At 37.6% G+C, this 142,619-nt stretch overlaps 12 protein-coding genes, 1 long non-coding RNA gene and 1 pseudogene across 17 annotated transcripts; 5 read left to right on the top strand and 9 right to left on the bottom strand.

Annotated features, from left to right (window-relative positions):
• The first annotated feature begins 29,790 nt into the window (after positions 1–29,790).
• LOC116200680 (uncharacterized protein YKR070W) lies at positions 29,791–34,658 on the top strand. The gene is made up of 12 exons (XM_031531529.1): positions 29,791–30,037; positions 30,118–30,221; positions 30,636–30,671; positions 31,222–31,295; positions 31,430–31,470; positions 31,705–31,776; positions 31,882–32,068; positions 32,514–32,609; positions 32,890–32,957; positions 33,220–33,406; positions 33,592–33,675; positions 34,324–34,658. Exons 1-12 carry the CDS (start codon positions 29,919–29,921, stop codon positions 34,381–34,383), a joined length of 1,128 nt encoding a protein of 375 aa, XP_031387389.1. The 5' UTR covers positions 29,791–29,918; the 3' UTR covers positions 34,384–34,658.
• Positions 34,659–35,825: 1,167 nt separating this feature from the next.
• On the bottom strand, positions 35,826–38,052 carry LOC116200681. Its single transcript, XR_004155718.1, has 2 exons — positions 36,737–38,052; positions 35,826–36,650 (listed from the first exon to the last, which is right to left on the bottom strand). It is a non-coding gene; the product is annotated as an uncharacterized LOC116200681 (long non-coding RNA).
• Positions 38,053–39,065: 1,013 nt separating this feature from the next.
• Positions 39,066–43,868, bottom strand: LOC116200679 (enoyl-[acyl-carrier-protein] reductase, mitochondrial). 2 transcript variants are annotated; one of them, XM_031531526.1, is made up of 10 exons: positions 43,637–43,867; positions 43,450–43,547; positions 42,533–42,664; positions 41,983–42,126; positions 41,789–41,891; positions 41,238–41,337; positions 41,052–41,128; positions 40,894–40,972; positions 39,836–39,954; positions 39,066–39,382 (listed from the first exon to the last, which is right to left on the bottom strand). In XM_031531526.1, the coding sequence occupies exons 1-10, from the start codon at positions 43,819–43,821 to the stop codon at positions 39,289–39,291; spliced, it is 1,131 nt and encodes a 376-aa protein (XP_031387386.1). In that variant the 5' UTR covers positions 43,822–43,867; the 3' UTR covers positions 39,066–39,288. The 2 variants fall into 2 exon arrangements, with proteins under 2 accessions (XP_031387386.1, XP_031387387.1); XM_031531527.1 differs by having other exon boundaries at positions 39,379–39,507; positions 43,637–43,868.
• A 6,646-nt stretch (positions 43,869–50,514) lies between these two features.
• Positions 50,515–53,737, top strand: LOC116201837 (probable serine/threonine-protein kinase PBL5). The gene is made up of 5 exons (XM_031533262.1): positions 50,515–50,891; positions 51,154–51,416; positions 51,510–51,699; positions 51,823–52,214; positions 53,109–53,737. Exons 1-5 carry the CDS (start codon positions 50,780–50,782, stop codon positions 53,394–53,396), a joined length of 1,245 nt encoding a protein of 414 aa, XP_031389122.1. The 5' UTR covers positions 50,515–50,779; the 3' UTR covers positions 53,397–53,737.
• A 1,886-nt stretch (positions 53,738–55,623) lies between these two features.
• LOC116199214 lies at positions 55,624–58,359 on the bottom strand. Its single transcript, XM_031529498.1, has 4 exons — positions 57,570–58,359; positions 56,977–57,444; positions 56,246–56,791; positions 55,624–56,060 (listed from the first exon to the last, which is right to left on the bottom strand). Exons 1-4 carry the CDS (start codon positions 58,026–58,028, stop codon positions 55,959–55,961), a joined length of 1,575 nt encoding a protein of 524 aa, XP_031385358.1. The 5' UTR covers positions 58,029–58,359; the 3' UTR covers positions 55,624–55,958.
• A 6,845-nt stretch (positions 58,360–65,204) lies between these two features.
• On the top strand, positions 65,205–68,112 carry LOC116199773 (BTB/POZ domain-containing protein At5g60050). The gene is made up of 2 exons (XM_031530259.1): positions 65,205–65,983; positions 66,759–68,112. Exons 1-2 carry the CDS (start codon positions 65,387–65,389, stop codon positions 67,722–67,724), a joined length of 1,563 nt encoding a protein of 520 aa, XP_031386119.1. The 5' UTR covers positions 65,205–65,386; the 3' UTR covers positions 67,725–68,112.
• A 318-nt stretch (positions 68,113–68,430) lies between these two features.
• LOC116199775 (eukaryotic translation initiation factor 5B) lies at positions 68,431–70,120 on the top strand. Of its 2 annotated transcripts, none has more exons than XM_031530262.1 (2): positions 68,431–69,590; positions 69,979–70,120. In XM_031530262.1, the coding sequence occupies exon 1, from the start codon at positions 68,683–68,685 to the stop codon at positions 69,517–69,519; it is 837 nt and encodes a 278-aa protein (XP_031386122.1). In that variant the 5' UTR covers positions 68,431–68,682; the 3' UTR covers positions 69,520–69,590; positions 69,979–70,120. The 2 variants fall into 2 exon arrangements, with proteins under 2 accessions (XP_031386122.1, XP_031386121.1); XM_031530261.1 differs by having other exon boundaries at positions 68,431–69,595; positions 69,979–69,997.
• Positions 69,944–71,002, bottom strand: LOC116199774 (chitinase 2-like). The gene has a single exon (XM_031530260.1). The coding sequence runs from the start codon at positions 70,958–70,960 to the stop codon at positions 70,052–70,054; it is 909 nt and encodes a 302-aa protein (XP_031386120.1). The 5' UTR covers positions 70,961–71,002; the 3' UTR covers positions 69,944–70,051.
• Positions 71,003–79,469: 8,467 nt separating this feature from the next.
• Positions 79,470–81,546, bottom strand: LOC116200515 (annotated as a pseudogene).
• Positions 81,547–84,794: 3,248 nt separating this feature from the next.
• Positions 84,795–87,728, bottom strand: LOC116198765 (laccase-17-like). The gene is made up of 6 exons (XM_031528997.1): positions 87,485–87,728; positions 87,183–87,334; positions 86,830–87,074; positions 86,606–86,734; positions 85,402–86,376; positions 84,795–85,205 (listed from the first exon to the last, which is right to left on the bottom strand). Exons 1-6 carry the CDS (start codon positions 87,626–87,628, stop codon positions 85,075–85,077), a joined length of 1,776 nt encoding a protein of 591 aa, XP_031384857.1. The 5' UTR covers positions 87,629–87,728; the 3' UTR covers positions 84,795–85,074.
• A 10,119-nt stretch (positions 87,729–97,847) lies between these two features.
• On the bottom strand, positions 97,848–100,779 carry LOC116198560 (laccase-17-like). The gene is made up of 6 exons (XM_031528729.1): positions 100,542–100,779; positions 100,237–100,388; positions 99,884–100,128; positions 99,660–99,788; positions 98,455–99,429; positions 97,848–98,258 (listed from the first exon to the last, which is right to left on the bottom strand). Exons 1-6 carry the CDS (start codon positions 100,683–100,685, stop codon positions 98,128–98,130), a joined length of 1,776 nt encoding a protein of 591 aa, XP_031384589.1. The 5' UTR covers positions 100,686–100,779; the 3' UTR covers positions 97,848–98,127.
• Positions 100,780–109,060: 8,281 nt separating this feature from the next.
• On the top strand, positions 109,061–110,458 carry LOC116198561 (embryo-specific protein ATS3A-like). Of its 2 annotated transcripts, none has more exons than XM_031528730.1 (2): positions 109,061–109,232; positions 109,860–110,458. In XM_031528730.1, the coding sequence occupies exons 1-2, from the start codon at positions 109,131–109,133 to the stop codon at positions 110,355–110,357; spliced, it is 600 nt and encodes a 199-aa protein (XP_031384590.1). In that variant the 5' UTR covers positions 109,061–109,130; the 3' UTR covers positions 110,358–110,458. The 2 variants fall into 2 exon arrangements, with proteins under 2 accessions (XP_031384590.1, XP_031384591.1); XM_031528731.1 differs by having other exon boundaries at positions 109,067–109,232; positions 109,869–110,458.
• Positions 110,459–112,104: 1,646 nt separating this feature from the next.
• LOC116200286 (ubiquitin receptor RAD23d-like) lies at positions 112,105–117,733 on the bottom strand. 2 transcript variants are annotated; one of them, XM_031531125.1, is made up of 13 exons: positions 117,522–117,727; positions 117,221–117,433; positions 116,656–116,817; positions 115,182–115,235; positions 114,884–114,960; positions 114,712–114,783; positions 114,370–114,547; positions 113,645–113,797; positions 113,433–113,510; positions 113,293–113,340; positions 113,103–113,212; positions 112,937–113,015; positions 112,105–112,552 (listed from the first exon to the last, which is right to left on the bottom strand). In XM_031531125.1, the coding sequence occupies exons 2-13, from the start codon at positions 117,263–117,265 to the stop codon at positions 112,436–112,438; spliced, it is 1,173 nt and encodes a 390-aa protein (XP_031386985.1). In that variant the 5' UTR covers positions 117,266–117,433; positions 117,522–117,727; the 3' UTR covers positions 112,105–112,435. The 2 variants fall into 2 exon arrangements, with proteins under 2 accessions (XP_031386985.1, XP_031386983.1); XM_031531123.1 differs by lacking the exon at positions 117,221–117,433 and having other exon boundaries at positions 117,522–117,733.
• Positions 117,734–121,499: 3,766 nt separating this feature from the next.
• Positions 121,500–122,640, bottom strand: LOC116201959. Its single transcript, XM_031533447.1, has one exon. It carries the CDS (start codon positions 122,470–122,472, stop codon positions 121,876–121,878), a length of 597 nt encoding a protein of 198 aa, XP_031389307.1. The 5' UTR covers positions 122,473–122,640; the 3' UTR covers positions 121,500–121,875.
• Positions 122,641–142,619: the final 19,979 nt, after the last annotated feature.

Below are 142,619 nucleotides of genomic sequence, written 5' to 3'. Positions count from 1 at the left end.
GCCAGATTGGCTCTAGTGCAAGTGGGAGATTGTTGGGAATTGGTGTATGCCCTAGAGGCAATCTATAATCAGTTCTGTAATATGATATCTATTTCATTATATTACGAGGCATATCTGTTATTGTGTAGATTGCGCTAAATATGATTTTACACAATAATGTCCTTGGAATAGTAGGTTCAATAGGCATCAAGTGTGACTTGATTGTGAGATCCTATAATTAATGAACATTATTCCTAAATGTCCATAGTCAAAGTATTATCGTTAATTAGGACAACGATAATACGGTTAGACTAGTGTGAGTGTTGATTGATGACCAAGTCTCATAGGTCATGGATATGGAGATATCAAATCACACCACATGTATACATTAAGAGTAATGTGTATTGGACTGACCCACCATGAGATTGCTACATGGTTTGTTACGTGATTGTCATTAGCATATCTCAAAGTGACTATAGTGTAATGGTCCTTTGACTTGAGGTCACCATAGATTCCTACATGTAATGTCATATACTTTGATACTGTCAAACGCCACTGTAACAGGATGGTTATAAAGACAGTTATTGGGTATACCACAGAGCATGGAGAGGAATGTGAGTGATCAAAATAGAATTTGTCCCTCCTACGAAACGGGAGCGATATCTCACGGCCACTTGGTGGTTAAGTCTAAAAGTGTATGCATACCCAAATGAGTCGATATAGCGATATCGAGCTCATTTGTTCTGATAGACTTACCCAGTAAACCAAGAAAGAGAGATATTGAGCCATACAAGGATGTCATCGACCATGCCTTGGGCTCAATAGAGATATAGAGGACAATGGATTATATTACACGGTAATATAGGTCACAAGGTTCGTCGAGAAATTGACTTTTCGATTACTTGAGTAACAGTGATGCATTGCTAGATGCCGCTCACTGTTTGTAATATTAAAATAGAGATTTCGATATTACTATCAACGTAATTGGGAACCTACAGGGTCACACACTACGACTAAATTGACGAGATATTTTGAAACAATAAAATCGTCTAATAGAGATTAGATGATTTATGGTGCGACTAATTAATCGGATATTTAATGAGATTAAATTTGTCGATTAATTAGACTCGATTTATTAGATTAAATGGACCAAATTGATGCACGATTAATACGGTGACACATGGGCCATACATATGTCTACATTTATACATACACATGGGCTAATTAAATGATGCCATTTACCTAGACACATGTCATGTAGGGAGCCCATGTAATTCTAATCCCACATCGGTGGGATTTGAATTTTCTTCCCTTCCTGTTTGTTATATAAAGGGTACAGAGCATACAAATATTATATAGATGAGATATATATGTATGCATGTGTTTGTGTACGTTTACATACACAAATATATAAGATATACATGTATGTATATAAATGGGCATAATTGAGTTGAATTGTTCAACTCATTAGGTCCAATTAAGTCTAATAAATTTCGAGAGTCGCACCAGTGTTTCTTTCGAGTGTTGGTCACTAGCACCGCCGATCTCGAAGACTAGTCGACAAAATCGGTGTGGACACCGGTAGAGGCGTCACGCGTGGGATGCTCGGTCGACAACTTTAAATATTCCAGGTACGCTTTTATTTACTCTTATTCTTCTAGTAGGTCTTGGAATTAGTTTCACGGGTATGAAATTTTGAATTTCTGTTCCTTTTTCGTTTCCGTTGCGCCCCGTGAAACTAGCAACTTGAGCATAAATAACGACAGGGCCTAGAATCTGAAGCTGAGGCATCGAAGATTTTGAGTAGCTGTTCCCTTGCACTGGATCGAATTGCTTGATGCTTGCTTTCTTCTTCACTCTGTCAAGTTAGATCTCCCTGTCCAGTCGAGAGCCATATGTCAAGGAATCATTTCTGCTTCAAGGTCTGTGAGTAAGAATTCGAGGGAACTCGTGTAAGAGCATGCCATTAAGTAGTTGCGCCTACGGAGTCAGCTTCTCGGGCAATATTTGTCTGGCGAGCCATTCATTTCAAGGGGGACGGAATCTTGTAACACTAATGTTTCAATTTGGTTATGTTATCAATTTTACCCTTATATTCATCGAATTCTGAACTATATTTACTGCCAAAATAATCGGATAATAATTGTATTCGTCCATTCCTTAGACTGTCAACCACAATGTTCTGAACGCAAACGGTGATATATGAGACAAATGAACAAATCTAGTTTTCTCATGAAGGCTTTAAAGAATCATCACTTGATAAAAGTATTACAATTTTGAGGCTGAGGAAGCTGAAGTTGGCAATGGAACAGAGACTTGTTTAGTCTGCCTTCAGGCCGTTGCTCTATTTTTCTTGATTCGGTCGGGGAAGGCTATCAACGGGGAAAGCTTTTAGGTGATTCGAAATATCTTTCGGCTTCTCCACGGTAAGTGCGTGCCCTGCATCCTTTATGATCATCACCTCTACTTGTTCATTCCCTTCCAAGTGCCTGCAAATTAACATATACCAACTTGATATCTTTCATGGTTTACTCAGTTAAAAACCGGTCTCGAGTAAGTAACGTGAATAGTACTTCAAAAGAGCCTAGTTGATGGTACCTCTTTAGCCTGTGAGCCAGTTCAATTGGGAAGATTTGGTCATACTCTCCCCATATTATCAGTGTCGGCTGTACCAAGCAACAAACGACGAACAACCTAATGACGAACTCCTCACACTAGTGATCGTTAAGCGTAAGATCGTCTTTCGTCTTCGTTTCAGTTTTTCACAGTAGAATTCTGAAGTTTCATAAGGAAGAAAGCCTAACCTGGGTGATCTTAGGGAGATTGGACATAGTTCGGTTCTTTTTGTAAGCACGGACAAGCTCTGTTCTTTCCTTAATGTTCTCGGAGGATGTTTTGCGTGTTGTTTGGTTGAATCGTTAAATCAACAGCACGACACCCATCTCTTCCTTGGATCAGGTGAGTATACGCCTGAAGTGATCGAGGAAATACGCCTCACCTCCAGATTTTCCTGCTACTGTTCCAGCTCCTCAATCAATTGCCTAAGAAATTCACTCACAATCTCCGCATAATGCTAATACAACCAAATTCGTCCGAATTGCAAAGCTTTCGTGAGAATCTCATTACACGGGTAAGGACATTTCTACAGCAAAATACGGGGTTAGAAGCTTACGACGCTGAGGAGGCGCCGCTGGAACACGAATTAGGAGCTCGGTACGAAGAAGATGAGATCGAAATTCAGACACAGCTGAAGCAGACAATCAATCCGAGCGGGCGGAAGTACCGCCGAGGTTTAATAGTAGGAAAGGAAGCAGGAGGAGAGCATGAAACTGAAGACGGCCAAAAATCTTCCAGGAAGAAAGTTTTTTTTTTTTTTTTTTTTTCTGTTTTGCGTTCTTGTCGGGTTTTAGAGTTGTGTGTAACAGTGAAAGGGAAAGGGATGAAGGCTGCACAGATCAGGGACGACCTCACTGTGCCAGTTAACGGCCGTGAGAGTCAAACTCCGTCAGGGACCAGCATTTATTCGAATGGAAGGACCAATTGGTTCAAACGTTTGAAACGGTCGGACTAATTAGTACACATAATATATTTCAGGGATCAATTTGCCTTGCAGTGTACATTTCAGGGACGAAATTGTAAATTTTATCCAAAATGTATCACAAATTGTTTTGTAATGTAAACGTAAAAATATGAAATTTGAATTATGCGTCAGCTTTATCGTAACATGAAATTTATCTGAAATTTAGCTGAAATGCCTTTTGTATTTTCTGTCTTTTAGTTGATATGGCATCAAATGAAAATATTAAAAATTAAAAAAAGTAAGTTAAACAATTGAACAAAAGGACTAAAAAAACAAAAGAAAAGGAGAGAGAGAGAGAGAAAAGGTCGTGGGGGCCTCGCCAAGGGCTTCCACCCAATGGGATGAGGCCAATGGCACCTTCTAAGGTGGCCGGCGACCTTATCTCGGGAAGTGAGATCCCGGGGCGAGCGGGTCACTTTTGGCTATTTTGCCCGACACTTTTATCAGTGCATGCCAGCCGATGGCAATATATCTAATCTAATTAGATAGTCTGAAAACGGAAGAATTTAAGAATAGCAAAACCAAATCTTTATTGGAATTGGGATTTTAAAGTATGTCGAAACCAACTATTGAGAATCAGTCCATACTGCTTTATTTTATTGGTAGCCCGTTTATATACTATATATATATATATAATTTATTAAGGCCCATATATGTAAACAAAAATTCTTCATATTACTTGACATTTTGACTCTTTTGAGGCTAATTGCTTCTCTCGACCCGACTTCATCTCCTCGACAAAGATGATACACTCCCGACTGGTCGGTGCTCTGCTAATAAATTTCAACAGTCCGTCCTTGACCGACCAATTCCCTCAGTTCTCTTTTTGTGAGATTAGATTTCACATCTTCATTAGAAAGAGAGAGAGAGAGAGTCGGAACCATTTGAAGGGTCCTGCAGATGACTATGAAGCCAAAGCAAGGTCTACGACTTTAGAGAATTAGATATAGTCCTACTCTACGTTGCATCCCGTTCGTTGTTCATATAGGACTCGACGTATGTAATCCGTAATATAATAGCTAAAGACCGATAGCTGCTCAAGAACTTGTTGGAAAAATTGGGTAAATTGTAGCTCTTAAGAGAATAAATGTAGCGTCCAAGCTGGAGAGGATTTTTTTTTTAATAGTTTGTAGCAGCTCTCAAATAATTTAAATGTTAAATTTGATTTGAAAAGTTGTGCCTGAAAGGATATGCCCGTCGTAATTATATATATATATTTGTATTCTATATGCCATATTTTAACTAAATGTATGGTCGAATTTTCAGTCAGTTTGAAGAGTTATATCTCTTCGTATTTAAATGCCTTGGCCGAGATATTCTTGGGGGATTTGAGAATGAGTGGATTGTCCATCCTTTGAGTTTGGTTCCTTCAATACCTTTGTTTTCTTATGTGGATCAATGAAATACAGAAATATATTATTAGAATATATTTCGGTATCTTGAAAATATTTTTACTTTGTATAGCACATTATGTATCGAGACACCGTTATTGTATCTTTCTTAACTATATATATGAGATATACCGACCCTAATTGGGTCACGGCCAATATTATTCACATGATATCAGACCCCTAGGTTTTCTTTTCTTCTCCTGGCCGCCGCACCGAACTTACCTTGTCTTCTTCTTTTCCTTCTTCTTTTCGTCTGAAACCTCTGTCATCCCCTTTAATATTTTTTTTTCTTTCCAGTGTTCATCATGTCCAATGACACTGACACATCAAGTCAAACCATTGACCCACCAGCCCTAGTTACTGTTCATCTTCCCCAAATTACCTCCCATGTTCTTCCGTCCTCTTCTAACCTATTTTCTACCTCCATTACAGCGCCAAACATCACCAATCTTGTTCACATCCAACTCAACAATTCAAATTACCTTGTCTGGAAAACACTCTTCTCTACTTTCCTGAAATCCCACGATCTATTCGGCCTCGTTGACGGAAGCCAACTATGTCCCGACCCGACATACCTGACATATTCAGCTTGGTGTCGGCTGAATCATAATGTTCGATCATGGCTATTCTCCACACTCTCTGAATCGCTGCTGGAGGAGGTCTACGACCTGGGCACAGCAAAGCAAGTTTGGGATGGCCTTCATAACCGCTTTGTTGAACGATCCCGGGTCATGTATCGGGATATCAAGGTCGAACTGACTCGCATGAAACTGGAGGACCAAGGGGTTGAGAAGTACCTCCACAACTGCAAGCTCCTTGCTGATCAACTAAAGGAGATCGGCAAACCCATCGACGATGTGCGCACCCGAATTTCGTCTTGTTGGGGCACGCGTGCGCGCGCCTATGCAACGCGGCTTGGGAGTGTCCACCTTCAAGGGGACGCGCGACGGACACACGTGAGAAAGAGTCGCCACTTGCCATTTTACGACCCGAAGGTCGAGGGCCGGCAAGTTACCTGGGTCTAGGGGTACGGGGTACACCTAATTGTTAAGGCATATGGTCTGCGAAACCTGAGGTTCCGAATTCGGGGGTTCTGTTACATGCGAGCCTATATCTCGCACGCCCTATCGGTACTCTAGCTTGTCTAGGCTTGCCATTTTAATTTAATTACCGCTTAATTAAGTTACGCTTATCTTACGCGTTTTAACACCGTAAATTCGAAAGAACACTCCGACCGTCTACTCTCCGACCGGGATTCTTACATGAATAAATGTACAACATAAATCCTTACTTTGTTCTCTCAAATAAATAGAATACAAGTTACAACAATTGAATCCCGGTCGGTTCGTGTTCGGTTATTATTCCACTCGTGGCTCACCGTGTGGTTTTAGTAACCGAAACCGAAATTAAAGCAACGCGAGCTCAGTGAGCCGGGGGTCGGGTCCAACCGAGCCAACGGATGGCGAAAGAATCATGTGACTCTCTTGATAGCCGTAGGATCGGTCGAGCTCCCGGGTCATGTCCGGCCGCGACTTACTTGCTCGATCCGAGTCGTCTTCCACATAGACACTACTAGGAACGCAGCAGTAAGTCGAAACAGGACCCGATTCCGCACTCGGGTTGCGTGCGCTAGGTGTGTGGGGGCGTTGGACCCCGTGATTGACAAAAGAGGGTGTTGGACCCTGTGTATATCGTATTCCTAGGGATTCGGGCTCGACTTGCAATAAATAAAAAGAAAAAAAGAGAGTTGTGTCTTTTAATGTCGTGTTTACGTGATTAGCCAATTCGTGCGGGATTTCGATCAAAAGCGTATCTAATTAGTAACATGTACATATGAACAAGCAAAATCAGTCGCGACGGAATTTAGTTTTGTCAATTTTAAGTCCGAATAATTAATTAAACCAATTTTGATGTATTTAATCGATTTAATTCTCTTAAAGCCGAGTGAACATGAGATTGATTCGTGTGAATTCGTTCTCGCTTCAAACAACCGGTTTTAGTGTCGAGTAATTAAAATATTCCAATTCGTGCGTTCGTCGGTTTAATTAAAACACAATCATTTGTTTATTTATTGTTCCATTTTTCCTATTTCTCAATTTTTATATTTTTTTTTAAACACGACAATCACAAATTATCACCGCAATTATCGAATTTATTCGTAAATTGAGTCCTACGCATGCCACTAAGTCGGAATAATATACCTAGTCTCGGTTTAAGTCGGAAAACAGTGCGGTTGGACCGGATTGGAAGCGGTCTGAACAGTGCAGACCGGCTGGACAGGAGCTGGGCCGGCGAGCTAGGCCGAGCGGACGGGTGCTGGGCCGAGAGCGGCGAACTGGGCCGGACGCGCGGGCTCTGGGCCGTGAAGGGAGTTGGGCCGTAGGAGGGAGTTGGGCCGCAGGGGGGTGGCAGCTGGGCCACGCGTTCCGGACCGAATCCCGGGTGAGACGAAACGGGTCGCGTGTCTGGACTGAGTCGGGTCGTCTCGGCTGGACTGGACTGGGCCGAATCGACTGGGTTGGACCTGCGAAAATAGAAAGAAGATGGGCCGAGCCCGTGAGAGAGAGGGCGATCGGAGAAGAAGAAGTTGGGCGGAGGAGAGGAGTCCGGCGACCGCGGGCAGTGGTTCCCGCCTCTGAGCGGCGCGGGAAGGAGCGGGAGACGGCGGCGAGCACCGCCTGGGCTACGCCATGCTTGGGAGGGGCGTTACGAGGCTCGGGTCGGTCGGGATCGAAGGGGATTTCGGTTTTTTTGACGAGATTTCGAGTTTTTCCGGCAAGGGGTTTCCGAGTTCGATCGCCCGAAATCCCGGGGAACTGAGGGGAAGAACTATAGGGGTTTTGTTCGGGGTGAGGTCACGAGTTTGTTTCCGGGAGGAATCCGACGGAACCGATAGATTTTTCGAGCGTTTTTTTTTTCGGGAGATCCGAGAGTCCGGCCGGTTGAGTGAGAGAGAGTCGAGAGTTTTTTTTTGGGGGGGGGGGCCGTGAGGGCGTAGATATCGGTCGAGGGAGCGTGTCGGGGAAGCGAGCGGTGGCGTGTCGGGCGAGCGTGTCAGCCGTGGCAGGCGGTCGCGGTGGTTGGGCAACCGCGGCGTGTCGGAGGTGGCAGAGGGACGTCAGTGAAAGAAGAGGAGAAGAAGAGGGGGAGAAGAGAAGAGAAGGAAAGAAATGCGGGGGAGGAAGGGAAGAGGAAGAAAAGAAGAGGGGGCGGAGTGGAAAGAAAAAAAGAACAGGGGCAAAAATGGGAGGGTCAGAAAGTTCTGACCCGCGTCAGAAATTCTGATGCCGATCTGACCGGTCTGACGCGATCTGACCGGTTTGACCGTTTGAAAGATTTTTTTTTTTCGATAGTGACAAATGACGATTTTGCCCTCCTTTTGCTCGGGTAGACCAAAATGGGGTGCTGACAGACGATGAGGATCTCATTACTTTTGCTATAGCTGGCCTTCCTCGTAAATACGAGTCTTTTATCACTGCTAATGCCAATGATCCTAGCCCCATCTCATTCGATGTTTTTCGCAACAAACTGTTATTTCATGAAAGCAGAGTCTAGAAATTCTTTCCTGCTCCCTCTCCAATGGCCACCATAGTTTTGCATGTCTCCATGCAGTTTGAAAGACAGGGTGGAGGTCGTGGCCAGCACCAAAATAATAACCGAGGCGGAAAATCGAACCGAGGGGGTGGCAGAGGCAGTAGTCGATTCAATGGCAGTGGGTCTTGGGGTAAACAATTCTATGGCCGAGGCAATGCTGGTCGTGGATTTAATTCTGGTGCACGTGGGGGCCCTGCTGCAATTACTTATGGCCGTGGACAACCGAGCCAACTCCCACACTCAGTAAGGTCCTCAGGTAATTCTCCTTCAGTTAGTGATGAGATACTAGGACATGCTCCTGCTGTCGTGGTCTGTCAACTATGCAATATTGCTGGGCATACTGCCATCCAATGCCTTGATTACTACAACTAATATCAATCTCATACTTTTCCTAAGTCTCTTGCTGCCATGAGCTTAAATGATGCACCTTCATCAGATGCTTACTTGGACTCCGATGCTTCCTCTCACATGGTCTATAGTGAAGGTATACTTGACAATCTCACTCCATACTCTGGTTCCTCATCAATTGTTACTGCAAATGGATCTATTTTGCCTATACATAATGTGAGGTCCGTGACAATTCCAACAAATTCTAGACCCCTACATTTACGAAATGTGCTTCATGTTCCTAATCTTGATTTCTCTTCATCGATTATGTCAAGATAACGATTGTCATGTGATACTCACTAATTCTGGTTTTTCATTAAAGGACAATCTTTCGGGGGTGATCCTCCTCAGCTGCCCCTCTAAAGAGTCTCTCTATCCCGTCCCACTATCACGGCCACGGGCTTTTCATGTTACCACACAACCTTTGGTGATCTGACATCAGCGTCTTGGGCATGCAAATAAGTCGGTTTTGGAAGTTCTCAAGTTTAGAAAATTGATTCCCATGTTTTCCATGAATAAAGATTATTGTGACCCCTGTAATTTGGAAAAATCTTCTCGATTACCTTTTTCTCTTGTGGACCATGTTGCAACTTTTCCTTTGGAAATAATTTATGCAGATGTTTGGCACTCTCCAATTCCGTCTCATTTAGGATTCAAATATTACGTTATCTATATTGATGATTTCTCTAGATTTACTTGGTTATTTCCATTGAAGTTTAAATCGGAAGTTTTCGATAATTTCCAAATTTTTAAAATACAAATGGAAAATTTACTTAATAGGAAAATCAAAATTTTTCAATGTGATGGTGGCTTGGAATTTAACAACTCCAAATTTCGAGAATTATTTAATAAGTCGAGAATTACTTTTCGTATGTCATGTCCACACACTCCGCAACAAAATGGTGTAGCGGAAAGGAAATATCGTCATATTCTTGATATGGTCCGAATATTTCTAATTCAAAGTCATCTTCCACATCAATTTTGGGTTGATGCCTCACTTACAGCGGTTTTTACAATAAATAGACTCCCTTCCCCGGTTTTACGAAATTTTTCTCCCCTTGAAAAATTGTTTGGTAAAATCCCGGATTATGGATTTTTACGAACATTTGGATGTGCTTGCTATCCTAATCTCACACCTTATGCTTCACACAAGCTTGAGGCTCGTTCTAAACTTTGTGTATTCATATGTTATGCAAGTGAAAATAAGGGGTATCGATGTCTTGATATTCATAAAAATCGTGTTTATGTTTCTCGACATGTTCGATTTAATGAGTCCTATTTTCCATTTGCAAAATCTACAGTTATTGGGGCTCAGGACAAAACCATTAGTCGCCCGATTTTCTTTCTGATATCCATTCCAAGTACATCAATTCTGCCCACTGTTACTGGATCAACCCAAGGCCGGCACCCTTGTCCTCAGCCCACTGTCAACACATGCCCATCTTCAGAAATTCCAAGCTCGTCCTCACAACCAATTGGTCCTGGACAGTCTGGCCCACTCAGTCCTACTGAAAGCCCGCCTTGTTCCACAGAAGTCCTGCCCAGCCCATCACCCGGCCCAAGCCCAGTTAGCACCTCACCCAACCCTCAGCCCACTCCTTTGCCCTGTTCCACCGATAGCCCACATTGCTTAATAAGCGGACTGTCCAGCCCGACATCAACCCCAAGCCTAGTCCATCGTCTCTCATGTCCTCAGCGAGACTTCTTGCCCAACCCAGCAATCTCCCCACAACCCATTTCCAGACAGCTGTCCAGCTCCATTATTAACAAGCCTAGCTAACCAAACCTCAAAAATCAACATCCAATGGTCACACGTGGGAAATCGGGAATAGTCAAATCAAATCCCAAATTTTCTCTTCTTGCCACATCACCCACTATGGTCGCGGAATCTACATGTTACTCGCAGGCTATTAAAGATCCAAAGTGGTGTAATGCAATGACAGAAGAGTTCAATGCTCTTCTCCAAAATGGAATATGGAGTCTGGTACCGCCGCCTCCTCAGGCCAATGTGGTGGGAAGCACCTGGAAGTTTCAAATCAAGTATCGGGCTGATGGAAGTATCGATAGATACAAAGCTCGTCTAGTTGCCCAAGGATTCCGTCAACAACCAGGTATTGATTACCATGAGACCTTCAGTCCTGTGGTTAAACCATCTACCATTCGCTTAGTCCTTTCTCTTGCTCATTCCTCCTCTTGGGATATTCATCAATTAGATGTCAAAAATGCATTCCTACATGGTCACTTGCAGGAGGAAGTTTATATGCGTTAGCCTCCTGGCTTTATTCATCCTCTATTCCCTAATCATATTTGTTGACTTCATAAATCTTTGTATGGTCTGAAACAGGCTCCCAGAGCGTGGTTCACTCGATTCAGTTCTTTCCTTCACTCCCTTAGGTTTGCCTCTAATCCAGTTGACTCCTCACTCTTTATCTATTGTAATGCTCATCATACCATCTTGTTATTGCTCTATGTTGATGATATTATCCTTACTGGTAGCTCCCCTTCACTTCTTAATCAATTCATCAAAATTCTCTCTGATGAATTTGCAATGAAAGATCTAGGACCCTTACTTTTCTTTCTTGGCATACAAGTCCAACATTCATCTAATACCCTCTTTCTTTCCCAGCAAAAATACATCTCAGATGTTCTCACTAGGTTTGGACTTGCACACTCAGCTACAGTTAAGACGCCATTACCATCTCATAGTAACTTATCATTGACTGACAGCGAGTTATTGGGTGATCCTACTGAATATAGGAGTATGGTTGGTGCTCTACAGTACATAACAATTACTAGACCTGACATTTGTTTTGCTGTCAATTTGGTTAGTCAGTTTATGCATGCCTCACGAACGATCCACTTGCAGGCTGCAAAGAGAATTCTACTTATATTCGGGGATCAATCTCCCATGGGCTTACTCTACGCAGGTCCTCTGACCTACAGATCACAGCCTACACGGATGCCGATTGGGCTGGCTGCCCGGACACCAGATGATCGACAACAGGCTATGCAGTATTTATTGGACCAAGTCTCATCTCTTGGCGCTCCAAGAAACAACCTACAGTGTCTAAAAGCTCGACATAGGCTGAATATCGAGCCCTAGCTTATGCTGTAGCAGAAACGTTCTGGCTTCGTCAACTTATTCAGGACATTGGCTGTTACTCTCCGAGCCCTATCATTGCATGTTGTGATAATATAAGTGCTACTTACCTTGCAGCAAATCCAATTCAACATCAACGCTCTAAGGACATAGCAGTGGACTATCATTTTGTGCGTGAGCGGCTTCAACGTGGGGATCTCCTTGTACGCTACATTCCGACATCCAGTCAGTTGGCTGACATTCTCACTAAAAATTTTTCGGTGTCCCTATTTGTCAGCACCCCGTTTTGGCCCACCGGCTTCCTACACGAGAATCCCCGATCGAAGCCCGGGTTACTATTCATCACCCGGCAACCGGAGGCGAACGTGCGATCTTAGAGTCATGAACGACAGGAAAAGAGCTGGGTCCACCAGAAAAGCAGAAGAGAGTAGTCAGGAGAACGGACGAGACAAGGAACCCCGAAAACAGCGGAGCCGGCACTGTGGCACTATTCATCACTGAGTCACCGGAGCACCGAAAGGTGCCCAATATGGGACTCTAAAAATCCCTCTCAGTGCCAAAGCAACCAACTACACGTCCGGGTGCATTTCCGGGGCATACCACATAAGCCGGGACATCCCGATCTCTCACGGACGCCTTTTCTTACAGGGCTCGCGGGGCCCGCTCCACTGACAAGCAAACAGCCCCCTGAAACGGGCCTACAAGCACCCAGGGACCAACGAGACCATGGGACAAGCTTCAGACGACCATTCGGAACTCTACAAGGCTCCCCGATGACCGTTTCGGAAGTAGCGAACGCCTCCCGATAAATCTTCGGGGCACATGCACGGAAGACAGAGATCACAGCGATTCCCGAACACCCCAGGGCATGTTGGGAATTGGTGTATGCCCTAGAGGCAATCTATAATCAGTTTTGTAATATGATATCTATTTCATTATAAAACGAGGCATATCTGTTATTGTGTAGATTGCGCTAAATATGATTTTACACAATAATGTCCTTGGAATAGTAGGTTCAATAGGCATCAAGTGTGACTTGATTGTGAGATCCTATAATTACTGAACATTATTCCTAAATGTCCATAGTCAAAGTATTATCGTTAATTAGGACAACGATAATACGGTTAGACTAGTGTGAGTGTTGATTGATGACCAAGTCTCATAGGTCATGGATATGGAGATATCAAATCACACCACATGTATACATTAAGAGTAATGTGTATTGGACTGACCCACCATGAGATTGCTACATGGGTTGTTACGTGACTGTCATTAGCATATCTCAAAGTGACTATAGTGTAATGGTCCTTTGACTTGAGGTCACCATAGATTCCTACATGTAATGTCATATACTTTGATACTGTCAAACGCCACTGTAACAGGATGGTTATAAAGACAGTTATTGGGTATATCACAGAGCATGGAGAGGAATGTGAGTAACCAAGATAGGATTTGTCCCTCCTACGAAACGGGAGCGATATCTCACGGCCACTTGGTGGTTAAGTCTAAAAGTGTATGCATACCCAAATGAGTCGATATAGCGATATCGAGCTCATTTGTTCTGATAGACTTACCCAGTAAACCAAGAAAGAGAGATATTGAGCCATACAAGGATGTCATCGACCATGCCTTGGGCTCAATAGAGATATAGAGGACAATGGATTATATTACACGGTAATATAGGTCACAAGGTTCGTCGAGAAATTGACTTTTCGATTACTTGAGTAACAGTGATGCATTGCTAGATGCCGCTCACTGTTTGTAATATTAAAATAGAGATTTCGATATTACTATCAACGTAATTGGGAACCTACAGGGTCACACACTACGACTAAATTGACGAGATATTTTGAAACAATAAAATCGTCTAATAGAGATTAGATGATTTATGGTGCGACTAATTAATCGGATATTTAATGAGATTAAATTTGTCGATTAATTAGACTCGATTTATTAGATTAAATGGACCAAATTGATGCACGATTAATACGGTGACACATGGGCCATACATATGTCTACATTTATACATACACATGGGCTAATTAAATGATGCCATTTACCTAGACACATGTCATGTAGGGAGCCCATGTAATTCTAATCCCACATCGGTGGGATTTGAATTTTCTTCCCTTCCTGTTTGTTATATAAAGGGTACAGAGCATACAAATATTAAATAGATGAGATATATATGTATGCATGTGTTTGTGTATGTTTACATACACAAATATATATAAGATATACATGTATGTATATAAATGGGCATAATTGAGTTGAATTGTTCAACTCATTAGGTCCAATTAAGTCTAATAAATTTCGAGAGTCGCACCAGTGTTTCTTTCGAGTGTTGGTCACTAGCACCGCCGATCTCGAAGACTCGTCGACAAAATCGGTGTGGACACCGGTAGAGGCGTCACGCGTGGGACGCTCGGTCGACAACTTTAAATATTCCAGGTACGCTTTTATTTACTCTTATTCTTCTAGTAGGTCTTGGAATTAGTTTCACGGGTATGAAATTTTGAATTTCTGTTCCTTTTCGCTTCCGTTGCGCCCCGTGGAACTAGCAGGGCATTCGGAGAACACTGAGAAAACCTCGGCCGCAAGTTCCTAGGCCTTCCCGGGCCAACGGTCTTCGGTCGGGGACAACGAGCTGACGATCTCCCACGAGGCGGGAGGGTCACCGAAACGAATGTCAAGATGCACGAAGAGCAATCGGAGACCGGGGGCACTAAACCCCACTCCGAACGTCCAAACGGGGCAAAACCGACTCTCGAGGCGCCGAGTCGCCCGAACGTTCGTTCACATGACGCATGGCGATATTAGGCTCATTCAAATCCTCGTCGTTCAAGCTTTCCAAATCCACAAATTAATTGGACATCGGAGATCGGATGCGAGCTCAATCAAGTTTCAAGCGTTTTCCGGCTTTTCTCTTAGTCGAATGGGACCCACAGCTCAGCCAAGCCAAGCCACCAAGCCGCGGCTCAAACCCAAGATCTAGGCTCAACCCCAAGCCACGGCTTGGCCGCCCAAGCTCGGCTAGATCCCTCCATAGCCGTCGGCTCCAAGCCCCAAGAAGCCCCCTCCACCACAAATTTCAAATTGCTCTTACACCCATCATCTCCTATCACCTCTCCATCACTTCCCATCAACTTTCTTTTGCTTTCCCCTCACTCAACATGACCATTTCCCCTCCTTAATCCCCTTAGGAATTTCGGCAGCCCCCCTAAGCCAATTCGGCAGCCTCCATTAGCCTCAAAACCGCAATTAACCTCCCTTAATCGAACTGTTAGAGCTCCCTATAAGTTCTCATTTCTCATTAACCTTAATCACTTCTTCATTCTCACTCTCTCTCAAGTCAACTTCTCTCTAGAATCCTCTCAACCGCCAGCCCACACCCAAGTTCCGTCCAGCCCCTTGCCAAGGCCCAAACCGGCCAAAATCGCCGGAAAACCACCCGGTATTCCAGTGACCACCCGACCCGACTTAAGCCAAAAATCACCAAACTCCCTAGCCTACATATTTTCCACCCCCTAAGTCCATTTCCTGGCTTATATTTTCGATTTGAGGTCCCCAACACCCCGTTCCAGCCGTAAGAACATTCGGGTCCCGAGACCCTAGCCGCGCGCACCAGACCTCATCCACGTGCCATTTTTTTTCACGACCTTGGCGAGTCGTGCCATCACATTCAAAGGATTCCTCACCACCCTCACCCTCCCCCGTGAAGAGGTGGTCACGGTCCGAGGACCGATCAACCGTGCACAAACACCGTCTCACTATTTCTTCTCTTACCGGGTTCTTTGTGTCCATACCGAACTTTTTCTCACTGTTTCGGGTTCATCTAGGGCTTGGCACGTTCGGGTCAGTCCACGGACGTCTAGATCTGCCCCTTAGGAGTCCAATGGGCCTAACCTCGCACCGTGCCGTGGCCGAAGCAAGCGTGCCGACCCTGTTTTCCCCGACCTGCCGCGGTAGCCTTCTCTCGGGTCCCTCAACTCGTAACGCCCAAGCCGAGTCTTGCGACTCTCAAGGCCGCTTCCCCGACTCTTTTCCTCGTGCATCGAGGCTAGGTAACATCCCTCTACAACTTAGAAGGGCTAGGATCTTCAATCTTTACGTATATGAAATGTTTATGCGCTTTAGAGGTCCGGAAGGCATGAAAGGTTGTATTTTTTTTTCGGATCCGAACTCCCCATGCACGCCATGCATCGTCGCACGTCTACTTTCCTTCGTTATCACGTCCGAACGTCGTATGAATGTGCATGCCCTAGTGGGAACGACCCGTTTCGAGGTTAGAGAGCCCCTCGTGGTCCGTAAGGGTCACGAAACTCACGGCCATGCCTCCTGAAGGGATGGCCGAGAGTCCTATTGCCCCTCACGGACGCACGGGGAGCTCTTCCGCCCCGAAACATGTTGCTCCCTACATCTTATTGTCGTTTACCGTGTTTATAATATGTATACATGATGGAAAGGTTCGGGATCTTGACGCGAGAGACCCAAAGGGGTCGGATGCATCAAGGGAGACCCACGGCCATCCTCCTTGCAAGGGGGCCGAGGGGTCCCTTGGTTCACCCGAAACTTTGGAGCTCTTTGCTTCGTGATGCCGCGCGATTCCCGTACATTATCTCTAAGATTATCATGAAATAAGTTAAACTTGTTCGTTAATCTCGTGAATATGATGTTTTGCATGTCTCGCGTGCTTATTCGTGTAAACCGTGATCGTGCCGATCCCGATTTAGGGAAATATGTGTTGTTTTCATATACACGTCGTTTGATGCATGCAATGATCGGTTAGGAACGACGTGAAAGACCCACCGAGACTCGAACCGGGTCAAGGAATGTTCGGCCGATCACCTTTGAGAGATGGCCGAACCCTCCGTGACCTCTTTGAAGTCTCGGTTGGCCTTTCCGTCCTTCCGAAGACAACCCTTGAAATTGTTCGTAATTATATCCCTTTTTAATCGTTATCTACGCGATTGTTATTCATTAGATTTGTTAGATCCGGAAGTCGCTCGTTAAAACCATAACCGCAATGTGAATCAATAACCACCGCAGAATTTCACAAATTGAGAAACGGAGCGTATCATTCGATTAACTAAATAACTTGGACTAAGTAATTGGGTTAATCAATCCTCAATTTGTAAACGCGTCGATGACTTACGGAACGGCGAGAACGCCCTTTTCCATTAAAAATTCACAATTTCAAAATAACGAGTCGTGTAACACGAATAGAATTGATGTATAGGGAATACTCCCGTGCCGTGACTCGAGTTCGGGCCCAATTTGAGGCGGCCCGAGTCGGGGCACGAGAGTACTTCTTAGACTCCTTCGTGTGACGCGATCCCCAATTTGCATACAAACATCACAATTTTATCCCAAGGGCATAATCGTTATTCCGTGACTCATCGATACCTTAGGCGTTAGGGGGTTAGAAACACCTAGAGCTATGAATGAAAAAGGGTAACCCGTTCGGGTGCGAGTTTCATTCGCCTAACCCATTTCGTTCATTTTCGGTGTTTCTATCTTCCTATCGTAGATTCGGTGGGGAGCATTTTTATTTCAGTTATAAAAACGCAAACAACCGGATTAATCATACATTCGGCCTAATCAAACGCTAGATAACGGATATGCGGAATGATAGATTCCATTCTAGAGTCAAAACACGAGTTTGGGTAATTCAGTGAAACCGCAGTGTCACCTAACTGAATGAGAGTCTTAAAACAAATACACACATGTAATCGGCTTAGAACCACATCCTAGCCCGCCCTCTATGTTTGCCTAGGTTAGATGCATTGTTTGCTAATTAACCCCTGTTAATAACGGATTAAATCACGTACATTCGACTTAACACACCACTTGTCTGTATTCATCAACAATTGTCAGTTATTGTCTGTATTATGTTAGTTTTATCAGTTTTCTTCTGTTTTGTTTTTGCCTATGATAATTTATTGCGGTTCGGGCCCAAGCCCGAGCCCATAGGTTACGTGTTGCACGGGGTCCAACGCCCCCAAACCACCGAACACGAGGTCTAACGCCTCTTAACTCACCGAGCGCGTGCAACCAGAGTGCGGAATGGGATCTAGCCTCGGTTCACCGTCGCACTCCGAATGCGGCCTATGCGGAAGGCGGATTTGGATTGAGCGCGTGAAACGGGTTTAAATATCACCCGGGAACTCGATCGGCCCATCGGATACAATGAGAACCGACCGGTTCTCCCGTAAACCGTTGGACCGATCGGACCCGACCCCCGACTCCTTGAGCCCGCGTTGCCTTAATTTATTTATCGGTTGTTCAAAATACACGGTGAGCCGAAGCGGAATATTGGCCCAATGCAAACCGATCGGGATCCATTTACTTATTCAGTTATACCTTGTAATTAGTCGAGAGAACATTGTGAGGATTCTATTTGTATATTCACTCAGTCACTTGTAAGGATCCCCGATCGGCGAGCGAGAGGTCCGAATAACGAACCGGTCAAGTCGGTCTATTATCACCGAGAGATGAGTAAGCTCGAATACTCGCGGTTTCGATTCACGCAGGGAATCGACCATCACGGTCCGAGGAACTGTAACGCTAAGATAGTGAACCGACTCCTCGATGCACAAGCCTACTCGCCTTTCTGACTCTTGGCCTAACTTGATCAATTCATCGAATTTACGGTGTCAAAACGGGCGAGTCGAACGCAACTCTAAATCATGCGGTAAATAAACAAAATGGCAAGCCTAGCAAGTTAGAGTACCGAAAGGGCGTGCGGGATATAGGCCCGCACGTAATAGAACCCCCGAATTCGGAATTTTCGGTTCCGCACGACCATTGCCTTAGCATTTAGGTGTATCCCGTACCCCTAGACCCGGGTAACTTGCCGGCCCTCGACCTTCGGGTCGTAAAATGACAAGTGGCGACTCTTTCTCACGTACGTCCGTCGCGCGTCCCCGAGAAGGTGGACACTCCCAAAGCCGCGTTTGCTTAGGCGCGCGCATGCGTGCCCCGACGAGATTAAATTCGGGTGCGCACACTATTTCAATCTCATTGTCGCAATCTGTCTGTGTCTACGCTCCCAACAGATTGATGGAGTGTATTAGAATCTATTTCGGTATCTTGAAAATATTCTTACTTTGTATAGCACATTATGTATCGGGACACCGTTATTGTATCTTTCTTAACTATATATATGAGATATACCGACCCTAATTGGGTCACGGCCAATATTATTCACATATATATATATATATATAATTTACAAGATTGATAACATTAAATATATTATTTATTAATTCTTGTTAGAACAAAACTAAATATAATGTTATGTAATTGATACTAACAGTAGGTAAACTGGAGTTTGTTTTACATACACAAAACCTATATCATTTCTTATAATTGACCAGGGAGCATGAACATTTTTACTACTTGAAACAATAAGGTGATGAAGTTGTAATTCAATCTCTAAGAAATGTATAGTAATATTATAATAATAATAATAATATTAACAGTTAGTCCAGCCGAGAGCTATATGTCCAGCAGAGAAAAAAAAAACAGTTAAGGAAAGATTTTGTGACTAGTGTACATTGAAATGGATAATTTCAAAATTAGTTCAAACTATATCAAGAAATGAATGTCATATTTCTAGTAATTTTTAAAACTTTTTAATTACAAAAATATGATTTAAAATAAAAGGTGACGGTGTTGGAGTTAGAGTTAAACGACGACACTTGTCATAATTCCAGAAACCTCTTGTGAAAAAATAGTTTGCACAAATAGTGAAAGGTATAAAAATCCTAATAAAAAAGTAAATAAAATATTAAGTTCGTGAATCTCTTTTGTTAACCATGAAAAATGCCAAAACAAAGAAAGAAAAGAAAAGCACATTTTAGAGATAGAAGGTGCACTCTAGCTTTATTCGTTATTGACTTCAAATTTAAAAATTTAAGTTTAAGTTTTGTTAGTATTTTATATTCCTTTATTTTCTGTTCCATAGCTCCTTACGGCAGGAGCATGAATTTTTAACCGGAAATATTTTTTTGTCCTTGCGAATTATATCAAGGTTAAAATGCCATAGATACAAGGAAATAAATTTGGTGCTGTGACACAAGTTACCGTTAATGGGACTTTCATGCTCCTTTATTTAACTTTTTCATTTTTATTCTTGTACTAGGCTAAATACGTCCTTGATAACAGAAAAAAAAATGCCTAAAATAAGTAAGATTTTCATTCTTAATTTTTGGTAGAGTAAAAGTGTCTAAACTTGAGAAATGAGTACAGTGCAATAGCATGTGTCCTTGTATAATAAATAATTTTCGAATGGATTCTTCCTAATAAGATATTCATGTTCTTTCATCTATTTTTATTATTTCTTATAAAGGCTCTTGACCTCTCTCGTAAATTAGAAAATGTAACCCTAAGAACATATAGAAAACAAAAATAAATGGAGAATTAGATAAAATCAAATAGGATAAATTATACCTGATAACATGGTTTTTTTTAAAAACTTTTTCTTTCACGAGACATCATAGTTTGTTTAAATTTCACCAAATAACATAAAATTTTAAAATTTTCCTTATATAACACAATATCCATTTATGATAAAAATGTAACAGAACACTAACACGACAATCAGTCACCGCATGTGTGCAAAAGGCATAGGCAACTGTGGATGCCATGTCTATTTATTAAATCACATATGATAACAAGTCATTTACCCTTTTTGCATGTTCTAATACAATTTTTGAAAATTTGGCATCTCCTAGCACGACTTTATCTTCCATGCTTGCGAGGGTGTTAGAAGAAAAATGTCGTCACGTCCGCTTTCGTCATCTATTATTACTATACTGGACAAACATTAGTGGTGTAACTTTTAGTCACTTAAAATACCCTTATTTCATATTTTTTTAATTAATGATTACTATTCAATTAAAGCTAAAATTGTAAATATACATTGATAGGTGGCATTTGATTTTGAAGTAAAAATCCTACTCCACTTCACTCGATTCTTCTTTCAATTCAATGACATAATAATAATTATTATTTTTTCTTTCATTTAATAATGAATTCGCACAAATACTTTTTCATAATTAATATTAAAATTATTTTTTTAATAATAAATTTCCTAATTAACTTTTACATCCATATATATATATACATATAATTTTTTGTATCTTTTTCTTCCATTTAATAATAAATTTCACACTTATTTTTTCATAACTATTATTACAATTAATTTTTAGTAATAAATTTTCTATATACTATTACATATTTCGTCCGAATATGTGTGAAATGGAATCTAATTGAAATCCTAATCCAAAATTAAACCAGCCCTAACTACTTTAATTTTACTCCACAACTTCCAACTCTCTTCCCTCTTCCATTATTGTTATTCCCTCTCTCCCCTTCTCTCTCCTCCCCCCGGTCTCCCGGCCGAATATGTTACCCTTCTCTCTTTCTCCCATATGATAATTTCCCTTTTTAATTAATTTCATTAATTAGTATTTTAACTAATAAAAACCCTTTTAATTGATACTAAAATATATTGACATATGAAGAAATTATGAAAAATAATTATACATTTTAGAGATTATAAAGGACGAGAATAAAAAACGAAACGCCGTGTGTGATACGTGATACGAATAATACACATTTTTTAATGAAAAATTAACATTTATTGCATGATGAAAATATTCAAATTGGAGCAAATTGTTTGTGTGAAATCAAAAATCGTAAGATGTAGTCAGTACACGCGTATTGGTACGGTCACGATCGTCCCCACGCGGTGTGTCAACGTGTCAAAGCCTTTCAAACCGAGAGGATTCAGTTTTCATCTGAGAAACGACAGAAGGAGAGTCGCGGGGAAGTCGTTCCACCACAGTACCATCAATTATGGGGATCGATCACGTGGGTGGAAAATTTTCCTCCTCTTTTCTCCTAGGTTCACACGCGAATCTTTTTTATTAAAATTATTTTCTGAGCTAAAATTAAATTAAACAGTTAAACAAAAAATTCCTGACTTAACATTCTCAATCACAATAATAAGTTCTTCGTAACCGAATTGCCTCTTGCCTGTGATTTTTCACGCTCGTATTTTCAAAGCGTGGTCAGGAATGGATCGAGGAAGGCTGTGTGTGGTAGTCGCCTCCCTAAAATTTTCACGCTTTAAAGAAATTTACGTATAATTCTTGAAATTTTAATGAATTTTCTTATATCCGTCTACCCTAACTCCGAAAAACTATTATATAGTTCGCTTCCTCAAGAATTTAGCTCCCAAAGTGCAAACTCTGGACCTGTATATATATATATATATTTGTTATTACGTTATTTCAGTTAAGTGTAAGTCTATTATGCCGGGATGAGGAATAACTTGTAGTAACATATCTTGTCGTTCCGCAACGGATTGAACGGAATCGTCGTGTGTGAGATGAACAAGAAAGAGGCTCATCGGTCAAGTTTTAATTTCTTGAAGAAGCGGTTTTTTTGCTAAACCGGGGGGCTAGGCTTTATATTCACTTGAAAATTGAAACCACTGAAAAACTCTACTCGAGTGTAGGTGGGTGTGTGTGTGTATATATATATATATATATATATATATATAAATCATTGTTATATGTTTAATTATTCTACAAACAAATTAATGGGAGATTTTTATATAATTTATTTATGTTGAAGATCAATGAGAAGGAAGTTAAAAGAAAATAAAGAGTACAAATATCTCCTGGATGAAATTCGATGATTGACGTATATAATTATATCAATAGCGATCGTTGAATATTAGACATTTTTTCTTAATTAATCTGTTGCCTCACATATTATATATTCAACATATCTATCTATACATATAGTAAAATTATCTTGCAAGCAATAAATGCACTTCAATTAATGTAAGTGAAAATTATTTAAAAAGTAAATAATATTTTCAAAATTATGAACATAATATAATTTGTAAATAATAAAATACTAATAAGAGAATACACAATCTTTTTTTTTCCGGTAAGAAGAATACACAAAACACAATCTTTTTAATCAAAATTTATTCATATAATAAAATTGACTAGCAAGCAATAAATGCACTTCAATTAATGCAAACTTATAAAAAAAAGTAAATAACATTTTCAAAATTATAAACAAAATATAATTTGAAAATAATAAAATACTAATAAGAGAATAGACAATCTTTTTAATCAAAGTAAGCAATAATAAACAATTAGAATTATAAAAATTTTAAAATATACCAAGAAAGCATATAATATTAAAAAATGAAATCTATGAAAAAATGTAATGGACACTTTTATTGTTATTAGAATGATACCTTTTGTTTTATATACAAGTTTGTTAATCATGTTAGACGGAGTGAATTAATAATGTATATATTGATATTATAATTTTAAAATTATAAATGGTCATATATAGTACTAGATATATAGATAAAACAAGCCCGTCGAATGGACCAACGATTAGTAGTAAAATTATTATTGGATCGCTAAACTTACTCTAATTTTAACTGGAAGCTACTTTAATCTTTCCACAAAAATTACTCTAACTTTATTGAATTTTATTATTTAATTAATTTCAATTAATAATTGAAAAATATTATTATTCTTAATAAATATATTGATTTTTTAAAATTTGAATATATAACAACCAATATATGAAAATGAACTCATGCAAAGGACGAGATAGACCACTAGTATAATGTACTTTCTCATGTTAGATACGTGATATATATTTATTAGAATATATCTAGGGATACTATTTCCTTAGTATAGATTATTCTGTATCAAGACACCTCAATGTACCAAATTATATATATATAGATAAATTACTATGATCCTATTGGGTCACGGCCTCAATTATTCACAATATTATTACACTTTGATTTACATAACGAGAAATATCACATGGCTCTTAAAAATTAGTAGTGGTCCTCACGGGGACGGAAAGAGAACATCTTTGTTTGGGCTATATTAAGGCAATTGGTCAGATTATAATGAATATTGAGAGATTAAGTAGTTTTTAAGATAATAAAGGAATGGGTATTCTTTTTATTTTACTTTTTTATTAAGAAAAAAATTACATCTAAAATCTCTTAATCCTAAACCGAAAACGAGTGGCACTGAATTCATTTTCTCCGGTTGCATCTTTTACTCATCTCACTGTTTCTTTTCTCGGTAAAGCAAAACTTTTCTAACAGAGAAGTAAAAGCATTCCATCACATTAGAAAAGGATAAATATATGACTGCTTGTATTTGTACACGAAATTCCTAATTCAAATTGAAATGTACCCCGATTCGGTAGATAAGATTTTCTTTTTTAAAAAATTGAAAAAAATACATCCCTTACTACCTAAGCATTCCAAAAAAATATTCATTTTTTAGTTTTTTTTTTACGATGGGTTTCATATATTTCATAATATATATCTAATAATATAGATTAGATAATATCTAAAGGTATCACCGGATCGGATCAATTACGAAAGTCAAATCTTTATTTTCGTCCAACTATATTCTAAGACTAGTAATTACTGTAATTTATATATCTATACACATATGAAAGCCGTGTGATGTCTCTCTCGGTTTTATCTGGAACGATTTTTGTCAATGACACGTCCTCACTTGCCTGGAGGAATAAATTTAATCGAAATTTAAATTTAAATTCCTGCCACAGTGACTGCAAACTTGATCCCCAAGGAAGTACTTCGTCGTGTCCCCATAAAGCAAGCTAAGATCACACTGGACAACTCTTTTCTTCTCCACATATATAGGACAAGTATATAAAATTTTCAGTGGCCTACAAACAATTAAACCCATTTTCAAGTTCGAATTGATAGGCCGTAAATGAAGTGAGTTATACAGGTACTAAATTTTTTTTTTTTATGTAAATTTTAGGAAGTTAAGCCGCTTTTGAAGTATTTCACTCAAATCTTAACAAAATTATGTAATCATATTCACCATATCATGACTACTACTGATTGAACCATAGAGGTATCAGATATCATATGTAAGAAAGAAAAAGTTCATGAATGATACTCACGGACGCGTATGATGGGACGATTAAGAATATTCCGCAATTTGCTTGACGTGTCCTTAGTCTCACTCTGGTCCCATAGGTCAATTAGATCGCACCCTCTTAATCCATATTTCGTTTTCTAATCCGATACTTTCTAATAATTTGCCTACTATAATAATAATAATAATAATAATAATAATAATAATAATATTTGTAGGTACAAAACATTAAAACCTATGAGCAAAAATAATTTCATGAAATTGAAACAAAATCATTTTTTGTTGAGAATTAACAATTAAAGAGATCACACATCGGAAAATTAACAAAAAAAAATCATGAATTTTGTAAGAGAAATAAATATTACAATTAGTGACATTGAGTGAATGGTTGGAGGGGGATCGGTCCAACTGCTGAGGCGTCTTATCATATGCTTTTGGACTTTGTCTCATCTTCTCTGTACATCTGACCGACAAAAGAACACCATCTCCATCGTCTTGCTTGGACCATTTAGTTTACACGAAGGTGAAGTCATGGCGATCCACTTTAACCCAAAAAGGGGGAGGGAAGAAAAAGAAAGAAATTGAAGCAGGCTAATATAAACATGGAAGCACATACGCTGTTATTGGATTTGGACCCTAAAATTTATAAATAAAATGTTCCCTCTTTTTCACCTTCTCTTGCCGTTATTTAATGAGTCTATTAGTGATATATTTTTACTTTACTGATTGAGACTAACTTTTACCCGATATAGACTTGTCTTGAATGCGAATATCTGCAATACGCCATGAATCATCTCGCATTAGCTATGGATACGGATTATTTATCAGCTAGCAAGTCAAGTTTATCTAACTCGTCATATCCTCACTTGTCATCATCATTTGACTGTTTTCAGTTAGTTGGCGTTTGCCTGTCTAAACCGAAGGGGAAAAAAAATCCTGTTGCTTTTCATTCTTTTCACGGGAAAGTTACAATACTTAATGGCTTATTTGGTTTCACAATAAGATTTTAAAATCTTACTTTTACTTAATTATACCCATAATAAAACAAAATAACTCATACAAAGTCAAATGGTGGATTCCATTTATACAATTTTTTTTTTAAATCAAAATTTAATTTTAAAATTCTACTTTGAAACCAAACGCAGTATAAAAATCTAATGGACATGGGCTGATTCAATTCGAGACGGTCTATCCCATAAAAGAACAAAACTCTTTCAATCATAAATTTCATTCATTTGCGATACTTAAATGCGAAACATTAATTAATTAAGATTAAATCGATTCACATTGGTCGCCACCTCCCATTTCCTCTTTTTCATTTTAATGTATATCGCTTTGGCGGGGGAGAAGTGAATATTCCATGGAAGGCAAGAAGGATCTATAAAAACGACGTACACGTGGGAACATGTAACGCCTCTTGCACTGACTCCGTTAGGGAGCAAGGGAGTTCAATGTTCACTCCACCAGTGAACGCCACTGCAGTGACTCCGTTAGGTAGCCGTCAGGTTATTCTCGTTAATTTGCTCTCACTAAAATTGGGAATCGTAACCTCCAAGTTTCTCTCTCGCTCCACTCCGCCCGCTGCATAAAAAGCCCACCTCCCACTCTGTTTCGAGCAAACTAAGTTCACTCTCTCTCTCTCTCTCTCTCTCTCTCTCTGGGTACTCAGCTCCGATCAGCAGTTCGCCGGAAATGGACACGCCAGCCTCCAGTACCCCGAACAAGTCGCCGAAGCAACAGCGGCTCCCTCCGAGACGGGGCCAGATCAAGATCAGGATACTGAAGGCCGTGCTCCAGTTCACGAAGGCGCTGAACCCGACCGCCGGAGGACGGCGGGAAGGTGGTGGTGGTGGTGGCGGCTTCGTGAGCTCGAACTCGGCAACCCCGAAAGGGACCCCAAGCGGGTACAACTCCGACTCGTGACTCGGGGGTCGCTCGACTCGGTCGGGGCCCCGAGCGGCAATTTTTGTACAGTAGAGTATTGTTTGGCGGGGGAAGGAGAGGGCAGAGGCGACGGACGGCTTGGCGCTGTCGATCCGTCCGCTGAATCATCTTGAGCTTGAGAGTTCGAGTTTCAGTGACACGGGAGAAAATCGGCTTGAGCTCCATTTTCTTGAAGGGCTCAGTTGACGGGTGTGGGCGTTGGGTGCGGAAGAAGGGGGGGTTCCTTCCCTCGAATAATTTGTTCGGTTCGGTTCGGTTCGATTCGATATGGGCTGATCGATTGGAGATGGTTTGATAGGTTCTGATGATGGTTTGATTGGTTCTGATGAGTTTTTTTTATATCGTTTCAAGTTGCGGGGCTTCTCTGTTTTGACCCTGCACGTATGTACATAGTATACTGCTAATTGAATATCATGATTACAGAGTATTTGTATGTATCTGATTCGGTTGTGGCCGTGCTGTGAAATTCTAATTTTGAATCTTTGGTCGATCTTCGTGTTGCATTTCTCGCCGGAATCCCAGTTCTATTAGGCTGGTCAGTTTTGAGATTTTCACCATCTATCGTTTCTTACCCAATAATACAGTACTTCTGAATGTTCTCAACCGGCAACGGAGCTCTCGAATTTTGCCTCAATCGCATCGATGACTTGATTTGGCCCTGTTTTGGGGTTACGTTGAGTCATGATTTGTTAAAGAAAGAAATGAACTCAACCCAAACCAAAAGAGTTTTATTTCCACGAAAATGGGTGGTGTCTTGGTCGGACCTGACAATTGCTGACGGCTGTAAGAACCGGATCTGGTGATGAATTGGAGAACGTTTATGGGCAATCCTAACCTGTGGCGTGAACAGAGAAATTAATATTAATCACTTAAATAATTGTCATAATGATTTTTTATTAAAGAATTTTTATTATTTGTTGCGATTTGCTTTCTCGGTCTTCTTTCTTCTCTGCGGCTTGACCTTCGTCTTCCTGCTGCTGCTGCTGCTGCTGCTGCTTCTTCTTCTTCTTCTTCTTCTTCTCTTCTTTATATGGATAGAAACTAGAAAGAGAAAGCAGTTGTTAAAGTATTTTTTATTAATTTACCTACCAAACAAATTTCAAATTAATTTTTTTTTACCCCGCGAGGTAATTTATCTACTGTACATACTTCAATAGAACATTAAATGGAGAGATTGGTGGGCCGACTCCAGGCAAACTGAATTCATCGGAGTTTCATTAGACTTTGATATATTAAAGTGCACCCCCGAAAAGGGCAAAAAGAAAGAAAGAAAGAAAGAAGGCAATGGTATTGAGTTTCTAGGTTCGTTTCTGCTTTTGTCGCCATGCCCTCGTGATCTTTACATATATCGGTTATAAATAAAGGTGAAAAATGGATCACACGGCTTCTTGGCAGGACCAGGATGAACCTATAAGGATGTTAGCGACAGATATAAATTGGATATGGACCTTTTGGGATAAAATAGAGTAAGGCGGATTCGCTTGATGTTGGACCACATAGAGGGAAAAAAAAAATGGTGGTGAGCTTATCAAGCTGACTACTTATGTGGTGTGGCGTGTCTCAATACTTCAAAGAAGTTTCTCACGAGAAAAATGAACATCAAAGCCGTAACTTTAATGAGTTCTAATGAGAACCGAACGATTGGATGCATAATCAAATCCGAAACAGAAATAAAGGTCGGGATTACGGGAAAGGGGGGAAGAAAAGACAGATTGATTCAACTGATCTGAAAGGCGAGTCCCCTTTACAATATTTGTGTGTGCTGGTATGGCCGATTTAGACTAAACCAAACCGGGAAAGTTCAGGAACATTTGTACTCGTAGCCAATTAATTGCAAGAAGAATAATCCTTTTGTTAATTTTCGTCATTGATTAAGAAGAAGTGCTTAATTTTATTTAGCTTCATTGTTAAGCAAATAGGATATTACTTAGTTTAAGCACATGGCCATTTTCGTGGCCCCACATTCATTCGTAGAAGAAGAAAAAAAAATCCTTCTAGACACCGACGACTTATAGTTTAAGCACATGCGGATTTTTAATTGTCAGCCAACATATTATAACTCGTGCACGGTATAAAGTTTACCTGTTATTGTATAATCGGGGCAATTTTTTACTCAAACACTAGGTACAAACTATGTAAAATTTACCGATATATATGTGTTATTTAATTAGTAAAAAAAAATTAAGTAAAGCTCTTTAAAATAATGTAATTTTCTTTATTAACGGGTAATTTGACTAAAAAAATCAAGTAATTTATTTCCAAATGACTCGCTTAAAATATGTATAATTGACTTGAATCATGTCTAATTTAATTGACACTGAATACGTATAATTCACTCGGATAATGCGTAATTTACTTGATATTGAGACATTTTACTACAAATTAAAATAACTTGCTGTGCATGTACAATATTTTTGAGGTGTATCCTACATTTTTTTAAAATTGACCCTAGACGAGTTCATTCTGTTTTAGTGAATTGCGATCACTCTTTTCCTATGCTCTTATCCGAGCCTTTCTTTTGAAAACCCCTCCTCGATGACATTTTGTTTCTCTTGCTTGCAGTCGCTCTATAGTCCGGCATGAATAAACCGATCGAGCAGATAGAAAATCGTATCCTTCATTTGAAATGCCAGCGAGAAAACATATATCCCAACAAATATTTTGGAAAAGAAAAATGAATTTCGGATAAATAAATTGTTTAAATAGCAGGCATTTTCCATCGGTACTTGGGCCTTCGTCCCTGGGCCTAAAGCCCAATATCTTTAATGGGCCCATTTCAAGCCCCATTTGAAGCGGAGCTGCTTCTGTCCATCTGATTCTTCACTGCAGTCGCAGCTGCTCATTGCTGCTTCTTCCTCTTCGTCCTACTCCTAGCAAACAAAGCCTCCCCAGTCCCAACTTCTCGGGGCTCTCGTCACTCTCCGATCAGTGAGGCGGCTGTCCTCCGATATCCATAGAAGATGCGGCACCAGATCTTCAGAATCGCCGCCTCGCAGAAACGCAGCAGAGACTACGTCCTGCGGCCGTTCTTCGCCAATGTCTCGCGATCATTCTCGCAAGGCAGCTCGCAACCTGAACGGTGAGCTTTGAGGAGGTACCTTTGGCATTCTTTCGGTTTTAGTTGCCATGAGCTGATTTTGCAGCCCGTTTGATCCGCAGGCCTTCGTTTGGAGTCGCATTCGATATCGACGGCGTGATCCTTCTCGGCCACACTCCCGTTGGTGGCTCTCCACAAGCGCTCAGGCGACTGTACGATGATTTAGGTATGTAACCGTTGATTTATTTGCTGTGTAGATTCGTAACTGAGCTGTGTGCAGTAGCTCGTTTGAGATTTTCGGAGGTTCTCTTGTTTCTTGGTTTGTCGGAAAGAATTCCTCGACAGGAACATCTCAGCAGATAGTCGAAGTCATTTTCCTGGCAGAATTCTTATTCCTTAGTCTGTGGAATTGGAACTAAATGTAAATAATCTTCATATTATGTTGCCTTCCGGCTCTTACATCGTCTGGCTCTAATTAGTGAGCGGTTCGATAGATTCGCCTTCAGATATCATAAGCAGCGGCCTCAGAATATTCTGCACATGCTACATTATTCATCTGTGACCAAATTAATCAACATTCAACTGTCTACAGGTTAGATTAGATGTGTTTGTTTCTTATTGTTTCTCTTTTCGTTTACAGGAACTTTGAAGATTCCGTATGTGTTCCTGACAAATGGTGAGTGTCTTTCACAGCAATGGACACATGATCTCACAAGAAGACTGTTTAGACCATAAATTGTAAACGAAGATGTATCTACATACATACTGTTGTATGAGAAGTAAACATGATGACATAATTTATGTGGCATTTTGTTTTTGCTGAATCAACTCGTTAGAGTTGATAATAAGACGCAACATGTTATTCCACAGTTTGTATGGTATGAGTGGATTCGGTAAAGATTCAACTATTACTGTAAATTTTTCCTTGATGAATAGAGAGTGTGTTCATTAGCACATTCTTCGGAGGAGAATACTTTTAGTTGTTAGAAAGAAGAAATTATGGCCGTGTTGCATGTTAATATTTCCGTTCAGTGTGATTTTTCTGTCATTGATGTTGCAACTCCCTTCTCATTTAGTTCCACAGGCTCTCATTTTCAAAACCATTAAAAATTTCTTCCAAATTATAGATACTCACATTGTACATCTGAGATGTCACTCCTGGTCATTTAAGATCCACTGCAGATCTTGCTCAAAGTCCATTGACGGTTTGCGTCCTTTCTCAACAGGAGGTGGATTTCGTGAATCCAAGAGAGCCCTCGAATTAAGTGAACTGTTGGGCATTGACATTTTACCATCACAGGTACACCATTGTTTCTCATGCAATTTTTTGCACAGTTTGTGCCAATCTAGGGCTAATATAGTTTTGCCATGGACCTTCTCATTACATTCCCTTGCCAAATCTGAGGCTTTCTTAGGAAAGAATTTCTTGTGCAGGTTATACAGGGTCACTCGCCTTTTAAACAGCTGGTAAACAGGTATAAATGTATTTGGGCATGAGTTTATTTTTGGAATTTATCGGTGGGCAGCTATATTTCTTGTAGATTTGAAACATGCCTATTTGTTATCTTAACAGTGATTAGAATACTGCAGAAAGATTTAAAAAAAAAAATTCCTACCAAAAAAAATTAATCCTACCAAAATAATAATAATAATAATAATAATGACAACAAAATTCTAATATTTGTTTTGATGAACTGCAAAATTTTCAGATTTGAGAATGAACTGATAATTGCTGTGGGTAAAGGAGAGCCTGCAGCTGTAATGTCTGAATATGGGTTCAGGTAAGTATTCAACTACTTCTTGTGATGCTGGAAAACAATATCTTACCTAAGTGGTCCTTCTCTTTTTTCAAGTATTGTTCCTTGAACTCATAACAATGTTTACAGGAATGTACTTTCTATTGAAGAGTACACGTCCTACTTCGATGGCATTGATCCATTGGCACCTTATAAAAAATGGACAGCCAGGGAAACTCACGATCACAGCAAGTTCAAGAGAGGTGACATAGTATCGAAGAGAGTGCAGGCAGCATTTGTTGTTAGCGACTCAGTTGACTGGAGTAGAGACATCCAGGTCTAAGAAAGCTCCTTTATTTTTCTACTTCTATTTGTTGCTATTCTACCGATATCTGTTTCTCTGTGATGGTTTTTTCCTACAGTAGAAATGAATTCCTACTTGACTCGGACTTAGGTTTATGAAGACGTTACCAAAGATTTGATTTATTCCTTTTATATGCAATTTATCATCCTAATGCCACAAGAAAATCACCTTAAAAGAATTTCTGAAGGTATGTTCAATAAATTGTTAATGTAAGATGATAATCTAACAAGGAACCTCTGCTCTCAATTCCTTAGCATGTAGAGTTTTATTGGTGCATTGGTTTACATCTATCTCTATTATTTAATTGTTGATCCAACTCTCATAAGTTCATCTTGTCTTTTCAATCATTCTAGTAGGGAAGGGCCTTCGAGCTTTAACCCTGAATTTGCTAAGCATTGCCTCGGATATATGAATGCAGGTTCTCTGTGACATACTGAGGACGGGTGGTCTTCCCGGAAGGGAGATTGGAAAGCAGCCTTATCTTTATTTTGCAAATGATGACCTTGAATATCAGGTATCCTACCTTAGCGCTTTCAACTATTGATATTCGAGCTGTCTGTCCATGATCAGTAATGAAAAGCAATTAGAATTTTCAGGAAAGGCAGTACTGATAAGTTTTCCATCATGTAATGTAACATTGGAACTACTTATGTCTTTCAGTGATGATATGTTAACAAATCAGTAGCTTTAGGTCTCTCGGATGTTTAATATATCTAGTTCCCCCAAGAAAACTTCCAATTCCCTGACATGGTATATAGTTTGATTATGTACTGACTGACTGCCAATAAAGGTAGGCAAACTTTCCTTCTGAACGTCTTGGCATGGGCGCTTTCAGAATTGCACTGGAAGCCATCTACAACAGGTAAGGCCACTCTTACTCAACAATTTTGTACTGTAATCTTGTGCAATAGTTGATGAGATACATATTGCTCAAGTTCGTACTCCATAGTCACACAGGAAAGAGATAGAAAAAGAAAAATCACGAGGCAAATATGAGCTTATATAATGTAATCAAAATTTCGCTGTGTTATTGTCATAATCAAAACTAAGAGCTCGACTTCCAATCTCTTTTCACCAATATTATTGTCTTATTCTACAAACCAGTGGTTCATTTCTTTACACAGGGTTCATCCTGAGCCGTTGATGTACACGTCATATGGGAAACCAAACCCATCTGTGTTCAGGAATGCCGAGAACATATTGGGAAGTCTAGTGATTCCTGATAAAAGCAGCTCTCACATTCAGCCTCGCTTTAGAATGCTCTATATGGTTGGGGACAACCCCAAAGTGGACATCAGAGGTGCCCGACAGGTGCATCCTTTTATGGTCAAAATGTTTTTCAATCTGATATTAGCAAAATTGAAATATATACACGTATACATATATACATTGATCGACCATCCAGTTCTATTCTCTTTTATAAGCAGTTAGTTTTAATCGACTGGTACTGATGCTAAGATGTCACGATGCAAATGTGTTGGTTTATATACAAACAGGCAGGAGTACCCTGGTTTTCCATTTTAACAAGGACTGGGGTCTTTAAGGGGAAAGAAAATCATGAAGAGTTCCCGGCTGATCTGGTAAAGTTTCTATGTCATTTTATTGGCTGCTTCCTGTTTCTGAATGGTGCAGAGTTGTAATTTGAAAAGAATACTAGATTTTCATAAAGAAATGTTCTTAAACTTCCTCATAACTTTGGAGGATGTAGCGTAACTCCAACCCACAACTTGGAGGCAACGCCCCCCAGAATGTTTGCTTACAGAAAATGATCCTAGTTTTGTGGTTTGTGATGATAAATATTAATTCAAATTTATTATTCCACAAATTTGTTATAGTTTTACCCACAAGAAGAAAGTTTGACAAGCATCTCGATCATATTTTACCCCATTCTGTTTCGAATACAATGTTTAACTATACTTTTGTTTTCAGTTTTCTAAAAGAAAGAGGATGCCGAGCAATTTTTTCCCTGTAGCCGAGCAAATACTCATCATTCTCCCCTTCCACAGAAATTGAATATGGAAAAGATCGAATCTTTATGGTTTTAGTCTATTGTAATACTTTTTGATTTAGTATATATATATATATATATATTCTTTTTTCTCTTTTCTATCCTCTTCAAGGCCATAAGCTTCGTTTGTAACCTTAAAAATATCCTTTCTTCCAATCGTTACTTAAATCTGTCTATTCGCGAGTGACCTTAGATTGTTATTTCAAATTTGCTTTTGCAGGTTGTGGATACCGTAGAGGAGGCCGTGGATTACATCCTCAGAAGAGAGTGCACGTCTTGAACTCCTCCAGGAAGTTTGCCCAAACAGCTTGCAAAGCTTATTGTTTGTTCTTTCTAAATTCGCTCTCAGAGATATCGACGGCGAAAAACATAACTATTATTAGGCCTATTTCTTAGGCAGGGGAGAAATTCAACAAAAGATCAAATGAGATCAATTCTTGGCATACCACTCTAAGGGTATGTTTGGATCGATGTAATGGAATTGATATAGAATAAAATATACATGAATTAGAATAAACAGGGAATATAATAGAAATTTTGATGAACTTTTATTTATTTAGTTGGAGGGAATAATAAAACTGAAAATTATAATTCTGAAGTTTGGTTGGCTTAAATAAGGAATGGAAGAACAGAAATTGGATGAAAAGACAGAGATGCTCTTCATGCCAAATCTAATAGAGTTTAATAGGATAAATAGATATTTTAATGATAATTTTTATAATTAATAAAAAATAAACATCTTAAATAATTTAAAAAGTAAATATTTTTTAAAAATTAATTATTTTAATTAAAGTTAATGAAAATTGTGATTATTAATAAAAGTAATTATTTTAATAAATAATAATAAAATTATTAATATTTAAATTTTTATTAATAATGAATTAAAAAATATTATTTTTATTAATTGTGATTATTAGAAATTACTATTTTAATAAATTAATAAGTGTAATTATTTAAATAATTAATAAAAAAATTTCTTAATAAAAATATATTCTCTTATAAAAAAAATTACTGTACATTATAATTTAATTATTAATTAAATAATTAACAAAGAATAGCCATTTTTTCTCAAAATAATTATTTTACTTTGTAATATAAACTATTATTACAATACAAATTTAATAAAAAAATATTTCAATTATTAAATAAAATTATGAAAATTATTATTTTAAATATTATGAAAAAATATGCGACGAAAATAAAATTAACCTTGCTTAAAATAACCTTACATAAAACATATTTTATGCCATAATGATAAATAACCCTGCTTAAAAAACCTCAACATAAAACATATCTTACACTATAATGAAAAATAACCATCTTATCCACAACCTCCACAAAAAATATATGTTAAACCAAAATGAAAATTAACCCTACTTAGAACAACTTTCACAAAAATATGTGTTACACCAAAATGATAAATACCCTACTTAAAACATATTTTCAAAAATGCAACGACACTAAAATTAACTATAAAATATTATATACAAACTTGTAATCATGTTTACACCATAACTAATGATTTACATAATAATAACAACTAATGGTCATGGGCTATAATTGTACAGAACAATTTAGTCATTTATGCATATTTGTATACATTTTAAAAGGTATAAAAGCTATATTAATCATATTTTCGACAACACTACCAGCCTGGTATATTGCAATGCTCCATACTTTGAACAAATTGTACTTCAATTTTCCATCAACAAAAAGGAACAGTGACACCAAACAAACTTCATGGCTTATTCCATTGCACCATTATAACATCACTCAAAAGATAACTACCAAAATATAAATACCAAAACAACACTCAACAGATAGTTGCCAAAATATAAATGCTAAATCACCTTCACATCTATTATTATTGCACAAAAGAATCAAACTACTATTTCAGCATCAGAACAATTTCATTTTTACCTTATGAGCAAGAGCCTAAAAAAACTCCACGAAGAAGTTTAACTTGTGGTCCTCCTTTATTGATTTGCAAAGAAATCCTAAACCATTTCCAAGTAGTCTTCAAGATCGGTACCAAAATATAGCAGGATTTCATTCGGATGGTTTCCGAACTTTCGAATAGCCATGCGCAGTTCTGCTGAAGTAAGGCCATCAACACTACGAAGAGCTCTCGGAAGTTTAAGGAACTTCTCTTGAACGATGTCAGAGTGAACACTCTTTGAGAGTATCGGGCAATCATCTTTCATGTCGGCTGCCATAGTATTCACGGACTCAGAAATCGTTGAGAAGTCACCTTCATTCTTTTTCCTTTTTCTTCTTGAAGAAGCACTTCCCGGTTCCTCTCTAGGTGGCAGATGAGCACGAGAAACGTCTCCTGATGTAAGGGTATTTGCATTGGCAGATTCATTTTGATTTGAATGATTCACATAAGCTTCTTCGACTGCTCCAATCAAATCTTCAATCTCCACTTCTTTGAGAATATCTTCAACAGCTTGAGCATTCTTTTTAGTAGCTCGATCCTTCACATTATATCAAAGATAATTCTCCGAAATGGGAAAAACTTTTTAGTCTAAATGGAGCGGTTTCACTCTGAAAACAGAAATAATCGAGTGTTAGTAACATCATAAATCTACATGACGATAAATATAACAATAAGAAGATAAAGTATTTATTACCGCGACATAAAATGCTAGGATGCTAAAGCTGTTGAAGATATTCTCAAAGAGCTGGAGATTGAAGATTTCACTAAAACAGTCGAAGAAGCTGATATGAATCCTTCAAATCAAAATGAATATGCTAATGCGAATACCCTCACATCTGGAAACGTTTCTCTTGCTCATCTGCCACGTAGAGAGGAACCGCGAAATGCTTCTTCGGGAAGAAAGTGGAAAAAAAAATGAAGGTGACTTCTCAACAATTTCTGAGGCTGTGAATACTATGGCAGCCGACATGAAAGAAGCTTGCCTGATACTCTCAAAGAGTGTTCGCTCTGACATCGTTCAAGAGAAGTTCCTTGAACTTCCGGAACTCTTCGTAGTGTTGATGGCCTTACTTCAGCAGAAGTGCGCATGGCTATTCGAAAGTTCGGAAACCCTTCGAATGAAATCTTGCTATTTTTTTGTACCGATTCTGAAGACCACTTGGAAATGGTTCAGGATTTCCTTGTAAATCAGTAAAGAATGACTACAAGTTAAACTTCATCGTGGAGTTTTCTTGGGCTCTTGCTCTTAAGGTAAAAATGAAATTGCTCTAATGCTGAAATAGTAGTTTGGTTCTTTTGTGCAATAATAATAGCTGTGAAGGTGATTTGATATTTATATTTTGACAGCTATCTATTACGTGTTGTTTTGGTATTTATATTTTGACAGCTATCTTTTAAGTGGTGTTATAATGGTGCAATGGAAGAAGTCATGGAATTTGTTTGGTGTCATTGCTCTTTTTTATTGGTGGAAGAATAAAGTACAATTTGCAGGGGATGTTTTGCTCAAAGTATGGAGCATTGCGATGTACCAAGCTGGTGGTGTTGTCGGAAGTATGATTAGTATAGCTATTATACCTTTTGAAATGTATACAAATATGTAGAAATGACTAAATTGTTATGTACACTTATAGCCCATGACCATTAATTGTTATTATTATGTAGAACATTGGTTATGGTATAAACATGGTTATAAGTTTGTATAAAAAATTCTATGGTTAATTTTAGTGCCGTTGCGTTATTGAATATATGTTTTAAGTGGGGTATTTATCATTTTGGTGTAACATATGTTTTTGTGGTGGTTGTTCTAAGCAGTGTTAATTTTCATTTTGGTGAAACATATGTTTTTTGTGGAGGAGGTGGATAAGATGGTTATTATTCATTATGGTATAAAGTATGTTTATATGGAGGTTTTTTATGCAGATTTATTTATCATTATGGCATCGAAGATATTTTAAGTAGGGTTAATTTTAGTTTCGTTACAGGTTTTTTAATAATATTTAAAATAATAATTTTCGTAATTTTATTTAATAATTGAAATATTTTTTATCAAATTTTTATTGTAATAGTAGTTTATATTACAAAGTAAAATGATTATTTTAAGTAAAAATGACTATTCTTTGTTAATTATTTAATTAATAATTAAATTATCATGTACGGTAATTTTTTATTATAAGAAAATATATTTTTATTAAGAAATTTTTTTATTAATTATATTTTTATTAAGAAATTTTTATTAATTATTTAAATAATTATGCTTATTAATTTATTAAAATAGTAATTTCTAATAATTAAAATTAATAAAAATAATATTTTTAATTCATTATTAATAAAAATTTAAAAATTAATATTTTTTAAATTTTTTTAAAAATTAAAAATTGTCATTAAGGTTATCTATTTATCCTATTAAATCCTATTAGATTTGGCATGAATGACATCTTTGTCTTTTCGTTCTATTTCTGTTCTTCCATTTCTTATTCAAGCTAACCAAATTTCAAAATTATAATTCTTAGTTTTGTTATTTTTTCCAACCAAACAAATAAAAGTTCATCAAACTCCGTTTGGTTTTGCAATCATGTTTTGCTCCGTTTGATTTCGCAGTTAAAATAACAAAAATTTTAACTTTAACTTTAACTCAAAACACTAGACAACAAAAATACACATTTCCCAAGTCAAAAATTTTAACTTTTAACTTTAACTCGATACACTACACAATCATTTGTCATTTTCCACAATCAAAATTAAATTTACTTTAACTCTGAAACCAAATGCACCATAAAATTTTAATTCTAACTTTTAACTCTACTCACTACACAATAAAAATCAATAACACAGTTATTACCTTTTCCCTTTTCTTCAATTTTTTTAACTATTCAATTCAATTTTTAATACTAAATTTTTTCAACTATCCATTACTATTTCGACAATTCAACAATATAATCATTACTTTTTATCACTTTTTTTCATAATTCAACAACACAATCATTACAACCCAATTAAAATCAAAACTTAACTCTACTTAACTCTAAAACCAAACACACTTTCAGAATTTTTATTATATTCCCTGTTTATTCTAATTCATATCTATTCCATTATGTATCAATTCTATTTCAGCGAACCAAACGTACCCAATTTCCCATAATCACTGCAAGAAAGAATCTCAAGTATTTCATCTCATCTACATAAAAACAGCCTTTTAGACTAACAAGTGACGATTTGCAGTCCTTACGTCCTTGCATAGCGCAAGAGTTAAAACTTTAGGACTTGCTTGGGGTGGCTTCCCAATTTTCCCATTGCCTTATCCAGTGCGAGCTTGAAATTGCTGAAAGGAACAAGCTCCATCCTGCATAGTGCCAAAGCCTCGAAATATAAGAAACAATACAGAAACTTTCAGGTATTGCTCCCTGCATCTACTTCATCCTTAGTGCACTTCCACTGCCGCTTAGCTTCTAGCTTCAGTTTGCAAAGCTGGCGAAACCAAACTAAAAAGTTCAACTACGAAGTTCCAACAGATTGAAGCTTTGGAAAACACAACTAACAGACTCTGTTCAATAGTAGATAACCTGTTTGGAAAACACTCAAAAGGAGGGTGAATGAGGAGTCAAAAACACGTCTGGGGGAAGGAAGAGTTTGGGTCGAGATTTTGTTGAAAGAATTGGAAAAGGGAGCATAAGAGGAATTTTTACCATGCAAAGAGGAGAAAGCAGAAAATGAAATTATGGCATCTTAGGGCCCACTGTTGTGCTTCATCAGCAGAGGACCTAGATCCAGCTAAGAAGTTAGTTAGAAGACATACTCGTATTTTAACTTCCCTTCTTGGGCTAAGTCTAGCAGGTAATCTATCATTTGCCTGCACTCTATTGCTTTATCTGAGACCATCCATTTCTGCAGCCAAAATCCCCTAAGCGAAAGGTCCTGCAACCGTGATTGCCAATAAAAATCGAAACAAGATAGCCACGATCAAATGAGCAACATGGAAGTATATTCACATGACATTCATCAATGTGAAAACAAAAAGATAGCTATGAAGCTCTCTCTTTTTTTCTTCAGTATCAAATAAGCGTTACATGCATCTCCCAAGCACTTAGCTTCTAGGAAGTTTGGCCCCTCAAATTTGAAATTTGTCTCTCACAATCACCTTTCTCAAACTCTCTCTTCCTTTTCCTTCCTTTTTAATTCCTTTGTATGGTTTTACTTCATTTTACCAGTTTTTTTTTTAAATCCTTTATATGGTTTTATTTCATTTTACCAGTTTTTTTGCACCTAGTTCATATTTAAAGTGATGGTCATCCTTTATAAAGCCCTTTGCTTCTTTGTATCAAATGCAATTCATAGGAATAGGCCTGTCTTGCATATTGGATTGATATCTAACTACTAATTTATGACCTCCTATAAAAGAAAATTGCAGAAAGGTCCTGCAAGCATGAGTGCCACTGAGCATCAAAACAAGATAGTGACAATCGAAAAAGCAACACGTAAATGCATTCACGTGATAGTAATAAATGCATTAAACTTAATTAATTTTACCTTCTAGAAAGTTTGGCCTTCTAAATTTGGTGTAAGGCACACATCTAAGACTAACTGATCTGTGAATTTGGAAGTTGTTTTCTCACAGTTACATTTTTTAACCTCTTACTTTTCCTTTTTTCCTTTCCTTGGTTTTATTGCATTTTACCAGTTTTACACCTACATCATGCTCAAAGTGGTGGTCATGCTTTATAAAGCTCTTGCATCAAATGCAATTCATGATAGCAGACCTGTCCTGCATATTGGATTGATATCTAGCTACTAATCTATGGCTTCCTAAAAGTAATTGCAGGAGGTAGGATTGAAGGAGTATCGCTATCTGGTTACCTTGAAGATGAAGGATGAAGTTGATACAGTGATAGGTTTTTTGGACATTCCCCCATATGTTACCATGGCTCCTCCTTGCCTGGAATCAAAAGAAAATAAGCTCTTCTCATTTACCTGCGAGGGAAGCTTGGCACAAACCGAGGGATCGCATAGTATACCTCAAAAACTTCATAACCAATGAAGCAGCATTGCCACCGACACAGTTAAATCCTAGAGCAGGTTCTGAGACATTTCCCTAGAAACAGAGAGAGAATTAGGTGCATGGATGTGCAACAATTTAAAATAAATTCTACTTCATAGTACAAGCCATGAAGTAAATAGATGAGAAAGTTAACAGATGATACCAGTAAACTCTTGACATTCTTCACTTCTAGTTGACTCTCTGTAAACACTTCATCAGCACCGAGTTTCTTCAACATTTCACTAGCTTCATCGGAACCAGCTCTGCGATGAGAGAGAGACATTCTTCAAGGTATAGGAAAACCAGACTGGCTGAAAGAATCACATCAATTTCATTACACAACTCTTTTGTTCTTTAAATATGCGCTAGTGAAACAACTTAACGATCCTTTCCTATATCTGGATTTGAAGAAGTCTTATTTATGTTAGGAAGAGTGCCTAGTTCTCAAAAAGATAACAACTTTAGCAGGAGAAGGGAAGATTACAATTCAAATACTTTCACCTGATTAAAATTTTATCAGAGAATCAAGAAGAAATAAATATTTCTCATGTATTCTAGTTAGCAAAAGCATGATAACAAGATATAATTTAAATTATTTAATGTCTCTTCAATAAACTGCAAAGAAAAGTCATTATCACGATGCTCATTTCAAAGAGTTACATATAACCAACAACAATTTGACAAACTTACACACAGAAGGTTTTAACAGATCACCTGTCCCTAATGATATTAACACTACGGATGTCACGGGACTTAGCAATTTGGATGATGCATTGGCCCACAATGCTAGTAGCCCCATTTTGGACAACAGAATCACCTATTCATCAAAGCTAATGAGGAAAATTAGTAGGAACGATTCATCAGTGTATACAATATATATGTAACTATAGCCTGCAAGAGCAGAGTACCTGCTTTCATAGATACGAAGTCTTCGAGCATTCTTAAAGCAGTCAAAGGATTGACTGTAATTGTGGCTGCATATTCTATCGGCGAATCCTTATCAATTTTATGCCACATGCTCTGGTCTTTAACTACATACGTCTGCCACATCCCTAAACATAAGGAATCATGTAAGACTTTTTATTTAGAATATAACATAAGCGTTAATGTCACACATGAAATTACCCAGAATTCACAACTAAAGAGTTAATGTCGCAATGATGAACAATGTATGTTTTAATCTAGTGTTTTTGGAGACCAGGAACCTTTTCAAAATAATTTTAGCCGCTGATGGTGGGAAATAGGAAGCCTGTATTTCACGATCTTAAACTTTATGCACACAGGCTATAAATTAATGTATAATAGACAGCAGCTCCAGGGAAACATTATTCTCTCGTAGTGGTGGCAAAAGGATTAGCTCAGAGATGAAAATAGGTTTTAAATTTCTTTGAAGAATTAGAAACCAAAGAAAATCAGTGAAAACTTGAGAACAAAATTCTGCAGGAAAAGAAAATGCACCAGAGGAAGGCGGAGATGGAATGACCAAATCACCAGGCGAAAGATCCTTAACAGCAGCACCCGTCGAGTAGACTTCCCCAACCCCTTCATATCCTCCCACAGCTGGCACTTCTGGCCTCACAGGATAGACGCCTAGCACAAAAGTAGTAGTTTCACCATTCACCATGAGTATTAATTTATAAGTGCAGGAGTTACTATTTGATATTGGGACGTGTTATGTAATCATGTACCTAACACATTAACACTGCAACAGGCAATATCTGTCAAACGGACAAAGTACTCTACAACTGGTGTTCTAACTCATTAATTTACTTCATGCACTTTGAAAATTAAAGTAGAAGTAACTGACAAGGAAAATGCATGAGGTTTTTCTGCCAAAAACACCTACCAATTTCCCATCGCTGCTATTTTATGCATGAACTTTGTCCCGAACAAAGGCATACTCAAAGCTCTCACGTATGATCATACTAGCAAACATAATATATTAGAGCTGAATCTGAGTTATAGTACTCCGACAGCAGAAGACATGATAATTTCACAAACCTTGGACTAAATCCAGCCGAGGAGGAAACTAAGAATGACAAACGCAAAGAAATTCTGCAATGATCTTGACAACTGATGAAAGCTCATTTTTGAAGAGAAATGCCTTTACTACATAATCTGATGAAAACCGGAACGAAAAATGTAATTACGACAAATTCATGATCCCTCTATAAACTCAGTGCAGCAGATTTAATGCAAAGTCACTTCTACGCTATAATCAGAAGACTAAGCACGAGCTGTTTCGGCTGAGAAAAGCCGATGCTACAAAATCTAAAAGTCTGAGCCACAAATTCATAATCAACCTCGAAGCTATGCAAAGTTTTTTAAGTAGTTAACTATCAGCTAAAATAATCATAAGCGCATAGAAATCGAACCTTCAATTCGGTTGACATCAGAGGGATTGATCGGAGAAGCAAGCATTTTAACGCAGACGTCGCTCTCCTTCACCGGAACCGGCGGCATCTCCATCACTCTGCCACAGAATGTCAAATGTCAGAACGACGATTACTCAGCCTACGAGCACAGAGATAGTGCACGGAGCCGGTGGCTGAGGATGGGAACCTCGTGACAGCGTCGGGAGCACCGTGCTGGTCGTACACCACCGCCGTGGACGGCGGTGACATGAGGGAGGAGAAGCATCTGATTCGCAAGGCATTGGAGCTCCGAGGCAGCCCACCAATGAGAGAGCATGATCCGTTCAGTGCTCTCAGAGCAGCTGCTGCTGCTGAGCTTCTCACTAGCGCCATCGCATCGCGCACCCTTGAAGTTTCTTCATAGCTCTCAGCTTTTATAGCATCATCTCCGAAGAAATAACGTTTGATTATTTTTTTGGGGAGAAGAATTTTTACCATTTTTGTCCTGAATATCTTTTTTTGTTATTATTATTGTCCTCAATCTTCCACATTTTTACTACCCTGGTCCTCCTGTTACCTTTTCTTTTAAAGGATGCTGAAATGAATTTTGAAGTCAATAAGAAAAGGCCACTTGTCACGGAATATTGATTTGATGTTTTTCAAAATAAAAGTTCAATTTTTGAAAATAAAAAAAAAAATGGAAAAATGGAAAAATGGAGGCAGGGGCCAGGAGAGTCGATTAGGGGGTTGGGGGTGTCGGATGACCCACTTCGACCCCACCTCTGAGGTAGCCAATGCCACCAGCTCCCCCTCCCTCTTCGATTGTTCCCTTCAGCCGAACACTTTTCTTTAAAAAAAAAAAAATCTTTTCAATTAAGAAAAATATTAAAATTAAAAATTAAAACCTCGTCAGGGGTAATGATAGAACTAAAGTGACAAAAAAGTCAGAGGTGGTTCGAGATTTTATCAATCAACTTTTTCTCTTATTCAAAATCGTATAGAAGAATGAAAAATCAATGTTATTTTTGTGGGTTGTGCATTTCCTAGTAAGTACTAATTGCTTTAGGAAATCAATATTATATCTAAGGCAACTTTAAAAATTCCTTTTAGCAAAGTTACCATTTAAATTAAGGATTGATGGTGTTAGTATTTGGAGTTAAAAGGGACACTTGTCATCATCATAGGAGCCGCTTGTGAAAAATCTATTTTCACCGGTGACGTATGGTATAAAAATCCAAAAGAAAATTATTACTCAATAATTTATCATTACTGAATAGGTTCACATTCTCTGAATCAAAATCGTTAGGTATGACAAAGTGTTCATTTTATCAGTAGACTTTTTCGCCTATTCTAAATTCAAGGAAAACATGAACTTTCAAAGATTTACCTGCAAGGATATAAATAGAAGATAAAAATCTTCAATATTACCAACGGTGATTGGTTCAAGTGGTTCGACATTTGTTCTCCTTAAGTATGGTCTCGAATTCGAGTATTGTGAATGGAGAAAATTCTTAAATGTGAGAGCTCCAATTGCCTTCGAACTAGATTAGTTAAGACTTTTTGGGCATCTGAATATTTCATGGTACACATCGAAAAAAAACTGCAACATTAGAAGGTTATTTTGGACATTGTGCACATATTGGGATACACAATTTCCTAATAAGTGCTAATTGTTTCATGAAATCGGCATTATATTTAAGTTTCATGAAATTGGTATTATATATAAGGCAACTTTTAAATTTTTAATTACAAAGCTACCGTATGAAATAAAAATAGATGGTGTTAGCATTTAGAATTAAGAGTGCGTTTGATAGTTCACCTGTAAACTAATTATTGGTAATGTATATTCCCACCAAAGTGGGAATCCACTAAGCCACCTCTTTAGTGGGAATCTACATTGCCACTCCTATGAGAATATGAAGTTGAGAATTTGGATTATCACGACCTAACCAAACATGGAAATATGGTAAGTACCATGAAAAATAATTCACATTTATAAGAGCGTGGATAGATTCTCATTTACCAAATGCACTTTAAATGGACACTTGTCATTTTATAGAAGTCAACTGTGGAAAATCAAATTGCACGGGCTTAAGAAATTTGGGAAGATATACAAATGTGGTGTTTTTCTAGTCAATTAACCTTTTCTTTTAAGAATAGTTTTTTTTTGGGTAAATTTTCAAACGTTTGGTTTTATTTGAGGAAAACTGCAAATGTGGTAATTCTCTGGGAAAAATTAACCCAAAAAGAAATTGCACGGAGGCATATATAAGCCCGCAACATAGAATTTGGGCAGTAAATTGCACAAGAAAAATTGAAAAAAAAGTGTCATCGAGCCACTCATTATCTCATGGTGAGTTAGACTGTCTCCAATGGGAGAGACTCCATGAGTCTTTGAAGAGAGCATTATTTTGTTACATAGATGACATACACTCTTAAGAAAAATGGAGATTCAAAACTCTAATAGTCGATCTCTGATCGGGTCTCTAGTGTGATTTTCGATAGTTTTAAAAGTCCCAAACTTTTTTTTTAAAAAAAAAAAGAAAAGTAATTGCGTGCCCACAACATGCTACGTCGCCGGAGCAGGGGGCCCCACAAAGTTGGCTCTTTTGCCAATCTCTTTAAAAGAAAAAAGGTAAAAGTTGCTGCATGCAACAGCTTTTGACATGAGTCGTCAGCTCATGATTGGCCCTCTTGGGACTCTCTGTAGCGAGACGGGCGCGGCGACGAGGGAGGGCATCGTTCCATTCCAGCAAAGAGAGACATGCGCCGGCCACATAGCCAAGAGAGACGAGTTAAAACCCCCACTGCGGATAGTCTTAGCATATTCATACAACTGTATAAGTCTATAAACCTGCATACATACATACATATATATATATATGTATGTATATGAATTACGCTATATAATACAAAACTTTTTTTTTTAAATCTAATCCATGCTTTAAAAAATTACCAGAGAAACCTCATATTTTGTTTCCGTTTCAATTTTAGTCAACCGTCAATTTTCCATGCAAAATTGATGAAAAATCTGATGACATGTTTCTAGGATCCAAATTAATATATATATATATATATATTGTAATACATTATATAAATAGTAGATATAATATATTTAATTCAAAAAAGAACTAATTTCGAAAATAATAAAAGTCTATATTGTACCTTCTTTCCTAAATACAGCAAAAAACTGTTAGAAATTAAAGCATTTATTTCAAAATTATTTTATTTATAACCAATTTATGTTTTGTGTTAAATCTTCTATATTCCATCCGTTTTTCAATTAATTCCCATTATTTTTTAAAAATAAAAATTAAATAATATAGATAATGGAGGGAGCAAGCAGTGGCCAGTAGAGGCATGAATATGATGCTGAGGCCCGGTGGTGGTTTGGTTCAAGCCCGACATTTCAAGATTATATCCTCTTATTTCTCTTACAACAAATTACTAGGTCACCTTGAATCGAACGGCCTTGCAAACGGGCAATCAGATTTGTGAATGCTTGGTGCAAGATGGGCTGTGGGAGATGTATCGAAAATAAAACTTTTAAATGGACCGTTGGGCTACTGACAAACTTAACCCTCAGATCTTATGTTGAAGGCCCTCTCTCTAGGGCCGACTCCTAACTCATGGTTAAGGACATCCTTAATCCTAATGGAACTTGGAACTTTGACAGAATATATCAATTCCTCTACCGGCCAGTATCAAAGAAATCCTTGTGAGCACTCCCAAGGAGTTGCTTGGGACTTCATGGCTGGTGCTGGTGGTGTACTTCGCAACAGTCAAGGAGGTTGCGTTGGTGGTTTTCGTCGATTCCTTGGCATTACTAACAGCTTATTGGCCGACTGCTGGACACTAAGGAATGGGTTGATTCTTGCACGTGATAAAAGGCATCCAAGCTCTTGAAGTAGAGTTGGATGCCGAGGGGGTTTGTGATCTAACCCTAGGACTTACAAATGATAATCTCATACTAATGCCAATTATCTCTGATTGTAGGACTCTGATGCAACACTTTGCGAGGATCCGAACGAAGCATAGCTACCGTGAAAGCGAACTCCGTTGCGGACTTCATGGCTCTCATGTCTAGTTGCATACTTCTCTAGACTTACTTTATTTTGACCACCCTCCTGATGGACTGCTTGATCTTATGTATGCTGATCTAATTGGTGTTGTGGACACTCGCAACAGCCACCATCATGTGGCAGACATGATTTAAGTTCTTAATGCATTTTTTTTATAAAAATATATATATATATTTACTAGATCACCATGTAATGGTGGGTGAGGGCCCTCCAACGCCTCCACTAGGTCGTTTATGAGTATCTTCATTATTTTTATTATCTAATTTTCTCAAGTTTGTGTTTTTAAATTATGTTTTATTTTTTCTAAAATTGAAAAATTATTTTCCTAATCGAAAAGTTAATTGAAATTAAAAGTGGTCATAAGCAAAACAATTTTAAACTTACGTGCTTAATTTCCTGATAACTTTTATTTTTTTACTATATCTTAAAAAAAGAAAAGGTAAAGCATAGCATTTTTTTAAAATACCAACATTTCAAAAATGTAAATCAAAACTTCAAGAAAAATTCAAAAAATAAAAATAGCCCACCACCCCAACCTTAGTGGGGGTGGGTGCTTGCTGGAGTGGCAGCCACCGTCGGAGTCATCACTGTCGATATTTTATTAAAGATTGATATCCCAATCGTCGGGTAACTTAGAAGTTGCCTACCCTCCAAAATCGAACGGAGATTGAATTTCTAGATATGAAATGACATTTAATTCCGATCATAATGTGATCGCATTCTTTTTGTTTTTTTTTGTTTTTGGGTAGAGTAATGGGATCGCATTCTTCAAATTCTTGTAGTACATATATAAGAAAATGATAGTAAATTTTCAAAGCTCCATTCCTCGGAGAAGGAAAAGACAAAAGGAAGGAGGTGAAAAAGGCAGAGCTCGCCAAAGATTTTTGACCACCAGAGGCGAAAACGAAGTTCGGTCGAAATGAAGCACCGAACCACAGGCGCGTCATCGAATGGGTGACAGTTGGGTGGGGATAGTGAGAAGAAGAAGTGGCGGAACGGGGGAACGGCGTCGGTGGTGGCTCCCACGTCACGTACTTTTTGGGGAAAAATTTGACCTCCCGACGCGACAGCTTTTCTTCCCATTTTTAAAAATATAATTCTTTCATGATCTGACGGCTGATGATTGGTCTCCAGATCGTTCGTCACGGGTGGGTGATACAGGACAAAACCCCCTTCCTGGGGACGGGACAAAGATATGCTGCGTACGGGTCCTCTGGCGGCGATGCTGCTAGCCAACCACCGCTTGCCACGTCACGAGGGATGTCCCGTTACTGTACTAGACAATGTTGCCAAGAGAAAAGCAATGTGGCTCTTTGATTTGCCAGTTGTGTGAGGAAGCTTCGTTGCCGTTGACAAGACACAGTGAATCCTTGGGAAAGTTTTAGATATAAACCCAATATGGCGAATTTAAATTCGATTGTGACCGCTTCCATTGTCATAAAAAACAAAAGAGAGAGAAAATGATTGATTTTATTTTATTTTAATTTCACTTTTAATTTTTGTGTCCGTAAAAATCTTCATATAACTTGCATATTATAAATAGTTTTGAATTTTGATTTTGATAAGATTACAAATTGACATCTTTGTAATTGGTGAGGAGCTCTTTTATAAATATAAGAATTTATAATTTAAAATAATACTTATTTTTAGATCATAAGCCGTTTCTATCTTGTAAGTTTATATTATCTTATACAAGTTGAAATTAATTTTGATACATGATATCGACTTGTCTTGAGTTATGAGGTGTTTTTGAGTGAAATTCGAATCTACGTTGCACGTAAAGTTTGCTCATTGAGAACTTAGTTTGCGTTGACTCATATCTTTGCAATTTGATCACTTTTTATTGCATCAGTTTAGCTTTCATTAATGGAGGTGATTGGCATAAGAAAGAAATAAATAGGTAATGCTTTTTTTTTTTCTTGGCAGTGTAAGAGAGTGACTCGGATGTGAGTTCAAGCACAACAATTGAGTACTCAACTTGGCCAGAAGTATAGAAGCAAATAAAGAAGAAATTGTTTTGTGCGCTTTCTATGCAATCTCGTTGAGATACAATATAATAGTGCCAATATCCATATCTTCATATCAATATTTCCCTAACAATGATGTTTAGGTTATATAAGTATTGAATATATTGTAAGAATATTCAACTGGCAATTCATATAATTCACGCTTAAAAAAAGTTAAAATAATTTTTACCTATTACATAAGAGGGTTATGAATCTAGTACATGAAATAAATCATTTAAACATAAGATAAGATAAGGAGAAGAGAGTAGAGATATCGAGAATATACGTGGTGGTCACCAAAATCAAGGCAACCGTTTATTATTCTGTTTGCCTCATTAAATACATAGAATAATTTGTCTCAACGACCCAAGTAGGAGAAATAAATTATCTTAAAATATCAATATAAAATTTAAATCAAATATTGAAAAATCATAAGATAGCAAGTAACTTAATCAATCGATCCTATTTTATATCTGAAAATATTATACTTCCTGAATAGATAAATTAATGCTTGTTTGGTTTCAAAGTAGAATTTTAAAATTTCACATTAACTTAATTCTACTAACAACAAAATAAAATAACTTATACAAAGTCAAAGGGTGGACCCATTTATATCACTCTTTTTCAAAATCAAAATCTGATTTTAAAATTCTACTTTGAAACCAAACGCAGCATTAATATTTTTAATAGTTAAAACTATTAGTTCGGATATCTGGATAAATATTACCCAACTCATTAGCTATTCCTGTTTGGATGAAGGAAAAATAACGTATTGGTTGGACGGTAAGAGAATAATAATGATGAACTATACTAATTAATAACTAATCGCGTGGTCTAATCAACTCGTTAGAGGGGGACGCTTGGTGGTGACCAAACCTCGGAAGATACAGCGCGATACTCGGTTCCACGTGGCATCTCTCTATTGGGGGAAGATCACCCAACTCTCTTCCCAAGAAACACTGAAAACAAGCCCCCCCCGGAAATACAAAAGCAAACCACAGAGGGAAGACAAGGCTAGCCAGCCAGCCCCCCCTCCTAATAGCTCGAAAACCAAACATAAACAAAAGTTGGACACTCTCTGTCTCCCTCGCGCTTCGTTTTCGTAATCCTCTCTTCCCCATATCTCTCTCTAAATTCTCTGCATTTTCTCCTTTGCGGTCGGTCAAGCTCGGCAACTCTCTTCCCTCCCTGTGTACAGAGACTGAGGGAGTAGGTGGGTGGGGCGAGAAGGGGTGAGAGGGAGAGGGAGGATCCGCCATTGTTATGGGTTGTTTCACCTGCACTGGGGCATCTGGCACGGAACCCACCGACAAGAACACGAGAAATAAGCCCAACAAGGAGAAGCCAACCGCGGCGGAGAGTCGACCTGATTCAGGTAGATTTTGCCTTAACAACCCCATTCGCGTTTCCGCCCGCATTGGGGAATTCTCAGCATTTTGGTCTGCAAGCACGAATTTTTCAGATCAATTCTAAGGCTTTGGCGTAACCCCAGATGGCATTGTTCAGCTGGGCCGACGATCCCCTGTTTTTCTTGTTTGAGCGCCGCCCTGGGCTGCGTTTTTCTACTTGTCTAGGTCACTCTGTCGATTAATTGAGATTCTTGATTTTTATGTGATGCCTGTGCTTGTTATTGATAGAGAAAGAGAAGTCCGACCCTTCTGGTAAGGTGAAGCAGCCGGAGTTGAAGGAAGAGGTCCCTAAGGACAAGCAGGTTTATTTGGATACCAATGAATTGGAATTGAAGGATATCTATAAGGATGGGAAGCCTGTTGGGAAGCAGGCGCAGACGTTCACTTTCGATGAGCTCACGGCTGCGACTGGGAATTTCAGGTCCGATTGCTTTTTGGGTGAGGGCGGTTTTGGGAAAGTGTACAAGGGGCATTTGGAAAAAATGAATCAGGTATTGTATTGCGTGGAGTTGTCTCCTAAATTTCGACCCGAATTGAGAGGAATGCATCTAGGATATGACATATTTGGCTCGGATTTGTTGCAGGTTGTAGCTATCAAGCAGCTCGATCGTAATGGCCTTCAGGGCACAAAGGAGTTTGTCGTCGAAGTGGCGATGCTTAGTCTCGTAGATCATCCAAACCTTGTTAAACTGATTGGCTTCTGTGCTGAGAGAGATCAGAGGCTATTAGTTTATGAATACATGCCGTTGGGATCTCTAGAAACCCATTTACATGGTGAAGAATCTCGTTATCACAGTGTATTTGCTTCTGTCTTTATTAGCAGATCATTTTACGGGTTTCGTTTGTTCTTGTCAACTAATAAATGAAATGAACTGTTTCCGTGTCTCTTTCTGACAGACCTTCCGCGTAACAGGAAAGCACTTGACTGGAATTCAAGGATGAAAATAGCAGCTGGTGCAGCTAGAGGCCTGGAGTATCTACACAACAAAATGAAGCCACCTATTATATATCGTGACCTAAAATGCTCAAACATTCTATTGGGCGAAGGGTATCATCCCAAGCTGTCTGATTTTGGCTTGGCGAAGGTGGGCCCAAGTGGAGACCAGACACATGTTTCTACTAGAGTTATGGGGACTTATGGGTACTGTGCGCCCGACTACGCCATGACTGGACAGTTGACTTTCAAGTCAGACATATACAGCTTCGGTGTTGTTCTTCTGGAGCTCATTTCAGGAAGAAAAGCATATGATCCTCTTAAAGAACGGAAGGAGCAATACTTAGTTGCTTGGGTGAGCATATCAACATAACCCTGTTAATTTAGTTTTGTTTTGTTCCGGTATAGTCAGCATAATTTAGCTCGAATTGCATTCTATGGCATTTTGGTCTTCTTATGGTTGGAAACTAATTAGCAAATCTGGATCCTTACAAAAGGTTTGGCTTGGCTTGTTTGGTTTCATTTTAACTTAATTCTATCAACAACAAAACAAAATAACTTATAGAAAGTCAAATGGTGGGTCCCATACAAAACAAAATAACTCATACAAAGTCAAAGGGTGAGCTCCATTTATACCACTCTTTTTCAAAATCAAAATCTGATTTTAAAATCCTATTTTGAAACTAAACGCAGCATTAATTCTTCATTTTGATCCCAACTCTTGGGATGACTTTCCCCTGCAAAACGCTTGAAATAGGTCAGAGAACTTCCTGGAGGTGCCATTCCCTTTGAGGTGACGTGTTGGTGCTTCTGACATACTCAGACTCATTCTGGATTCATAAACTACTCTCTGCCTTGTCGCAGTTATGATTATTTCATTTTGCTATTTTGCCTGAGTTGTTATATGGAACTTGAACACTAATAGGGTAGGTAAGAACATTATGATGAGTGATTTCATATCTTCCTCTTTCTTTTGACTCCATGATGTTTCCTACAAGCTGTATCGTGCAGTTAAAGAAAAACCGAAACTTCTTGATTGGGCCAAGTTTGCATGGGGCATTTCCCTAAACTGTGTCTCAGCGCATTAATGTTTGAGGGCCTTGAACATAATCAAGGCGCGTGAACTTCATGACGACTGGAACTGATTTTCCATATAAAACTTCTAAATCTTTTGCAATCTTTCATTAATTTTAATGGTTAAATGTTCTATGCCTAGTTGCTGAACTTCTCCTATATGCATATCTTGCAGGCGCGGCCTCTGTTTAGAGATAGAAAGAAATTCTCGCTTATGGTGGACCCAATGCTTCAAGGGCAGTACCCCGTCAGGGGCCTCTACCAAGCTCTCGCAATAGCTGCAATGTGCGTTCAGGAGCAGCCCAATATGAGGCCTGCTATATCTGATGTAGTCACGGCACTAAACTACCTCTCTTCACAGAATTACGAACCTAGTGTCCATTCCTCCGGGAGTTCTCGAATAAGTTCTCCTAGAGCTACAACAAAGGAAACAGGGGGCAGAGTAAGCACGAGCAGCGAATAGGTGCAGAAGATTAAGCTGAAAATAAGGAGATTAGAGTGAATGCAAATTCGTCCGTTTCTTATACGGGAAATGCCTGCATATCGGTTTTCCAGTTTCTGAGGTAACAGGCAGTGCTCCCTCCTCTGCCGTTCCATGTACAGGAATTCTTCCCTTTATCCTCTCACCCTTCTGCACACATTAAGCCGAGTTTTGGTTCGGATGCCTTTGTAGGAAACGGACTCCTATATTAGTAGATCCATATTCTTTTGCACCATTGGTGTTACTTTTTTGTGCCTCTCTTGAGCTCTACAAACTCTCTTATTTCGGAAAAATTCTCGAGTCTACTCGGCTCTTCACTGGAATGCCGCGAGTATCGCTTCCACTGCCTTATGACTTGATATAATTTGTTAGCAATGTTATCGTGATTGTTGGATATCATGGTTTCCGTAAACTAATCCCTTCTCCTTATCATTACATTTGCATCGATCTGTGACATTATTAACAATATTCTTCAAGAAAAGAAAAAACGACAAAAAAGGGGTTAATAACAAAAAAAATACTAACTTTTCACATTTTAATAATTCTAGTATTGAATTTTTTTTCTTACTTAAAATGTATAAACTTTTGATTTAATAACAATTTTAACACAACGATAAATTTTCTCTTAATTTGGATGGAATAAAGGCCACATAGAATGCTGACAGACCTAATCGAGGGATGGCGCTGGCGACCCAAATCGGGGGTGGTGGTCGGAATCTAAGCCTCCACCCCCGGAATCGGGAGAACCCTCGCATTGGGGATTCTCCTCGTTCCGGCGGGGTGTAGCCACGATTCCGACCATCACCCCCCGATTGAAGTCCCCGACGCCCTTTGTGACCTCGATTCCGTTCAAATAAATGAAAAATTTGACGTCGTATTACAACTGTCATCAAATCGAAAGTTTATGAATTTTTAGGGTAATGAAAAAAGGTTCGTACTAAAATTGCTAAAATGTGAAAAATTTATATTTTTTTATTAATAAAAAAAGAAAGTGATTATTGGTCACGTGCTCGGCATGCATATGAATTTTCCCGCCAAAATCAATCCCTCCAACTATCTATGAAGCCTAAACCAGACTGACCATGAAAGCAAACTTAACCACCTGACCAGAAGATAGACTTGACGGATCAAATCCAATTCTTTTCGTAATCTTCACCAAATTCCTTCTCTTCTTCTCCCTTTCTAAAAAATGCAACGGTGGCCCGGGAGTTCTTCATCTTGGGATATCGAAGAAGGCTATGCCATCGATACAGCACGACTGCCTTGGTCTCGAGCGATCGCCCATCCTACCCCAAGAAGAAGAATAGACGGTGAAGATGACGGCCATATTCTACCAGTCTACCAGCAGCGCCTCAATCCTGACAAGAAAGAGACTGGGATGTCTCGATTGCACAAGAAATGGGTCCATGCGATTCCTGTAATCGTGATCCTCTGTTTCCTCATTCTCTGGTGGTTCTCTTACCCAGGTGATTCTCCAGTTCTTGGTTCAGTAGAATCGGGTTCTGTAACGTCCAGTTGCATGAGGAATCTTATCTTCTTACCTTCACGAATCATTTCTTTCGGGACTTTTTTGTTGCTCCTATGAATTTTTCGGAAAAGAAGGATTTTGATTCACCATACCTACTGGAAATAATTATCCGTTAACCGTTGTTTTGCTTCTCTCATCGACAGTGACATTGGTGAGGAAAGACGGGAGGATTGTATCAATAGAACATATCATGATCCCAGGTGAATTCAAGAATAATGATCGAGGTGATCACATTGTAATGGAGTGGGCAAATTCTCCCACAGCTTCGAAGTCTTGGAATTTCTCGAGCAACAATGAAAAGGAAGCATCTATTGGTAACAAGAAAAGATCTTGAAGGATCTACAAATGATTCATACAATGTCGATTCCTTTTTTTTACTGCTGACTTCTTTTTCCTTTCAAATGACAGCTAATGTGGCAATGAAGGACGACAAGATCGTTTCAGGAGATCGCGTTGAGATTCTACATGGGCTAGATGAAAGCCGGATCAATCTCACTATACTGGCTCTGGCAGCACCTCTTCCCTGACATCGAATTCTTGGAACGTCGAGAGAAGCAGTGTAACAGAAGTGCTCAGTGCGTAACATTTCTTAAAAAAATCAGCTCTTCTTTCACTAAGAAAGGCATCCGAGGAATCGATTTTAACTCTTTGTATTTACTCGGTTTCTAATTGAGCAGAAAAGAAAAGAAAAACAAGAATCGATGATTGATCTGCAGATTATAGCGACTACAATTCTCCTATCTCACATATAGAAAAGAATGTTTTCTCTGTCAGACTGTCAGTTCAGTGACAGAAATATACGGAACGAACTTGCCGAGTAATACAGGGAAGAAAGCAGGGATTGATATCTTGTATTGGGTTTCTGCAGCATACTAGACCAAAAACCAGAAGGGTTCTATTCATCCCGGGTTCATTGCTCCAAATTGCTTCCACAATCTTGTCGTGAGATCTTCGTTGAGGACTGGAGCAAAGAAGAATGAAAGAATAGATCTAACACTTCTGCGATGCTGCTTTGCCTACAACTCGGCGACTTCACCTGCTCGGCAGTTTCCAAGCGATATGTACATGACTGAGTTCTTACGAGACGGGAGAACTCTGCAGCAATCCCTCCTCGGCGACTGCATCAGGAAGTTTGTAATAGGTTTTCAGTCATCGTTCGAAGAAGTCTATTGCATGTAAAAACAGTTATTTCTGATGATTGATGAATAGACGATGATTTTTTGTTCCACAGTGACCTTTCAACAAATTCAATAATAGTAAGAGTAGAGACCGAAATTACAGTTATTAGGCAACTCCAAATTACCTTTTGCCAGCGGAGAGGATCGGGTCTCTTGAGGACCACAATGGTTTCGATATTACTGGGAGAGGCCATCCTCCATCGGCAGTAGGGGTGGGCCACCCCCTTCCTCCGGCTGTAGATCCCGACAGTCTGCTTCTTTGCACGGTCGTACCTCGATGCGCTCATGTAGAACACAAAGGGCTTTTGGCATGGGTGCTTCATCACAGGCCTCGTGTTGAATGCGTATGCTGTGTAATCAGCCCGCCGGTACCAGTTGAGGAACGTCCTTGTGGGCATCTCGAGCTCGCGGGGCGAGATCACCCCCCTTATGATCTGAACCACATAGCCCCACGAGACAGAGATGGACCAGTAGCGCTTGGCGTGGTAGCAGATGGACTGCTGCATGATGCTGGCGGAGTCGAGGTTGACGGAGTCAAAGAGGTGGCTGATGGCCTTGACACGGGTCATGGTAGGGAAGATGGGTTCCACCACATCGAGGTGGTGGATCGACACGAGAGGCGTCACAGGATGGGCCGCCAGCAGGCCTAGGAGATCTCCATACACATCATACTGCAAAACACGAACATATTGAGTTCTTGTTGATCAGAATTGTTTCCACTTAAGCTGTCAATGTTGAATAATAGCCTTCTCTTATGTGACGGACTAGCAATTTAAACTGATCCTCGATAAATAATTTCTTTGGCAATGACTTCTCAGTACACGTTTTGTTTCCCGATTTTCACCTACTTAGTTACCTGGTGAAACCCAAGTTCACGAGTGAGTGGGACTCCGAGCTCGGCCATACAAGCCTGCATCCTATCATCGCTGCCATACAGCCCGGGATACCGCTGAATGCACCTGTCCTGCATCTTGGCCAGTTCCACCGCCAGTGGGTAGCTGATCGCAAAACCTCCTCCCCCATATGCCATTGCGTACGAGAAGTATATGTTCTGGACATGGCTCTCCGAGGAGCTCCCGATGTAGTAGAATTGGCGGTGGTCGTACTTTTGTAGAACCCGCACCACATTCTCGACCATGAAGACTGTGTCATCGTCCCCCATCACGAACCACCTCACGTCTTTGTGCCCCATGCTCAGGGTCTCTGACACGACCCTTGAGATCCTCAGCGCCGATCGGTGGCCCTGCCTGTTTGAGTACTTGAACTTCGATGTGGAACCGGAGATCCGGATCTCCGGCAGCTGTTCGTGTCTGTATGTCCTCACCTGCATGAGTCAATTCGAACATGATCTCAATTCCAAATGAACGCTTTCTGGCTAGTTCATTAACCTACAGCTGATTTTCACCCGACATATTACGCGGAATGGAAATCGAAAGCCGAAAGGCTCACCTTTCTATCTAGCCACACGACTCCGCGTGTCTCCTTAGGTCGCCACCACAGCTTTATATACTCCTTCCTCTTCTGCCAAAGGTTCCCAGACGCCGCGATCCCGAACACAATATGCTTCAGCTCTGTGTTGGAGTCCTGGGGCCGAACACAGGCGACGGAGCTGCTCATACCCTGCTGGTCCTCAGCAACTGCGCGCTCATCCTCCTCCTCATCTTCCTTGAGCACCTTCTGGGCGGAGGATATGTTGCAGGCAGCCGATGTCGTCATCCCGAGGTTCTCTTCCATGGAGATGTTCTCGGAAGACTTCAGGGAGGAAGAGGAGGAAGACAAGGACGACGAGAGGTCGGGGTTCGGGTTGTGTCGGAGGAGAAGGTTGGAGGAGTAGAGGATGTAGAGCACGGTGATGGTGAGGAAAGTCCAGGGGAGGATGGTGTTGGTTCTGAAATTCACAAGTCGCATGTTGTCGGGGGGACAATAAGGTGGTTTTGCCGATGATTGTGTTCATTATAATTTGTTCATAACTTTTTAGGGGCCAAAAGATTTGTCAAGTCCCTCTCTGGACGAAGAAGCTTTGTCTGTCATCAATGGCGGGTTTGGGCTTGCTTAGTATTTGGACAAGTTGTGGTGTTGAGAAGGGGAAGGGTGAAGAGAATGGAGCATAGACTGAGAATTCTTCGGATCACAGAGAGGCATTTTCTCTTTTTGTGAAGCTTTTATTTTTTATTTTTTTGGTTTTTCTTTCCCTTCTATTCTTTGACCTTGTGAATTTTTAACGGGGATGCTCCGTCGTACATTTCCATAATTTTCATGTGAAAAAGATGGTAATTGGCAAATTGCATTAACTTACTGCCTTTTCTTCTCTTTTTTTTTTTTTTTTTTTTTTTTTTGGTGAAGCAGGAAAATATATTAATAATTATCTAGAGTTTGCTGAAACATCTCGATCAATACATATCGTACAGGTACTGATTGCACCCATTTGATCTAACAAAATAAAATCTAGAGCCCCAGCAGGCGGGATATCAAAATAGACGACATCCATGATACGACTCCTCCCGAACAATCCGAGCTAGGAAGTCAGCAACAGTGTTGGCTTCTCTGTATGCATGATAGATCCTGAAGTTCACAAAGTGCTGTGCTAGGATCCTACAATCCGAAATAATTGCCATAAGTAAGGGATTAACGAAAGAGTTTTCTAGGAAGAGATTGACCACAACCTCGGCATCCAACTCCACGACTAGAGAGCGGATGCCCAATGCCAAAGCCATTTGTAGACCATTTCGTAGTGCCCCCAACATTCAACTGTAAGGCTATCTGTGGTTCCCAGATAGTGAAACAAAACCCTAAAGCCAACCTCCCAAATGGCTCCGAAGAACACTACCAGCCCCGCAGCTTTACCAGAGGAGTTGTCAGCAGACCCATCAGAGTTCAACTTAGCCCACCCATTTGGGGGAGGGATCCACTGCACTCGTATGGCTAGTTCCTGCAGAGAGTTCTTCATGTAAATGGATGCATAACATTTAGCCGCAAGTTCCAAGTATACTCTATGGGGCTGGTTGCATAGTGACCTCTTGTCGAAAACAAATTTATTTCGTTGTTTCCATAGCGTCCTGACCGCAAAAGGAAAAATAGGACCTAGGAAGTCAAATTGTACTTGACGAGGAAAATGTTACAAGGAAAGTTTAAGGGCCAGTAGGAGATAGAGGATGGGAAAGTGAAGGGCGCGGAAGTTTTGCGAATGATAATCAAATGTAGGACTCTCCTTTATTCATGCATGCTAGGCCACCATTTCCCAAGGGACAAAAGTTTAATGGCCAAAAGTACCAGAAAAAGCCGGTTGCACTTTTCATTTCCCAAGTTGAACATCAATATTTAGGTGTAACTCCGTAGTTAGAAAATTTACCGAAAGAAAGTATCAAATACAACATTGAGTTTAAACCACTTTTTTGAGATAGATAAACTGAAATTAACGTACGTTGAAGTCCCAATAAATTTCAGACCATTATTAACGAGAAACTCTTTATAATCATATAATGATACCTTCCCCTATTCAACAAAAAATGATCTACCTTCCCCAAGTGGACAGAGGAAGTATCGGTTACATATCAACAAAAAGATAAATGGGTATTAATGATGCTAATTGAGTCTCGAACGTGTTGGTGGTAGTCGCTTATTGTATCCTTCTAGAGCAAGTTTTATTAAGGTAAATTCCAAGGATACTCTTATGCTTTTGAAGATGGACAGCAACACTCTTCTTTTTTTTTTTTTTATAAATAAAATAGGACACATTACCTCCAATTTTTATTGATATGATCGCTGACTGGGCACCGCGTGTAAATTTAATATTTTTTCTTTGAAAATTTAAAAGAATATGAAATTAAAGAAAGAGTTTGAAAAAAAGAAATTCATAACAAGATTGGGGGAAGGGTAGTCGACGGGTCGGTGGGGGCTCCCGTCCAGCCACCACCCCTCGAATGGAGGTTGCCAAAGGTGCGGGAGGTCTCCGATGACCTCCACTAGGGGGCGATGGTAGGAGGGGGAGCCCCAATCTTCTACTGCGCCCTCTGCTAAAAACCTTTATGCTGCTTTTTTCGCAGATTTTTTTAATATTCAAAATTTTTGCCATTATTTATTTATTTTTTTTACCGTCAATTGCACCCTCACACACCATAGAATCGAATGGAAGAGAGCAGGGGAGACTTGGCAGTGGGGACAATGATTTGAAATCAAATGACAAGAAACACCATAGAGCCACACGAAGTGCTTGCCCGAATACCACTCGCTACCAAGCTTCGTAACTATATATATAGACATCGAACTTTCTTATTATTCCAAGTGAAGAACTTTCCTATTCAGGGACGATCTTGCAGCTCAACATCTTTAAGCATTCCCTGAAATATGATATTCCCAACAAATTTACAAGACTTTCAATTGCTAGCCTTCCTTTTATCTCTCACCATATTAAACTTTCCAGTATTGGACCAATTAAGGTCCATTACTAGCAAGATTTTGAATCATAGAAAAAAGTAGAAACTAATATTACAGAATCATTGTATGTCTTATTTCATGATGACTACATTGACCATGTCTTTCCAATACAAAAATGGCCACGCCACTGTCATGCATGAGCGATAATATTATGCTCAAGCCAAAGTGTTGCGAAAAAAAAAATCGATTTTGAAAACATCCTATTTACAACCTCTTATAACATCCCTTCCTGAACTCTCGACTCTAGTACACTACACATGCACACAACTTGACGTTGCGGGTAGAGACACTAGTTCTTTTTTTAAGAAGCCAACTAAAGCCTCTCTCATATTCTAAATCAGCTATGAAGATAGGGGTGGATCAGCTCCCTTAGCAGTCTATGCCACCTCCACCATCTACTTTGTTGCCCCCTTTTCCTTCCTATTCCGTTGCTTTATATTCTGAAGAAGCACTATTACTTCTTGAATTGTGACCTTGTTCTTTTATGTTGTAGCAATAAAAAGCGGATGAGATACAAGTAGATGATTCAAAGGATTCATCTAGAAGTGAGAACAAATAAGTCGTCTCGATCAAGCATTGGAATTGCAGCTGCAGGTTGCATAACAGTCACGTCGCAGTTACAACAATTTCGGTCAATCTCGGCATTACGTAACAGCGTCGAGGGTTTAGCGACTAGAAACTTTATTTTGCTTCTTTACCGTCCTCTCTTCTCCATAAATTTAGTTAATTGATTCATCTCGCTTTCTCATTCCACAATTGACTGCAAATGCAAAATCCACCCTCCATGAACTTTATTTCGTCACTTTCTTACTTATATAATAGCCAAGAAACGTAGATAACGGTCATTACGGCCATGAGGCACAAGAATTTTCTTTCCGACTGATATATCGGCCCATAAAGGTCACAAACACCATCGATATCATGTAAAGGACGTTATGGCCGATACGCACCAAGATTTAATTCCTTGGTCTTGATTCCCAATTTATCCATATATAGTATAATCTTTTCTAGTAGATGAATGTGTTCTATTTGCCTAGAATACTTCATTTGCATGCTATAACTATTTTCCTTCCTACTTTAGAGTATATCTCTAATAAGGAAAACTTAATATAGCTGTCAAGCCAATTTTGATGTCAAGAGTCTCAACACACTTCACAGACTCCTTTAAATTAGGAGAGTTAGGGAGGGAGTTAGATCAAGCACAAACATCAATTAATTTCATAGGCTCTACTGCAATATTTGACAGATATTGACGGAAATTAGCCTCCAATTCAGCTGGTTAGAGTTCTATAGAACCTCTGAACTAGCTTGCACTTTCTTCACAACTCAGTTCAATTTAATATCATTCTTACACATTCTATGACAAAGTTTTCCATCGGGATACTCCTATCTCTAGAGTTCAACCATCCTGTGGCATCATTGGAGTTACTTTTGGCGGACCTTCCATCAACAATTCAACATATATCTTAGTAGATATAATCTTCTTTATATTCTTAGTCGACTTGTTTACACAATTTAGAACTCCCCAACCATCTAGATGTATAGTTGAGCCCCTTATGGTACCCCTGTCAATGTGATCCAAATAAGCTAATGTTTCGTGTCAAGCTCGAGAACTTGTGATCCTATTTCTATGGCATCAATAATTACATATGATGATGAATTTGGCATACTTCATTTTTGAAAACCATTCCTAACATAGATTTTTTTTTCAGTGTGCACTATAGTATCCAGAAGTTCAATGGGTTTCGACCCATTTTCTTCCCACATATAATCAATATAAGTGGAATAGAATTTGCTAAGATTATGAATCTTATCATTATTGACTACCTTTCATCTCAAAACTCCTTCAAAGTACTTTTGAGCTTCAACGTGCTTCTTTATCCTTCTATCATCAATTATTTCATGATCATAAGACTTTAAAGCATTACTAGTCATTTCAACCACGTGTTGTGCTCAATTACTTATCATATTAGAAATTTGTATATTTTTATCATAAAGTGTCTTTAAAAATATTAATTAGCTTATAGTTATAGAATTAACTCTTAGATAATTGTCAAAATAACAATAAATAAAATTATTAAAAGTTTATCATATATACATAAGAAACTATATCATTTATTTAAAAAGTATTAATTTATATATTTTATAGATAAGTTTAGTAAAAGCATGAACAACATTAGTTTGATTAAAATTAAGGTAATAATTAAATCTTTTAGTTACTAAAAAGAATCTCAATTTTCAATATCGATATCGTAGAAGATATTTGGATATATATCTTTTGTATAAAAATAAATTACTTGTTGCTCATTGAAAAGTAAATCACTCATGGAATTTAAATGTTTCAATTTTAAGTAAATTTAATAAAAATGGAAACTAAATTTATTCCATTCATTTTATGAACTTCTAAAGAAATCATTTCTCTTAATCAACGTGGGCTAGTTCAAGCGGTTTGACACTTGTTCCGTTTAAATAAGATCTTGGATTCGAGTCCTTGTGGATGTAGAAAATTTACGCTGGGAGAACTTTACCCTGTAGTGGGTCGATCCGCCTTGACTGGATGGGTTGGTGCCTAATCGAGTTTTCAAATACTAGGCGGTATGCAAAATATTGTTTCACATGAGAAAGCGTGATTTATTTTCTTCAAAATCTTTTGGGTATAGGTCGTAGAGCTCTTACTGCAACAAAATAAATAAAGTAATTTACTTGTATGATTTTTTTTCTAAGGTCCTTGTGATTTCAATAATGTAAGTAAAATTACTTGCATGAAAATTTTTGAAAAATATTTCAATATCCTTTTTAAACTAAAAAATTGAATTTGATTTTAAGAATATTTCAATATCCTTTTTGAAAAATATTTTCGATATCCTTTATTAATAAATAAATTCATAAGCATCACTTTTAATTTGTAAGTGGATTTAATATTAACATAAAACTTGTAATAGCCTTTAAATATTCCAATTGCGGTTTCAAGAATTTAATCAAGCATTTGTAACATTGGAAATTGGAAAAATAAAATAATTTAATTAATTGAATTTGAAGTATTATATTTATTCCTAAATTATACGAATTCTTCAATCAATTTATTTGCATTATATTTTTATTATTCTTTGAGTTTATTTGATGTTGGAGAATTTTTTTGGATATTCTAGTCCATATTGATTTACTTGTTAACCGGAATATTGAAAAATGAAAATAATTAATAAATTGAATTTGCAAAATTATACTTATTCCTGTATTGCACTAATTTTGAAATCAATCAATTCTTGTATTATTAAAGAGGGTATAGAAGATGGCACATGGAGATCAATTTGTTTGCATTAATAATGTTGAGAAAATGTCACGTGGCAAGATTTAAAGAAGTCAAAAAGTGACACTTGGCTGATTTTGATGAAGCCAAAAGTAACACTTGGTAAAACCACATTCATTCTCTTCCTTCGTATTGGCATATGCGGAGGATGCGAAGGGACTGCGGGATGATTTGGAAGGACGATTTTCTCAAGATAATGCAATCCGGATTTATCAAATAAAGTCTTGAGATTATTTATCTATTGAAAACAGGGAGGTTGCTTCATCCTAGAAATATATTACTCTGAACTCTAAGGGACTTTTGGATGAGTTGGAAAATTTTCTCGACATCCAATTGCACTTGCGAGGCGGTATGTAAAATGCGCAGCATAAAGAGAGAGTTTTTCACTAACAATGATCTAAATCTGGAAACTTTTCTTGACCATTCGTTGGAATATTCTCAGCATGGAGCTGGCATCTATAGTTAGCAAGATTTATCCCATGGTCGGTCATGAGAAATTGCAAAATATTGTTTCACATGAGAAAGCGTGATTTATTTTCTTCAAAATCTTTTGGGTATAGGTCGTAGAGCTCTTACTGCAACAAAATAAATAAATAAATAAATATATATATATATATATATATGTATTGAGTGATACATCGAGTCCGAATCACATTTTGAGACAGACCTTTTCTAACTAATACATGCTAAAGTCTCCAGAATTAGGACCATTGTTAATGAAAAACTCTTTGATGATCCTCACTCGCAATACGGAGCGCGGAAACGACGATTAGATTTCAACAAAAGAATAATTACATGTTGATTATACGAATTATATGTCTTAAATTTTTTGCTAATTAAACATAACAACTTCTGTCACACTGAATCACAATGAATTATGCTGCGTTTGGTTTCAAAATAGGATTTTAAAATTAGATTTTGATTTTGAAAAAGAGTGGTATAAATGGGCTCACCATTTAACTTTATATGAGTTATTTTATTTTGTTATAGGTAAAATTACGTTAAAATTGTGATTTTAAAATCATATTTACAAACAAAACAATTTATAGTATCGCCTAAAATTTTCTCCCCATTAATGAGTATGTGTTGACGTAATAAGTAGTCAATTTTATTAATAGGATAATGATACAACATTTTTATTATGAGGTATAAGTGTGGGAAAGGAAGCTCGACTTTCACGTGCACTTTCATGTTCCAGCAATTATCCCAACAAAATAAAGACAAGGAAGCCGTTCTTTTAGGTGACAAATTTCATAATAATACACTCAATTGATTGTCATTTTCTTTTAATTAACAAAAATTCATCCACTGCATAATTTTTGTATTTGCTAACATTACATCCACATCTCCATCACCCATTCCCACTGCAGATCCAAAAAGCTCCCCTCTCTTTCTTCCCCTCTCTTGGATTTCTTGGATCCTTTCTTCTCTTTTTCTCTCACTCTCAAACGGTGAACTGAAACCCCAAGAAAACCCACTTGAAAATTCAGCAGAAAGGTCCCAGCTTTCTTGTTGTTTCCCTTCTATGGCGGCAGAGAACAACCTCAGCACCCTGAGATCAAGAGAGGTCTCGACCATGATAAAGCAGGGCTTCATCCCCGACCAGGCTCTCTGCTACTCCCCCTCCAGGTCCTCCCCAGCCCGGCCCCACCACTTCTCCCCCTCCTCCTCCCCGCCCAATTCCTCCCCCGGGTCGGCCTACCGGTCCCTCACCCGCCCGACCCTCTTCGAGATGATGTCCCAGGAGCAGCACCGCCAGGACTCCTCCGCTCAATTGAGGTCCAAAGTCTCGAGGATCCTGTCGAACGCCCCATTCAGCAACAGCATTGCCAACGGGGGTTGTTGGGGGCCTAATAATCGGTCGGGGGAGGTGCGGCTCACGGTGGTGGCGAGGGACGGGTTCCGGGTATCGATGGACGTCCACCGGAGGGTCCTCTCGGAGAAGAGCCGGTACTTCGCCGAGAGGCTGAGGTTCGAGAAGGGGTCGCATTTGGTGGAGGTGGAGATCAGTGAGTGTGACGATGTGGAGGTCTATGTGGAGACTGTGGTCTTGATGTACGGCGAGGACTTGAGGAGGAAATTGACTGGGGAAGATGTGAGCAAGGTCTTGGGTCTGCTCAAGGTGAACTTCTGAATTTTTCTCATTCTCATTGGCCGAATCGAGGCCACTTGATTAGCTTTCAGTTCATTCACTATCAAATTCGGGTCGATTACAGTTGCGGCTAAATTGATTAGAAGAGGAACTAGCAATTCAGCAGATTCTTGTTAGCTTTGATTTGGTTAGATGTGATTAAGGTTGAGAACATATCATGCTATTCTTGCGTCCATTAGTCACTATCTGATGATGTGAACCAGTTAGTTCAGGTAGGTTTGTAATATTTGTTTTTCTCGTTTGATACTTATTGTTTTGTCAAATATTTCGGTTGTGCTTATGCATAAAGGAATAGCCGCTTTGACAGATTTTGTTTCTTTGGAAATCACGAATATGACCACCATTCAGAATGCTCTCTATGTAATATGTTGACATGGTTCGAAGATAACAAGATTCTTGAAGATTTGTTTGGCTCATTCGTGTTCTACATTATCACAAGAAAATGTGATATTGCTTTGTAGGGTTAGCTCCAAGGTCCAATTATGTTGCTGCATTTGCTAAGATTTGTCCTTGAAGTCTATAGAACTTTTCTTACATCTCTTTTCACCCATTTGGTTGGAGTAGGAGAGCTGCTTTTAAAAAGAAATGGATTAGATAATCATTTGATCTATTATAATGTTTTTTTTCTTTCCAATGTAGAAATCGTAGAATCTTCTTAATGGATTTTCATTTCTGTTTTGCCATATGATATGTGGTTTATCATGTTTCTTGGTTAAAGTAGAATCCAATTTTTCCCAATTCATAGGTTTCTTCCGCTCTCATGTTCGATGAAGGAATCTCTGCATGCTTAGAATATTTGGAAGCAGTTCCATGGTCGAATGAGGAGGAGGAGAAGGTCATATCTCATCTCCATCAACTTCACCTCCTTGACTCGGCAACAGAACTCCTCCAGAGAGTCTCAGCCAAACCCTCCACATCGGCGAGATCTGATGATATCTTCATGAGACTGCTGACTGGCGTCCTACAGGCAAAGGATGAAAAAGCCCGCCGAGAAATGAAGACTATAATCTCGCGGTTACTCAGAGAAGATTCTTCCTCTCAACACAGTGATAATGGATGTGTTGATGTATCACGAGACACCCTTTACCATATATGCCACCAGTGTCTCAGTTCTCTCATTCTGTGCCTATCAGAAGCTACGGGAGTGGATGAGAAAAGCGGGCGGGACCGAGGAGTGCTGATGGGCGAGATTGCCCGGGAGGCAGATAATCTAAACTGGGTCATCGATATCCTAATTGATCGGAAGGTAGGGGATGAGTTTGTGAAGTTGTGGGCTGATCAGAAGGAGCTTGCTATCCTCCACTCGAAGATCCCCACGATGTATAGGCATGGGATTAGTCAAATCACCGCTCAGCTATGCATCGCAATTGGGAGGGGGAGCATCCTCGTTCCTCGAGAAATTAGACTCGCTTTGCTGCTGACATGGCTTGAGGGTCTGTACGAGGACTTTGGTTGGATGAGGAGGGCTTCAAGATCGATGGACCGGAAGCTCGTTGAAGAAGGCCTGGGGCAGACGATCCTGACCCTTCCTATGTCCAATCAGCAGGCGATTATGCTGAGCTGGTTCGACCGATACCTTAATAAGGGAGACGATTGTCCCAACATCCAGAGGGCATTTGAGATTTGGTGGAGGAGGGCTTTTGTGAAGCAGAATGCCAGTGAGATTAGTGATCCACACTTGCAAATAACCGTGTGCGAGTACCCGAACTGAGATGCTTGGCATGGAGAAAATTCGGTGGAAGAAGGATAGCATAAACATTGAGGTGGAGAAAGTATAAATTTGTCAGTCCACATAGTTGTGCTATGCAACCATTACCTTTGCTTGACATCTGATTGGAAGTCGTTCTCTCGTGGTGAAGGGGCTGTGTTGGAATTTCGGGTAAAATGTGTACATTCTTCGGTTGGATTTGAAGACAAATCCATATTGATCCAGTCATCTGGTCCTTGTGAGGAGGCAGCAGTTCAACCTTTTGCTCGCAGCGGAATAAGCTGCTGTCAATAAATTGTGAGGAATTGTATAGTTCTTTCCTTCGCTTGCACATCTGAAGCCTTCTAAAGGCACAGAAGTATCATCTAGAAAAACTTACTTAGGGGCAAAATAACCCGACTTTCGTATCCCCGTAACTTGGGCAGTCGTAATACACGTCTGTTTGAGCTGCTTTGGTTGAACCGATCACCTTCTTGTGGAGGAGAGTCCTACTTGTCTTCGGTAGACGACCCACCTCCTCCTCTCTTCCTCTTCTTCACTTCATAGTGACGACTCCTTTATCTTCCTTACCCAGCGGCCATTTCCTCTAAAACCGGCATATTCCGGTTCAGCTGAAACAAACCGAACTGGTTTTAAAATCCCCCGTGCTCTTTTCCCTGGGCCTCCGCGCTTTCATCTCATATTTTCAAGGCCCAGACCATTAAGCAGAATGGCCCAGCCCATTCTTTGGCCTGACAAATTACGAAAAATATAAAATAATAATAATAAACGAATTAAATTTGAAACCCTAATTGCTGTTCGTTCTTCTTCGTCTTCTCCCGTCTCCGTTGGTCAGCTGCTGACTCCGAGCTTTAAATGCTTCGCGTCTCGCCTCTCGTTCGCTCCCGGCGTTCTCCTCACGGCGGCGGAGCTTCTTCCGCCTTCTGATTTTCTTCTATTCATTTGGGCGCAGCTGCCCCCAATGGAGCCTATTTGGCGCGCCCACGACCGATCGATAAAGATGAAGACTGTTTCTGGTAAAATCATATCGACGAGGTCGGTCTCCCTCGCCAAAGCATCGAAGATCCTCTCGAAGATGGTCACGGTCGATAACGGGGCTTCCTCTTCCATTAGCATCTATCTTCGAAAAGCCTCGGATGCCTTCGACGAGTTGGCGCAGTTTCACAAGGGCATCAAGACCCCCAAGTCTGACCGGAAGAGCAGAAAAACTTCAGCTTTAACAGAGTCGGAAAACGGCCCGCCTCAAGAAGTCGAGCCCGAGGATGCGGAGAGCAATCGGAGGAAGCGTAGGAAGAAGAAGGTCGGAGATAGGGATGACGAGGATAATGGGCTAGTTACGGATTTGAGGGGGACCGATGAGCAGGTACTGGTTAATGGAGATGGAGAGTTTGTGGGATCGGAGGGCCAGAAGAGGAAGCATAAAAGTAAGGAGAAGAAAGCAAAGGATGAAGTTAAGGAGAAGAAAGTAAAGGATGAATCTGGTGATATCGTTGAGAATACTATTGAAAACGGTGGGGAGGTGAAGGGCGAAGATGGCAACAGCGGTGAAGCAGAAGACAAGGATCGGAGGAAGAAGAAGAAGAAGGAGGAGGATAAGAAGAAGAAAGGAGGAGATGTTAGTATCAGTCTGGGAGATAATGGTTTTGCAGTCGAGGAAAGAGAGGATTCTAAGAGCGAATTCAGGACTGTGGAGGAAAACAGGGACCGAGGGAAGAAGAGGAAGAACGAGGGGTCCGGAGAGGGCAGGGAAGAAGATGGTTTGGTGGAGCACCGGAGCAAGAAGAAGAAGAGGAGGTGATCATAGGAAGATAGTGAAACCTTTACAATTGTTGGGATTGGGCAGCTTTCTCGACTTTTATCGAGAATCTGGTGAGGTCCGTTTTGGGCTGTTCTGTGGCTTCTGAGCTTCTTGAATTTTTGTAGGATTGGTTTTTGGATGTAACATGGAAAATTTTGAATGCGATGGTTTATCTATTTCTGCGATGTAGCTAATGTTTATAATCTTAGAAGTTCTGATAAATGCTGCCTATTTACATGAAAGAACAACAAAACGTTTGGGCTATGGCTTTGATGTGTTTGAACACAAAACTAGGGGGAAATGCCAATTGTTGCAAATTTTCGGTCTTCATGATTGTATTTGCAGTTTTTATGAACATTCCGAGAACGGTTTGATAGTTTATCTGTTTTCCATTTTTGAAAGTTCCATTTTCACCATGTTTGCATAGCATCAACATCATCATCATCATGTACTTTGCAGTCCAAGAACACAGAAGGAACAACAAAGGCAATGAAGAAAAGGAAACTACAGCATCAAAGTTACATTTCAACTGTCACTTTCCGCTTGCCAGGATGTTCTGTGATTGCTTTTCGTAGGGAAAACCCTTCTTCTTTGAGTCATCTGCAGACCATATGAAAATTCCGTGAAGCTTCCCAAGACCTTTGAGCTTTTTACAAGCCTCGAAGAACCCGGCTTGAGGAGACAAACCTCCACTTCCATCGGTGCCAAGGCTTACCAACACCTTCCCTCCCCGGTAATTAGAGATCTGTGTTTCAAAGAATTTCATAAACTGGGGGACAGTTATGCCCTTGCCATAGGCGTAGAACTGGAAGTTCACGTAGTCGATAAGATGGCTGTATTTCTTCCACAGAGCTAAATAATAGGGTTGAACAGAGTCATGTTCGTAAGGAGCTATGGATGCAAAAGAAATTATCTTGTTCTGCTTTAGATGGAGAAGGAGGCGACCAATGCACTCGGCAAATGTGTTGGGATCTGTGCTGAAGTGTTCATAGTCGATGTCAATACCATCTAGATAGTACTCCTTGGCTATTCTAGTGATTGAGTTGATGGCATTTCCGACCCAAGAATTGATCGTTTTAATGGTGAATTTGACGTGCTTGCTTCCAGTTGTGTCCCCGCCAAGGCTCATTGCCACCTTCACGTTTGCGTGTCGGGCCTTGATGGAGGACACGGTGGAAGCGTTGAGATTCTTTGTGTCCCAGTAAACACGGAAATCACCATTTGTAGGGGAGGCAGAGGTGTCGTAGTCTATTGCGAAGGAGAGGATGAAGTGAAAATTGACACCGGGATGAATCGGCACGTTGGAGAAGGTGACCCCTCTCTCCTCCGCTCCGATGTACTCTCTGAAGAGCTTTGAGTTTCCGGTGAGCGGAAGTGTGAAGAAGAGAAACTGGAGGAGGACAAGAGGCAACAGGAAGCGGTGAGCATCCATTGTTATCATTGGTGTGTTTGATTCTGCTTTCCGGTAAACTATTTATACAGTTGATCGATAGATCTAGAAAGGAATTTTGTCCATTGACAAAGCGTTTCTCTTGTCCGCATAGGCATCGTCTTAGACGAGCTGACCGCGACTAATTTGTGACCGGCCTTGTCTTGGTGCGAGTATCTTAGCGTCGATAATCGAGGATTACTAATTGGATCTTTATGGTCTAACCTATACGGATTTTTCGATTCGGGCTCTTGCTGAATTCAATATAAAATACCGTATCAAGTCAATGCAGCTTTGTTGGATTCTTGTACTTAATTTAAATTCGTCTCATTCATTGTAAAACAATTTATCATTTACTTCCACCAATTTTCGCGTTGCACCCCGAACTCCAGGGCAAAACAGCCTAAAATGATCCTAAAGTTTCGATTTATGCTCATACATCTTATGGCTTTTCGGCTAGAGAGTTATCGACCCAGTGAACTGTACTCGTACGGGATCTACTTGGTTGTCTTCATAAGATTTTGGGGGATATTGTCTTGTTTATGCTGAATATTGAGCCTTTGCCTTTCTTCTTTTTTAAAATTTTAAATTACTTGTAAAGCGTCGTCAAGTTGAACAATGAAACCTGGGCTGTGGACGGCAAGGAAGCTTTTCAAGTCGGAAGGATTTCTCCTCTCCTAAGCATAAGCAATGCTGAACTTAGTCGGCTTGGATTCTCTAAGGCGGAGGGAGAGAGATGGCATAATTCTTTATTGGCAATTGCCGGTCCTGCTGAAATTTATTCTTCGGTCGTGTCGAAATTAATTAGAGTATCGAAATTAATTAGAGTAAGACACGTTGTATACTTCGGCTTAAAATTCTCGCCCGACCGTCAGACGATATAGCGCACGTCTTCTTCATAGTTCATTTAGCCTTTCGTTCCTAGTGTGGACAGCTCTTAATGAGTTTTGTGTAAAACATCTTAATTGTTGACATATTTTTCATGGGGTATTCTCCTTGCTGAAGTTCTCATTTCTGATAGAAAATAATGGGAATATGATACACGTGCCATAGATTTTACGGTCCGGCATTATTAATTAAACTCATGAAACAAAATTTCCATGCGTTAGATATGAAAACAAAAGAGAATGATACAGCAAAAGAATCAAAGTTAGGAGGGAGCCTAGTCACAGATGCAGGGGATGGATCGAAGGGGATCAGGGTGACAGTCGCTTTCTCTAAATTTTGATATTACATTAGAAAATTATAAGTTTTTCTATAATTTTTAGTGAAATTACCTATACTCGCCTCCTTAACTCGACAAAGTTACGTTTTGTTTTGCCGCTAGGACTCGCCCCCATTGACCAAAATCCTGGGTCCGTTGCTGCTCAGATGGCTTCAGAGGAGGAGAAGAGATGCGAAAGTCAACAGGAGGAGAGAGCCAGCTTGGGTGAACCTTCCGGTGGCAATGCATGAACCATGCACCTGTATAATCGTCATCAATCATCATCGTCAATTAGCGTGTAAAAATTCTTTGCCAGAACCCAGTCTGCTAGATCAATGCGATATATTACAAATTATAATACAAGTTGACCTCGTATTAATTTCTATATAGTAACTTTTTGTCTCACCGAGATTATCTGCCAGGAATTGAATCGCAACCCAACCACCAGAAGACACACCCATGGTGTTTCTATCAATGGGGTCAACTAGATTGAAGTTTTTTGTGGTCCTTGTTTGGGTCAAAGTTCTTGAAGCCCTGTCCAACCCCGAAGAAGTAGAATCCGTACAAGTAAAGTTGGTTGGGTCTCGCCGCCGAGTTTGCTCGTGTGTCCCTGCACTATGTGCTCCGTGCTTCTGTTGAAAGGCAAGACCACTAGCTTAGTCCCATTGCTCACCATAGTATTGGTTCGGTCAGTTCACCAGCAAAACCATAGTATTGTTTAGTCGGTTCCTGAGGAAGGGGCCTATGCAGTAAAAGAAGTTATCGACACGAAAGCAAAGAGGTTCGAAGTTTGATTCTCTTCGGTCAAAATTATGCACCCTTTATTTTAATTTTCCTGTTTTTTTACTAAATTCACATGCATCTCTCATAAAAACATATCGGAAGAATTGGGACTCAAAGTCTTGAACGTTCATTCATATGCGCCCTTTACTTGAATTGGGACTCAAAGTTATGCACCCTTTATTTTTGAGGGGATACATGTATGGAGACCATATGCGTCTATGACTTAAGGGAAGAATCCCATAAAATATGCAACCTCCTAGCTAATATGAAACTACTTAGTATACAAGATTATGCTACCTAATATATACAACCAACCAATAATATACAAAATCTTCAAGACCTGTAGGCCACATTTGGTCGCTGGAATAAAGAGCGGCATAGGATTTCTGTAATAAATCCATGTTTGGTGATGACAGGATAGGGTTTGGGTTAGGGATTCATTGAGATATTACTAATAATGATCTTATCCCAATTAGGGGAAGGTTAAGGGTGGGTAAGGATATTATTTTGTACAAAAAGGCGTAATGCCCTTACTTTAATTTTAAATTTATGAAATTTTGCCATAAATTTTTCTTTTCTATGGATTCGTTGTGCTCGATGAAGAAGGAATAGGGGGGCAAGGGCTCGATGCCAACAACCATTGCCCCATGATCGTCTCTTTCTTCGAGTGAAGAGAGAGAGAGAGAGAGAGAAAGAGGAAGGAGAGGGCTCTGGTGGCTCAACTCCGGCTGCCATAGCCCCAAGCAAAGTCACAAAGATCTTTGTGAACATTGGCGATATTGATTGGGGTTGTGGTGGCTAGAATTGGGCCACCAAAGCCCCTATCCTCTTTCTCTCTCTTCGCTGAGCAAAGAGAGAGATGATTGTAGGGCAATGGGGGCCCAATGCCAGCCACCACCGCCCCAAGCAAGGTCGTTGGCGAGTGCTTAGTCTGCTGGCGAACTTGCTTGGGTTGGGGGAGGGGTGGCAGGCGTTGGGCCCCAATCGCCTCTCTCTATGAACAATTGCAAGAGGAAGGTCTCCTTCCTATGCGATGTTTTGTTTCTTTGTTTTTTTCAATTTTAGATTTTTTTAATTTTAAGAAATTTTGAAATAACTAGTTATGGGTAGATAAGTCATTTCCTTTTTATTGATACCAAGTGAAGGTGACACCTAATCAACCTATAAGTCATCCATATTGACTCAGATCAGATAGTGGAGAGCCTAACTCTAAGGAGAGACGGTGCTGCTGCTCTATGGGAAGGGGGACGAATGTGAATCCAGCATACTGCCCTCAATCAAGATATCAATAAGGAATTCTTGCGTTAATTAAGAAATAACGCAGAGCGCAAACGAGATACCTCAATGCCAAGGAAATATCGAAGAGTTCCCAGATCCTTAACGTGGAAGCATCGCCGAAGGTAAGAGTTAAAAGAAGCATAATGACTAAAGTTATTCCCAACAATAAGCAGATCATCATCATATATGAGAACAGTGAGAAATATATGGCAGAAGGTGAAAGGAGAATAATCAGCTCCAAACCGAGTAAATCCATATTAGTGAAAAGAATCAGCTAGCTTAGAAAACCAGTTTATTGAAAACCATAAAGAGATTTACGAAATCAGCATACTCGAGCGATCAGAATAACCTGGAGGCAAGCTCCTGTAGACTTCCTCGTGTAAATCACCGTGTAAGAACACCTTGTTGACGTCCACTTGATGAATTTGCCAGTTCTTTGCCACGACGACCGCCAATAGACATTGAACAATGACGAGATTGGCCATAGGTACAAATATCTCGTGGAAGTCTACGCCCTCAATCTTTGGCAACTAGACGCACCTTGAAGCACTCAATACTACCATTAGCTTGTCCCTTCTTGTTGAAAAACCACCTGCAACCTGTCTAAACCTTTGGCAACTAGACGCACCATGTAGCACTCAATACTACTATTAGCTCGTCCCTTGATGTTGAAAACCCACTTGCATCCTATAGGGATCTTGCCTGGGGGATAATGACTCAAGTGACCATGTCTTATTCAACTCGAGGGCTCAAATTTCCTTAGTCATAGCTTCATGCCAACGTGGATTTTACATTACTTGTTTGAAATCACGAGGTTCCACATCCGAGTCTATAGCAGCTAGATAAGTGGCGATTAGTAGCACCTGAACATGAGAGGAAATTCTTAATGGAATGAGCTGCACCTTAGGAATTGGATGGAGCGAGGATAATACGAATTGTGTGGCATACAAAGTTTGTAAGATGGTCAGGTGGACCACGAAACCAATCAGTTCATTGAGGGATGAACTCAAGTGAAGAGCCATCTGAAGTTTGGTTTGTATTAGACGTGCCATTTGATGAAGCGGATTGGGCTGGAAGATGAAGGCCCAGTGAAGTGGACTAAGGTGGGAGGCAGATGCCCAGTAGAGCGAACGGGGCTGAGAGGCTGATGCCCATTAGAGAGTATCGGGCTTGTGGGAATTTGGGCTGGGCTCCACTGAGAAGAAGACCTACAATGCGCTTCCTCATTCTGTGATATAGAACCCAAACTCCCCTCTCCAGGGGCCTGGTGTTTTGGGCTGTCATGTGATCTGCGTGGCCCATTTTGCCCTTGTCTCTGGTTTGAAAGTGCATCAAATGGAAGCCTACCTACGTCAGTATATAGTGGTGAGTCTCCACTGTGAGATATAATATCTTGTTCCCCTGATTCGAATTCTCTACAGGAAAAATATCTTCGTAAATTTGGATGCCCTAAGATACGAAGATCTTAAAGAATCAATATCATATAGGCTCCACGCTTTCTTTCCATAATGATAGCCGATGAACACACACTTTTGAGCTCTCTCTCTTTAAATTTATCGATACTTATAAGCCGAATATGGGCGTAGCTTTACGACCCGAAAAACCCTTAGGTGAGAATAAACTGGAGGCATGTTAAATATGACTTCATGTGGACTTTTACCAGAAAGTAGTGGTGACAACATGATGTTGATTAAATACGTCCTTGTTAACACACACTCTCCCTAAAAGCGCATCGGTAGAGATTCTAAAAAGAGAAGGGCTCTTACGACATTCAACAAGTATCGGTGTTTTCTTTCCACTTAACCGTTTTACTGCAGTGTATCAACACGTGATGTTTAATGTATTATTCCTTTCTGCGAAAAAAATCCTGTAACTCTTCTAATAAGAATTCCAACCTATTATCAAATTGGTTATGGACTAGATTGCAAAATTCATGAGATATCTGTTCATAGCAAATAAAGCCAAACACTACCACTAAAATCATCCACGATAGTAAAAAAATCATGTGCCTCCAAATAGTGATTTCGTTTTATATGGTCCTTATAAGTCACAATGAACAATTGGAACAACAAATATGCTTTATTCAAATTGATAAGAAATTAAGAAAAAGTCTATTTAGTTTTATGATAGACCTCACAATTATAATTGGAATCCCCACTAACATTGATGCCATGAAACTTGACATGGCGTAATGGATGCTCGAGTCTTTTGTGCCATATACCACTTATGGCAAGCGCAGCTCGATCTGAATTCAAATGAGAAGCTATTGTTTTGGCTAGTTTCTCACGATCAGTTCTCTAGGTGGCGCGTGGCAGTTTCAATTGCCAGACATGCCAAAGCGCAGTCCTAAGGATTGTAGCGGGAAACACTAGTCGGCCTCACCAAGTCTAACGCGTAGCTACTCAATCCCAGAGGTCCGAAGGGTTAGTTGGCGACTGAGTTTAAGGAGGATGGATGTGGTTAGCTAAAAACGCATTAAGATGATGTCGTTGCTCGAGGATGTAGCCACTAATCCTCCCAAAATGTCCGCGTAATCCATATGCCAAACCCGCAATATTGGATGGCCCATAAGCCAATGTAAACAAGAATGCGATCACGCTTCCCAGAAAGCCCGTGATGAGTGAACCTTGGCCTCCAAAAGCCAAGAGAAATCGAACCAAAGACTGGAAAGTCAAGGGTTGTCTCGGCCTAGAAGCTTTGGCGAGGTTACGGATATGCAATTTTGCAATAGGATTGGCTAGTTTGCGGGCAATTGAAATGTAAGAGGAATTGAAAGTGCAATGAAATGTAAAAGGCTTAAAGATAAATGTAAAGTAAGGTAAATGTGCAAGGAATTTAAAGGACGTGAAGATAAATGGCGAGGAATAAAAATATACGGAAAATGTAAAGGTTTGATAAAGATAACGGGTGTTGTGTTGTGTTCTTGAAAGGTCTTTTCAATGTAAAGGAATTTAAAGGACGGGAAGATAAATGACGAGGAATAAAAAGGTACGGAAAATGTGAAGGATTGATAAAGATAACGCCTGTTGTGTTGCATTGTCGAAAGGTCTTTATAATGTCTTCATTTCAGGTATTTATAGGCCCTAATATATCCTCAATACCAAGAAATGGAAGATAAAGAGAATGTCCTATCTAAGGAATAATTACTAGCGTGATAAGGAATAATTTAATACCTTAGCGGCATCCTTTGTACGAGGAGGGTTTGGATCCGAATAAAACTATAAGATTTGAGTTAATATAGTTACATACCCATCAGCAACATTTTTCAAGTCCCAGCCTAACAAACTTGCTGCCTGTGTTAGAGCTTCTCTCTACCTGGCAAGAGCAACCGCTTTCTCCTCTGACATGAACCGCTTTTCATGTTGAACAAATGCCTTTGCGTAACTGCCCCTCTTGCTCCTGACGTCTGAGGGTTCAACTCCGTAAAATATTGGAAGAATCATATGTCTCGAGTTTTTCCAGCATTCCATGATCTCAGCAAGTTCCTCGAGTCGAATTTTTGTAGTTCTTTGAGAACACAATCACTGAGATCCTAGAGCTTTGGATTGCTTGAATCAGTGCTGATGAGATGTTTTTCCCTTTGGGGAGCTCATTGTCATCTCTGAAAGCATTAACCCCCGTTTTTCTTAGGCCATGGTAGAATTGGTTGGTGAACTTCTTGCGAGTGTCCACTCCTCGGAAACTCAAGAAGACACCGTATCTCCACTTGTTAGCCATGGAAATCAAAGACTACGACACTCAATTTGTGCTCAAGGAATCAGAGAAAGGAATGATAATCATCGGATCAGAATACAAGTTAAGAGAGAACGTTGATGGAAACAAAAAATCAACTCAAGGAAAAATCAGTGCGAATAACAGACAATTCAAAGCTAAGGCTAGTCCCGCTTGCACATGCTCTCAACAGGCTCCTGCCCTATCGAGACATTGACGCACATTAAAAGACTACTTTTTCTACAACGTACAAAGATTCTCTGGAAATTATATGAATCGTCCATGACCCCTCTCGTCATCGTCGCCTCAATATGGACTCATTTGATCCAACATCTATAACAGGTCATGGAGGGTTTAATTATGGAACCGTAGATTTTTTCCAAGATTCTCATGTAGCTGTTTATCTCCATATATTTCAATTATTGATCGTTTATTAGCCATTTATCGACATCTAGTCACGCGGTTGCATACCTTTGACGAAAGTTGCCAACATAAGAGAGAGACCCTCTTGCCTCCATTTTTGGGCAAACATCTTTTCCAGTCTCAACCGTTGTTCAGACAGAGTACTCAAATCTATGAGTAAACTATCAAAGTTGTCCTCAAAATTTGGACCATTTCTACTCCCTGAGCCTCCGCCATAGCTGTGGATGTGTTTATGATTTTGGTTTTCCCTTCTATCTAAATAAGATAATTTACTAAAGCAAAGTTGTTATGTGTTGAGTGTTAAGAATGAGTCAAGTTTCACATCGAAAATTTAAGAGGAATTTCACAAGTTAATAAGAGATTGGGTATCATAACCTATGAACTCGAGATTTTGGATTGGAGATAAGCCCAGTCACCTATAGGCCCAATGGATATTTGACATGGTATCAGAGTGGGTTATACTTCCATGCGCATGTATTTTACAAGTTTATAAGAAATTAGGTACCACAACCTATCAGCTCACTCTTTTAGGTCCAGTGGATATTTTACATTACGTCTTTATCACTCAATATAGAAAGATGACAGTGAAGTGCTACTAGAAAGGTTTGGATCATTCATATTAACCATTACAGATGTTGGAAGTGCTGCTCCTGCAAAGCCCGACACTATCTACCGAAACCACTCATTCGCGTTTTTGCTTTTCCCATCTTTATTGATTTCTAATGGACGGCTTTTCGTGGGTGCTATGTAAAATATCTTCGACAAAGTTTTCATGGTATATACTCCTTGCTGAAGTTCCATTTGCTTCTGAAGGTTTCGTTGATGATAGAAAGTAATCGGAAAATAATAATGTACATAGATATCATGGTCATGGTCTGACATTGTTATTAAAACTCATGAAGCAAATTCTTCATGTGTCAAATATGATTTACAAAATAGATATTCACTTTCCTCGAGCATTCTCAATTCACTCTGCAAAACCCAAAATTCCTAGAGAATCGGCTGTGCCTTATTGGGATGAGCCAAACAAATCAAACTCAGCAAAGCTTGAAAACGATACAAAAAAAGAATCAAGCTAAGAGGGAGTCAAATCTCAAATGGCTTGAGAGGAAGACATCAAAGTCAACACTTGGGAAGGTCAGCGGGTGGAGGAAGTAACTTTTGGTTAGGGAGCTTTCCATCTAAGACAAGCCATGCCATCTTCAGACCCCAGCTTGCGTGGACCTCCAGGTGGCAGTGCATGAACAATACACCTGTACATTCATCATCGTCGTCATGAGTTAGTACGTAAAAATTCTTTGTTGTAATTTAATCTGACAGGTGGATCATATGCTATTAGAAATTACGTACTATATATGTTAATTTTAGGTAATAGCATATATTGATTTCACTGATTTCTACGTGGTAAATTTTTCAATCAGCAGGATTGTCCGCTAGGAACCGAATTGCAACCCAACCAGCGGAGGGCACACCCACGGTGTTTCTCTCAATGGGGTCAACTAGGTTGAAATTTTTCGGGTCCTTGCTAGGATCAAAGTTCCCGAAACCCCGCCCAACCACGAAGAAGTTGAATCCCTGCAAGTGGAGTGGGTGACTCTCAGCACCGAGAATTCTCGTGTCCTGCATTATGAGCTCGATGCTCGTGTTGAAAGGCAAGACCACTAGCTTAGTCCCATTGCTCACCATAGCATTGTTTGGTGGGTCCCTGTGTAATTAAATGGGAATAGAGGGCTCGTAGGGAAATTTGGGCTGTAGATCCCATTGGATTGCCCGAAGAAATGGGCTTGGAGGAGAGCTATCGTGGGCATTGTGAAAGAGACATTGTTAATTGAAGCTGCAAACATGGTCCCATTGGGCCCCTGACATGTTCGGTTTGTCTTGTCACAAGGGCTTGTTCCTAGTCCAACGGTAAGGAAAAATTGCTTGTCAACTTTCTTGGGCACATTGGCATGAAATCGGGCACTTGCTAGGCTCCTGAGCTTATTGTTGAAATTCGTAGCGAAAGAAGTGTCATTAAGAGGTGGAAGATTCGGTTTGTACAAGGGAGTTGCTTGATAGAACCGGCTGAATGATGGAAACTTTCTGGTTTTTCATATTCGAGAATACCGGCGACTGTAGAATTGTCAAAGGTTCCTAGGCCGGTCACGTGGGGCCTAGCAGTCATTAGAAAGGTGGCTTTCGGGTAGCTAAGCTTTGTCTTGAGAAGCATGTTGGTGGTTGTCCTGGAGCTATCAGGATCGTGTTAGTATTGAATGGTTTCACATACACTGCGTCCTCCTCAACAACTGTGAGGGTCTGGTTCGTGATGCTAAAGAAGAGCTCTTCATTCAGTGCTGCATTGATCAGGCGGAGGAGATAAGTCTTCCCAGGCTTCACCTTCAGCTTGAATGTATCTGCGCATAATTAATTTGTTTTGATATAGACATGTTTGAATTTATGATTTGGTTGTCTTGTGTTCCAAGAAATGTGTAACAACTTTAGTACTCAAGGAACTAGAAATTCAAATTCAAAGGATGAAAACTATCATATTAACTTTAATTAATATAGTTTGGCCTGTTTGAACAGCGCAATACACCTTTAGCAGAGCAGTTGTAGAGAGGGCCAGGAAGTCCGTTAATAGTATAGGCATCAGAAGCGTTCGGGCCTCCTCCAGTTTGCAAGGCTTGGGCAATGATGGCCTCAGGGTCGGCATTAAACCACTCGCCTGTACATTTTTTCCCAAGTTGGTAAATCGTATATAATCCATAAAAAGTTATAGGCTTATTTGGTCAAAATGCCAGGTGATCTCGACATTAATAAAGAACCAAAATAGTTTAAGGTTAAATTATTAGTTTAGTTTACTATTGTAGAGTCTCACACTAATGAGAATCAAATTTAGAATTTCTTAGTCTCACGTCATTAGGATATTAATGCCCCTACATTCACCGAATCCATTTCTTGAAACATGCATCATTAATCCATTAACCATAGTAAATTGCCAATTCACAGTCAAGCATCTTATATGTCTTGCATGTTAAAGGTTTTTGTCTATTTCATTTTACGACAAGTAAGGTATTTTAAGATGTTCGCATGAAGCAATATTAATAAAAAAAAATTTCTATATTCGAGGTGTAAAATGTAGTTTGTTACAGTACTTAAATCCCACGTAGAAATGTTCTTGGCAGTGATTCAAGTGCTTCAATCTAAAAACACGGTCCATTGATCCCAAGATTTACCCAACCAGGAATAAAATTAATTTTCAACCTTGTAACTTCTTCTACAAAAGAAAAGTTAAGTCAAGACAAGTTTCGTACGTAGTGAACGTCCCAACAAATTCGAGCAAATTAATGTACATAGTTATTTCTTGAAAACAGAGCGACTGGAAATTACCCCTTTGGCAGGTAATTAATGGCCATGTTCAAGGTCATTTTGTTGGATGGAATATCTATTTTGTGTATAAAGATTGACTAAGATTGAAGCAGCGTGCATGGAAATTAAAATATAATGGAAATGTAAGATCGATTCCAAGTTTGGTGGGCAAAGTATACGACTTGCGTCAACTTGGCGCCTAGCAGCAAAAACGTTCCCATCGAGCTGTCGTTTTAAAAGTTAGATGACGGAATTCTCCAGCTAGCTTTTTAGGATTGTTCACTGGATAGGATCATAAGATAACTAAATTAAAAGACAGAACATATTAAGTTTGAATCGTTAATAAATACATAGCAGGGAAACTTAAAAATCTATTATATTTCCTCTCAAACAAACCTGCTCTCCTATCCCTGTAGCTTATAACAGAAGATTATATATACATATATATATTGCCTATATATTATATACGTGTATATAATTTATCATAAAGCTAAAGCGAAAAGTATAAGTTGGACTTTCTGGATGTAGAAGAAACTAGAAATTTGACCCGTGAGTCTCTATTGTATATAACATTTTTTACTGGTGGGAAGGTCAGATGCATTGCCCGTTGAGCATGTTTCATTTTTTGATGTTTAATTGTAATGATGCAAGTTGGCCATAAATCTTATGAAAATAATTGTATTCATTTTTTTTTTTTTTACAAAAAAGAGATCCATGGGTCTAATACAGTAAAATAAAAATCATAATAATAAATCAGCATGGACAGTCTCATTAGATATCAAACTTAAAACCTCTTTGTTACTAGGTAAAAGCATGTGTCACTGCGCTACATTTTCTTTTGATAATTGTATCCAACTTAAATTCTACAAATTATTGAATCCATTATATTGCCAACACAAATCCTTCTGAAAAGTTGAGCAAATGGAAGGTTTAATAGGAACATACTGTTGCTAGCTCACAATGATTAAATAGTAAGTGAAAGGGTCATAAGCTCAAGAGATAATATCCATTTAATAAGGAAATTAAGCAAATACTTCGTCTTTTAGCCTAAATTTGCATTCCAAAATATACGACTGTATTGAGTAAGATATAGAATAGATGTGGAAGTAAGGAAGATGGATATAATGCAAGCAAAACTGCGTTATAATTCTATTTCTAAAATTCTTGGAGGAAAGATTATATTATTATTTCTTTCAATCTAAGCATAAATTTCCTCTTTGACTAACATGAGCGAGCACTATCAAAAAGATATAACACCTAAATAGATGTGGTTTAAGATGAAAATGATTAGACAATATTTCTATCCGAAGAAGACGTTTGGATAGAAAAATTTTATGATAAAAGGGAAAAAAGAAGCAGTAAATTTTATTTTATTTTTTTATTTTTTTGCTTGTAAGTAATTCGCACTGATGATGCGTTAAACAACATATATGTGAGGAATATTATAATCAATCTGAGTGCAAAGAAAAAATTCGCCTTGTCATCAGTTATCCTCCTTCCTCCTCTCACTCGATTGTGGTAGAAAAAAAGGCCACATTGTGGTTATTTAAATTGTTCCGAGCATGGAACGGGCCGGCTTGTAGTCAATTCTTAAGAATGAGTATTCAAGTCCATGTAACACGTGTGAGTGAAGCGTCAAATCTACACGTTACTACGTGAGATCAAATATTGAGAATTAATGATAAGAGTAAATTCTGCATTAAAAAAGAATGCATGTATTTTGACCAATTGGGCGTTTTAGCAAATAGTTTTAATTTTTTACAACAAACTCATATGGTTGTTTCCTGTAGAATATTCCATTGGAAGCAACTGAAATTCCATTAGAAAATGTGTTTTTGGACGAAATTTCAATGCACTAATGTCTTTTAGAGATATGCTTGCAGCGAATAGTTCATATGAAGTTACCAATGGAATCTCGACCAATTTCAGACAATTTTTCGTCGTAAATCAGCCCCTATTTTCAATTATAAAAATTAAAGTTAAATAATAGTATTAGCAGTAATAAAAGAATTAGTAAAAAAATTAACAATATTTATAAATAATATTTTTTTTAACTTTATTTTATTGAAAATCACATGAATATTTTAAGGGAAATCTAGTTATTCATAGTATAATTTTAGGTATACCAAGTAAAAGTAAAATTATTAGTATATACAAAATTAATACTGATCATATATGGATGAATGATAAGAAGTTAATAATAGATAACTAAAATAGTTAATGCACATAATTTTTCGGAAAGTCAGTTGATTAATATACTAAAATATCACATAAATAATATATATATATACATATATATAATGACTTAAAACAAATAGCTTGTTTTAAGAACTATTTTTTAATTGATTAAATATTTTTTAAAAATTGATAAATTAACCTAAAATAAAATTAGAAAACAACACTTAAAGTCATTTTTCACATTTCCGGAAAATTAAAAAAATCAAATTATTAACAAAAGTTAAGAAAATAGTTACCGTGATCTTCTTCTTTTTTTAACTAATATTTTTGGGAATATCACCATGGTTGAGAGATCCTCGACCAGCCCTAAGGTCCAAGAACAATTTTTTTTTCCTCAAAAAGAAAAAAGAGGAAGCAATTATATCTGTTTTTCTTGCTTGCCGATATTGTTTAGAATGTTGGCATATCTTATCCCACTGAGGAAAAATAAATTACACGGAACTGAAAGTGTAACTACAAGCTGGTATATCTGGAGGCTCACCTTTTCTCCCCTTCTCTTTTCCTTCAGTGCACAAACTCGGAGCTTGAGTTTATGGCACCACTCACTTTCTAGCTTTGGTCTTTCTTAGTTATTCCTAGTTTTATCTTGCATGTATCATGCCCGATCGATACTTACATGCATGATAGAGGAATATAAGGCTGAAATATATAGAAATATGGTTGGTGAAGGCATTCTTATTACAATAATTTCTCGACGATACGTAGAAGGTGAGGGAGCTCAAGATTATTCAAATTGATTTCAATTTATTTTCGCTACAGAGTTTGAATAGTTGAGGAGATTGATTTCTTGCTGTCTGTGCGTAGCTCAAAATTTTTGTTTAGGGAAGAATAATATAATAGCACGTGAAGTATAACAGAGAATTTGTGATCCGATATTGATAATTTTATTTAAACTCATGGAATAAATTCTTGTGATGATGTTATCGAGTACAAAAAACGACACAACACTCCCATTCTCTTCCTCATTTTCACTCACAAAACACCAACAGCGGTATCCGCGAGATTGGCCCTATATCGCAAATTATGCCTAACTGAGATGAGCCAAACTACAGAAATGAAACACACAGAAGCTTGACAACACAGCAAAAGAATTAAGTTAAGAGGAAGTCAAATGGCTTCAGAGAATAAAGAGACGTCAAAGTCAACACTTGGGAAGGTCAGTGGGAGGAGGGAGCAACTTTTGGTTGGGGAGCTTTCCATCTAGGACGAGCCATGCCATCTTTAGACCCCAGCTCGTGTGGACCTCTAGGTGGCAATGCATGAACCATACACCTGTACATTCGCCATCATCATCGTCAGTTAGCGCTTGATATATATTCTCCATCGACATCTAGAGTCTGACAGTCTGATTCGATATTACAAGTTGTTTTACGCGTTGATTTCAGAGATTTAGTAATGGTCATTGGATGAAATGTTTCGTCTTATGATAGCAGCAAGTTGATTTTATATGGTAATAATTTTTACTAACCTGGATTGTCTGCCAAGAAACGGATGGCGAGCCACCCGCCGGAGGGCACGCCCGCAGTGTTCCTCTCGACAGGGTCAATGAGATTGAATTTCTTTGGGTCCTTGTTGGGGTCAAAGTTCCCGAAACCCTGTCCGACCACGAAGAAGTTGAATCCATGCAAGTGGAGCGGGTGGCTCTCGGCGCCAAGAATGCTTGTGTCCTGCATTATGAGCTCCACGCTCGTGTTGAATGGCAAGACAACCAACTTAGTCCCGTTGCTCACCATGGTATTATTCGGTGGGTTCCCAGTGTAATTAAAAGGAATTAAAGGGCTGCTAGGGAAATACGGGCTGTAAACCCCATTGGATTGCCCGAAGAAGTGGGATTGGAGGAGAGCTGTCGTGGGCATTGTGAAAGAGACGTTGTTAATGGAAGCGGCAAACATGGTTCCATTGGGCCCCTGACATGTTTTGTTCTTCCTGTCACAAGGATTTGTTCCTAACCCAACAGTGAAGAAGAACTGCCTGTCAACTTTCTTGGGCACATTGGCAGGGAATCGGGCACTTGCTAGGCTCCTGAGTTTATTGCTGAACTTCATAGCGAAAGAAGTGTCGTTAAGAGCTGGTAAGGTCGGCTTAAACAGAGGAAGTTGCTTGACTGAGCCAGCCGAATGATGGAAACTTCCTGGTCTTTCGTATTCGAGAATTCCGGCAACCGTGGAGTTGTCGAAGGTTCCTAGACCTGTCGCATAGGGCCTTGCGGTCATTAAAAAGGTGGCTTTTGGGTAGCTAGGCTTTGTCTTGAGAAGCAAGTTTGTGGTCTGCCCCGGGGTTATCAGGATCGTGTCCATGTCAAATGGTTTCACGTAGATCGCATCCACATCGACAACTGTGAGGGTGTGATTTGCGATGCTAAAGAAGAGATCATCATTCAGTGCAGCATTGATAACACGGAGGAGATATGTCTTCCCAGGCTTTACCTTGAGCTTGAATGTATCTGTCACAACGTATCAATTGACTTTATAAATTAGGACATGCCTTTAGTTCTAAGAAATTGCAAAACATTTTCATATTCCCACAATGGATAAGCTTGTCACTGGTAAGATAATTGTTCTCGCCATAGGAAAGTTCAAAATATTAAGTTCATTGTTGGTATATAGTGATTAATTTTTGGTGTCAGCTATATTGAATAGAGTTCAGTCCAATCAAAGGATATAATGATAGACCTTTGGCGGAGCAGTTGTAGAGTGGGCCAGGTAGACCGTTAATGGTATAGGCATCGGAAACGTTGGGGCCTCCGCCAGTTTGCAAGGCTTGGGCAATAATCGCCTCAGGATCTGTGTTAAACCACTCCCCTGGACATTGGTTTATTGTTTTTATCAGCTAATTATGATCCAAGAAAATTATAATTGGATTCGAATTTAATGGTGAAAAAAGAGTTCTTAGTTACCAAAGACAATGGGAACTTCCTTGTAAGGTTTTGTAAATGGGTAGGAAGCATTTCTCTTGGGGAGTATAATGATAGGGCCATAGAGAGTTGCCCTAAGCCATGAAATGTGAGCATGCCAGAAAAGAGTGCCTCTTTGGCCTGTGATTGTGAAGTTGTACACGTAACTTTGGCCCGTCTGTATCGGGCATTGGGTCACATAGGCTGGCCCATCAGCCCAACCCGATCGGAGCTGTCTGATCCCGTGCCTGTGTGGTATGAATATTAAGATTAATGTTCTTGAAGTTTATTAGATTGAACACTGGTCGAGTTTAACGAAAGAGATACATCATATATGTAAAAATTTAATGGATTACCAGTGAATGGAGACATTGTGAGGGACATGGTTGATGACTTTGATCAAGAGGCGATCGCCCTCTCTGGCTACAATGCGAGGACCAGGAAATTTTCCATTCACTGTGACAATGCTTCTCGTGTGGCACAATCTGGTCACGTTTTGCATCTTGATCTGCATAATGGAAAATTGGAAAGAAAGGATAATTGAAGGAAAAATATGCATGTATATATCCTGCAAGCAACTACGTCCATAAAGTAACCTACTGTCTATATATTGGGAAGTGGCTCTTAACATATATATTAGGAAACTGGTGATACATACATCGAACGTGTAATGTCGGGTAATGCCTTCATCCCCGGCGAGTGCAGGTTGAGGAAAGAGGCCTAGGCACAATGCAATGAGAGATGCAAAGAGGAACCAGGCTCCAATTAATGCATGTGATGGAACTAAGGAAGAAGCACCCATTTTAGAAATTTCTCTTCTCTTTCTCTGTTTCTTCCTCAAAGCACTAGAGAAGAGAATGATTATTTATGTTGTACGAGGAAGAGATGGACGGAAACTTCTGTTTTGGTATATGGTTTTTTCATAGAAGTTCGACTATATATAGGGGATGGTCTCAAGCTAGAAAATGAATGGTTTATGCAATACGATTGTTGGCTGGCTAGGTCAATTAATATTCTTATCCAAAAAAAAAAAAGGATTGCCAATTCATATCATATATATATATATATTATTGACAGATATATATATATTGGTTGTTAGAACAACTTTAGAGTGATGTCAAAGACAATCAAATATTTTGACCTCCTTTCATTTCAAGACCATTAGTTAGATGTCTCGTTTGGGTTTGTTCTGTATAACTGCGGATGGTTTTGGCATTAAGAACCCAACGGGCTCGAAGTTAATTAGTCCGTTAATTTTAGCTAAGTTACTTGTGTTTGTTTAGAGACTAAGTAAATGTGGTTTCTTTAGCGTTGGTTGCACTTCTAAGGTTTTTACTGGTTAAACTAACTTGCATTTTGACCCATGAGGTTACTTTTGTAACCACAAAATTAATTTGCATTTTGCAAAGTCTTGGATTCAATTTTAATAAATGAAGAAAATCCACAATTGGAAGAGCTGCTTCATTCTTTAGTGGACTCACCCGATTTGAACTTAGGTTAGTTGGGATCTGTTAGACTTCCGGGAATTAGGTGATACGCACGCCGAAAAAAATAAAATAACGTGCATGCTCTTGCAATTGGGAAGCCATTTTGATTACACCGCATGCACAAGTGGCGTGGGACGAAAGACTAGCTGCATACATAAACCTGAAAAATTAATTGATCGGGCACTTTTTAGAGGTTGAGATGTCACAATTTTTTTCTTTTTCTTTACACGCACATATATATATTTAGTTGCATTTCAACTAGTTTCGCATACTCTGAATTGAAATTAATTGCTGAACTCTAAACATGCGGTAAAGGAATGAATAAGTTCTTAATTGAATCCTTACTATACGATTGGAACTTTCTTTTTCTTTTCGGTGGTAAAAGGGGCAGTAGCCCCGATGATTGGAACTTTTGTCCCTATATCTTCTTTTCTTTACCATTTATTAGGCTAATGAGCCTCCGTTATTACCGAAAAACGAATCATAGTTGCATGAAAACAATGCGTTTTCTTGTCAATTAATTGTCCGTATCCTAATGTTCAGTCTTGATAAATGAATGTACTTACCTAGTTTGATATTATGACAGCACGGCTAATCCGAGAATGTCCCATCAAAATCCAACCAATTATATATCCATCGTAATTATGGTGCAGAACATGATTGGACAATGTATACACATAAATAACCTCATGGAATCTATTATAATTGATCATTCTTAATCATAAAGCGTTGGATGATGGATTGGTAATAATTCCTCACGTTAGTTAATTATCTTCTTCCACTTACTGCGATAACTTACTTAAATTTCTAGAATGACGCTTTTATATATTTGGATTGATGAAGATGGAAGCATTCATGGGAATCTCTCATATTAGGGTATGTAAGAGACTTAGTTTGGTGCAACGAGGACATCAAACGTCGGGACAGTCGTTTTAATAGTTAGATGTCTATTTTTTTTTTTCGTTTTCATGAGAGAAGATACATATAGAGAGAGAGAGAGAGAGAGAGAGGACACATACAAACTGTGGATGAATAGTAGGGAAACCTAAACTGACGCTACTCCCTCTCAAGCAAACCCCAGCTAGCTGCCGACTGCAGCTTATTAATCAAGAATTTACAACATTATAAAAATTAATTTATGCAAACCACTAGGATGTCATTCAACGGCAAATAAATAAACTCCCAATTTGTAGACTTTACGTGCAGTGTAGGAGTTCGATACCTATTATTAATTGAAAGCACATTGTAATCAAGATTAAGCGACATCTGAGTAAAAAAATTAATTTTAGCTAATAAGTTATGAATTTCAGTGAATTTCACTGAATAAAAAATAAAAAATGCAGTGAATAGAAATTGGACCTTTGGCACGTGGAAAGAAAGCATCTCTACAACTACGATAGTCTTTGTTTTATTATATAATACAATCTATATATCTACATCTATATATCTATATATCTATATCTATATATCGACTTGAAAATTAAGCTATTTCGTGCGATATCAGAGAGAATACGATTCCAATTCTGTATTCTTGCAATTGTGATTCGTTTTTGTTTATTTTTTATTATATTTTTAATAAATTGATTTTACTTATAATATATTCTATTCGACTTTCGATAAATAAACGAACAAAAATAATAAGTGGTTTAACATTGCTATTTCATTCTATAAGACAAATAAATTTCTTAACGATGAAATAAATAATAATATTATAATATAATACAATAATAAATACGTTGCTTAACGATTAAGTAAATAATAATAATATAAAATAATATATTAATATATATACATTTAATTAACGATGAAGTAAATAATATTAATATGTATGTTAATTTTTCAATGAGTTTTACAACAAATTAGTCTTCATGAATTTCGTCGTAAAATTGATTGATAACATACTGGATCAAGCGAGTGATTTTTTTCACATACTACGGATCCCATTATACCCCTCCAGGGTAAGTGTTCGGATCTATTATAACATAGTGTTTTAGGGTTTAAAGGTTTAGGGTAGTATGGGTAATACGGATTGTATGCTACCCATACTATCATTTTTTTTCTATATATTTTATTGAATAAAATAATAAATTTTAATTGATTTTGTCACATTTACTTAGTTTAAAGTGAAGTAATGTATAAATTTCAATTTATTTTCCAAAAATATGTTATTTTTTGGCTACTTACCATACACCTATTAACTCTGACATTATTCAAAGAGAAGGATTGTTGCTTCATTAATTGAGCTATTTCGTGTGATATCGGGAAAAGTACGATTTGAATTTCGTATTTGCGCGACTGCGATTGGTTTTTGCTTATTTATTAATATGTTTAATAAATTTATTTAAATTATAATATATATTATACTCGACTTTTGACGAATAAACAAACAAAATAAATAAATACTTCACAATTACGAACTGAAATTTTCAGGGGAAAAAAAAGAAGAAGAAGAAGAAAGAGCATTGTGGTGCTTCCTTTTTTCGCTCTGCCGCTTGACATATTTATATTTAAAGTTGATCCAAATTCATGATGTAGTATCATAATAATTTTGTTGTGGTAAACCTACCTGTCCTTTATCTTTTTTAAGTATTTCTTTTAAAGTTTAAGAAAATACAAAAATATTGATTTTGAAAATAATATCCATAACTATTATAAGAGTATGAGGTTTAAAAAATGATTTCTCTATTATTTATAATTTCAATTTTACCTCCCTGATATACGTAGATAAACTTTAATTTCCTGATTCTCCTTTGTGTACTCAAACCAATTCGCATCTTTCAATATACCCAGACAAATTTTTACTCTTTCATGCATCTGGATCATTTATTAAAAATAATAATAATTAATTTGTATTGGAACAAATATTAGCTCGAACCAAACCTCTGGCTTAATAAGCAATTAACCCTTCTTTTAAAGATTTCCTTTCTGAAAATATATTATACTACCCTTCACCATTACAAATGAAGTTACCACTCTCTTGTTGACGTGGTCTAACAAAACTCTGAATGCGATCAATTGTAAAATGACTTTACTAAGAGGTACCTAAAAGTATGAGTGATCGGTTCCAGGTACTCTATATTTTTCAAGATACTCGGATCTTACTCTGTAAGAGACAGGTACCAAGATTTTGGAATCGGATCCTACCATGTTGATCCTTGAACTAGAACCTACCCGGAATTTATATTATACCATAAGTTCCGGGCATCCTGTTAGAACCTATAAATTTTTTTTTCTCTAAATAAAATCGAAAATATCGCATACATAATCAGTAATCACGTCAAATAGAATATCAACAAAATTTAGATTAATCCACAACAACAAAAAAATAATATGTCTCATCAATCCATCAACAAAATTAAACATCCATAATACGATCTCATACAATAAAGTACATGTATTTTGATTCATTAGAAGAGACAGTAACTCTACTCTTTCCTCTCTTTTTTTTAATAAATAACCGGTTTCGGGTACCCTGTAGGCAGGAACCAGAACCAGAACCGATTTTCACTGGTTCCTAATTTTAATACCCAGAACCTACTCTATTTTCCATACGAGCTACCCGAACTCTACCCTAACGGGTTAGTTCTGACTGGTTCTGGATATACCCCATACTCGTGCACACTCCTACCTAAAAGCTATATTTAGTTCTTAACCTTTACCTAAATTTTCACTTTCATCCCAAACGATTTGGTTATTCCAGTTTATACTTTTTGTAAAAAAAAAAGAAAAAAAAAAGAGATAATGAGGGGGCAATGGAGGCTAGAAGTGTGCACGAATACCGAGTGTACCCGGAACTATTCGGAACCTATCCGTTAGAGTAGGGTCCGGATAGCTCGTATTGAAAATAAGGTAAGATACATGTATTAAAATATGAAACCGGTGAAAACCGAGTCCGGTTCTAGTTCTTGCATATAGAGCACCCAAAACAGGAATCGATACCCAGACTCAGATAATAGTCACTAATTAAAAAAAAACTATTGAAACCAAACCTAACCAGTAACCCCTATCATTCTCTTCTCTCAGTCTCTCCTCCATTCCCCGTTTCTCTATTTCTGATATGAGCTCCAAACCTAACTAGTAGCCGCTAGTTGGCGTCTCCATCTTCTCTCTCTGTCTCCCCCTATTCTAAACTTGAGCCTTCGCTGCTCCGTTCCCTGCAATATCAATCGCCTCCTCAATAATTTTGATCATTGTCTCGCTTCTGAATCCCGTCTCTTTGGCAGAGCCTCCCCTCCGTCTCTGCAAAGGTTAAGTTTCGTTTTTTGTTGGTTTTCGTTTTCCGGCTTTTGGTTCTTCGATCTAATGGTCGCTCCCGGCTAATCTGATTGCGATTAGTTGGAAATTGCAACTGATGGTTGATTTATGATTACTAGTTTTATGTATTCTCTGGAATAGGTCCATTTTCATACGAAAAATAGGTTGCTTTTTCAAGAATTTCTTTGCTTTGGTTTGTTGATTTCGTGTTGAACTTGATGTTTGAATATGGGAGATATTTCTAAATTAGATGCGACAAAAGTGAGCGTGCATTTTGGAGTGAGATTCATAGTGATTTGTCAGTTTCCTCATTTTTTTCTTACGCTGGGATTGCTAATTAGTCTATGTCGACATTCTGTTTTGCGTAATTACTGATTATGGATGAGATATTTTTGGTTTTATTTAGCGAGATAAAAAAATTTACAGGTTCCAATAGGGTACTTGAAACCTATGGTATAATACAAGTTTCAGTTAGGTTCCGATTGCAGGATTTAACATGGTAGGTCCAGTTTTAAAATCTCGGAACTTATCCCTTACAAGGTAGGGTCCGAGTATCATAAAAAAACAGGGTACCTGGACCTGAACACCCATAATGCAGGCTTGACATTCATTCCGGAATCGAGAGCTATAGATCATTTGTGGTTCGTAATTAGAGGAGGATGAAGGCACTTATCAACAAGCACTATCTCCCATTTTGTGGTCACCATTTGTCTTAATGGTCACTGTCAACCTTGAAAGGCTATGTTTGGTTGTCAGATCAAGGATAAGAATGGAGATGGAAAAGGGTGGGATTTGAAAGCGCAAGGATATAAAATATACTAATCAAATGTTTGGATTGTACCAGGGATTAAGATTGGGATATAAAATGGAAGAGACAAATACATCCATAAATACTTATTTTAAAATATCTTAAAAACGAAAAAGTATTCTAAATCTTTAAAAAAAAATAGGGACAATAGTAGGTTGCGATTGTCCATGGAGAGAGACGATGGGGCCCTAATGCAACCCACCACTGCCACCGGCGAGGTCCCTGGCGAACCTTGGGCTCGCCAGCGACCTCGCATGGGGCAGTGGTAGCTAGCATGGGGCCTCCACCGCCCCCACAATCATCTCTCTCTCGTAAGAGGAAACAATAGGAGTTGTGATGGCCTAATTCCAGCCACCACATTTCTTGTCCTTCCTTGAGAAAGAGGGACGATGGCTTTAACCAAAATAAAAAATAAAAAAATCTAATGACCGGTTTGAGAAATTTAAAATAAGAGAAATATTTCGGTATTTTCGAATAAAACATCATTCCAATCCACTCTTAACCCACCTTTTAGTTGGGTTTAATCTCTTAACAATTATATCCTGGTAAATCCTTAACCTAATCCTTATCCCGTTGTCTCCAAACATGAATTTAGGATTTCTAGAATCCCATCCTCACTCTATATCTGGCCTACCAAACATGACCAAATAGAATTAGAGAGAGGATGCTAGCTGCCTGCCAGACTCCCAACCGTCCCCTCTGCCTCTCCTATTTTCGAACTCTCTTCGTAGCTTTTTTTCTATACGGAGAATGGGGGCTTCACCATTGGTAAGTAATTCCATCCCTCTCCCACCGCCCCCGTCACTCCATGAAAATGTCACGGTGCGACAAAAGTGAGAACGCAATTAAACATCAGTATCGATTTAATATAAAAATTAGAGCGTTGGGATATTATTATGCAATAATTAAAACTAAAATCTATATAATAATAAAATTCCAAATTGAATTCTTACGCTGTCAAGTCATCAAAAATAAAAAAGGTGCTCTCTCGCATTGTCGCGTCATCATTTATATGTAAAGAAATTGTCATATTTTTTATGAAGAAAATATTATCATATACATTGTCCTTATTGGATATATTCATAATATTTTCTTATTTAATTATATAGTAGAATATATGAATTATATCCACATATAGTGCAATGGAATATATTTATTATAAACAAAGCATATATCGGTCAATATATAGATTATATGCAACGGAATATAGCCCGATAAAATCATTATAATTTGCATGGTCATATGCATATATGTAAATGTCGTTTGCATTATACCAAAATATATATTATATAAGTACAATTATAATAGAATATTTTAATGTGTAGTTGCCATTTGCATGATCCTTTTGATCTTTATCTATATATATATATATATATATATATATCACGAAGAACCAGAACTGAACATAGTGGTGTGGATCTTTTAAAGGAGAACAACAATATGGAGCGCAAATTGTAGGCTTTCGAATGAAGGTGGTTTCCCCCATTTCATTTTTCTTTTTCTTTTTATGAATTGCCATAGGGGGATTTTCTCCCCAATATTCGACGCTCCCCAAATCCCACTCCAGATTCAAGTGGCGAGGGATTCGATTGACTCCATAGGTGCTGCCCTGCAATGGGAAGACTTCTTACCTACATAAGAACAATTTAAATAAAAGACGATCCAAATTTATTTTCCTTATATTTCGTTAGGAATTTTAGGTCGACAATTTAAATTTTTATTAGAGTTTTTGTTATGATATAAACATGTTTAGAAAATAAAATATGAAAAATTAGATATTAATTATTCTAATGTATAATATAGTAACTATTTCACAAATAACTTATATCATTATCATGTCACATTACATGAATATATTGAAATATAGATGTTTCATATTTTCAATCTGATGATACTATTTTATTTTATAGGATATTGTATAGTTTTCTGAAATTGAATTTTGCGTTACATTCCATGTACTAAGAAATCCAGATTTGATACTCATGAAATTTACGATATACAAATTCCAATATACATTATTATTCAATAAATATGTGAATAAAGATAGATATTATTTCTTGTGGTTTTATTTTTTATAATCTATAACTGTATCTATATATATATTCGAATATATAAAAAAAAATTTAGGGTCATATATATTTTCCTAAGATAATTTCTTAGATTATGTTTCCCTTTTTTCCAATTCAAATATATACTTTCCGATTGTTTTTTAAAAAAAAATTCTGTTACAAAGTAGGCCCAAAACCTATTGCAATGAATAATAAATTGTAAATAACTAATAAATGAGCACAGGTAGTCCCACAAGATATCAAACCTGCGATATCTATATCAACATGCGAGAGGTTGCATCACTACGCTACACCCTCTTTTGATTTTTAAATTTTATTTTAGATTATGTGATCGGGCATGAAATACTTTATTTCCGTACAAGATCATGGAAAAGGAATCAACCTTTATTAAGCTCATTTATTATCACTTTGACGGATTGAAAATCACTAAATTCAATACTCCCAAGTTCCCAACACAGATTATGGCCATAAAACGTGATTACTATCAATATAATTATAATTATTTTAACTTAGAAAACTAGAAACATTTCCCAGGCCACGCACGCATTTTCGTCTAGTTTTCCTGATTTCTATGTCATACAACGTAGGGAAATTTTATTGTCTGCACGAATGGACGTGATCGAGAGGGCGGGCCTCAGCTCCCAGCAGTTCCGCTTCCGGCGGTTCCTGCCCCGACGGGCCTGGCACGGGTCGGATCTCTGTGGCGGCGAGTTAACCCCTTTTGGAGTCAAGCGCCAGGGCAAGGAGGCCGTCAAGAAGCTGGTTATTTGAACCTTTTTGTCTTGTATAGAAAATGTTAGTACAATTTATCCGGCTAACTGAAAAGATAACATTCCAATATGGCGATAGGCCTCCTCGTATATTATTCAATCTGTTTACCAAAAACAAGTAGTGTTTTTTTTAATTGTTCTATTGGATTAAGTCTTAGTACAGCAAAGGGATATCGTAAAAAATTAAATAAGTGAACTGCTCATTTTTTCAATTTCCAAATGAATAATATGTAGTTTGTCACTTATTAAAAAGAAAAAGGAATATACTAGTCTGTCCATTGATGGATATATAATTGCTCTTTTGTCGATATACAAACTCATATGGTTGTTTCCTGTAGAATATTCCATTGGAAGCAACTGAAATTCCATTAGGAAATGTGTTTTTGGACGAAATTTCAATGCACTAATGTCTTTTAGAGATATGCTTGCAGCGAATAGTTCATATGAAGTTACCAATGGAATCTCGACCAATTTCAGACAATTTTTCGTCGTAAATCAGCCCCTATTTTTAATTATAAAAATTAAAGTTAAATAATAGTATTAGCAGTAATAAAAAAATTAACAATATTTATAAATAATTTTTTTTTACTTTATTTTATTGAAAATCACATGAATATTTTAAGGGAAATCTAGTTATTCATAGTATAATTTTAGGTATACCAAGTAAAAGTAAAATTATTAGTATATACAAAATTAATACTGATCATATATGGATGAATGATAAGAAGTTAATAATAGATAACTAAAATAGTTAATGCACATAATTTTTCGGAAAGTCAGTTGATTAATATACTAAAATATCACATAAATAATATATATATATACATATATATAATGACTTAAAACAAATAGCTTGTTTTAAGAACTATTTTTTAATTGATTAAATATTTTTTAAAAATTGATAAATTAACCTAAAATAAAATTAGAAAACAACACTTAAAGTCATTTTTCACATTTCCGGAAAATTAAAAAAATCAAATTATTAACAAAAGTTAAGAAAATAGTTACCGTGATCTTCTTCTTTTTTTAACTAATATTTTTGGGAATATCACCATGGTTGAGAGATCCTCGACCAGCCCTAAGGTCCAAGAACAATTTTTTTTTCCTCAAAAAGAAAAAAGAGGAAGCAATTATATCTGTTTTTCTTGCTTGCCGATATTGTTTAGAATGTTGGCATATCTTATCCCACTGAGGAAAAATAAATTACACGGAACTGAAAGTGTAACTACAAGCTGGTATATCTGGAGGCTCACCTTTTCTCCCCTTCTCTTTTCCTTCAGTGCACAAACTCGGAGCTTGAGTTTATGGCACCACTCACTTTCTAGCTTTGGTCTTTCTTAGTTATTCCTAGTTTTATCTTGCATGTATCATGCCCGATCGATACTTACATGCATGATAGAGGAATATAAGGCTGAAATATATAGAAATATGGTTGGTGAAGGCATTCTTATTACAATAATTTCTCGACGATACGTAGAAGGTGAGGGAGCTCAAGATTATTCAAATTGATTTCAATTTATTTTCGCTACAGAGTTTGAATAGTTGAGGAGATTGATTTCTTGCTGTCTGTGCGTAGCTCAAAATTTTTGTTTAGGGAAGAATAATATAATAGCACGTGAAGTATAACAGAGAATTTGTGATCCGATATTGATAATTTTATTTAAACTCATGGAATAAATTCTTGTGATGATGTTATCGAGTACAAAAAACGACACAACACTCCCATTCTCTTCCTCATTTTCACTCACAAAACACCAACAGCGGTATCCGCGAGATTGGCCCTATATCGCAAATTATGCCTAACTGAGATGAGCCAAACTACAGAAATGAAACACACAGAAGCTTGACAACACAGCAAAAGAATTAAGTTAAGAGGAAGTCAAATGGCTTCAGAGAATAAAGAGACGTCAAAGTCAACACTTGGGAAGGTCAGTGGGAGGAGGGAGCAACTTTTGGTTGGGGAGCTTTCCATCTAGGACGAGCCATGCCATCTTTAGACCCCAGCTCGTGTGGACCTCTAGGTGGCAATGCATGAACCATACACCTGTACATTCGCCATCATCATCGTCAGTTAGCGCTTGATATATATTCTCCATCGACATCTAGAGTCTGACAGTCTGATTCGATATTACAAGTTGTTTTACGCGTTGATTTCAGAGATTTAGTAATGGTCATTGGATGAAATGTTTCGTCTTATGATAGCAGCAAGTTGATTTTATATGGTAATAATTTTTACTAACCTGGATTGTCTGCCAAGAAACGGATGGCGAGCCACCCGCCGGAGGGCACGCCCGCAGTGTTCCTCTCGACAGGGTCAATAAGATTGAATTTCTTTGGGTCCTTGTTGGGGTCAAAGTTCCCGAAACCCTGTCCGACCACGAAGAAGTTGAATCCATGCAAGTGGAGCGGGTGGCTCTCGGCGCCAAGAATGCTTGTGTCCTGCATTATGAGCTCCACGCTCGTGTTGAATGGCAAGACAACCAACTTAGTCCCGTTGCTCACCATGGTATTATTCGGTGGGTTCCCAGTGTAATTAAAAGGAATTAAAGGGCTGCTAGGGAAATACGGGCTGTAAACCCCATTGGATTGCCCGAAGAAGTGGGATTGGAGGAGAGCTGTCGTGGGCATTGTGAAAGAGACGTTGTTAATGGAAGCGGCAAACATGGTTCCATTGGGCCCCTGACATGTTTTGTTCTTCCTGTCACAAGGATTTGTTCCTAACCCAACAGTGAAGAAGAACTGCCTGTCAACTTTCTTGGGCACATTGGCAGGGAATCGGGCACTTGCTAGGCTCCTGAGTTTATTGCTGAACTTCATAGCGAAAGAAGTGTCGTTAAGAGCTGGTAAGGTCGGCTTAAACAGAGGAAGTTGCTTGACTGAGCCAGCCGAATGATGGAAACTTCCTGGTCTTTCGTATTCGAGAATTCCGGCAACCGTGGAGTTGTCGAAGGTTCCTAGACCTGTCGCATAGGGCCTTGCGGTCATTAAAAAGGTGGCTTTTGGGTAGCTAGGCTTTGTCTTGAGAAGCAAGTTTGTGGTCTGCCCCGGGGTTATCAGGATCGTGTCCATGTCAAATGGTTTCACGTAGATCGCATCCACATCGACAACTGTGAGGGTGTGATTTGCGATGCTAAAGAAGAGATCATCATTCAGTGCAGCATTGATAACACGGAGGAGATATGTCTTCCCAGGCTTTACCTTGAGCTTGAATGTATCTGTCACAACGTATCAATTGACTTTATAAATTAGGACATGCCTTTAGTTCTAAGAAATTGCAAAACATTTTCATATTCCCATAATGGATAAAGTTGTCACTGGTAAGATAATTGTTCTCGCCTTAGGAAAGTTCAAAATATTAAGTGCATTTATTACTATATAGTGATTAATTTTTGGTGTTAGCTATATTGAATGGAGTTCAGTCCAATGAAAGGATATAATGATAGACCTTTGGCGGAGCAGTTGTAGAGTGGGCCAGGTAGACCGTTAATCGTATAGGCATCGGAAACGTTGGGGCCTCCACCAGTTTGCAAGGCTTGGGCAATAATCGCCTCAGGATCTGTGTTAAACCACTCGCCTGGACATTGGTTTATTGTTTTTGTCAGCTAATTATTATCCAAGAAAATTAGAATTGGATTCGAATTTATTGGCGAAAAAAGAGTTCTTAGTTACCAAAGATGATGGGAATTTCCTTGTAAGGTTTGGTAAATGGGTAGGAAGCATTTCTCTTGGGGAGTATAATGGTAGGGCCATAGAGAGTTGCCCTAAGCCATGAAATGTGAGCATGCCAGAAAAGAGTGCCTCTTTGGCCTGTGATTGTGAAGTTGTACACGTAACTTTGGCCCGTCTGTATCGGGCATTGGGTCACATAGGCTGGCCCATCAGCCCAACCCGATCGGAGCTGTCTGATCCCGTGCCTGTGTGGTATGAATATTAAGATTAATGTTCTTGAAGTTTATTAGATTGAACACTGGTCGAGTTTAACGAAAGAGATACATCATACATGTAAAAATTTAATGGATTACCAGTGAATGGAGACATTGTGAGGGACATGGTTGATGACTTTGATCAAGAGGCGATCGCCCTCTCTGGCTACAATGCGAGGACCAGGAAATTTTCCATTCACTGTGACAATGCTTCTCGTGTGGCACAATCTGGTCACGTTTTGCATCTTGATCTGCATAATGGAAAATTGGAAAGAAAGGATAATTGAAGGAAAAATATGCATGTATATATCCTGCAAGCAACTACGTCCATAAAGTAACCTACTATTGTCTATATATTGGGAAGTGGCTCTTAACATATATATTAGGAAACTGGTGATACATACATCGAACGTGTAATGTCGGGTAATGCCTTCATCCCCGGCGAGTGCAGGTTGAGGAAAGAGGCCTAGGCACAATGCAATGAGAGATGCAAAGAGGAACCAAGCTCCAATTAATGCATGTGGTGGAACTAAGGAAGAAGCACCCATTTTAGAAATTTCTCTTCTCTTTCTCTGTTTCTTCCTCAAAGCACTAGAGAAGAGAATGATTATTTATGTTGTACGAGGAAGAGATGGACGGAAACTTCTGTTTTGGTATATGGTTTTTTCATAGAAGTTCGACTATATATAGGGGATGGTCTCAAGCTAGAAAATGAATGGTTTATGCAATACGATTGTTGGCTGGCTAGTTCAATTAATATTCTTATCCAAAAAAAAAGGATTGCCAATTCATATCATATATATATATATATATTATTGACAGATATATATTGGTTGTTAGAACAACTTTAGAGTGATGTCAAAGACAATAAAATATTTTGACCTCCTTTCATTTCAATACCATTAGTTAGATGTCTCATTTGGGTTTGTGCTGTATAACTGCGGATGGTTTTGGCATTAAGAACCCAACGGGCTCGAAGTTAATTAGTCCGTTAATTTTAGCTAAGTTACTTGTGTTTGTTTAGAGACTAAGTAAATGTGGTTTCTTTAGCGTTGGTTGCACTTCTAAGGTTTTTACTGGTTAAATTAACTTGCATTTTGACCCATGAGGTTACTTTTGTAACCACAAAATTAATTTGCATTTTGCAAAGTCTTGGATTCAATTTTAATAAATGAAGAAAATCCACAATTGGAAGAGCTGCTTCATTCTTTAGTGGACTCACCCGGTTTGAACCTAGGTTAATTGGGATCTGTTAGACTTCCGGGAATTAGGTGATACGCACGCCGAAAAAAATAAAATAACGTGCATGCTCTTGCAATTGGGAAGCCATTTTGATTACACCGCATGCGAATGTTCAGTCTTGATAAATGAATGTACTTACGTAGTTTGATATTATGACAGCACGGCTAATCCGAGAATGTCCCATCAAAATCCAACCAATTATATATCCATCGTAATTATGGTGCAGAACATGATTGGACAATGTATACACATAAATAACCTCATGGAATCTATTATAATTTATCATTCTTAATCATAAAGCGTTGGATGATGGATTGGTAATAATTCCTCACGTTAGTTAATTATCTTCTTCCTCTTACTGCGATAACTTACTTAAATTTCTAGAATGACGCTTTTATATATTTGGATTGATGAAGATGGAAGCATGCATGGGAATCTCTCATATTAGGGTATGTAAGAGACTCAGTTTGGTGCAACGAGGACATCAAACGTCGGGACAATCGTTTTAATAGTTAGATGTCTATTTTTTTTTTTTTTCGTTTTCATGAGAGAAGATACATATAGAGAGAGAGAGAGGACACATACAAACTGTGGATGAATAGTAGGGAAACCTAAACTGACGCTACTCCCTCTCAAGCAAACCCCAGCTAGCTACCGACTGCAGCTTATTAATCAAGAATTTATAACATTATAAAAATTAATTTATGCAAACCACTAGGATGTCATTCAACGGCAAATAAATGAACTCCCAATTAGTAGACTTTACGTGTAGTGTAGGATTTCGATACCTATTATTAATTGAAAGCATATTGTGATCAAGTTTAAGCGGCATCTGAGTAAAAGAATTAATCTTAGCTAATAAGTTATAAATATCAGTGAATTTCACTGAATAAAAAATAAAAAAATGCAGTGAATAGAAATTGGACTTTTGGCACGTGGAAAGAAAGCATCTCTACAACTACGATAGTCTTAGTTTTATTATATAATACAATCTATATATCTACATCTATATATCTATATATCTATATCTATATATCGACTTGAAAATTAAGCTATTTCGTGCGATATCAGAGAGAGTACGATTCCAATTCCGTATTCTTGCAATTGTGATTCGTTTTTGTTTATTTTTTATTATAATTTTAATAAATTGATTTTACTTATAATATATTCTATTTGACTTTCGATAAATAAACGAACAAACATAAAAAGTGGTTTAACATTGCTATTTCGCTCTATTAGACAAATAAATTTCTTAATGATGAAATAAATAATAATATTATAATATAATACAATAATAAATACGTTGCTTAACGATTAAGTAAATAATAATAATATAAAATAATATATTAATATATATACATTTAATTAATGATGAAGTAAATAATATTAATATGTATGTTAATTTTTCAATGAATTTTACAACAAATTAATCTTCATGAATTTCGTCGTAAAATTAATTGATAGCATACTGGATCAAGCGAGTGATTTTTTTCGCATTCTACGAATCCCATTATACCCCTCCAGGGTAAGTGTTCGGATCTATTATGACATAGTGTTTTAGGGTTTAAAGGTTTAGGGTAGTATGGGTAATACGGATTGTAAGCTACCCGTACTTTCATTTTTTTCTATATATTTTATTGAATAAAATGATAAATTTTAATTGATTTTGACACATTTACTTAGTTTAAAGTGAAGTAATGTATAAATTTCAATTTATTCTCCAAAAATATGTTATTTTTTGGCTACTTACCAAACACCTATTAACTCTGACATTATTCAAAGAGAAGGATTGTTGCTTCATTAATTGAGCTATTTCGTGTGATATCGGGAAAAGTACGATTTGAATTTCGTATTTGCGCGACTGCGATTGGTTTTTGCTTATTTATTAATATGTTTAATAAATTTATTTAAATTATAATATATATTGTACTCGACTTTTGACGAATAAACAAACAAAATAAATAAATACTTCACAATTACGAACTGAAATTTTCAGGGAAGAAAAAAAGAAGAAGAAGAAAGAGTATTGTGGTGCTTCCTTCTTTCGCTCTGCCGCTTGACATATTTATATTTAAAGTTGATCCAAATTCATGATGTAGTATCATAATAATTTTGTTGTGGTAAACCTACCTGTCCTTTATCTTTTTTAAGTATTTCTTTTAAAGTTTAAGAAAATACAAAAATATTGATTTTGAAAATAATATCCATAACTATTATAAGAGTATGAGGTTTAAAAAATGATTTCTCTATTATTTATAATTTCAATTTTACCTCGCTGATATACGTAGATAAACTTTAATTTCCTGATTCTCCTTTGTGTGCTCAAACCAATTCGCATCTTTCAATATACCCAGACAAATTTCTACTCTTTCATGCATCTGGATCATTTATTAAAAATAATAATAATTAATTTGTATTGGAACAAATATTAGCTCGAACCAAACCTCTGGCTTAATAAGCAATTAACCCTTCTTTTAAAGATTTCCTTTTGGAAAATATATTATACTACCCTTCACTATTACAAATGAAGTTACCACTCTCTTGTTGACGTGGTCTAACAAAACTCAAAATGCGATCAATTGTAAAATGACTTTACTAAGAGGTACCTAAAAGTATGAGTGATCGGTTCCAGGTACTCTATATTTTTCAAGATACCCAGATCTTACCCTGTAAGAGACAGGTATCAAGATTTTGGAACCGAACCCTAACATGTTGATCCTTGAACTAGAACCTACCCGGAACCTGTATTATACCATAAGTTCCGGGTACCCTTTTAGAACCTATAAATTTTTTTTTCTCTAAATAAAATCGAAAATATCGCATACATGATCAGTAATCACGTCAAATAAAATATCAACAAAATTTAGATTAATCCATAACAATAAAAAAATAATGTCTCATCAATCCATCAACAAAATTAAACATCCATAATACGATCCCATACAACAAAGTACATGTATTCTGATTCATTAGAAGAGACAGTAACTCTACTCTTTCCTCTCTTTTTTTTAATAAATAACCGGTTTCGGGTACCCTGTAGGCAGGAACTAGAACTAGAATCGATTTTCACCGGTTCGTAATTTTAATACCCAGAACCTACCCTATTTTCAATACGAGCTACCCGAACTCTACCCTAACGGGTTGGTTCCGACCGATTCTGGGTATATCCGATAATCGTGCACACTCCTACCTAAAAGCTATATTTAGTTCTTAACCTTTACCTAAATTTTCACTTTCATCCCAAACGATTTGGTTATTCTAGTTTATACTTTTCGTAAGAAAAAAAAAAAAAAAAAGAGATAATGAGGGGGCAATTGAGGCTAGAAGTGTGCACGGATATCGAGTATACCAGGAACTATTTGGAACATACCCGTTAGAGTAGGGTCCGGATAGCTCGTATTGAAAATAGAGTAAAATACATGTATTAAAATATGAAACCGGTGAAAACCGATTCCGGTTCTAGTTCTTGCATATAAGGCACCCAAAACTGGAATCGTTACCCAGACTCAGATAATAGTCACTAATTAAAAAAAAAACTATTGAAACCAAACCTAACCAGCAACCCCTATCATTCTCTTCTCTCAGTCTCTCCTCCATTCCCCGTTTCTCGATTTCTAATATGAGCTCCAAACCTAACTAGTAGCCGCTAGTTGGCATCTCCATCTTCTCTCTCTGTCTCCCCCTATTCTAAACTTGAGCCTTCGCTACTCCGTTCCCTGCAATCTCAATCGCCTCCTCGATAATTTTGATCATTGTCTCGCTTCTGAATCACGTCTCTTTGGCAGAGCCTCCCCTCCGTCTCTGCCAAGGTGAAGTTTCGTTTTTTGTTGGTTTTCGTTTTCCGGCTTCTGGTTCTTCGATCTAATGGTCGCTCCCGGCTAATCTGATTGCGATTAGTTGGAAATTGCAACTGATGGTTGATTTACGATTACTAGTTTTATGTGTTCTCTAGAATAGGTCCATTTTCATACGAAAAACAGGTTGCTTTTTCAAGAATTTCTTTGCTCTGGTTTGTTGATTTCGTGTTGAACTTGATGTTTGAATATGGGAGATATTTCTAAATTAGATGCGACAAAAGTGAGCATGCATTTTGGAGTGAGATTCATAGTGATTTGTCGGTTTCCTCATTTTTTTCTTACGCTGGGATTGCTAATTAGTCTATGTCGACATTCTGTTTTGCGTAATTACTGATTATGGATGAGATATTTTTTGTTTTATTTAGCGAGATAAAAAAAATTTACAGGTTCCAATAGGGTACCTGAAACCTATGATATAATACAGGTTCCAGTTAGGTTCCGGTTGCAAGATTTAACATGGTAGGTCCAGTTTTAAAATCTCGGAACTTGTCACTTACAAGGTAGGGTCCGAGTATCATAAAAAAACAGGGTACCTGGACCCGAATACCCCTAATGGAGGTTTGACATTCATTCCGGAATCGAGAGCTATAGATCATTTGTGGTTCGTAATTAGAGGAGGATGAAGGCACTTATCAACAGGCACTATCACCCATTTTGTGGTCACCATCTGTCTTAATGGTCACTGTCAACCTTAAAAGGCTATGTTTGGTTGTCGGATCAAGGATAGGAATGGAGATGGAAAAAGATGGGATTTGAAATCTCAAGTATATAAAATATACTAATCAAATGTTTGGATTGTACCAAGGATTAAGATTGGGATATAAAATGGAAGAGACAAATACATCCATAAATACTTATTTTAAAATATCTTAAAAACGAAAAAGTATTCTAAATCTTTAAAAAAAAATAGGGACAATAGTAGGTTGCGATTGTCCATGGAGAGAGACGATGGGGCCCTAATGCCGCCCACCACTGCCACCGACGAGGTCGATGGCGGACCTAGGGCTCGCCAGCGACCTCGCATGGGGCAGTGGTAGCTAGCATGGGGCCTCCACCGCCCCCACAATCATCTCTCTCTCATAAGAGGAAACAATAGGAGTTGTGATGGCCTAATTCCAGCCACCGCATTTCTTGTCCTTCCTTGAGAAAGAGGGACGATGGCTTCAACCAAAATAAAAAATAAAAAAATCTAATGACCGGTTTGGGAAATTTAAAATAAGAGCAATATTTCGATATTTTCGAATAAAACGTCATTCCAATCCACCCTTAACCCACCTTTTAGTTGGGTTTAATCTCTTAACAATTATATCCTGGTAAATCCTTAACCTAATCCTTATCCCGTTGTCTCCAAACATGAATTTAGGATTTCTAGAATCCCATCCTCACTCTATATCTGGCCTACCAAACATGACCAAATAGAATTAGAGAGAGGATGCTAGCTGCCTGCCAGACTCCAAACCGTCCCCTCTGCCTCTCCTATTTTCGAACTCTCTTCGTAGCTTTTTTTCTATACGGAGAATGGGGGCTTCGCCATTGGTAAGTAATTCCATCCCTCTCCCACCGCCCCCGTCACTCCATGAAAATGTCACGGTGCGACAAAAGTGAGAACGCAATTAAACATCAGTATCGATTTAATATAAAAATTAGAGCGTTGGGATATTATTATGCAATAATTAAAACTAAAATCTATATAATAATAAAATTTCAAATTGAATTCTTACGCTGTCACGTCATCAAAAATAAAAAAAAGGAGCTCTCTCGTATTGCCGCATTGTCATTTATATGTAAAGAAATTCTCATATTTTTTATTAAGAAAATATTTTCATATACATTGTCCTAATTGGATATATTCATAATATTTTCTTATTTAATTATATAGTAGAATATATGAATTATATCCACATATAGTGCAATGGAATATATTTATTATAAACAAAGCATATGTCGGTCAATATATAGATTATATGCGACGGAATATAGCCCGATAAAATCATTATAATTTGCATGGTCATATGCATATATATATAAATGTCGTTTGTATTATACCAAAATATATATTATATAAGTACAATTATAATAGAATATTTTAATGTGTAGTTGCCATTTGCATGATCCTTTTGATCTTTATCTATATATATATATATATATTTATTTATTTATTTATTTATTTATATATATATCACGAAGAACCAGAACTGAACATAGTGGTGTGGATCTTTTAAAGAAGAACAACAATATGGAGCGCAAATTGTAGGCTCTCGAATGAAGGTGGTTTCCCCCATTTCATTCTTCTTTTTCTTTTTATGAATTGCCATAGGGGGGATTTTCTCCCCAATACTCGACGCTCTCCAAATCCCACTCCAGATTCAAGTGGCGAGGGATTCGATTGACTCCATAGGTGCTGCCCCGCAGTGGGAAGACTTCTTACCTACATAAGAACAATTTATATAAAAGACGATCCAAATTTATTTTCCTTATATTTCGTTAGGAATTTTAGATCGACAATTTAAATTTTTATTAGAGTTTTTGTTATGATATAAATAACTATATCATGTTTAGAAAATAAAATATGAAAAATTAGATATTAATTATTCTAATGTATAATATAGTAACTATTTCACAAATAACTTATATCATTATCATGTCACATTACATGAATATATTGAAATATAGATGTTTCATATTTTCAATCTGATGATGACTATTTTATTTTATAGGATATTGTATAGTTTTCTGAAATTGAATTTTGCGTTACATTCCATGTACTAAGAAATCGAGATTTGATACTCATGAAATTTACGATATACAAATTCCAATATACATTATTATTCAATAAATATGTGAATAAAGATAGATATTATTTCTTATGGTTTTATTTTTTATAATCTATAATTGTATCTATATATATATTCGAATATATAAAAAAAATTAGTGTCATATATATTTTCCTAAGATAATTTCTTAGATTATGTTTCCCTTTTTTCCAATTCAAATATATACTTTTCGATTGTTTTTTTAAAAAAAATTCAGTTACAAAGTAAGCCCAAAACCTATTGCAATGAATAATAAATTGTAAATAACTAATAAATGTGTACAGGTAGTCCCACAAGGTATCAAACCTGCAATATCTATATCAACATGCGAGAGGTTGCGTCACTGCGCTACACCCTCTTTTGATTTTTAAATTTTATTTTAGATTATGTGACCGGGCATGAAATACTTTATTTCCGTACAAGATCATGGAAGAGGAATCAACCTTTATTAAGCTCATTTATTATCACTTTGATGGATTGAAAATCACTAAATTCAATACTCCCAAGTTCCCAACACAGATTATGGCCATAAAACGTGATTACTATCAATATAATTATAATTATTTTAACTTAGAAAACTAGAAACATTTCCCGGGCCACGCACGCATTTTCGTCTAGTTTTCCTGATTTCTATGTCATACAACGTAGGCAAATTTTATTGTCCGCATTATCAGGGAGCCATTGCCCCAATTCCACTAAGGGATAGCAGAAAACCTAACCCCTTGTTTATATTTAAATAGCTAAAAGGGGGTATTTAGACTTTACTCTGATCCGATGAAAGGAATATATTATATGACTATTGGATCCTTTAAACCCGTTATAAATTAAAATCAGAAAGCTCTAATCGGGCCGCTAGCAGAAAAGGGGATATATGGGCATAAGTGCGCTTCAAGAAAAACCATTTTTCAACGATTTCTTTTTCAATAAAGGCCATGAAGAAACATCGCCCTTTTTTAAAGTGGGAAGGAAAGAATTTGCAAGGGAGTGTATATAAATTGAAAACATACATCCTAACTTTGTGTGTATATATATGCTTTATGATTTGGTTTGTGTGTGATTTAAAACCTAAACATTTAAGGCCATGGGATCGATGAAGATCAGTAAGAAGGCTTGGCTATTCGTATCGTGTGTCGCTCTGCTCATTTTACTAGCAGGAGGTGAAACTATCTCGTCCGAAGAGAAGGTAAACTCATATGTTTCTGTATAATTTGTAACAGTACATATTTATTCTACTTTAAAGTGTTTCATAGTTTAATCATCTATTTTTGGTCGTCGGATAAGCATCTTCTTGGTCCATATGTGAAGTTGAACCTCATAGTTCACGAGGGCTCCTTACACCCCAAATAATGCTGGAATTCGTACGTACGTCTAGTGAAATAGTTTTTAGTTGTCACGATCATCATACTCCCACGTATCGACATGTTTATCATGTATACATATAATGGAAATAGTTTCATAGCAGAAGATTAGGTTGGTCTTGCCAAACAGGCTTCCCATTGATCCAATTAATCCTCGACTCTGCGTTGATCACGAACACTCTATATTACATCTTAGAATTACTCTCGTTAATTAATATGTTGATCATTAGTTACTTCTTTTTTTAATTATAAGAGAGATTTATAAATCTAGTATATGAAAAAAAAAAACTAATACAGGGACGAAGATAGTCTTATTATAGAAATCGAACCTAAAATTCCTAGATTGCTTGAGAATCATACGCCATAACTCATTAAATGAGTCATAAATCAAGTACAGACCCAAGTACTGTGAAATAATTATTGTCATCACCAAATAATGGATTAATAATTAGCCTATGCAGGGAAGGTGCACTTACATCATAACAGTCCAAACGTCGTGCACAAACGGCGCCGAAACCTCCAGTCCCGTCAGCCTGAGGTTCGGTGATGCTAACTCCACTGACATCCTCATCCGCCGCCTGAATACCAAGCATGCTAAACAGCTCGACCCGCTCCAACCTGATCACCACCGTCCACTCGAGGACGATGCTGATCCCATTCCCGTAAAGCTGTTCCAGGCATGCTCGGTTGACGAGTTTCAAGTTGCCAGCGGATGTGTGGAATCACCTATATGTTACCTCTACCTTAAGCTCGTCGGAGCTGATGACTGGAGGCCGGGATCTGCACGAGTGGACGTGATCGAGAGGGCGGGCCTCAGCTCCCAGCAGTTCCGCTTCCGGCGGTTCCTGCCCCGACGGGCCTGGCACGGGTCGGATCTCTGTGGCGGGGAGTTAACCCCTTTTGGAGTCAAGCGCCAGGGCAAGGAGGCCGTCAAGAAGCTGGTTATTTGAACCTTTTTGTCTTGTATAGAAAATGTTAGTACAATTTATCCGGCTAACTGAAAAGATAACATTCCAATCTGTTTACCAAAAACAAATAGTGTTTTTTTTAATTGTTCTATTGGATTAAGTCTTAGTACAGCAAAGGGATATCGTAAAAAATTAAATAAGTGAACTGCACATTTTTTCAATTTCCAAATGAATAATATGTAGTCTGTCACTTATTAAAAAGAAAAAGGAATATACTAGTCTGTCCATTGATGGATATATAATTGCTCTTTTGTCGACATTATCATTTCCTCCATAAAATTATCCTCCGCCCCCTTAATTGGCTTTTACCATTTTGTTATTCCTTTGGCTCCTCTTGAATTTTCCCACTTCGAACTAAATTCTTAGATTCCCTTGAGCGCATGAAAATATAAAGTCAAATTAATAAATGAATATATCCTAATAAAACTCAAATTTGAAACCTCTTTGTTCTACACAAAGACATGAGATTATCAGCTCTAGTCTTTCATTTTCTTTTTTTCCTTTTTTTGAGAAATTCAAAGACATTTACGTTTTTATGAAAGGCGTGTGTTTTACACCGACCTGCATATTTTGTAAGACGACTTAAGATTTACGAGATCTCAACGAATTCTTTGTGCCCTACCCCGAAAAGGGGGGAAAAAAACTGACGAGGGATCAAGAAAGGAGAAGAAACAGAAGCACAGAGAGTACAATTTCGAAAATCGAATAGAAAATCTCTTAAATCCAAATGGAGCGCAATGCTACTCCATGAAGCAACCATTATAAAAAAAATAAAAGAGGAAAGATTGTTAATACAAGTTGGAAAATGAAGAATAGTAACAAGCAGCTTTTGCATTTTCTGTCGGGAAATATGCCACTAATATATAGTTTTGATGATTGAATTGGATACTAAATTTCGTACCAACATCTTTTTTCTTGTCTTTTATCATGTTTGAAGGCGTGGCCCTTCGTGATGCCACCCATCCAAACGAAGAAAAATGAAAATCCATCTGTAAATGCCCAATTCGCAATTCTGGTCCTGAACCAAGTCTTTCTTTTTTTAACTGAATAAAAGACTGAGAGGGAAAGACCAGCGTATCAACCCCTTGGAGACCAAAAGAGCTCCTCAATTGCCATGGAATGTTCCATTCGCCCGAATGGATAAAAGGATCGGTGAGACATTAACCCACTTAAATCACCATAAACCCACCATAACGCATAGTAAACCAAATTAGCTTCCATAGGGTTAAGGACAAAGATTTACTAACGCAAACACTTTCATATTTAAATAGAGTTTCGACTCATTGACCTATCATTTCAAAGACATAGCCCGTTTCATTGGGCTACCACCTTGGTGGTGGTCCTGACACAAGTCTCTTAGTCCAAAAAGGCGACTAAAAATATGACAAATTAAACAAGAAGTTTTAAACCTCCAAGGTCGAGGCTAGAGATAATAACAATCATCAGGAGGCAATCGATCACCCAAATATCAGCAAAAGGTCGAGGAGCTAAACTAAGGATAAGCAAGCACTAGACTGGAGCAAAGAAAACTCGATTTTGTGCCATACCATATACTAAAATTGAGTATGTCATGTAACTCATACGCTTACTCGAGACTAAGCTTAGTTGGCACATCCTGGAACTATGTCCACACTCGAGAACTTGCTTTCATGCCATAGAATTGTGAACTAATAATCCACTGTCCTGGTGCTTCTTGTCAACAATTTAGACATGCAGTAGAAGGCAAAAGTTTGATCTGCAAAATACTTGGCAGAAAATGTAACCGATAGATGCAGGAGCAAGATAGTTTTCGAATTTGCCCAACGAGTGTGCACAGGGGACGAGAATTTCCAACACCAGGATGAAACCTTACAGGCCAGAGTGTGCTTGGGAAAAGTTACATCCCCAGCGTTCTCAAGGGGGTGCTCCCAAACGCTCGCAGAACAAGAAATTGCAACTATATATGTTTGCAAAAAGGTTCACTAAATCCTAGAGATAAGGAAAAGAAGGGTCCTGAGCAATCCTTAATAGAGGGGAGATGATGGGAATAAATGACTCATCGCCCCTTATCTCGTTCTGGACTAGTCATCGAATTCATGCATGTGGTCCAAAAGGTAGTTTGCCGCCAGTTCCTCGTTCTTGTTGCATGCGAAGAAAACCTGTAGTACGATTGCATGATCAAACCCCATTGCTTCCAGCTGTTCAATCGGAAAAGCAAACTCCGTAAGGATTGAGCAAGCAAGCTGTGTGTAAAACCCAGTAACAAACAGGGGCAACTGTAATACAAGGAAAGAATGCCAGATATCTCTTGGTGCTGCTATCTAAGAGCTTAGAAACAGAAAACATCTAGAAAGCAATGAATGATGGTGAAAACATGCCGGCTCCTACCACGCCAGTCAAAATGCAATTGAGGGGAAATTACTCAAGTGATTTAATATGATGATCATGCGATGGAAAGGCTACCTCCAGAAGATGAATTATGCACCCTAGAGCTACCCTAAGTAGAGATGCTCTAACAGGAAAGAACATCAAAGCAAAAAAAAATCTACATTCGAGCATAGCAGGAAGAGGTACAGGCTTACCCGCTCTATTGCCTCATGCTCCTCAGGTGTGACTTGAATCCCCTGTGGCATGGATGCCGCCAACTGACCTAATACGTTCCTGCAATAATTCAATTTGATACTCCTAAATATTTCATTGATACAGCATAGGCGAAAGTGTAAAACAGATAGGAAAGAAATCAGTCACCCTTCTTCACCCTCCCCAGGTTCATTGATGAGGCGAAGAAACTCAGCCTGATGCCCTTGAACAAGCCTCACTAGTTCAGGATTTTGTTTCCCAAGCTCTTGAAGCATAGGCTGCACAGATCAAACACATTAGGAAGATACACCTAACAGTGTGAATGAATACAGGCTGGATTTCTCAAAGGAAAGGGAACCTGCAAAATTTGTGGATTGGCCTGTACCATAGTTCTCAAAGCTTGGAACTGCAATGCAGAATAGAGGAAATGCATTAATTGGATATTTGCTTCCCATCAATCAAGCCATCTAACAACTACGAGAGAAAGAGATGTGCTACCTGTGGATTGTCTCGGAGAAAATTAAAGGTACCCGCACCAGCAGCACCAGTGCCACCGGTACCCGTGCTTGGAAGACCCTATTATAATATAGAAACTCATTAAGCTTTTTCCGTAACCAACAATGAAACTTAAATTTACTCATTCACTGCAACAGCCAGAAGAATATCTAGCCATACTGAAGAGGAAAAATATGGAAGCAGAAAATTGCTACCTGGGGGAAGAGATTTAGGGGGTTCGCATTGGGTCCAGTTGAAGTAGCAGGAGTAGGTTCTGAGGACTCTGTAGTTTGGGCGGTAGAATCTGCAGTTTGCCCACTCGGAGGAACTTGGGCAACAGGTGGAACTTCAGCTTGCTCAGGGATACCCTGTTATTTAATGAAAATATAGACTTGAAACATAAATCAAATTCAAAGGAAGATAAAATGGAGCCAATTAGATGCAAAACTGTATCTGTCAATATGTCTTGCAGCGTCAAGATAGAAGCCCTCAAGTCTATTAGAAAGTCAGGACGTCACTCCTCAACAATAGTGTCAAACATACATGGCACTTACAGCAACGAAAGTATTAAAAAGCAGAGCTCTACAAGGTACACTGACCTACATGACAATATATTAGCACGTAATTCATGTTACATATTACTTGAAAAAAGCAAAAGAATGGTTGAGGCATGGGTAAAATCCTCTTGACAATTGAGCTGTGAAAAGGCAAAAGCTCTTATATTCTTTCGTAGTCATCCTGGCTAGAAAATCTAATTGGTGGTTAAGTTACATAAATACTTTTTTTCTGATTGGAATGGATGGGTCAAAACTCAACAACCAATCCAAGGCACCAAATACAAGCTTATGAGCCATTTCGCGTAAAACCTTTGGCAACAAGTATCAGAACCTGTCAAAAGGAAAAATAACATGCAAGTCCAAGGAAATGGCAACTAGCGCACCGAATATAAGTATTCAACAGCTCTCTCGGGATTGTTATAAGCAGCACGGAGAGCACGAACAACAGTAGCCTTGTCCCAAGACCCTCCGCCCATATCAAGAATTTGCTGGATTGTTCCCTCCAAATTGCTTCCAGAAACTAAATTGGATGCTGCTTGACCATATACATCAGCCTCTGACCTGATAAGAACATGATATAATCTTAAAATCAGATCAAATGCATTGAGTGATGGCAACAAAGCGTGTTTTAGATATCGAGCAAAACAATGGCACCACCACATATATACTCTGCTTCCTTGGATACCATGCAGAGCGTAGAAAAGATGGCGAGAAGAAATACCCACCCAGCAGGAACTAAAGAGACAGGAGAAGGAGAAGGGCTAGGAGCGGGAGTAGTTGCAGATGCAGGTCTGTCACTGAGAAAATTAAACATCAGATATTTATCGAGGAGAAATTCAGTTAGTCCAACATTCCAGCAAAAGAGATGTCAAAAATGGACGGTCAACCAATTCTTACGTTGGTGCTGCCACTGGAGCCTGAGGTGCTTCTGGAGGTCGTATTGGAGCTGAAGGGGGCATAGTTGGCTGTGGAGCCTACAAGAAAGTCAATTTTAATTTATTACATTCATATTGATCAATTAAGTTGGAAAGCAAATATGATATAGAACTGGTGCTTGGAAACAATTCATTTAAAGTTTTAGCATCAATCCCCAATACCCAAAAAGAATTGTGTTCCGCAATCAATTAAGCTTCATTTGCCGGTGCATATTAAACATCAAATATGCAGAGAGCAGTTAAGATCCCCCAGTCAATACCTTTGTTGGAGGGGCAGCAGAAGCAGTTGAACCCTCACCAGTTGAGCCCTTGTTCTGACAGAGTTGGAGCATCAATAGATAAGTAAGTAGAAGAAAAGACACAGCAGTATTAACATGTCAGTACCCCAAAAAGCCAAAGTACATATTTGAGGTTCTCCGAGAAGAACCTAGACAACCAGCAGATAGATCTTGCAATTGCTCATCAACGTTTTTATCAAAGTAAAGATGATTCAACATGCTAAACTTGATGAAAAGATTAGATTTCATTAATTCAAAGGGTTAGGGTGGGCAGAATAATTTGATGAGTAGATTTATTGCCTCATGTGGTTCAGGCCTTGGAATCAATTAAAGATGGAAAATGGAAGAAATTTGCTCCGGCATAGATTCACAATTCAATCCCAGAGTTTTGTTTGGTTCATAAATGCAGGAATTTCAATTCCAAAATCTAGCTTCCTTAATCTTCCAAATGTAAGATGAAAAATCATCCTTATCCTTAACAAGTAAATATCTATGAATTCTAGAACTGAATAAACACAAACAATCCAACATGGGAATACAAACTAAAACATTTGAAAATTAGCAGGAGCAACAAAACTAAAGACAGATTTGCAGTTCAGCTGTAAAATGTTAACTATAACTTTTTACCTAGCTTTTCACAAGCACAAAACAAATAGAAAAAAAAATTGAAACGAGGGACTGCTACAGAGCTCTTTTACTAGTATTTGAAGGGATCATGGCTGGGGTCTAGCCACCACACCAGAAGTGACGCTCTGAATATTGCACCTCGGTCCTTGCTGCTAAAATTCATTCTTTGATTTGCAAGGCCAATGAAATTTCAAGCATTTTAATTAATCAGATGGCTCTGATGTGGAAAGAGACTGTGGTTCCCAATAATCAAATGCCAAAATTAATATCAGATCATTCTGATTCAATTACTGTCATATACTTTTACAAAGCAAACAGGAACTAACATGAAATGGTGCAACCGAAAAGCTTACCCTGGAAAAAGGAAGAAATTCCCTTCTTAACATCCACTCCATAAGCAAAACATATATAACAAGAAACTCTTATGGATTTTCAACAAAGAATTTCCATGTCTCGAAGAATATGTGAGCTTCGCAATCATTCTCATAACACTTTTCATAACTGGACCAGAGAATGAACTGGAAGAGCTATGGGCTCTTGTGCTCACTGAGGAATCCAATGAGTGAATAGGTTTTTTAGAAATAATAATGACATCAAAGCATCTTTGAATTTTGTTATTTAACAAATTAAGAATACGAATTTCATAAATTTCAAATGGAAAGTGCTAGTTCAAATGGAAGCCCAGTTCACTCTTTAGGATGAACAGGACCTTGCAGGGATCAGGCTCCCTATTGGACCCGTCGAATTTTAAAGAATCAACTGGTCCGATCCGATTCTTTAACAAAAGTCTTCACTAAGAGAGCTATCATCTAAGTAAGACAAGAATTACCTTTCCCAGCATGATCACGATAAAACTACTCTCTGTGACATTATTTTCGTCCAAAGTTGTACCATCTTTGAGGATTTGACCCTGATGGATTAGCACCTGCTGAGAAGCAGGATAGACATCCGCTCCTTGACTGCTTTCTATACTTTTCTTTACATCAGCAACCTGAACATACCATCAAGAGGAACTTACTCAAAACGACAAAATGCACAGCCGATGCAGTGAATTCCTATTGAATGCCCGCAATCACAAAGAATCAACCAGAGAATATGAGATTACGAACACGGCCATTTGACAATGTAAAATATGCTTTCAAGAAGTTTCTCAAAATATCAATAACATGGAGAACCACTTCGATAAAATACAGAAGCACTCCCCCCCTCTTACCCACATTTCTTTTCCCTTTCTCTGGAAGATTATGTATATGTTCTTTACCATGTCTCATATACCAAGAGCATCGATATGATTCGCCGAAAATGTCGCCAATCGGCGCACTTCGACAGTGCAACATTCAACACCACACCATCAGACATGAGATAATACTGAAACTAACACTATCGAGTTATACCACCAATCCGAGTTCATCTCGCAGCATAATGAAGAAGAAGGTCATAGTCCAACTCTCATTCAATCAAATTTCCGATAGCCCTCCACCTCTGGATTGCCAGAACATATGTGATGGAAGCCGCCGATCAGTACAGCGCTAAACCCTACTTGAAACCTCGATTTGGCACCAAACGAGAAACCCGCAAAAACCCAAAAGAGAAACCCGAATTGAGCACTGAATGTCAAAAAGAAACAGCAAATTGAGCTCTGAGAGAAAATTCTGGAGAAGAAGCCAAAGACTGAGGAAGAAATGGGCGACAAACCGTATCTTCAGGCTTCACTTCGACATCAAAGCGAGCGCCCTTCAAGTTCTTCACCGAAACCTTCATCCCTCTATCGTTCTTCGATCGCTACAGAATTCCACTGCTCTCGGCGAAGAAGAAGACCGCCGATTGTGACGATCTCTCTCTCTCTCTCTCTCTCTCTCTCTCTCTCTGCTGGGCGGAACCTCAGCTTGCTTTTTCACTTTTATTTTTCCATTTTTTTTGCTTTTAAGGAGGGAAGTAGAAAACCGAACGCTCAAGAAATGCTTTCTTGTTTGTTTCGGCTCGAACGGTGGGGGCATTGACACGCGCTGAGGGGGAAGGTGGAGGCACGCGCTAACGTCCGGCTTCATCGTGACGTCTACGCAGAGACTGCTGCGAGTGAGGTGTTCAATCGTACCCGCCGGGGAGTCGGGGGGGTGCTGGTTTAGTCTGAATAACGCAGGTAACGTACATTAGTTCCTACTATCAAACCAGATCGGTATTAAACCCGTTAAGGGAATTATACCGTACCAAAGTTCATGCCCGTAGGGAGACGTACACGAATGGGGAGAGTTAAGCTTTCCTATGCTATCCCCTATTGCCTCAATGGGGAGCCGCGCCCTATGAGGATAAATATGTTGGATAAAACTCCGGAGTTCAAGGAGGGTGTGACTATCCAAGAAACCTTGCTTTCTATCGAGAATCAATCATAGAAAAGAAATTGAGATATTATGGAGAGGATTAATTACCTAACAAAACCCAAAAAAGTTAGCATGAACTATTTTCGTTTGTAAACCTAAGTTGAAAACCTTAAAGGGAATAGGATTGGAGGTCACCGGCTATGCAGGCCTCGTTGTCGGCCACCCACCCCCCTCCCTTTCCAAAATTGGTGTAGCCGGCGACCCTACAAGGGTGGTGATGGCCGCTGATAAGGCCCCAACAACCCTAATTTAAAACAAATTCTTTTAAAGAAGTTCAAGAAATAGGGAGGAAGAGGGGGCCAACTGTGGGACCCTCATCGGTGGCCACAACTAGGGGTGTGCACGGGTACCGGATATATCCGGAACCGATCGGAACCTACCCGTTAGGGTAGGGTCCGGATAGCTCGTATTGAAAATAGGGTAAGGTCCGAGTATTAAAATAAAGAACCGATGACATCCGGTTCCGGTTCCGATTCCAATCTACTAGGTACCTAGAATCGGAATCGGAACTGGTATTCGGAATCGGATGTAAAAAAATAAAGAAAAAAAGAAAGAGTAAAGTTAGTGATGAGCGACTTTCTGCTTTATTTAGCAGATCAGAACACGGGAAGGGAAGGGAAGTGAAGGGGCGTCGTGCGCCATTCCCTTCCACTAAACCCTACCAGGTTCTCTCTCCTCATCCTTCCCTCCGTCGACTTCCTCTCTTCCTTAGCGTTTTGGTGTTCCTCTGATCTGCAGAAATGTCTTCCGGCTTAGACATGTCCTTTGACGGCATCATTCGGAGCAACAAAAGCTCCTGCTCTGGTCCCTCTTCGATCTCGAGGCCACGGAGGCGGACCCGGCCCTTCCCGCCGCTCCCACAACCCTAACCCCTACTACCGCGCCGCCGCTCAGGTTAGCTAGTCAAACCCCTTCTTTCTGCATCCACTGCCTTACTGTTCTCTAAACCCTTGGGATTCGAGCTCCGAGAAGCATGTGAAATTGATTGATGGGATGTTGCCCATGTCGTCGTGGGTGATTTTCAGGTAGAAGTATCCCATGCTCGGTCGGTTCTTGAGATATTTGATGCAATAAGCTATAAGAAGGGATCAGCAGTCATCAGAATGTTTCAGAATTATCTCGGAGACAAAGTTTTTTAGGGAATGATGTTCGTCTTAGTTCAATAACTATTGTACTTCCACTGTTATTGTAGGACCCATCCACTGGTACATTTGTTGCTTGTTATATACTTAATCACAGAAATCATTGAGCTCGTATATAAAAAAGATATGCGTGGAAGAATGCGAAAACTGAAGATCTATGGAATGTTCTTACTAAGGAAACTGGTTTTAAAGTGAATGTCATGATGAACACTTGGACAAAGCGTAAAGGTTATCCCGTCATGCTCTGGCTTCATTTATTTTCCCTCAAAATGCCATGGTATGCAGTTCGTTGGAGATGCTCAGGTGCATACCGATTTTGGGTCTTTCGAGTTCAATCAAGTTGTCGCTTGACTTTCATTTATCGGAGTTCTAGTTTTTGTCTTGAAATTGCTTAGTCCTGAAATTTCTAGTTCTAGTTTCTTGTTCAATTAAGTTGTTGATTTTTCATTTTATTTAGCGAATTAAAAAAATTACAAGTTCCAACAGGGTATCCGAAATATGTGATATACCATAGGTTCTGGGTATGTTCCAGTTCCAAGATTCAACAGGGTAGGGTACAGTTCCAAAATCTTGAAAACTGTAAGGGACAGGGTCTGAGTATCGTAAAAAATACAGGGTATCCGGAACCGATCACCCCCAGCCACAACCCCTCAAATTGGGGTTTCCGGCCTACAATAGAGGTCACCACAAGCTACCGAAATAAATGCCCTAGCTTTAAAACGGTCCTAAAAGAAATATGCTGAGAAAATAGAGTAGAAAAGCGCAGTATTATCCTTTGAGGTACATTGCGATATAAATTGGTTAAAATAATAGGTCGAGGCCATCGAAATCGAGTTTAACTAAGCTCGGTTTGAGAATAGCACTTAGAGCTTCTCATGATATGGAAGACCTACATGGGAAGACTAGTGAGCGTGCACATATGAAGCAAGGTGATGGACATCAACTAGCGATCGAGGTCTCGCTGGGTTCGCATGAGATGTCTTACCAATCCATTTAGGACGAGCAATTGGAAGAAACGAAAGGTATGTAACAAGAGAATCCACAAGAATTGAAGTTTGAATTTGAGATATAAGCTAAGATGTTGCCGTGAAGTATTTCAGAGGGTGGATCACCATGATTTGATAAGTATCTACCCTGTCAGATCAATGGATGCAATATTGACTAAGAAAGTCAACACATGTTAAATAAATAGCGCAAGTTCAAATTATCTTTGAAACATTTGGAATTTAAGGAGCAATTATTGATACTTTATTTCTGAAGACCCGAGACAGGCCGTGACATTAAAAAAGTCCAATTGAGTGGATTAAGGAATTCGACCTATTATTAGGAGATTGGGGATCACCATCGTGAGCTTAAGATTTGGATTGAACCGAATTAATTATAGAACCCGAAATATTACGTTAATTGACGAGCTTGGAGGCATAGATCTGAAAGCTAAAGAATTCGTGGGCGAATTAAAAAATAAAATAGAAATCGTTAAGCGGCCGAAGGCATGTGGATAATTGCATGTAAATTGATGATTATCTAAATATTTGGTTACAGGCGAGGTTTTGGGGGAATTTCTTGACCTAAATGGGGAGATTTTTGGAGCAATTGGCCGGTCATTGGAGATAATATCTAATAGTTATCCCATGTGATAATTAAGCGGATAAATATTGAGTTTGATTAGCTTCGGAGAGAAGCAAGGAAATGGTTATTGGAGGTAATCAGAAAATATAATTTCTGGACAAGTAACATTTACTCGAGGAGCAATTCGGGGTTCTTAATTGGGGACGCACATACACACGCCGTTTAAATTGCAGGCACCATGCCAAGTCTATTTCAGTCTAGCACCTTGTAGGTTCTTTTCTTGTAATTGTACCCGACTCCAGCCGATATGCATTTCTGGTTCATTAGAGTTCCATTTCAGCATGCTAATTGCAGTTAAATGGTTTAATCTCGGTTTGGTAAAGTAGTTATTTGTCTCGAGACAGAGCAACTTCAGAAATTCTCCATTTCTAGCAACCTCCTGAATTAAAGGTGTTTCACACACACATCTCCTTAATTGGAATGGCGTCACATTTCTTTAGGAGACCGCATCCTTGGCACGTTTTCAATCTTTTAGACGCGCACGGAAATTAAACCGCAACAATAGTTGTAGTACGTTAACCGCATATTAGTAAGCCCATTTATCATTGACATGACCATCGAAGGATATAAGTTGTTGTATCATAGAGCTTTTCCCACAGGAGTCCTTCGTTGCAAGACATGACCATAGAAGGATATGTTCTATCCAAAATGCTTTCCCAAAGGAGACCTTGGCCAGATCGACTCTGAAGAACCATCGCCGTTCCATAACAGGGAATATTGTCGCATTAATTCGTATAATGAATGTATTAGCTACCAAAATATATCGTATAATAGCAATGTGTGCTTCTACATCTAAGACATGTAAATTTTCGTCCGGTCAAGTCAGCTATGTCTATGAGAACAAACCAAGGTTTTATACAGCAGCTTCTTCGGAGCACAAGAAACGTTTTGGTCCGGTTACTACAGCGGCAGCGTTTCGGACCGCCAACATACATCCGAAACCTCGGACGGATCTAAGCACCCGTCGGAGAACCCGAACAGGCCGTCGTCGAACGCCACGTAGTCAACGTCCGGTCCCTCCCCGACTCCCCGGAACTCGAACGAGTCGTAACCCGGGATCTGGTCGTCGAGCCCCCAGAGCTCAACGATCCCGGACGACGAGGCAGACGCCGGCACCCGGGCCAAGTCAGTGACGACCTCGACCTCGTCGTCCGCCGGGGCAGCCGTGGAGGAGGGCGGCAGCCCGAGGTCGTCGTCGGAGGCTTCCAGGAGGTACCCCAGCTCGGAGGGGGACTCACCGGAATCCGACGTGAGGTCGATCACGACGGCGGCCGGCGAAGAGGGGGAGGTGGAAGGGGCAGATATCTCGTCCTGGAAGCTCCGCATCAACGAGTCGAGGTCCCGGCTCACTGAGTCGTCGGGGTCCGCGTCGTCAAGGAACCCCAAGAGGTCGTCCCTCAGCCGCTTCACCTCCGGCAGCTCCAGCTCCAGCTCGTAGGAGCCGCTGCCGTCGTCGTCCCTGGCTCGCTTCCTGATGCCCTGGATCTGGTCCGCCATTAGCGTACCAACTTACGGCTATAGTGTTAGGTGGGGTTAGCAGAATCTGCGAGAAGGTTTGGTTGCAGAAAGAGTAGATATTTGTCAGGTGGGAGATGCTGAAATCAGGGTTTCGAGGAAGTTTGCTTAAATACAGGGGAGACAAGGAAGAGAGAGAAGGAGACGAAACGAGAGAGAGAGAGAGAGAGAGAGAGAGAAAGAGGATGATGGTGACGGAGCCGCGTGGGTGGGAATACTTAGGCCATCACGGACGTCTTGCCTGTCATTTATTTTATTTCATTCAATTCATTTCATTTCATCATGCATTTATTATTCTTTTCTCCCATTCTTGACTTTCTATTTTTCTATTCTTTTTTTGTTTATTTCTTTTTTCGGGGAGAATAATTTTACTGATGGAACCTCCCCCACATTGATTGAATACAGTACATGGCTGGTGTTTTCTTACTTTTTTATTTTATTTGATAGGTTGATTTTTCTTTACTCGATATAAGAATATAGATAGCTAACCCTTCAATACTACGGTTTGGTTGCCCTTAGTTTGAAATACTATAAGGGGCGAAGTGCAATCAAATAAGCCAATGTCATGGACTGATATTTATGTACATGGACTCATTTTTTGGTCATTCCTCAAGTACAATCATAAGGTTCTATATGTGTATAGATCACCATCATTGCACGTGGATTAATATCCGTCGGTATATTACAAGTACGTAATACGAGGGTTGTTGTCCTTATCATGATATGTGTATTACTTTACCAATCTTGGGGGGATTGGATTCACAGAACCTCAATATTCGAATACCTAGGCACAAAAATGAGTTCTAAACTCTAAGTCCATGACACCAAACTTTTGCTTAGGACGACTTTTACCAATAGGATTATCTATAGCATTTTATTTAGTTTTATATTTTCTTGTAGTAGATCATGAATTTTCCTTATAATTACTTGAGTGTCTCTTAATCACTTCCAGAATTTTTCCCCTCTCCGCAACCTAGGCGCAACCTATGATCATTAGTTGACTTCAATTGTCACTACAATATCGGTTTATCTTGGCCACGAAAAATTTTTAGAAATAAAATTCATTCATTAACCGTGCAATTTGTTCACTGCGTCATATTACGTAAATAATGGTTCTAGAATTTTGATGGAAGATGTCTAACCAATGGATTATTCTTGTTGATTTGTCTAAAACTTGATTTACTCTGGTCTCCTCCGCGGGGTAATTATTTATTACCAAAATGATGATTATTTATTATTGCGTACATGCTTAAGCAAAAAGGAAGAAAGAATGGACAAATGGTAAACGTTGAATAAAAATGGGTTTTTGATTCCACGTTCCAGTCCAGTCCGGTAAGATGGGACCCACTCATTTTGTCGATCGCGGCCCCGCTTTTAGTCACTTTTCTTTTATCGGTTTGGTCTGCATTTCCTAGCGCTGCATATTTGGCGTGGCTCGGCTGCTGGCTGGCTGGCTGATCCCCCCGTTTGGCCACGGCATCCGCTTTCCTTTCGGCGTGTCTACAACTTTTTCTTCCAAGAAGACTAGTAAAGCATCCACACGTTGTTGCGGTTTATTTTATAAAGGAATTGAAACGTTTAATTGATAATTATATTTAATAACTTTCAAAATCATTATAATCATTATGTACCTTTTATTTCTTGTTATATTGCAGCGAAACCTTTATCAATTTTTTTATTTATCATTGTTCAGTGTATGTATTATACCATATTATTATAGTAAAATTTGTTGAATTAATAAATTTTAATATTGAAAATTCAGTAAAATATAGTATCTATAAATATAAAACACTAAAAAATAACAGGGAAACAGAGAAATGTTATATAAATTTGTTTATCATGTGAATTGTGATGATTTAATTAGAAAATATTATATTGAGTACTTTGACATGTCAAATATTAAAATCTATTGAAATTTTAAAATTAAAACTTTATCAAATATCTCTAATATTTCATAGTTTGCTCTACATAAATTTATTACCCATCACTTTATTCTTAATATTTAATTAAGAAGTTGTTAAAATATAAATCTAGAATTGAGGAATGTAACATTATAATACTTTAGCTTGAATAAATAGATAGACTATATGTGTAAAAATTAAAGGATATGGTTGTTTTTAACAAAGTTAAAGTTCACCTTTGGAACTCTCCTTTAACCTAATATATAGATTATCATATACTTATCGCTTCACCCGCGCAACGATATTCGACTATATTTAGATCATTAGATAATAATTCTATTAAATTATGTATGAAGTAGATTAATATTATGAATTAATTAATGCTATGTTATTTTTCTTTTTGAGGATTTTCATGATTCAATTAATGTGGTTGATTTAATTAATGTGGTGGGTTAATAAATGAAAGTGCTTAATTAAGGACGTGAGGTATGTAAATGGTTGAGTCATGATGAGGTGAGGATTTGAAGATTGGGGTATGTTCGGTTTGATATTGAATCAGTCCGACTAGTTCACAGGCATGGCCGAGCGTCATTGAGAAGATGCATGGCCGAAAACATTCGATAGACAAACTATAGGGGAATCTTAAAGTAAATTTTTTTTTAACACATGTATAGCTCGGATCTTAGGTGAGGTGATCTAACGGTTGAGAAAAAAATAACCGTAGTGGTTGTTTTTGCTATACAATTGTGGTAAAATCTCCAAAATATATATAGTATAAATATAAATGATAAATAATGAACATCTAAAAAGTAATGCTAAATCTATATGTGGGGGAAACCTAAATTAAAACAATAACTTGTAAATGAAGTATAGAAATTACATGGCCCATGATATTCTCCCATACCTAACACCTAAATTCCATCATCTCGAACAAATTGAAAGAAGACCATCCACATTGCTCTAAATTATTCGCATAAAATGAGATCCTGTTGTGTTGCAGCATGACTGGGGGGATTTGAAAACTTTAGTGTGAAACATACGAACTTTTGGAAAAAGTGTGAGCAATTGAATGATTGCCCATTTCCTGAAAATCTTATTGGGTTAAACGGAAAGAAATTGACAATTATGAAAAGCACTACAACCAAAAAAAAAATGAGAAACGAATAATCAATGGAAAACGTGGCATATATAGTGGGGAAAATCTTTATCGCTTTTTCTTTTTCTTTACATGTGCATCCAGATCTTCCAACATCAAATAAACCTCTATAAATCTAGAATGTAGAGTCACTAAAAGAGAAAATTCTCATAATTGTAAATTTTATCGATTCACAATTATCCAATGTAAAATTTTATTACCTGAATTTTTACTTAAGAAAAACAGGTATTATACGCCCTGACCTAACTCATAGTTGTCCCGGTTTTCTTTCTTTAATAATCATATATCAGCAGTGATCTGTAATGTCATTTTTGTTCAATTTTTATATCAAATCTTGTCGTTTAAAGGGAGGAATCAACTTGCCCATTGAAAGTTTTCTAGATGGATATACTTAAATAATTCTGATTTGCACTAATTAACTTATTCCATATATTAATAATTATTTATTTATTTCGTTAGGGAAGACTCCAGCAAAAAGATAATAAAAAATTGCTAAAGGTCACGGGGCGGGGACGGCCATGGATTTGCAAAAGCCGCCATAGAGAAATGGTTTGCCGTCTTCTTCAATACTGTTTGCATACAAAAGTTTCGGCATCGGTGATATATTCATTCAATCTATTAATTGGCAGTTTCAATATGATTATATATAGATTTTTACGTAACAATTCAATTAGGCATCTTAATTTGTTGATATCCTTATCCTTGTCGCTAATTAACCTCTTGCGCAGAAGATAAAACTTGTCGCTAGTATGCAATTTGTTTTGTGGCGGATCGATTGATAAGAGAAGTTTCAAGACCGGCCACCAATCGATGACAATTTACTTTTTAGAAGCGGCCGATTGATTATATGAAATTTATTCGTTATCCTCGGCATTGTTTAATTGGATAATGCCTCATGAAATGAATACATAAGATAAGACCGAATTGAAAATAACTTTTTCTTCTGCAAAACCGATAAATTCTGATATAAAAACAATGGTTAATAAAAAAATAAAACTAACCATTTTTAACAAGCCAAAAATACGGATCTTTAATATAAAATTGTTTATCTATGTTTTGACTTAAATTCCACTACATATCCCCAAAAAAAAATCCAGAACCTAAAGAAAATTTGAATCAAAAGGCTAAAATGGGAATATCGAGAAGGATGTGTTACAACGGCAAGTGTTTCTATATCTTTCTAATAATCAGTTTAAAAATCCTCCTAATTTAAAAATTCATTTACAATGGTATGAATTGTAATTATATAATATTGAAATGCTATTCTATTGATGTGAGTGAGATTTTAAATTAGGAGAATTGATAGGGACACAAATTACGAGGTTTTAGCATTTTTGTATAACAACAGATGTCTTGCTCAAGAATCAAGATGTTATGGGTATATCCCTTTATTAACTTTTTATTTTTATTTTTCTTTAATAGGTTTGTAATCGAAAAATGGAAATATTGAGAAGGAAAAAGAAAAGTGAAAATCCACTTCTCCCCTATACCTAAGATCGATTTTTCTATTTCATTGTGTGATGTAAGGAAATAAAAATCAATTTTGTAATAAATATGAAAAGAATTGTTTGTTAGTTGAGTAATTATTATAATTATTTTTAATTATTATAATATTATTAATTTTTTCTCATAATGTAAAACATAGCTTTGTTTGATTTGTTAGTGTGATTTTAAAATCACACTTTAACTTAATTCTACCAATAATAAAACAAAATAACTCATACAAAATCAAAGGGTGGGTCTCATTTATACCTTTTTTTTTACAACAAAATAAAATAATTCATACATAGTCAAAGAGTAGACCACATACATAACCATTTATACAACTCTTTTTAAAAATCAAAATCTGATTTTAAAATATTATTTACAAACCAAACACAGCATTAAAATTTTCTCGAGGGATCTTCGCCATCACCAAAACATCCCAGGCCACCATTATCACCTTCTTCCGAGTTTAGTTTTAAGGGAGCGGAAACGTGTCGATTATCTATATAGAAGTCTTCTTCACTTGAAATGTGGCAATAACATGTTGGTTAGTTGTATTCATTTTGCCTTTTCCAAAAGTTTCCCTCCATTATTTTCTTTTCATATAACGCATCTGACTTTCCCACAAATTTTATTTTTTCTAGAATTTCCGCTATATTCATTAACTTGCCAAAATAGTCATCGGCCGAGGACCCCACCACTCTCTTACTTTGAAGTTAGAGTGAGAGGGGGCAACTATAACGGTCCATATTGGTGAGGAATCATACTGCTGTCAAAAATTTAATAAGACCAAACTAGTGATTGATCCAAATTTCAAGGACCATCTTGATAATTTTCTCGCATCTTTATATCACACTTATAATTACTATTTTTTAAGGTTTTAATTGCTCAAAAAAGGCCTATTAACTTCAAATTTAAAATCTATCCCAACGTTTTAAACGTTGCAAAACAAGGCCTAGGGTTTGGAATTTTTGTCAAATTGAGCCTCTGCAATTTTTCCGTCCAACGATTATCATTTAGGTTATCGTGGTGAATGACATGTCATCGATGTATCAGAGCCACTCTTTAAATTTGCATCTCAATCTTGTTAACTTGGAAAAAATTGCCCCAGTGACCTCATCAATTAAATAAAAAAGGACAGTGTTTCACAAGATACTCGTCGACGCTTCCTATTCTTTGTGAACTTTTGCAATTGGCACCCTAATCGGTCAAGCCCCGTTCTTCTTCCCGAATTTCTATGACAAATCGCTAGCCCTCCTCTGCAAAATTTACCCTCCTATTTTTCACTTGCAACTGGCAAGTGGTACCCCAATCAAGCATGTTCTTCTTCCCATATTTCTGCAATGGCCCTAGAATTTAGTCTTCTTTGTCCTGGCGTTGCCGCATCTCTGTATTTATACCTTTGTCCTCTACACAAATAATTAAATTTGACCAACTCCGAAATTTGACATTAAATTGAGGAATTACTGCTAAGAGAAGTGGCACTTGGGCTTTATATATATATATATATATATTTATAATATAAGAAATTGAATTTTATAATATTTATTAATGTAGATTTTATAGTTATAAATGTATATAACATATAAAAAAATTTATATTATATATATTTTAATATAGTGTGAAAATACTTAATTTATTTAAGATTCTTCGCTATTTTCACATTTTCATAATATTAATAAATTATATTTACATTTTACGAATGTAAGAATATTTCTATGCTTAAAGATATATCATATGAATTCTTTTAAATACTATTATGACTAGTAAATTATATTATAATAAGAAAAATAGTCAACTTTAAAAGTGAATTTTTTTACATATCTATTTATTAATTACAATTACGATAAATGTGTAGAATTATATGAATCGAAAAATTACATTATATTTCACTAATGTAAATAATTCAAATGAACTAACAAACATAGACTTTTTTTGTATATCTAAACAAATCTACGATCACTTGTCTATCAATAATTATTAAAGACAATTATCAAAATAGATTTTCATATGTATATATATTTCCAGAACATATATATTTATTTTATTATTTATCTATTTATTTGATACATATTTGTTACCGCGAGTTAATTATATATATTTATAATTAGGCCACCATTTAATGCACTTGTATTCAAGTTTATTTATTTGATAATATTTTCTGCTCTATTGTGAAAGTCCCATGGGAGCTCCCTAATAAGTTAGAGTATACAGGGTGTCTTGGGCCGTATCCGAGCACAAGATCCCATGATAGATCACTAATCCTGGACAAAAACCAATCAATGTAACCCTAAACAACCCAATCCCAAGGTAGTCAAACCAAACTAGTCAGACCTCCTTGATGAACTCAAACTCGCGACTGCCACAAGAGGAGTTGAGATTTGTCTAAAAAAAAAAACCAAAGCCACAAAAGGTTGATTTGAGTAGGCGAGAGGTGTGACCAATCTGACTTCTTCTTTTTTTTTTTTGCTGAATGCCAGTCTGACTTCATTAACTCTTCAGTGAAAGTCTTTTTATACACATCTATATATAATATATAATGCCAATACGAAGGGAGAGAATCAATATGGTTTTGCCAAATGTTACTCTTGACTTCACCAGAATCAAATAAATTGAAGCATATAATACTAAAGATTAAAAACTCAAAGATTAAAAAAAATATAATACAAATAAATTGATTGAAAAATTAGTATAATTTAGGAATAAATATAATATTTTCAAATTCAATTAATTAAATTATTTTCTTTTGCCAATTTCTAATGTTACAAATGCTTGATTACATTCTTGAAATCGTAATTGGAATATTTAAAGGCTATTACAAGTTTTATGTTAATATTAAATCCACTTAGAAATTAAAAGTGATGCTTATGAATTTATTTATCTAAAAAGGATATCAAAATATTTTTCAAAAAGGATATTGAAAAATATCCTACGAGTGATTTACTTTTCAGTGAGCTACGAGTGATTTATTTTTGTTTCTAATTTTCAATTCCACAAGCTTAAATGTATCATTGAAATCAAATTCAATTTTTCAGTTTAAAAGGATATTCAAATATTTTTCAAAAATTTCCTCGCAAGTAATTTTATTTACATTATTGAAATCGCAAGGACCTTAGAAAAAATCATACAAGTAAATTACTCTAAGAATTCATACGATTTAGAAATATATATCTTTTCAAATTCGATTAATTAGAATTAGTTTCTTTTTTCATTTTCCAATTATGCAAATGCTTAATTATAATCTTGAAATAGTAATTGGATTATTTAGTTAAAAAAGGATGTTCAAATACTTTTTAAAAACTTTTCATGCAAGTAATTACTTACAAAATTAATTGTAATTGGAAGGATTTTTGGAATATTCTATAACCATTACATGTTTTGTATTAATATTTATTACACTTAGAAATAAAAATGATGCTATGAGAATTTATTTCCTTTTTTTTCGGTGTTAATCTTGGTATCCGGAAGCTCTGTTGGGCCCCGACTAATCCAGTCAAGTTAGGTCAGCCCGCTACGGGGTAAAGTTCTTCCAGTGTGAATTTTCTATATTCATAAGTACTCCAATCTGAGACCTTATGTAAGCGGAACAAGTAATGAACCGTTTGAACCAACCCACATTGGTTAAGAGAATTGATTTCTTTAGAAGTTCGTAAAACAAATAGAATAAATTTAGTTTCCATTTTTATTAAATTTACTTAAAGTTGAAACATTTTAAATTCTATGAGTGATTTACTTTTTAGTGAGCTACGAGTGATTTATTTTTATACAAAAGATATATATCGAAATATCTTCTACGATATTGATATTGAAAATTATGATTCTTTTTAGAAACTAAAAGGTTTAATTATTACCTTAATTTTAATCAAATTAATGTTGTTCATGCTTTGACTAATCTTATCTATAATATATATAAATTAATCATTTTTAAATAAATGATATAGTTTCTTATGTATATATGATAAATTTAACAATTTTATTTATTGTTATTTTGACAATTATCAAAGAGTTAATTCTATAACTATAAGCTATTTAATATTTTTAAAGACACTTTATAATTAAAATATACAAATTTTTACTATGATAAACAATCGCGCGTAACATGCGGGTGAAATGGCTAGTACATATAATTAAGATATTCTCAGAGTTTACATAACCAACTTATCACATATCTCTTTTAATCCTATATATGCTCATATAATGTAATTAGCATTCTATCATGTGCATTGCACAAGTTCACTTTCATATATTTCTTATATTTTTTTTATTATAAATATTTAAACTTTAAATGATAATTATATTATTGAGACTTGAGAGTAATAAAATATGTCAATTACTATTAAAAATATTAAAATATAATAATCTTCAACAATTTTAAGTAATTTTTGGTAAAAATGTATTATTAGTTGAAATGATTTAATAATACCTTTGCAATTGATTTGTCTTATTTAATGTGCATAATATTTTTTTGGGTAAATTAGAAAAAAAAAACCTAAATTTTGTAAAACGTCTCAGTCTTGTCCTAAATTTTATTTTGTAACAAAAAAAAATCATATGTTTTGATAATCGTATCAGATTTGGCCTCCGTTACTATTCCGTTAAAGTTTTTGTTTCTTTGCCTACGTGGATTTTACGGGACCCACCAAATTTGAACATCATTTGATCATCTTCTCTTTTCTTTACAAAAATAACCTAAGTTTTCATAAAGTTTTAGTTTTGTTCTAGATTTTGATTTGTAATTTTAAAAAAATACATGTCAGCGCTCTGTTTTGGTCCACCGGCTTCAGGAGAGAACACCAACAATATTCCTGACTACAACCCGGAAACTATTATAGAAAAAGACCCAGCAAACTCCGAGTTACTATTCACAGCCGAGTCAGCCATGTCAATTGGACTGCCCTGGGAGCGATGCACAGAGGTTCGCAGCACGAGGAAAATTCGAAATCGACAACCTATGACATCATAAATTAACATTATACGTTTCACCTATATTTATTTCAATCATAATAATGTAAATTTTTCTTTTTCACCTTTTCTTGAATTATGACATTTTTACTTACAAATAATGTTAATTTATTCTATCACCACCGAGAAAAATGTTAAACTATTGTAGATTAAAAATTGTGAGTTGAATAAAGAAATTTCTCTTCAATTTTTTATGTAGACTATACCTATAAGATTAGAGTGCTGATTTGGTTCCTCCATATTTTGACTGATTAATACATAAATCTAATTTGTCAAATAAAAGTTAATTGCCTAGTTGTAAATTTAAATGTATATCTATATTTATATATATAAACCATTAAAATATATTATGCCAATAGACCGAGTTTCTTCTCATGGTATAAACTAAACTTAAAGAAAACAAAATGATTTCCTTTTGGGTGAATAAAACAAAAAGGATATTATTTTCTTACTTTTAAGACAATGAGATTCATAAAGATCGGTGGGGAGAATTTTTTGACTAAAAAGTAAATATCAAAAATAAGAAAATGAAAACAAATCCCTTTACTCGGAACTTTTGTGTATTGCCTGGATAGAAATTTCAAGTATATGAATATTTTGTTGAAGGCGTATAAGGAAGCCGAAATCCAATCTCTCTCTTATATATAGGAAGATCCACGTTTATAACAATTAGCATCTATTATATATGTTCTGTAATTTGTCAAATGCTAAATATATAGTTCAAGACTTAAGGAAGAATAAATACAAAAGAAATTGAGCTTCAATATAAGGGGGATTTGTACCATATGCTTGTTCAAACCACAAATGAAGATATCGTATTATCTCTGAGAGATGAATATCTAGAGGTCATTCCATGTAAGAAATCACATGATAACAAATAATGTTGAGGGCAGTTGATCCTTCCGAACAGTCTTCGAGTTCCTTTGGCTCCTATGAAGAATCTGAAACAAAAAAGGTAACAGATGAAATTAGAAATTACTTGAAAAATAGAACTAATAACTTGAGATAAGAAACTCAATAGGGAAAAAATCTGAAATTTGTTCATTTGGAGTATTGTTTAGTAAATAAGAAGGGATCTATTCTTTTTGTAGAAAGAAGGGACTCTGTTTATAAATGTTTTCTGAGAAAGGCCATTTTTAAGGATATATAATAAATAATAAATTATTTCACAGTTAAATATTTCGTGACTAATATTAAGAAATGAATCCGTTATCAAGTATTAAACTAATCATGAACGAGAGCATTAACCTCCAACTATAAGGAGTCATTCATTGATAAAAATTTTATTGACAAATATCTATTTAATTCAATAGGGAAAAAATTTGAAGTTTGTTCGTTCAGAGTATTATTTGGTAATCGAGAAGGGATCTATTCTTTTGTTAGAAAGAATGGACTCCGTTTATATATGTTTTTTGAGATGGGCCATGTTTAAGGATAAATAATAAATAATAAATTATTTCACAATTAAATATTTGGTGACCAATATTAAGACATGAATCCGTTATCAAGTATTAACCTAATCATGAATGAGAGCATTAACCTCCAAGTATAAAGATTCATCCATTGATAAAAATTTATTTGCAAAAATTTATTTAAAAAATAATTTCATAAATTGATTATAGCATAATATATTTTTCATTTACGATTATACTCTATTTTTTAGTTGGGATACAACTTTTTATAAATGGATGATAATCCAAAAGTTTAAGGACAAAACTTTTGATACACTCAAGAAGTGAATATTCGAGATGCACGTACAATGCCTCGGATGCCACCCGATAAACCGAAAAAAAGAAAAAGCCAAGGGACACTAAAATCACATTGTTTAAAGTCACGATAAAATTCACGTTTTCTTCAACTACCAAAGGGGTGGCTCTCAGGAATAATTTAGTGCTGGGGACAATCAACACACAAGTGGTAGACGGACAGAGAGAGGTCCACTATCTATCCATCCATCTATTTGTCTTCATCGGCTTCCTTTCACATTGTGGAAGAATACCACAACCATTCCATTCCCTTCACGCAAGACAAGGGAAACTGCTCCACGGCGGGCTCAACTTTCTCGGAAATTCTAATATGACCTTGTGTCAGCTGACACATGGTCATCGCAACCATTCATGCGCAGGGCTCATTCGGAGTGAACGGCAGTGATTGCTGTGTTAGTTGTCTTAAGTCATATTTGCACGACCTTAACTTTCCCCATGACAAAGAAAAATTTGTCCACAATGTTTCCACGCGTTTAGAGAATGCCCTTTCCCTTCATGCGAGACTCTCTCATCTATATCTAACCATTTATACTATTATAAAATCGATATCTTTCCACTTCCATATTTTTGCAATGCCCATAATAGACAAATATTTCAATTTTTAAGAGCATTAGATCAAGCATACGGTTGTAAATTCGACGACCCGTAATCACACCCACTTTTCTTCTTTTTCTCTATCTCCCTCTTTTCCGTCTCTCTTTCTCCCTCCCCAGATCCAACGCTCAAGACCATCTTTTTACCAAAATAATTAACTTATAAGTTTTATCACATTTTATTATTGTACTTATTCGTTTTTTCATTACGAAAGAATCACGTGAATTTGGTTAATCGTGTGGGTTGAAGAAAATAATTTAATAGGATTTACAATGACCAATTAATGGGGTTTAGTGAAATCAATGCATGACACGGGCTTTCATCTAGTTGTCACATGTTAGCAGGAAAGATAAAGAAAACAATCTTGTCACATTTTATTATTATACTTATTCATTTTTTATTATGAAAGAGTCACGTGAATTTGGTTAATCGTGTGGGTTGAAGAAAATAATTGAATAGGATTTACAATGACCAATTACTGGGTTTAGTGAAATCAATGCATGACATGGGCATTCATCTAGTTCTCACATGTTAGCAGGAAAGATAAAGAAAACAATCTCGTCAAGCGTTGTGAGTACTACATCGATATTTTCTAGCTAAAATTCAACATAATTATACCTACAAAAGTGATACATATTAGACGAGACTAATATATATATATATGTGTGTGTGTGCAATTTTTCTATCAGAATCTGCTATATTATTCAGCGGACCTATCCTACTCTAACATTTAGGTTTTTTTTTTCTCTCCCTGAATAGTTTTAAGGTGGTTTTCAAGTCCAAAGAAAACCAAATTGAAAATAGCGTTCCCCTAACAAAACAATCAAGTGGTATACCTTCTGAAATTTATGTTCCCACTTAATATTCTTAATTCTTAGCTTGTACATCATATCTATTTATTTCCAATTTTTTTTATAAGTAAAATGGGTTGGGGCAATCGACGTAGTAACCTTCACAGAGCGCAACCATATAGGTCCGAACCCACCATGGAATATCTGATTTGAGCCATAGATACATCAAGACCCAAGGGCGTGGACTCGTAACCGTGACCCTAATGAGATTTCATAGGAACACCGTCCATCTGCAAATTTATAGTCAGAGTACTATTAGTACATGCGTGTTCGACAATAAATAGGGAGCCTTACCCCCTCATTTGCTCCTATGTCTCCAAGAAAATTTGAACTCCTGACCTAGTACTTGGAACACTAGCACGTTAGCAGTTGAGCTATATCTCGTTGGTATTTGTTTTTTGACTTTATATCGGTTAAAACATTCAATCTTAATTAGATGATTGAATTTATTATCTATTAGATTATTTTGAATTTTTTTTCAGGCATTTTGTTTATGTTTAATGAAAGTATTTTTTAATTGAATCTAAAACTATAAAATGTTCTTTTGTTGTATCAGGGGCCCAAAAAATCACTCAAATGATGGGCAGTCCATTTTTCTTCTTGCTAAATGATTTTTGGGTAGTTTCTCATATTATAAAAACCAGTCTAAAAAAGAAGGCCTCCAAATTTTATTAAAAAACGCCCCCCCCCCCCCCCCCCCCCCCCCCCCCCCCCCCCAAGTTTATCACCCGTTTTTACCCCCTATCTTGTGGTTCGCCTTGCACTGTACATTCTCAGCTCCCAATCATCAATACATCCTTCTATTGGTTCTTCAATCACACATTTATTTGATGATACATGTCTCCCGTGACCTGGGCCATGTGGAACCGTCGTTTGGTTTTGTCCAATTAAGTGCTTGTATATATATTAACTAATTTCTTTCATGCATTTGTATAGTTAAGAATTTGGATGCATGAATCTCTACTTCAACATATAATTCTATCAAAATTATGGTTTTTTTTGTTTATAAATATATATATATATATGTGTATATATTTGGGGTTCATTGTTTCGAAAAAGAAAAGCTGCTTTGAATTTCACAGGTTCACGTAATTTCCTCACCAAATTTATGCGCTTATTATCGTACAAATAGGATAGTATTACCTTAACATTAGTCGATATCCGCGCGTTACACGATAAATTTTTATATGACCAAAATTAGATAATTAATAATGAGTACAAACTAAAATATAGATATAAATATATATATATATATATATATATTCTTTTGGACTACATATAATAAATACTGTAAAATACTATGAATTATGGAAAATAAATTCATGATGGCCAATAAATGAGTAATCTAGTTATAAGGAAGTGTGAATGATATATATAAACAGAGTCCTCTGATATGATCGCAATAGAAATGGTATGTATGGCCAGACGATGTATTCCATTTGGTATGAAAAAGAAATGAAATTTTCTATCATATTTACGGGGCCTTTGTAACATTGATTTGGCAAATGTCATGTATCTCGAGGGCTTTTTTCATATTACGGAGAAAATTTTTAAATCTTCAAAAAAATTAATTATATTATCATAGATGAATAATATAGACGAATAACTATATATTGAATTTGACACAAATAAAATAGAGTAAATTTCATTGAATTGGAAGAGATCCATCAAGTCGACGTGAATTTGAGGGTTTTGGCAATTTGGCTACGTGGTGCTGTCTCCTTCCCCAGCAGTACAATCTTACTCTTGAAAATTGTATCAAGCATTCTCGATATTCTATATACATTAAAAGTAGAAAAATATTTTCTCGATATTCTACATATGGAGATTAGAGACAATGTACTTACGAAATATTAATATAAAAATGGATAAATATATGAATCTCGAATTTAGAATTAAATTCTCCGAACAGTCGAAAGGACGATCAACGACGAATTGAATATTAGCCAACGGAACTATCACGATCCGAACAGTCAAAAAGACAATCAACCATGAACTGAGAGTTAGCTAATGGAGCCCTCACAACATTGTTGCTTAGCTTTTATATATTATAATGGATAGTAAGTATATTTATTCCCTTTTCTTACCCATAAAAAATATTTATTCCCTTTTCTTTTCTTCTTTTCAGTCATTCTTATTTTTTTTTATTTTTCCATAAGGAGTTCGTAATATTTGACATGTTTGTACGTTTTAGAGGTGATATACTTGAGCATATTTTTAGGATATCTTTTGGCCAACATATTTTTAGGATTTACTTTAACGAATAATTGTATGCTTGTATTGGTTTTAGTAACTTATATGTCTAATAATTATATTATATGATAATATCCGAAAAGAAATTGTAAAAGCTGCCCAACTTTATCCCCGAATATTGCATGCATTATATCGCTTTTTTGAAAAGTGAATCTCGAGTCGAAGTAAATGGAAAACATAATTAAATATTGAAAAAGAGAAGAAATAATGGATCATGGATTGGTCATGCGAGTGTAAGAGAGAGGAAATGTTGGAGTAATGTGGAAGATATGAGAGGAGACGAAGGACCAAAATAGGGAACGAAGAAGAGGGGAGAGAGGGAGGAGTTGTTTTTAGAAATCATAAATTACGTAAAAATTAACATGATTTTTCTAATTTTTCATGAACTTTAATTTGAAACTACAATATCATTAATTTTCGAATCTGTTTCAAAAATACCGTTCCGTTCAATTCGATCGATGAGATGGTATTGCTGCCTCATCTGTGTCTTTTTTTTTTCTTTTCCTTTTTTCATCTTTTTTACTAGCCCAGGTCTCAACTCTTGACAACTCTTATTTCGCTCGACTGGGGCTCATGAGTGCAGGTGTTGGGGACATGATTTCGGGTTTCGACCCAATACGGCCCATAAGGTCCAGCGACCTGAGTGATACCTGACGAGGCTCAATCCGGTCATTCACGAGACAAGTCCGATCCTCCTAGCGTGGCCCACGAGCAAAAGTCTATCAGTAACAGTTATCATAAAAAATTTCCTATAACGATAAGATACACTCCCTAATATATTGGGTGTGAGATACGGGAATATATTGAATATCTCGTCGTGATGGTAATGTAATCTATCTTTAAATCCTATATAAATACATGCACTTTGTATGTTTTTTTAGGTTGATCAACAATTCAATATTTTTCCCTATATTCACGACTCACACTGACTTGATGGTCGGAGAGAAAAATCGGGCATCACCCCCGATCTCCCCTTTTGCAGGTGTTCGGGGTCGAACATGGATTGTGGATCCAATTTCTTCATCAACAAGAAGCACATAAATCATTTGTGGTTTGAACCTGAATTTTGTGGTCCTAATAGCAGGGCTGGTTATCGACTGACCAAGTGCTCACAAGTCACGAGCCCTCTGTTGGGGGAGCCCTAGGTTCACTCGAGTTGACAAACTCCAGTGAGCCGTTCATTCAATGTCATTTTCTGTTTTTATTAATTTATTTATGTTTGCTTTATATGTTAAGGGCATTTTTGATGTGTTCATAATATGTAATTTTATCAAATTTCATGTGTAGTTCGTGTTGCAATAAAATAGACTAATCCAATCAAAATCGCAACTCTCATCCCTATCATTCCAATTCTCTCTCAAGTTTTAATCTCCCTCCATTTCTATCATACAAACCAAACGTCCCGTCACTCTTTCATCTTAGTCCAATGATGGGTATGTTTAGTTGTTGGGTTAGTGATAGGGATGGGGTGGGATGAGATGGGATGTGATCTAATCTTATGAACTTGAAATATTCTGATTTGTTGTTTGGTGCATGTCAAGGATTGGGACGGGAATATGAAATTAAAATGATCATGATTCCCCTAAAAGAAATGTCTTTATAATTTTTCAAAAAAAAAATTAAACTTTGAATAGAATCAAAGAGGAAGAAGAGGATGGTGGGAGCTCGAGGGAGGCCAAGCACCACAGCCCTTGGCAAGGTCGCCAAGGGGAAGCTGGGGACCTTGCTCGGGGGTGGTGGGTGTCACGCTCTCTCTCCATTCGATGAGAGAGAACGAGTGACGACTGTGGAGCGGTATGGGCTGGACGCCCCTTTTCCTTCTTCGCTTCATTCAGTGGCACTTTTGGTAAAACTAGATGCAAACTCGGGCTACATACGGAATTTAATTAAAAGAAAGTAACAGCACTACCTGTAGGATTTTCAACATAAGTTTGATGTGAAAATTCTATGTGCGATATTTTTAGAGGTTAAGAAGATTTTTATTAATTTAATTGAATAATAAAATTAACAAAAGAAAATGTTGAAGGAGAGAAAAGGTGGAGGGAACGTTATCTATCAAACATAAAAAGGTCGAGGGAACTCGAAGAGAGAGGGAGAGGGGATAGAGAAAGGGTTGGGGAAGTGGGATTAGATCTTCTTGTTTTTGATGGAGAAATGGAATGCTGCTCTTACAGTGAGAGAAGAGATATAGAGAGGAGAGAGAAGGGATAAATGATAAAAATTGAAAAGAAAGAAAAAAGTGAGGCAATTAATTATTGTGGAGTGGTTAATTTATTATATCATTTTTTAATCCAATTATTATAATTTTTTAATAGAATTTTAGAAAGAATATTTATGGTGAAAGTCAGATAAATTCTTCTTGTTTTTGTAATAGTATAGATTAAAAGTAGGGGTATGGCATTTCTGTCTTTTGGTATAAAATATCATCTCAACTCATAATAAAACCACCCTCTAACTGCATTAATTTCTTAATAAATATATCTGCTACCTAATCCCTGTATCAAATATGTCATATTGCCATCACCAAACATGAGTGTAGAAATTTTGAAGTCCCCTCTTATCTCGAGAACCAAACATAACCTATATATATAATACGACAAACTATAATATGGAAATTTTTTAAAAGTAAATGTCAGTCCAACAACCGTATACGTATGAACCGACACCTAGTTGCCCCAAGTGCTGGTATGCGCGTTGCGGTGTGTAAGGAAATTAATAAAATATAATTTCATATTTATCAAGATATTGTTTATCTATCAAGAATAAGGAAATATTTTTATTCATGATATATGATTTTCAAGAAAGTTTATCACGATAGAATTAAACGCCATAATTATCAAGTGATAATTATTAAAAAAAACAAACGTTTTTCTGTCGAGAGTACTTTAATCAATATTCGCTATCTTCGGATAAATAATGAAGTTCATAATTTTAACAAAATTTAAATAATTAACAATTCGAGAATTTACATAGGTGAAAGTTATTAAATAGAATTTTCAACTCTCGCTTTCCGTTTTTGTATATTATAATTGATTTATTAACTATGACTATAATTTGTATATAGTTATGCTTATTGAAAATGTGTCAATAATTAATTAGATTATGTTCCATTTTATTTAAGAGTAATAGATTATGTTCCAGTTTTATATATTGTAATTCGAAATTGATTTGTTGATTACAATAGTAGATTACGTATAAATTGGGGCAGTAGCAAGTGGCATCGCCTTGATATGAATGAAGAAGTTCTATGTTTGGATCACGTTAGTGGGAGTCTCAGGGCAGCAGCGCCCGAAAGACACTAATCCTTTTTTTTTCGGTGTGTATCTTAATATCCTTAAACTTAATAGAATCTGACTAATTCAGTCGAGAAATCGAACATTAAAGATTATTATCTCTCCCAACAAGTGCACTTTTCGGGATTCGAATTTGTGTTAGGTGAGCTGCTTACCACTCAACTAACACTTCTATCGGTAAAGACATTACTCCTTCTAGACCCACTATTCTTGTTTTTTTTTTAAAAAAAAAGAAAAAGAAAAAGTAAGAAAACGAAAGGGATTACTTTGCTTTTAAGTAATCAATACGTATACATATATACTCATGATCTTGAGTGACTCCTGATTAACAAAATCGGAGATAACCGTTCGATTTAGTTATTTGTATATTTGCTTTCTGTTTTGTCCTCGGGCTTCGGCCCCCTATCAACCGAAAAAAAAAAATCGGAGATAACCAAGGGCCAGGGCCCTGCCACAGTTTGTGAAATCGCTTGTCATGGGGTTGAAACTCTCGGAGCCCTATACATGAAGGTAGTCGTGTCGACTGAAATTGTCGGAGCTCCGTGGGAGATGGGTGTTGATCACTGCTCCAAACTCCTTATTTTTTTTTTTGGCGAAAAATACTTTTCTATCCATAATGTCATGAGAACTTCAACACGGGAAAGTATAAAATTGATTTTTTTTTGAAAGGTCAAGGATGTAATTGCTCTCGACGAAATGTTGAGGATGATGCTAGAAAATTAGCTGAACAAGGACCAAATCGAGAGTTATCTCTATCCTGATCCCAATTCTAATCTCAGTCGAATCTTTAATAAGGATCAGGACCCTCAATCTATACGAGAAAGTATTATATGTAACGGTTGTGCTATTTAGGATTATGTCACAAGATATATAAAAAAATATTATTTTTGTCAATAATAAATTATTTTTGTTAATAATAAATTTTTTACTATTTTTATTTATATAGTAAAAATTAAAATGATAAATTATTATTACCTTATAACGTTATCACATAATACATCGTCGCATATAAGATTTTGTCGGCACGCGCCTTCTAGATGAAAGGGGACCCTGACAAAAGTTGCCAAGACATATATCATAATTCATGACGTGTCCACCTCCAATAATGTCAAACTTCTTCCGTTCCTCTTCTGCCCGTTGTTTTCCCATATATGTCTCGCCTTTTTGCATTTTCAGATACAAGAGGCAGCGTACACGCGGCATCTTTTTGTCATGAGAGATGCTAAGTCCTCCAATTCGGATGGCGCGAAAGCATAGGCTAATGGCACATATGTAATTATTGTCAAAACCATGGGCATTTATTGTAGCAGAGATATTCGGAGGAATCGGAAGCTGATATTTTCCCAGGAGAAAGCTTTTCTATTTTGTTATTTTAAATCTTCTGTAAAAATATAATTATGTAAGAAAATTCCTGAGTTCAACGACTTGAATATTCAGTTGCCGCGCCTCGTACGAAAATACCCCATATGAAATATTTTCATACTTGGAAGATAACGTTTCGTACAAAACAATCAGCTGACTGATGTTTTGTACGAAATGTTTTCGTACTCGAAGAATAACGTTTTGTACGGGAGTTTTGGCTGAATATTCAGCCGTTGGATTCAAGAATTGCTCTAATTATATAATATTGATGATTGATATCGATAATGATACTTTATACCACCTAGGGTCAGACCTTCGCATTGTGCGCTACGAGAGTATGTAAAAATTTATTAAAATTGAACTTATTCAACTTTATGGAGATATATTTTAATTTATTTAGAGATCTCTTTTACAAATTTTTTTACTGAAAAATGTTTTAATTTATTCAACTTTTTTAAAAAGTTTTTAAATTTTTTCAAGAGAAATGTTTAATATCTATTCAAAAA

The sequence above is a fragment of the Punica granatum genome, chromosome 3 (assembly GCF_007655135.1).
Source record: "Punica granatum isolate Tunisia-2019 chromosome 3, ASM765513v2, whole genome shotgun sequence".
In the NCBI taxonomy this organism is placed as follows: domain Eukaryota; kingdom Viridiplantae; phylum Streptophyta; class Magnoliopsida; order Myrtales; family Lythraceae; genus Punica; species Punica granatum.
This window is presented reverse-complemented; position numbering and strand designations above follow the sequence as displayed.

What these genes read in the sequence shown, in the direction of transcription:
- LOC116198561 (XM_031528730.1), top strand. Translation starts at nt 109,131, where the DNA reads ATGGGATCGATGAAGATCAGTAAGAAGGCTTGGCTATTCGTATCGTGT. An exon ending in CTATCTCGTCCGAAGAGAAG is followed by an intron (nt 109,233 to 109,859) that starts GTAAACTCATAT and finishes ATTAATAATTAG; the next exon opens with CCTATGCAGGGAAGGTGCAC.
- LOC116200679 (XM_031531526.1), bottom strand. Translation starts at nt 43,821, where the DNA reads ATGGCGCTAGTGAGAAGCTCAGCAGCAGCAGCTGCTCTGAGAGCACTG. An exon ending in CTTCATCCTTCATCTTCAAG is followed by an intron (nt 39,955 to 40,893) that starts GTAACCAGATAG and finishes TCACGGTTGCAG; the next exon opens with GACCTTTCGCTTAGGGGATT. An exon ending in GAAGGGAAGTTAAAATACGA is followed by an intron (nt 39,383 to 39,835) that starts GTATGTCTTCTA and finishes GGCACTATGCAG; the next exon opens with GATGGAGCTTGTTCCTTTCA.
- LOC116198765 (XM_031528997.1), bottom strand. Translation starts at nt 87,628, where the DNA reads ATGGGTGCTTCTTCCTTAGTTCCATCACATGCATTAATTGGAGCCTGG. An exon ending in CACAATGTCTCCATTCACTG is followed by an intron (nt 87,075 to 87,182) that starts GTAATCCATTAA and finishes CATACCACACAG; the next exon opens with GCACGGGATCAGACAGCTCC. An exon ending in CTACAACTGCTCCGCCAAAG is followed by an intron (nt 86,377 to 86,605) that starts GTCTATCATTAT and finishes ACGTTGTGACAG; the next exon opens with ATACATTCAAGCTCAAGGTA.
- LOC116201959 (XM_031533447.1), bottom strand. Translation starts at nt 122,472, where the DNA reads ATGGCGGACCAGATCCAGGGCATCAGGAAGCGAGCCAGGGACGACGAC.
- LOC116200680 (XM_031531529.1), top strand. Translation starts at nt 29,919, where the DNA reads ATGCGGCACCAGATCTTCAGAATCGCCGCCTCGCAGAAACGCAGCAGA. An exon ending in GCGACTGTACGATGATTTAG is followed by an intron (nt 30,222 to 30,635) that starts GTATGTAACCGT and finishes TTTCGTTTACAG; the next exon opens with GAACTTTGAAGATTCCGTAT. An exon ending in CTGGAAGCCATCTACAACAG is followed by an intron (nt 32,958 to 33,219) that starts GTAAGGCCACTC and finishes TTCTTTACACAG; the next exon opens with GGTTCATCCTGAGCCGTTGA.
- LOC116199214 (XM_031529498.1), bottom strand. Translation starts at nt 58,028, where the DNA reads ATGCGACTTGTGAATTTCAGAACCAACACCATCCTCCCCTGGACTTTC. An exon ending in GTGAACTTGGGTTTCACCAG is followed by an intron (nt 56,792 to 56,976) that starts GTAACTAAGTAG and finishes CGTGTTTTGCAG; the next exon opens with TATGATGTGTATGGAGATCT. An exon ending in ATCCTCTCCGCTGGCAAAAG is followed by an intron (nt 56,061 to 56,245) that starts GTAATTTGGAGT and finishes TTCCTGATGCAG; the next exon opens with TCGCCGAGGAGGGATTGCTG.
- LOC116199775 (XM_031530262.1), top strand. Translation starts at nt 68,683, where the DNA reads ATGGAGCCTATTTGGCGCGCCCACGACCGATCGATAAAGATGAAGACT.
- LOC116199774 (XM_031530260.1), bottom strand. Translation starts at nt 70,960, where the DNA reads ATGATAACAATGGATGCTCACCGCTTCCTGTTGCCTCTTGTCCTCCTC.
- LOC116200286 (XM_031531123.1), bottom strand. Translation starts at nt 117,587, where the DNA reads ATGAAGGTTTCGGTGAAGAACTTGAAGGGCGCTCGCTTTGATGTCGAA. An exon ending in CTGCTGCCCCTCCAACAAAG is followed by an intron (nt 114,961 to 115,181) that starts GTATTGACTGGG and finishes ACTTTCTTGTAG; the next exon opens with GCTCCACAGCCAACTATGCC. An exon ending in GCTCCAGTGGCAGCACCAAC is followed by an intron (nt 114,784 to 114,883) that starts GTAAGAATTGGT and finishes TAATTTTCTCAG; the next exon opens with TGACAGACCTGCATCTGCAA.
- LOC116199773 (XM_031530259.1), top strand. Translation starts at nt 65,387, where the DNA reads ATGGCGGCAGAGAACAACCTCAGCACCCTGAGATCAAGAGAGGTCTCG. An exon ending in AGGTCTTGGGTCTGCTCAAG is followed by an intron (nt 65,984 to 66,758) that starts GTGAACTTCTGA and finishes CCCAATTCATAG; the next exon opens with GTTTCTTCCGCTCTCATGTT.
- LOC116198560 (XM_031528729.1), bottom strand. Translation starts at nt 100,685, where the DNA reads ATGGGTGCTTCTTCCTTAGTTCCACCACATGCATTAATTGGAGCTTGG. An exon ending in CCCGACATTACACGTTCGAT is followed by an intron (nt 100,389 to 100,541) that starts GTATGTATCACC and finishes TCCATTATGCAG; the next exon opens with ATCAAGATGCAAAACGTGAC. An exon ending in GGAAATTCCCATCATCTTTG is followed by an intron (nt 99,789 to 99,883) that starts GTAACTAAGAAC and finishes ACCAATGTCCAG; the next exon opens with GCGAGTGGTTTAACACAGAT.
- LOC116201837 (XM_031533262.1), top strand. Translation starts at nt 50,780, where the DNA reads ATGGGTTGTTTCACCTGCACTGGGGCATCTGGCACGGAACCCACCGAC. An exon ending in TCTAGAAACCCATTTACATG is followed by an intron (nt 51,700 to 51,822) that starts GTGAAGAATCTC and finishes TCTTTCTGACAG; the next exon opens with ACCTTCCGCGTAACAGGAAA. An exon ending in AGCAATACTTAGTTGCTTGG is followed by an intron (nt 52,215 to 53,108) that starts GTGAGCATATCA and finishes CATATCTTGCAG; the next exon opens with GCGCGGCCTCTGTTTAGAGA.